This window comes from Podarcis filfolensis (genome assembly GCF_964270895.1).
Source record: "Podarcis filfolensis genome assembly, chromosome: 12".
In the NCBI taxonomy this organism is placed as follows: domain Eukaryota; kingdom Metazoa; phylum Chordata; class Lepidosauria; order Squamata; family Lacertidae; genus Podarcis; species Podarcis filfolensis.
Window position 1 is genome coordinate 58,456,944 of NC_139614.1, and position 138,659 is coordinate 58,595,602.

General features: G+C 50.4%; 6 protein-coding genes across 10 annotated transcripts; 3 read left to right on the forward strand and 3 right to left on the reverse strand.

Moving 5' to 3' along the window:
* The first annotated feature begins 1,944 nt into the window (after window positions 1-1,944).
* Window positions 1,945-41,839, forward strand: NOS3 (nitric oxide synthase 3). 3 transcript variants are annotated; one of them, XM_083579288.1, is made up of 27 exons: window positions 1,945-2,148; window positions 2,799-3,001; window positions 4,868-4,982; window positions 6,183-6,328; window positions 10,878-11,040; window positions 11,376-11,467; window positions 11,612-11,753; window positions 16,082-16,221; window positions 16,448-16,622; window positions 21,270-21,371; window positions 22,141-22,335; window positions 23,423-23,496; window positions 24,371-24,515; window positions 25,885-25,989; window positions 27,403-27,470; window positions 29,261-29,377; window positions 30,556-30,730; window positions 32,305-32,431; window positions 33,410-33,488; window positions 35,642-35,826; window positions 36,876-37,045; window positions 37,963-38,173; window positions 38,383-38,470; window positions 39,253-39,374; window positions 39,461-39,609; window positions 40,755-40,949; window positions 41,231-41,839. In XM_083579288.1, exons 1-27 carry the CDS (start codon window positions 2,071-2,073, stop codon window positions 41,360-41,362), a joined length of 3,693 nt encoding a protein of 1,230 aa, XP_083435414.1. In that variant the 5' UTR covers window positions 1,945-2,070; the 3' UTR covers window positions 41,363-41,839. The 3 variants fall into 3 exon arrangements, with proteins under 3 accessions (XP_083435414.1, XP_083435415.1, XP_083435416.1); XM_083579289.1 differs by lacking the exon at window positions 1,945-2,148 and adding an exon at window positions 2,307-2,336; XM_083579290.1 differs by lacking the exons at window positions 1,945-2,148; window positions 4,868-4,982 and having other exon boundaries at window positions 2,893-3,001.
* A 358-nt stretch (window positions 41,840-42,197) lies between these two features.
* Window positions 42,198-62,876, reverse strand: LOC310745997 (autophagy-related protein 9A-like). 2 transcript variants are annotated; one of them, XM_083579506.1, is made up of 15 exons: window positions 62,644-62,876; window positions 59,439-59,587; window positions 59,313-59,356; window positions 58,930-58,994; window positions 58,156-58,329; window positions 57,310-57,451; window positions 55,421-56,169; window positions 54,431-54,584; window positions 46,410-46,589; window positions 45,181-45,429; window positions 44,874-45,085; window positions 44,357-44,459; window positions 44,091-44,154; window positions 43,361-43,523; window positions 42,198-42,605 (listed from the first exon to the last, which is right to left on the reverse strand). In XM_083579506.1, exons 2-14 carry the CDS (start codon window positions 59,551-59,553, stop codon window positions 43,402-43,404), a joined length of 2,373 nt encoding a protein of 790 aa, XP_083435632.1. In that variant the 5' UTR covers window positions 59,554-59,587; window positions 62,644-62,876; the 3' UTR covers window positions 42,198-42,605; window positions 43,361-43,401. The 2 variants fall into 2 exon arrangements, with proteins under 2 accessions (XP_083435632.1, XP_083435633.1); XM_083579507.1 differs by lacking the exon at window positions 62,644-62,876 and adding an exon at window positions 62,074-62,313.
* A 90-nt stretch (window positions 62,877-62,966) lies between these two features.
* On the forward strand, window positions 62,967-74,141 carry ABCB8 (ATP binding cassette subfamily B member 8). 2 transcript variants are annotated; one of them, XM_083579593.1, is made up of 16 exons: window positions 62,967-63,193; window positions 64,273-64,579; window positions 64,894-65,043; window positions 65,925-66,019; window positions 66,170-66,275; window positions 66,467-66,628; window positions 67,152-67,237; window positions 67,526-67,623; window positions 67,956-68,061; window positions 68,176-68,209; window positions 68,433-68,569; window positions 69,308-69,402; window positions 69,983-70,116; window positions 71,019-71,166; window positions 72,902-73,152; window positions 73,801-74,141. In XM_083579593.1, the coding sequence occupies exons 1-16, from the start codon at window positions 63,057-63,059 to the stop codon at window positions 73,879-73,881; spliced, it is 2,127 nt and encodes a 708-aa protein (XP_083435719.1). In that variant the 5' UTR covers window positions 62,967-63,056; the 3' UTR covers window positions 73,882-74,141. The 2 variants fall into 2 exon arrangements, with proteins under 2 accessions (XP_083435719.1, XP_083435720.1); XM_083579594.1 differs by lacking the exons at window positions 71,019-71,166; window positions 72,902-73,152; window positions 73,801-74,141 and adding an exon at window positions 70,206-70,231 and having other exon boundaries at window positions 69,983-70,162.
* Window positions 74,142-84,220: 10,079 nt separating this feature from the next.
* On the forward strand, window positions 84,221-108,206 carry LOC310746427 (uncharacterized protein; the record flags this gene model as incomplete). Its single annotated transcript, XM_083580142.1, has 10 exons — window positions 84,221-84,586; window positions 92,233-92,379; window positions 97,716-97,923; window positions 99,079-99,227; window positions 100,371-100,491; window positions 101,282-101,398; window positions 102,511-102,609; window positions 104,316-104,748; window positions 105,040-105,908; window positions 106,386-108,206. 10 exons carry the CDS (start codon window positions 84,221-84,223, stop codon window positions 107,591-107,593), a joined length of 3,717 nt encoding a protein of 1,238 aa, XP_083436268.1. The 3' UTR covers window positions 107,594-108,206.
* Window positions 108,207-110,781: 2,575 nt separating this feature from the next.
* MRPS12 (mitochondrial ribosomal protein S12) lies at window positions 110,782-112,361 on the reverse strand. The gene is made up of 2 exons (XM_083580086.1): window positions 112,121-112,361; window positions 110,782-111,498 (listed from the first exon to the last, which is right to left on the reverse strand). The coding sequence occupies exons 1-2, from the start codon at window positions 112,167-112,169 to the stop codon at window positions 111,098-111,100; spliced, it is 450 nt and encodes a 149-aa protein (XP_083436212.1). The 5' UTR covers window positions 112,170-112,361; the 3' UTR covers window positions 110,782-111,097.
* An 8,586-nt stretch (window positions 112,362-120,947) lies between these two features.
* LOC310746243 (lysozyme C, milk isozyme-like) lies at window positions 120,948-126,715 on the reverse strand. The gene is made up of 4 exons (XM_083580099.1): window positions 126,617-126,715; window positions 126,062-126,223; window positions 122,571-122,649; window positions 120,948-121,284 (listed from the first exon to the last, which is right to left on the reverse strand). The coding sequence occupies exons 1-4, from the start codon at window positions 126,627-126,629 to the stop codon at window positions 121,218-121,220; spliced, it is 321 nt and encodes a 106-aa protein (XP_083436225.1). The 5' UTR covers window positions 126,630-126,715; the 3' UTR covers window positions 120,948-121,217.
* Between the last annotated feature and the right edge of the window lie 11,944 nt (window positions 126,716-138,659).

Genomic DNA, 138,659 nt, shown 5'->3' on the forward strand with positions numbered 1-138,659 from the left:
AATAATAAAAAATTTATTATTTATACCTTACCTACCTGTCCTGGTTTCCCCAGCCACTCTGGGCAGCTCCCAACAGAATATTAAAAACACGATAAAACATCAAACATTAAATATCACCTGATACAGGGCTGCCTTCAGGTGTCTTCTAAAAGTCAGATAGTTGCTTCTTTCCTTGACATCTGGTGGGAGGGCCTTCCACAGGGCGGGCGCCACCACCGAGAAGGCCCTCTGCCTGGTTTTTGTTTGGTAAAATGTTATCTATTTTTTGTGTTTTTATTTTGTAAACTACCCTGTGATCCTTGGATGAAGGGCAGTATGGAAATTTAATAAGTAAATAAATATCTAAAATAAATTAGGGACTCCAGTTGGCGTGAAGCTGGTTTGAGAGGCAATGCGCTAGCAGGGCTATTTTGAAAGGTGTGCCTTTTGGATTCAGTCCAGTGGAGACGGACCAGAAACCCGGCCTTGGAAGCCCAGCACGGGGCCTGGGGAGGGGGCTTCCTCTCTGCGCCTTATCTGGGTGCGCTCTGGGCCCAGCGCCAGTCCAAAGATCTGCCTCCATAGACCTGCAGGGTCATTCGATTTGCATCGGGCTGCATGCCAGGCGTGTCGTCAGTCTTTGGTCTCCTTTTGAGGCTGCACCCCTTCACGAAATAGCAACTGGCCACCCTTTCGGAATTGTAGAAATAATGAAGATACGCAGGCAAAAATGGCTGCATGAAATTCACTGAATCCCACTTCAAAATAATTTAAAAATCTGACCCCACCTCTAGATATTGCTTCTGTCTGGTCCAAGGCAGACTCAGGCTGGTGCTCTAGGGAGCCTCCAGGGGGGAGGGGACCCCTAAGCCCAGATTTTTTGGGGGGGCGAGGAGGGCAAAGCAACCAGAAAGTGGGTGTTCTATCTGCCAAGCGGGCTGAGTTGACTCCCATCATTGGCATAAATCCAGCCCCTTGCCAGCCGCAGTTGGTTGGCACAACAGGAAAACAGGCCCTGCTCCCTGTTTTCATTGAGGGGGGTTGAGGAAGCCACAGGCAGGTGGTCCATCAGCCTGGATCTGGGGGGGGGCGGCAAGTTGGGATGTGGGGACTCTTGTAACTGGAGAGATACTAGGCTGCCCAGGGGCAGTGCCAGGGGAGGGGATATGATGGCACCCCCTTGGCACTTCCAAGCAGCTCTGCCTTCCTCATCCAGTAGGCTCCCCCCCCCCAAATTTCAGTGCCTGGGGGGTTCCCCTCCCTCCTTCCTTCCCTGCATGTTGCCTCCAGAGCTCCATATGTGGTTCCTCCCAAGACTGAGGAAGGAAATGGAAGCAGAAAGCAAAGGTGTGGCTTCCTGTCTCCAACACTCTGGGAGAACAACAGGCGGCTTGATGTGGCCAGGCCAAGGGCAGTGGGGCTGGGGAGGGGGCTTCCAAGATGCAGACACCCCCCCCCCCCAGTATCCTGCAAGCCCCACACTCTGGCCCCAAGCTCTGATGGTTTCTTGAGGCAAACACCATCTCCTGCCCATGTCCCACACAGCGGGGGCTTTTTTTGAATCCGAGAACTGTGGAGTTGGAAGGGACCAAGCAGTCATCTAGCCCAACCCCTGCAATGAAGGGATCGCAGCTGGAGAAAACGAAGCAAGTTATCCAAGGGGACATGATGGATGGGCAAAAAATCATGCCTGGCACGGAGAAAGTGGGCAAGGAGAAGATTTTCTCCCATCTCCTGATGGCAGAGATTGTGAACTTGCCATGAAGCTGAAGGTCAGGTGACTCAGGACAGACTCAGCCCATAGTTGGAACTGCGGAACTCCCTCCCGCAGGAAGCAGGGACGGCTCTCTTCCTGGAAGCCCCCTTCCTTCTCAGAGGTGCTGGTCCAGGAATTGGGGTCTGACTCAGAGGCGAGGTGACGGCACCCGGCTGCAGGATGTGCCCTCCCAGCCCTTGGATCACCACAATCTTGATCATTCAAGATTCCCTCTCTCTGAACCTTTTCGGTAAAAATGCAGAGGAAATAAATGGTGGTGAGGCTGCCCTGGATGGAAGAGGAGTGAGTCTCAGGACTTGCAGGGGTTGGACTGGATGGCCCTTGGGGTCCCTTCCAACCCGACAATCCTACGGTTCCTCCTTGTTGAGGTCCAGAGGCCTCCACTGGGCAGGGTCAGTGCATGGACAGAGGCTACCGGATGCCCCCCTGGATGCTTCTTTGGCATGCCAGGATGGGGCTCAGATTTCCCATTGGGAATTGAAAGGCAGGGCCCTGTTCAGAGCCCAGGGGTTCCCTTTGCAGGTCACAACCTACCTTTAATCCTGAACGGCTCTGGGACCTGTGTTCGGATCAGAGAGTTGTAGGTAACCCAGAGGTCATCCAGCCCAACCCCATAGCCCCTCTTCAGGGCAGCCCTACCACAAAGCAGTCACGTTTGGGGGTGATATCCAGAGGAGGCCAGTTGACCTCCCATCTCCATCTGCATTTTTACCAAAAATTGCACCTCCAGAATCCCTGACAGGTGGCCATTCTGAGCTCCAGTTTGGGGTGGGGGGCTGAGAGGGTGAGACCCCCTTTGCTCCCCTTCCCCAGTCTGCCACCTGTTTTCTTCTCTCTCCCTCCAACTGGCCTTGCAGCTTGGCATCCTGGCTCTTTGCTATTTGGGGAGCGGCGGGGGGGGGCTAAATGTGTGTCATTCTCTCCCCACTTTTGGAGGGAGCCCAGCCCCCCAGCTCCTTGTCCTGGCTTCGTCCGTCTGGGCGGATGGGGAAGGCGAGGCCATAATCTCACTCCCCCCCCCCCCCGCTGTTCCCTTTCTCAGCAGGCAGGAAGAAAAGGGAGTTCCTGGCACCAGCGACACATTGCTCCAGAGAGAGCCACTCTCTGCCAGGACTTGGTGTGCAGTGCCATGGGGAACTTGCCGGGGGCCCTTTCCCCCTCCCAGACCCACTTCTGGAGTCTTGACCTCTGCTCCAGGCACCGGGCGTCCATCGCGGAAGAAAGCGTCCCCACCAAGAAGTGCAGGTGATAGCAGAAGGGGCCTCAGCCGAGAGCCCAGAGGGCTGGCGGGCTGGTTGGGGGGGGGGGACTTTGGGAGCCACGTTTGCAGGTGGGAGAGGAGAGGACCTGCAGGGAGTCCAGAAGGACTGTTGGGGGTTGAGGAAGTTGGGGACATCCAGCCTGGACAGGAGAAGGTGGGCGGGTGACTGCAGAGCTGTGTTTAAATATCTGGAAACCAAGCCTTGCAAGGAACGGTTGCGGGAGTTGGGTTTGTTTAGCCGGCAGAAGAGAAGATTGAGGGATGACCTAGAATCATAGGATCATCAGATGGCTGAGTTGGAAGGGAGCCTGAGAGTCATCTCATCCAACCCCCTGAGATGCAGGAATCTCAACAAAAGCCATCAATATCCAGAGCTGTTTGACAGCAGAACAGACTCCCTCCGAAGGCGGTGGGCTCTCCTCCTTCCTTGGAGGTTTTTAAGCAGAGCTTGGCTGGCCATCTGTCCTGGATGCTTGAGCTGAGATTCCTGCATTGCAGGGGGTTGGACTGGATGGCCCCTGGGGTCCCTTCTCTGATTCTATGAACCTCTGCTTAAAAGCCCCACCACCTTCTTACTGTCAGAATGCTCTTCCTGATGTTGAGTCAGAATCTCTTTGCTTGTGACTTGGAGCCATGGGTTTGGGTCCTTCTCTCCAGAAGAGCAGAAGACAAGCTTGCTCCCTCTTCCATGTCAAGGCCCTTGAGAGATCTGAAGACGGCTCTCGTATCTCCTCTCAGTCTTCAGATATGTGAAGGGCTCTCATGCAGAAGATGCAGCAAGCTTTCTTTCTCCTGCTCCAGAAGAGAGGAGCCGAACAGATGGATTGAAGCAGCAAAGAAGGAAAATCTGAGTCAACGTTAGTGTTGCCGGACAATTAGGAAGGGTTTCCTGAGGGTTTGGGTTGTCTGACAGTGACATGGACTCCCTTGAATGATGGTTGGCTCTTCCTCATTGGAGGCTTTTAAAGAGAGGTTGGCTGGGAATCCTGCCTTGCAGGGGGCTGGGTCCCCTTCCAAACACAGATGGGATCCCATGGAGGAAGAGGAGGTGTCCTCAGTTCCTCTGCCGGCATCGGAAGGACTCCCTCGGTGGGCTTTCCTCCCATGCCAGGGGTTCCCAGGGTTGCCTCCTGGCCCTCCGCAGCTTGGCTTCATCACTTGTTCAACTCTGAGACCAGTAGTGTTGGAAGGGACCCCAAGGGTCATCCAGTCTGCCCCTCCTGCAATGCCAAAATTGCAGCTGGGGAATCCCTGGTAGGTGCCCCCAAACCTCTGCTTAAAACCCTCCCCTGGTCCCAGATCCCCTCTTTTTTAAGCACGCTGGCCTTCTCTTTGGGCCTCCCTTTGGATCTGCTCTTCCAGAGAGGACTTGTCCCATCCAATCCTCACCCCGGCCTTGTGGGAATCGGTTGCGCCAAGCGACAGGCCCAGAGCCCCCGTCCCCTTTTCTGCATGGCAGGCGCTGAGCTGCTCTGGGGGCACAAGGTTTCCCTCTGGAAGGGGCCTGGCCTAGGTGTCCTTTGTGATTCCCCCCCACCTCCTTTCCCTGCCATTGCTCTGGGCCCCCAAGTCAGCCATTCTCCCCACCCCCAGATCGGACTGCCTTGCCTTCCCCTGTCCCAGCATTGGGGTCCCTCCCGGACTCTCCCTTTTTTCTGGGGACCTGGGTTTGGGGGCATCATCTCAGGGTTGGGTTGCAGATTGGCGGGGGGGGGGTCATGTCTTCCCCTGCTTTTGAGGTTGACCTGCCTGGAATGCTTTAGTTGGGGTTCCCTCCTTGCAGGGGGTTGGGCTAGATGACCCCTGGGGGTCCCTCCCAGCTCTTCAGTTCTGTGATCCTCTGGTTCCAGCTGCCCAGTTGTCCACCCAGCTGAGCACCCCACCGAACCCCCCAAGTACACCCGGCTGAAGAACTGGCAGACGGGCTCCATCCTGTATGACACTCTCAATGCCCAGACCTTGCAGGTGAGGCCTCTGAGGTGGAGTGGGGGGGCGAGGTGGGGGGGGGCTCCCCTCCCTTGGGTTCCTCAGCCAGCCAGCTGGCAGAAGGCTGCCTTGGGTAGCTGATGCTGCTCACCTCTCTGCCCCTGGGGCAAATCCCCCCCCCCAACCAGAATCCCAAGGAAGTGAGTCAACACGTTGTCACCTTCTGTGTGTTCTCCACCCTCTTCCAAATATACGTAAGAACAGGGCTGCCCCAAGACATCAGCGGGGGGGGGGGGGGAGAGAGAGAGAGAGAGAGAGAGAGAAGAGGAGGAAACCGATCCGGCCTCCTCAGCCACAGTGGGTGATGCAGTCTGTCCAGGCCGGATCAGCTGCCCCCCAGGATCCTGCCCCACACCTTGCGGGTGGGCCAGCCCTGCCTAAGAGCAGGAGGAGAGCCTGCCGGATCAGGCCCAAGGGGGCCCCTCTAGCCCAGCTTCCCTTTCACACAGGTGAACCAGATGCCCAGAGAGAAGCCCACATGGGGGATCCCAGCCCCAGAGCACCTCTCTCCCCTCTGGGGTTTCCAGCACCAGGGATGCAGAAGCATGGCCGCCTCCGGCAGAGCCCACCCTGGGGGCTCCTTGCCATTGGTAGCCCCCCTCCTCCATGCATTTCTCTGATCCTCTTTTAAAGCCCCCCAAGTTGGCGGCCATCCTGGCTCCTGGGGAAGTGAGTTCCATAGTTTAACTTGGCGCTGCCTAAAGAAGGGCTCTCTTGGGTCTCTCCGGACCCTTCCCGCCCTGGGCTTCCTTGCATGTCCACAAGTTCCAGTCTTTTGAGAGAGGAGGAAAGCTCTTTTCGTCCCACTTTCTCTTTGCCAGGCATAATTTTTCAAACTTCTTCCTGGGGGAATCACTCCATCCCCCTGACCATCTGGGCTGCTTTTTTCCACATTGTTTCCAACTCTTCCATGTCCTTCTGATACAGAAGGTGACCAGATGTTCTGGAGCTCCCAGGCCCCATATAATCCCAGACCAACTGGGCTGATGAAAGGCTCCCCCCACATCTGGGGGTCCAGGGGTTCCCCTGGCTGGCTTCAGGGGCCAACCAGTCCTGTGTCAGGGGGAGGGCAGATGCTGGCCAGGAGATGGATGTTGCGGCTGGGAGGGGGAGCATCCCGGTGGGGCTGGGGAGTGAGGAGCCTTTGCCGCTGCAGCCCCTTCCCCTCTTTCTCTGCAGAATGTGCCGTGCAATGAGAGGCGCTGCCTGGGCTCCGTCATGTTCCCCAAGCAGATGTGTGCTGCTTCGGAGGGCCCCCGCCCCACGGAAGAGCTCCTGCCCCTGGCGCGGGACTTCATTAACCTCTACTACCACTCCATGAAACGGTGAGTCTCTGGGAGCCTTGCTCAGCCCCATCTCTGGCGGGTGGGGGCAGTGGGTGCCATGGCGAAGCTGCACCCAGACCAGGCTCTTGAGGCTCCCTTCAGTCAATGTGGGGCCTGGCCCACATCCTAGCCTCCTCTGGGGGGCTCCTGCCTCCCCCGAGCCACCTTGCCGAATGGCAATCTGCTGGCCACTTACACTCCAGACATTGTTCTCCAAGCCTGGCATTTCCGTGTTCTGTTATCCTTTTCCCTACTTCAGACCTGACTTGGGGTGAGTTTTGTATGTTCCTGTGAAATGCAATTGCAGCATTGCCTGGTTTGGAGCTGGCAGGGAGCGGGTAAGGCTTTTCAGGGCTCATGCCCCCTTAGTTAGCAGCTTCCTGTTTTTTCAACCACAAAGGAGCTTTGTTTTTTCAGTTAGTAGATTCCTGTTTGCAGCCTTCATTGCTTCCCGTTTAGCGTGGTAAAAGGGGCAGAACTTGCAAGGTGGAAGCTTTTAACAAATATTGCCAGAGATTTTTGCTGAAAAGAACTTAGTTCTGCATGTAGGAGGGTCTTGGCCGGGGCAGGGTGCCGCTGGATTATATCAAGTGCAATATGGCATCGTGGTTGTGATTCCACTTACGGCCAATTGTGGGGAAGAGTCGTAAACAAAATCTGCCCTTTTTCCCTTATGGGGTATCCAAGAGCCCATATAGAGTCTTTAAGTGGGTTCCCTGTTGGTAGGAGAAAATAACAGAAGCCAGCCAGAGAATATTGAGAAGCAAAGCAGCTAGGAAGCCTGATCTTAATTGAACTGTTGCAACAGGGTGCTCCCCTCACACGCAGGAAAGGAGGAGGAACCCAGAACCAAGGTGTGCCTGCCCTTATATAGACATTTTAAATCCCCTGCCCTGGAGCTCAAGACCACCCCTCCATACATCATACATACATCACAGAAGGGGTGTAACCCAAGACCACTCCCCCCCACAAACATCATACCTACATCACAGAAAAGGTGGTCTACAACAAAAATCTGAGTGACTTGTTTATCTCGTCTGACAGGTTACCTGTTTAATGGTCACTTGATTGGATTGTCTGCTCACTTGATTGGATACCCTGGGGAGCCTGGCCAGTCTTTTGCAATGATAAATACTTAGTTCCTGAGTCAGGTCCCAGGCTCACCCTATTCAATCACAGACATACAATTAAGACAGGATTTGTGAAGGAAAAGACAATGGGGAGGCTTTTCCATTTTCCTTTGACCTTGCAGAGAAAACATTTGCTCAGTTTGGGACAGTTTGGGAATCAAAAATAGTTCCAGGTCGGTCTTCCTGTGCTGATCTATGTACGTGCTTGGTTGGTACACTTATGAACATTTAACATATAACTAAGACCTCAAAATTCCTATCACAGAAGCAATCTAAGGGACGTGATGTGGGAGCAGCCCAGATTCCCTTGCAGAGTCCACTCCTGATGATCCCCCCCAGCCATAAGCCTCCTCTGCCATGGCTTCCCCCAGGTGGTTCAACCCCCCCCCAGCTCTCAAGGCTGATCTATGGGAACACGGAGTTCCCCAATGCCTGCGCCCCCCACGCTTCCCCTCCCACCTGCTTCTAAATGCCACAGTCTCCTCAGCGTCCTAAGATAACAACTGTGCATGACGGCTTATCTATGATGAAAGAGGTGTGAGTCAATAGTCCCTGGGCCTGGACAAAGTGCTGCATCCCAAGGTTGGCACCCCTTGGATTACTTACAGGGCGGGGATCCCTGCGGCTCCTTGCTCACCAGTTGGAATGTGCAGAAGGCAGGGCTCTCTGGCCATCTCCTAAGAAGGCTTCCTCCCCCCAGCAGCTTTCCTCCCCTTACTCCCGAGTAGCCCCCTTTGTGACGCAGGGAGACAAGCCTGGGGGGGGGCACCTCTTCTGGGCCCCAGGGAGCTGCTCTTTGCCTTCACTCCTTTGTTCTCTGCAGGACTCCTGACTTGGGTGGATGTTATCTGAGGGCTTTTCCTCTCTGAGCTCTTTCTTCCTGTCCCCCCCAGAAGCCTCTGATGTCAGGAGCAAACTTTTCTCTAGCCTGCTGCCCCCCCTTGCAAAAACATTCAGATGACTCCTAAAACCTTTATCTTGCCTGCAGAATGGAAAGCTGTGTGCTTGTCTTTTGCAGTAGAGCAAACCCTGTTCCCATTTGTCTGGCAGCAGAATCTGTCCCCCCCCCCCCCCGCTTTGACCTTGTCTGCCTGGTTCGGCTGCTTGGGAATTTCCACCCTTAAAAAGAAATCCAGCTTTTGGAGGGTGGAAGAAAATGAGCGTCAGGAGAGCCTGGTGCCTAATGGGGGGGGCAGCCTGGATTGTGCTTCAACTGGTTCCTGGCCAGATCCCCCCCCCCAGAGGTCAAGAGCACCATATCCCCCTTTGGGTCCCCCAGCAATTTGCCTCTCCAGGTGGGGCTGATCCTGGAGGCCATAAATAGCCCCCCATGGGGAGGGGCTCTGCCCTGCCTCTGGGCTCAGAAACAGGGATGCTTCTGGGTACCAGCTGCTGGAAAATGCAGGAGGGGAAGAAAGTTCTTGTGCTCGGATCCTGGCTGCGAGCTTCCTGGGTGGCGTCTGTGCAAAGAGGATGCTGGACTAGATGGGCTCTGTTAAGGGGCCCCAAGGGTTTCCCAACTTTGTCAGGATCTGGTCCTGCAGGTTCAAATCGGTCCAGTTCAAGCGAGAGACGTCCGCCAAGTTAGCCAAGCCAAACAGCAGTAATTAATCCTGATTGTTTATTGTTGCAACAAGGTTCCAACTCCCAAGCAGGCAAAGAAGAAGAACCCAAAACAAAAGCTTACATCCACTTTCAAAAGTTTCCAGAGTTTCCCATCATACATGTCAAGAAGCCTCATAGAAATGTCAGAGGAGGAGGTTTGGAGACAGGCAGAAATCTGTCTTCCAGCCGTGTCCCCTGTCCCTCAAGGCAGCGATTATAACTCCGTCTTTCACCTTCCAGAGAAAGTGTTTCCGTTCCCTTTGCTCTCTGGATTCAGTTGCCCCATCTATTCCTGCTGCACCTGGTGAACCCCCGCCTGGGATGGAGGTCCCTGCATGTAGTGTGAGGGGGATGGGCTTCTGATATTGCCCAGTCTGCTGGTCAGGAGGGGGTCCTGAGGACGGGCTGTTCCCCAGGTCTTCTTCCCTGTGCAATCTCTTTATCACCTTTGGAACCAAAGAAAGCCATTCGTTTGTCTATTTTGGTGAATTTCTGTTTTTCAGGTAATGGGTTTTGCCATATTTTTCGCCCTATAGGACGCAATTTCCCCCCTCCAAAAATGAAGGGGAAATGTGTGTGCATCCTATGGGGCGAATGCAGGCTTTCGCTGAAGCCTGGAGAGCGAGGGGGGTCGGTGCGCACCGACCCCTCTCGCTCTCCAGGCTTCAGGAAGCTATCTGCTAGCCGTGGGAGACCCAGCTCTCCCAGGGCTAGAGGAGAGCTAGCCTGCACCCAGAAGCTTGGGGCGCGCTGAGCTCAGCACGCCCCAAGCTTCGGAATTAGCGCAGCGCTCCACTAGCCATGGGAGAGCCACGCGAAATCGCTTGGCTCTCCCATGGCTAGCGGAGACCTTGCCAGCACCCAGAAGCTTGGGGCGCGCTGAGCTCAGCAAGCCCCAAGCTTCGGGATTAGCTCAGTGCACATGGGGGGGAAATAATTTTTTCCCCTTTATTTCCCCCCCAAAAAACTAGGTGCGTCCTATGGGCCAGTGCGTCCTATGGGGCGAAAAATAAGGTACTTGCCTTATTCTGGTAAGATGGCTGTAGGCGTTAGTTCCTGGGGGGTTGAATGGGTGCAGTGTGTGTGTGTACGTGTGTGCGCGCGCACACACGCTTTGTTTCAAGTCCCTGTAATGCTTCTGATGTGCTGGTTGGGGACACCCCCTGTGCCCGTAAGAGGCCCCCTTTGGCCTGGATGTTCTCTGGATGTTCTCAGGCTCTAGTGCCATGGCATAGCCCCTGCCCTGCATGCAGAAGGATCTGGGTTCAACCCCTGCTGGCAGAGTCTCCAGGCAGGGCTGTGGGAGACTCCTTGCTTGAAACCCAGGAGAGAACCATTGCACCACCCCCGCCTTCATTTCGGTGGCCCTTTTCTGAACCTTTTCCAACTCTCCAATAACCTTTTTGAGACGAGGTGACCAGAACCGGACCCAGTCCTCCAAGTGGGGTGGCACCATAGATTTGTGCATTGAAGGCGTTGGCCTGATGGAGGGAGTTCCAAAGGGTATTGGCGACGCTGCAATAGAAGATGGTGTTCTTACAGATGCAGAACGGGCATCACGAGTTGCTGGTAGTGGTGCCAGTTCTGCCCCTCGAAGTGGTTGGGGGGTGCATGTGGGGCAGGATGATCTTGAGAGGGTAGAGGGATTCTGAAACGGAGTCTGAGGAAGATGGCTGTCGGTTCTCACCTGAGTTGGGGGGCCTTGGGAAGAGCAGGCTGTGGGGCAGGTGGGGAGGCAGAAGAAGCCCCTGCAGCTGCCCTGCCTGCACCTGCTGCCCCACCTGAGCCCCTCCCCGCCCCCCATTTCTCCGCAGCTCCGAGTCCCAGGCCCACCTGCAGCGCCTCCAGGAGGTGGAGCAGCAGATTGCGGAGACAGGGACCTACCAGCTGCTGCAGGCAGAGCTGATCTTTGGGGCCAAGCACGCCTGGCGCAACGCCTCCCGCTGCCTGGGCCGGATCCAGTGGAATAAGCTGCAGGTGCGTCCGGGGGGGGGGGGGACAGAAGCAGCAGGGAGCCCTGAGCTAGGATGGCCCTTCCGGGGGGGGGCTTCTCTTGCATAGCCTTCACCCTTCTGCCCCCAGCCCTGGCCATTTTGGGTGCTTGGGGAGTCAGGTCCCATCAGCACCTTCTGTGCTCCTGCCCAGGATCCAGATGTGCTGCTCTCTCGGCCCCATGCAGATGTTTGGGCCTTTGGTATCTTGGCAGGCGGAGGCGAGATTGTGACCTTTGCCCGCCCCCCCAGCAGCCGGCCTTTGCTGCCCATCCTCCTTGCACCTGACCCTTTGACCTTCCTTGTTCTCTTCCCCTCCAGGTGTTTGACGCCCGAGATTGTGCCAGCGCCCAGGAGATGTTCACCTCCCTCTGCACCCACATCAACTATGCCACCAACCGCGGAAACCTCCGGTGAGGGACCCCTGTTGCTGCCAGGTGCCCAGGAGACTCAGCCCTTGCTGGGAGAGGCTGCTGCCCTTTCCCCTCCCTGGCAGGGCGGCGGTGGCACGGCTGATGCTGCCAGTTTGAGCTGAGCGCTCTGCTTTTCTCCCACAGCTCAGCCATTACCATCTTCCCTAACCGGATAGCCGGCCGGGGCGACTTCCGCGTCTGGAACCAGCAGCTGATCCGCTATGCAGGCTACGCGCAGCCGGACGGCACCATCCTGGGAGACCCGGCCAACGTGGATTTCACGGAGGTGAGAAGTGGCTCTGGCATCTCCTCTTCCACCCCCAACCAGGACCATTCACGGCTCCTACCATTTGAGCCTCCGTTCACAATATTCATCTGTTTGTTTCATAATAATATATATTGCCTGATCCGGAGGCTGCAGTCAGTGCAGGATGCTGCAGCACGATTGCTGACGGGAGCGAGGCCTCGGTGCCACATCGCCCCTTTGCCGCTCAAAGATGTGCGCCAGTTGCCCCTTTGCAAGCAGGTCGAGTCCAAGGCATTGCTATGCATATATCTAAAGCAGAGCTTTCCAAACTCTGTCATGACACATTCGTGCGCTGGCTGCAGTGTGTAGCTGTGTGGCGCAATATGTATAGTTTAACCTCAGGTTTGCTAGTAAAACTGAATTACTGTGTCGCGAAATGATGCATGTCTTAAAAGTGCGTCACCAACATGAAAAGTTTGAAAAGCTCTGATCTAGAACCTGTAACAACTTGGAACCAGTTTACCTGTGAGATGCCTGAGCCTGTATGTGCCACTTGATTGGCAAAACTGCCACTGTTACCTGTTCTGCAGTTGTCAGAACTCAGTATTTTATTGTGGCAGCAGCAGCACTTTGGAACTCCCTGCCTCTTGATACTAAGCAGACGCCTTCACAGTTCTCTTTTTGGCACCTGCTAAAAACATTTTTGTTTTGACAAGTCTGTGTAGTGGTGCAGCAATAAAATTGCTAGCACATTTTCAAAGCTAATCCAGGTCCGGTCTGGATTCAACTTGCATGGGGGACCACATGCTGAGATTCCTGCCTTGTAGGGGGTGGAGCTAGATGACAAAGTCCAGCAACTGGAGGAACGTGTAGCTACGCTCCAAAGAATTAGAGAGCTGGAGCTCTTCTTGGAAGCAACAGAGAACACCGTCTCCACCAAGGAGGAGACAGGGGACTCCCCTGAGAAGGAGGCTAGTTCACCAACACAGGAGCCAGATATATGGAGAAACGTGACTCAAAGAAGTAGGAGGCCCAGGGTTCGCTCTGATTGTTTAGAAATACACAATCGCTTTGAGGTCCTCTCCCCTAGCATGGAAGACGAAGAGCAGACTCCATTTGAGGATCTCTCCCTCATTACAGTCGATCAGGTATATGAAGACGAGCAGCAAAGTCAGTCCTCAGGGAATGTGCAGGCGACCTTGGAACGGACAGCTCACGGAAGAACCCCGACCAGACCTAAGAGGAGGCGTGTAGTGGTGATAGGGGATTCCCTACTGAGGGGAACAGAAGCAGTGATCTGTGGGCCTGACAAGATGTCTCGGGAAGTGTGCTGTCTCCCCGGGGCTAAGATCCAAGATGTAACTGAACGACTGCAAGGAATCATAAAACCCACTGACAAATACCCCTTCCTCTTGGTTCATGTGGGAACAAATGGCACTGCAAGCAATAGCCTCCAGAAGATCAAAAGAGACTACGAGGCTCTGGGCAGGAAATTGAAGCAATTAAATGCACAAATTGTCATCTCATCTGTCCTCCCAGTTGAACGACGTGGCCCAGGGAGAGAGGGAAAAATAGTGGAAGTGAACAGCTGGCTTCGCAAATGGTGTAAACAGGAACGGTTTGGATTCTTAGATCACGGACTGCAGTTTCTTGAAGATGGACTTCTGGCAAGCGATGGGCTGCACCTCACAATGGTTGGGAGGAATGTTTTTACCAAAAATCTCAGAAACCTCATCAGGAGGGCTTTAAACTGACTAATGTAGGGGAGGGAGACAGTGCTCCCGAAGGCAGGAGTCTATCAATTGATGATCATCCAAATGTCATAGACCAAATGGAGCAAACAGCACGCAGACCTAGTGGTGGGAGGAAAAAATCCTTAAATAAGAGGCACGGGGGAATGATTAATGGACTTCAATGTCTGTACACTAATGCGCAAAGCATGGGGAATAAGCAAGATGAGCTTGAGCTCTTGGTACAGCAAACTAAATATGACATAATAGGCATCACTGAAACCTGGTGGGATAAGTCCCACGATTGGAATGTAATAATGGAGGGATACAATCTATTTCAGAGAAACAGACCAGACAAGAAAGGAGGAGGAGTGGCGTTATATGTCAGGGATGTGTATACCTGTGAAGAGATCCAAGATTTAGAACCTCAAAGCCAAAGTGAGAGCATTTGGGTCAAAATTAAGGGAGAGAAGAATAACAGTGACCTCATTGTGGGAGTTTACTATAAATCCCCAAGCCAAACGGAGGACATAGATGATGCCTTCCTGGAACAGATGGCCAAGCATGCAAAAGGAAGGGAGATAGTAGTAATGGGGGACTTCAATTACCCGGATATTTGTTGGATGTCAAACTCAGCCAAGAGCATAAGGTCAAACAGATTCCTCACTGGCCTTGCAGACAACTTCATTGTCCAGAAAGTGGGAGAAGCAACAAGAGGAACAGCCATTTTAGATCTGGTCCTAACCAATGATGATGACCTGGTTAGTGGGGTAGAAGTGGAAGGATCATTAGGCGTGAGTGATCATGCTCTTCTGAAGTTTACTATACAGCGGAAAGGAGCAGCCAAGCATACTAGGACTCAATTTCTTGACTTTAAGAAAGCCGACTTCATAAAACTTAGGGAAGTGCTGGGTGAGATCCCATGGACAGTAATACTAAAAGGAAAGGGAGTTCATGATGGCTGGGAGTTTGTTAAGAGGGAGATATTAAAAGCACAACTTCAGGCAATACCAGTGAGACGGAAACATGGAAGGTGCCTAAAGAAGCCAGGGTGGCTATCTAAAGAACTTTTAACTGAGTTAAGATTAAAAAAGGATGTGTACAAAAAATGGACTTGGATGATGGACTCAAGGGCATCCTGATCAAATTTGCAGATGACACCGAATTGGGAGGGGTGGCTAACACCCCAGAGGACAGGATCACACTTCAAAACGACCTTGACAGATTAGAGAACTGGGCCAAAACAAACAAGATGAATTTTAACAGGGAGAAATGTAAAGTATTGCACTTGGGCAAAAAAAATGAGAGGCACAAATACAAGATGGGTGACACCTGGCTTGAGAGTAGTACGTGTGAAAAGGATCTAGGAGTCTTGGTTGACCACAAACTTGACATGAGCCAACAGTGTGACACGGCAGCTAAAAAAGCCAATGCAAATCTGGGCTGCATCAATAGGAGTATAGCATCTAGATCAAGGGAAGTAATAGTGCCACTGTATTCTGCTCTGGTCAGACCTCATCTGGAGTACTGTGTCCAGTTCTGGGCACCACAGTTCAAGAAGGACACTGACAAACTGGAACGTGTCCAGAGGAGGGCAACCAAAATGGTCAAAGGCCTGGAAACGATGCCTTATGAGGAACGGCTAAGGGAGCTGGGCATGTTTAGCCTGGAGAAGAGGAGGTTAAGGGGTGATATGATAGCCATGTTCAAAGATATAAAAGGATGTCACATAGAGGAGGGAGAAAGGTTGTTTTCTGCTGCTCCAGAGAAGCGGACACGGAGCAATGGATCCAAACTACAAGAAAGAAGATTCCACCTAAACATTAGGAAGAACTTCCTGACAGTAAGAGCTGTTCGACAGTGGAATTTGCTGCCAAGGAGTGTGGTGGAGTCTCCTTCTTTGGAGGTCTTTAAGCAGAGGCTTGACAACCATATGTCAGGAGTGCTCTGATGGTGTTTCCTGCTTGGCAGGGGGTTGGACTCGATGGCCCTTGTGGTCTCTTCCAACTCTATGATTCTGTGACCCTCAGGGTCCCTTCCAGCTTTATGATTATGTGATTTTAAAAGTTGATGTGAATTTTAATCTGCCTCGTGCGTTTTCTTTTAACTTTTTGGTTGCCTTAAATGATCATTGCTGATTTTTCTTAGTGATAGTTTTATTGTTTTATCTTTTTTTGCAAATCGCTTTGAGGTTTTCTCTTCACAATCCTTACAATCAAACGGTGCATAAATTTTATGCAATAAACCGACAGAATTATTAAACGAAGTAAGTTGCTCATCCGCCCATCTGCACCCCTCCAAAAGCCAATCTGCCCTTCCCTCTGACTCTGAGTGGATGCTGGAGATGGGGAGCAGCCCCCCAAGGGGGCTCTGTGACCCCCAACCTTCAGGAAAAGCAAAAGGGGGTCCTGGAGGTGCCTCTGAGGTTTCCCACAGCCTCTCTCTCCTGCTTCTCCAGCTGCCCTGCGCTTGCCGTGGCCCACTGAGGATCCTGCTACACAAAACCCTTGGTTGGCTTTGCTGCAGCAGTGGCTGAAAGCTGCCCCTCTCCCCTGGGATTTCCTGCCCCCATGGATGGCTCTCTCTGCCGGTGGGCTCAGGGGGTCTCTTGCATACCAGTCTCTTCCCCCCCCCCAGGTCTGCGTTCAGTATGGCTGGCGGCCCCCCGGGGGGCGCTTTGACATCCTCCCCCTGCTGCTTCAGGCGCCCGACGAGGACCCCGAAATCTTTCCCCTGCCAGGGGAGCTGGTCCTGGAGGTCCCCATCTGCCACCCCACGTGAGTGCCAGGAAAGGGGGTGGCACTGGGTGTGGGGAGGGGGACGTGGGGGGGGGAGTGATTGCAGCGCTCTTGCCGTTTGCAACGGTTGTCCCCAAAGGCTGCCAAGGACTTTCATGGAATCGCAGAATTGAAGAGTTGGAAAAGACCCCAGGGGTCATCTAGTCCAACCCCGGCAAGGCAGGAATCGCAGCTCCCCCTTCTGACACCTGCCTTCCTCTTCCAGGCTCAAGTGGTTCAAGGATCTGGGCCTCCGCTGGTACGCCCTCCCTGCGGTGGCAAACATGCTCCTGGAGATCGGGGGCCTGGAGTTCCCGGCGGCCCCCTTCAGCGGCTGGTATGTGGGCTGTGAGATCGGCATGAGGAACTTCTGTGACTCCCAGCGCTACAACCTCCTGCAGGTAGGGGTCCTCCGGGGGAAGCCCCCTGCCCTGGCCCCCTTCCTCCCCTCTGCTCCCCCGACCATGACTGATACAGAACAGAAGAAGAGTCATCTGGCCCATCTGGCCCCCCCCCCATTTTTTAAAATTTATTTTCAAATTTATAAACAAACATAATTCCTAACTATAATTATTCCACTATTATTAACATTGTTAGGTGACTTCCTCGAGTCCCCCTGGCTGAGTTTCAATGTATATCAGTGTAACAGTTTTCCAAAACTAATTTCTCATAAAATTTACTTAGTCAATTAACAACTTTCTTTCTTATCATATTAACTTTAAACGTATTATTCTATAACATCAGATATTTAAATCCTAAGCCAATCTGGTGTTTGCAAGTATTTCTATTTAAGTTATCTTAACATATTTAGCTAAATAGTCTTTGAATTTCATCCATTCCTCCCGGTACTCCTCCTCCTTCTGGCCGCGGACTCTTCCGGTCAGGTCGGCCAGCTCCCAAAAGTCCATCATCTTCATCTGCCATTCCTCCACTGTTGGCACTTCTTGTGTTTTCCAATTTTTGGCTAACAAAATCCTAGCAGCAGTTGTGGCATTCAAAAACAATCTAACGTCTTTCTTGGGCAATTCCAAACCTGTTATTCCAAGAAGAAAGGCTCATAGTGGAGGAATGAATGAAAGTCCCCTCAAAGTATCTGCTTTATATACATTATTTACACAATGGGCTGCACATGATTGGCTAATTCCGGAATTCTACTGTAAGCCAATCAGGTTGTGGATTCACTTCTATCTGGAGCATGATTGGGTGGTTCCTGCCAACCAATCATACTGCTGCATTGTTCTAGGACCAATCAGACTGCTGCTTCTGAATCCTATTGTTCTAGGACCAATCAGACTGCTGCAGTTTGGATCCTATTCAACTCAGTACATAACAGGTTTCTTAATAAATCTATATTTCAACATTTTTTTCAATTCATTTTAAACATTCTCCCAGAAGTCTTTCACCACCACATATGATAAAAGGTACTTTTTCTTTACATTTCCAACAGAGATTATCACTCTTGTGATAAATCTTTGCTAATTTTACAGGAGTTAAGTACCATCTATACATCATTTTCACAATATTTTCCTTTAACACCGTACATCTGGCCCAGCATGCTGTTCTCACAGGGGCCAAAGACCCATAGGAACCTAGGAGCCTAGATAGACTGCCCCTGGTGCTGGAGGTTTCACTCATAACAAGATACCTGGCTGGTGCAGGCCGATGGCTCATCTGGTGCAGCATCCTGTTCTCACAGTAGCCAACCTGATGCCTCAGCGGGAAACGCGCAGGCCGGATCTGAGCCCAGTTCTCCTCCCCTGCAGTTCCAGAAGCATTGCTGTCTCCGAGTGTGGAGGGCAGGGCAGGCCCCCCATTGCCAGGAGCCCCTGGTATTTGAGCAAGCTGGCAGGTTTTATTAGGCAGGTGAGGGAATATGCTGACTGTATTTTATCCCTCTGGAGACCCACAGGTGTGGGTTGAGACAAGGAGACAACGTGGCTGCAAATACAGAGCTTTTGGAGACTCTCCAATGAGAGAAAGGCCTCTCAGCAGAGTTTAAATCCCATCTTAAGCACAGGAAATAGGCGTTAGGCTGATCTCCCCCTTTAGTTTCCCCGTTTATCAAAGAAACAGGCTACAGACTGAGAAATAATTTTTTATTTTTTAAAAAATATTTATTGAGATTTTACAAAAAACAAAAATTTACAGAATAAAAAGAAAGCATATAAAAAGAAAGAAATAAAAACCATACAAAGATACATAAAATAGAAAAAAGAAAACAAAAGAATAGAAATAAAAAATGCAGCAAAAAAACCACACGAATAAATAAGAAAAAATTAAAAACAAATCCATTTTTTTAAATCTTTAAACTCATTAGCTTGTTTCCTTGACCTCCTCACACCTCCCCTTTTTGTATTCCCATTTACATAATTAAATCAACAAATCCTTACCCTCTTTCATTTATCTTAACTCTATATCTTAACATATTATAACTCTATATTTTCATCCATTATCAATCCATTTTTGCATATTCTTATTAACTTTGTTGCTAATGCCGCTTATTTTCAAACCAACATCATTTTAACATTCATTAATTTTACAGTGTTTCTGCAAATAGTCTTTAAATTTCTTCCAATCTTCTTCCACCAACTCTTCTCCCAGGTCTCGGATTCTGCCAGTCATTTCCGCCAATTCCATATAGTCCATCACCTTCATCTGCCACTCTTCCAGGGTGGGTAAATCTTGTGTCTTCCAATACTTTGCAATAAGTATTCTTGCTGCTGTTGTTGCATACATGAAAAAAGTTCTATCCTCCTTTTTTTTTTTATAAGATTTTTATTAAGATTTTTACATTACAAAAAATAAAAACAAACAGAAAAAGAAAAAAAAAAATCTTTCCATCACATTATTTTTCATTTACTTGTTTCTTGGACCTCCTCATACCTCTCTTTTTTGTATTCCAATTCAATTTATTAGCTCAGCAATTTGTTTCCCTCTTTATTCTACCCAAATCTTTATTCTTAAATTGTTGTGATCTTGAAATTTTACTTTTATAAACCCATTTTTTTCATATTCTTTTAACCCATTACAGCTAGAAACCTCTTAATTTTAATCCAACATTATTCTAAAATTCATTAATTTTACAATATCTCTGTAAATAATCTTTAAATTTCTTCCAATCTTCTTCCACTGACTCTTCCCTCTGGTCTCGGATCCTGCCGGTCATTTCCGCCAATTCCATATAGTCCATCACCTTCATCTGCCATTCTTCCAAAGTGGGTAGATCTTGTGTCTTCCAATATTTTGCAATAAGTATTCTTGCTGCTGTTGTGGCATACATAAAGAAAGTTCTATCCTTCTTTAACACCGATTGGTCAACTATGCCCAGAAGAAAGGCCTCTGGTTTCTTCAAGAAGGTATATTTAAATACCTTTTTCAGTTCATTATATATCGTCTCCCAGAAAGCCTTAATCCTTGGGCACGTCCACCAAAGGTGAAAGAATGTGCCTTCATTTTCTTTACATTTCCAACATTTATTATCAGGCAAATGATAAATTTTCGCAAGCTTGACCGGGGTCATGTACCACCTATAAATCATTTTCATAATATTCTCTCTTAAGGCATTACATGCCGTGAATTTCATACCTGTGGTCCACAACTGTTCCCAGTCAGCAAACATAATGTTATGTCCAACATCTTGTGCCCATTTAATCATTGCAGATTTAACCGTTTCATCCTGCGTATTCCATTTTAACAGCAAGTTATACATTCTTGAAAGTATCTTAGTTTTGGGATCTAACAGTTCTGTTTCCAATTTTGACTTTTCCACCTGGAAGCCAATTTTTTTGTCCATATTATAGGCCTCTCTTATTTGATAATAATGAAGCCAGTCTCGCACTTTATCTTTTAATTTCTCAAAACTCTGCAATTTCAATTTATCTCCTTCTTGTTCCAATATTTCCCAATACTTCGGCCATTTGGCCTCCATACTGAGCTTTTTCTGAGCCTTTGCTTCCATTGGTGACAACCACCTTGGGGTTTTAATTTCAAGTAAGTCTTTATATCTTATCCAGACATTAAACAATGCTTTCCTGACAATATGGTTTTTAAATGCTTTATGTGCTTTAACCTTGTCGTACCACAAATATGCATGCCACCCAAAAACATTATTAAAACCTTCTAAATCCAAAATGTCTGTGTTCTCAAGAAGCAGCCAATCTTTCAACCAGCAGAATGCTGCTGATTCGTAGTAAAGCTTAAGGTCTGGCAGGGCAAATCCGCCTCTTTCCTTTGCATCAGTTAATATTTTAAATTTTATTCTGGGGTTCTTGCCCTGCCAGGCAAATCTAGAAATATCTCTCTGCCACTTCTTGAAACAGTCCATCTTGTCCAAAATTTGCAATGATTGGAACAAAAATAACATTTTTGGCAATACATTCATCTTTATAGCTGCAATTCGACCCAACAGGGAAAGCTTCAGATTTGACCATATTTCTAAGTCTTTTTTCACTTCTGTCCAACATTTCTCATAGTTATCTTTAAATAAGTTTAAGTTCTTAGCAGTCATATTAACCCCCAGATATTTTACTTTCTTAACTAATGTTAAACCTGTCTCCTTCTGAAACCTCTCTTTCTCAATCGGTGTTAAGTTTTTCTCAAGAACTTTAGTTTTTGACTTGTTCAGCTTAAATCCTGCTGAGAAATAAATTTAAAACATATAGTTTAATCTAGCATTTGTGCAGCAACAGCGGTAAAAAGTAATGCAGGTAGAATACGACTTTGCAGCAAAAACAGCTTCAGGCATGTGGCTGAGGCGGGAGAAAGCAGAGAGACATCAGCTCCCTTGGATGGTTGAGAAGAAGAAGAGAGAGAAAGAACAGGAACAACTTCTTCCCTCCCAAGAGAGGAGGGGAAGTGACATCACACAGAGCCTTCTCTACCGATTATGTTTCCATGGTCTGAGCCAGCCTATCAGCAATGCAGCTCTATGGTCTTAACCCCTTCAGCTGCTAACTAGGAAGAATATGCTTTGTGAGATTGGATGGTGCGTCTTCCATGCAGGCAGCATAAAGGTCCTGCCCCCCCCCACCCGAAATGTGTCTTTGCAGGAGGTGGCTGAGCAGATGGGGCTGGACACCCAGACAACCTCCTCCCTCTGGAAGGACAAGGCGGCCGTGGAGATGAATGTGGCCATTTTGCACAGTTTCCAGGTGATGGATGGGGGGGGGGACAAGGGAGTGAGGTGCAGGTGGGGAGGGGAGGAGGAGGAAGAGAGCTTGCTGGGAATTCACCCCCCGCCAGCCCCCCTTCCTGGGTAAGAGCATAAGACTAGATGACTCTTGGGGTCTCTTGCAGCTCTATAAATTCTGTGATTTTATGATTCTGCATTCAGCTTCCTGGGATCCCCGCAAGTTCTGGTGCCGGGGGAGAAAACCTTTCCTCTCTCCACTTTTTTCATGACTGGCATCCTTTTACAAGCATCTACTTTGTCGCATATTTCTTCCTTTTTCTCTATACGAAAATATTCCAAACGCTGCCCCCTTAGAGGATTTTCTCCTGAGATGGAGGATTCCCTGGGCTTTGGGCCTTTTTGGAGGGGGGGCGGACCTTTCTGAGAGCAGTGGCTGCCTCTTGAGCTCAGCGTGGATTGAGCTCCCCCCGTGGGGGGTCCCCAGGTCCACACAGCCAGGAGGTGGAGAAACCCGGAGGGAGGAAGCCGCCTTCAGCTACTCTTCCCTCCAGGGCGCCAGGCAGTGGGGGTGCAGAATGGGAGAGTTGGAAGGGGACCCCCAAGGGCCATCTAGTCCAACCCCTGCAATGCAGGAATCGCACCCCCCCCCCCCCGCAGCCCTACCAGGAGATGCTGGTGCTGCCCCCACCAGGGATTGGACCAGGGACCCTTTCTCATAAGGCTTCTGGGTGAAAGGGGGCTGGGGTACGGCTTCCCCACCTGGCCCTGACCTGGCCTCTTGCCTGCAGCTGGCCAAGGTGACCATCGTGGACCACCACGCCATCGCCGACTCCTTCATGAAGCACCTGGAGAACGAGCAGCGCCTGCGCGGGGGCTGCCCCTCCGACTGGGTCTGGCTGGTGCCCCCCATCTCCGGCAGCCTCTCCCCCGTCTTCCACCAGGAGCTGGTCAACTACCAGCTCTCTCCTCTCTTCCGGTACCAGGTGAGACCCCCTCTCACCCCCCCAAGGGGCTCCAGAAGAGGCTGGCAATGGGGAGGTGCTGCCTGCCCTCTGGGTGGCAAAGGGGTGCAGAGAGGAGGTGTTTGTGCCCAGGAGTGCCTCCTAGAGGCATCTCCATGATGTCATGGGCACAGAAATGCCAGCTCACATCTCTCCCCCCCCCCATTTAACCAGGATCCTTGCCCTTTTTAGGGGGGAGATCTGTTGTTGGTAACCATTAATGTCTAACTGAACCATCCGTTTTGCAATATATACATTTTTGCATAAAGTTCTTTAGCATTTAATTTAGTTTTTATGTAAAATAGAGAGAATATTTATAACAACAGTTAGAAATTGAAAGATGGAAAACAAAATGATAAAGGAGAATAGCAAGGTCCGAGTAAAGGATGTCCGCGTGATCCAAATATCGAGTTGAGTTCCAGATTCGCCAGGCTGGCGACGAGGTTGCCTTTATATGCCCTAAAAGGAATGCCAAATCCTATAAAATCAAGAAAAAAAATCACAGTAGATGCTAGGAGAGGATATATTTATTAGATATATCCTTCCATCCCCACATTTGAGTTCAGCAAAGTGCATCCCTTTGCAACTTAAAAGGAAGGTTATTGTGGGTTTTCTGTACAGAGACACAAATAGATATAGATGCGCTAAGCCCACAACTCATGCACATTTTACTTGTTCACATTCAACTTTATGCACGTGGCAAAATAAAACAAAACGGGGGCCAGGCATCCAGGAGAAAATACTTTGGCAATTCTGCCTGCCATTGCACCCGATGCGTTTTCACCAAATGCAATTTTGGCTTTAGACACAATCCCCAGAACAGAACCTGCGTAAGTTGCGAGCATACTGTACATATAGGAAGGCATTATATATACAAAGAATGCAAGGCTGCTGTCACCCTGCAGTTTGCTTGGCTGCCACTGGGGGCGCTGCTAGCTGCAGTGTTACAATGGACTCCTGAGAGCTGCTTTGCGAAATAACCTTTTTTTCTGGGGTGGGGGGGAGGCGTTTCAAGGCTTGTGACCCCCGTCCCCTGTCCTGCTTCCTCATTCCCATGCTGTTCCCACAGAGCGACCCCTGGAAAACCTACATCCCGAAAGGAACCACTGTCACCCGAAAGAAGACCTTCAAGGAGATTGCCAAGTAGGTCCTTGTGGGGGGAGGAATTGGGTCGCATCTTGGAGAGGGGGAGTACAGGGAGTGGGTCATTCCATCAGCACAAAGGGCTCTCAGCCGTGCCAAGGAATAAGAATTGTAGAGTGGCAAGGGAGCCCCAAGGGTCATCTAGCCCAACCCCCTGCAATGTGGGAAGCACTGTTTCTTGAGAGCTCTGAGGCAGGACTAGGGTGGGGGTGGGTGGCAGCTTGGGGGGGCACACAATTCCAAGCCCTCTTCTGAAGAAACAGGGGCAGGAACTTGCTTCTAGCACCTCCTCAGAAATCTTCCTGGATGCTTTGAATGCTCAGAGCATGAGCAGAGTGCAGCATGGCTCCGGAAGAGGCCATCCCTGGCCCAGATGCCTTTGCACATGCTCAGGGGCAAGATACCTCTCAGCAGCAGCACAGGGAGCTTTTGCGACTGGGCCCTCAGACGAATAGTGCCAATAAGTACAAGCCAGGAGGGCGATGAGCCACTGAGGGCTGTGGCTCAGGGGCAGGACATCTGCTTGGCATGGAGAAGGTCCCAGGTTCGATCCCTGCTGGCATCTCCAGGTCACTGGGAGAGGCTGACTCCCCTGCTCAGATCCTGGAGAGCCTCTGCTGTCAGTCACTGCAGGCAGCCTGGTCTTGTATTTTCATACCGTGAACCCCCTGAGACCTGTGGATGAAGCGTGGGACACAAATTTAATAGAATAATCCAATCAATTAATAGTGTGTTCTGCTTGGCTCTGCATCCCCAGCGGCCTGTCCAGGCCTGGGCAGGGTTGGCCCTGGGGAAGGTGCCCCCTTCCTTCCGCACGCCGTCCTGCCTGGGCTGGGCTGAGTTCTCCTGTCCTGCTCTCTCCCCCCTCCTGCAGAGCGGTCAAGATCTCAGCCAAGTTGATGGGCCACGTGATGGCCAAGCGGGTCAAGGCCACGATCCTGTACGCCTCCGAGACGGGGAAGTCGCAGGCCTACGCCCTGAAGCTGAAGCAGCTCTTCAAGGGCTCCTTTGCCCCCCAGGTGGGCCCAGCGCACAGCGGGGGGTGGGGGTCAGCAGCTGGGGTGGGTGCTCACTGCCCCTTTCCCTCCTGATGCCCACAGAGCACATGAAGCGAGGCGACGCTCCCCCCCCAAGGTGGCAAGGAGTTCCCCAGGCGAAGTGTGCCAGCAGTGGCACGTTTCTTGCCCCATGATTGGCAAGGCTCATGGTGGAACTGGAGGGTGTGTCTTGTGTTTGTGTGGTGTGACGCACTTCCGGCTCTCTGCTCTTTCCATTGAAGGCAATAATTCACTTTGGGTGGGGGGTCAAGGTCAACCTTAAGAACCTAAGAAGAGTCTTGCTGGATCAGGCAGTGGCCCCCCTGGTCCAGCCTCCTGGTCTCAGTGGCCAAATACCCCGAGAACCTAGGAATCGAGACAGACTGCCTCTGGTGCTGGAGGTTTCACCCTGGAGGGTCCAGAAGAAGAGAAGAGCCCGGCCAAAGGGTCCCCACCTGGTGCAGCATCCTGTTCTCCCAGGGGCCCCAAAGTGAAACCCCCAAGCAGGATCAAGCCCTGGAGCAGGACTTTGGGAATATGACTCAACATTTGCTGCCCCCAGCTTAAGATTTCTTATTTCCGCAGTAATTCCTCCTGGTACAGTTTCTTTTTATGGAACTTCTCAGTGGGTGCCTGTACAAATATAGATTGATTTATGTTATGTACTAAAGTTCTCACCCTGGGCCAGCAGGGGGATACTGTAGATAGTTATGCAAATGAAGGATCAAAAGTGACGCTCAGTGATTCAGCTCAGTGATTCAGCTCTGCTCAGAGGGTGGCCGCATCTGGCTGTGCTCTGATGTCCATCCATCCCACCTTCATCGCCAGTGTTAAGTTGTGGGTGAACATATCAGACGACACAGCGATTCTTCAAACAGCTCTTGTTTATTCAGAGGCCAGAATAGAACTGAACTGAAGAGCTCAGTCAGCCTGCTTATATAGAGCTCCAGAACAACGTAACTGTAGCAACTTTCTAAAACTATCCAATCACTGAGCGTCACTTTCGATCCTTCATTTGCAACCAGCTAAAGATTTCTTATTTCCACAGTAATTCCTCCTGGTACAGTTTCTTTTTGTGGAACTTCCCAGTGGGTACCTGTACAAATATAGATTGATTTCTTATTTATTCTTATTATTTTATGCCCCTCTGCTCAGTGCCCTGTGTGCAGGAGCCCCCCGCCCCAATCTGGCCCTGTTCCCAGCAATTGGCTCCAGATGCAGCAGGCAGAGCAGAGCCCTCCTGGCTCCAGGTCTCCAGTGAGCTCACAAGCTGCCCCTTGGGGGGCAACAGAGGGTGGAAGCATTTGAGGGCCCCCCTCACCCTCCTGACCCCCCTGGCGCTTCCCGGCAGGTGGTCTGCATGGACGAATACGACGTCGTTTCCCTGGAGCACGAGACCCTTGTCCTGGTGGTGACCAGCACCTTTGGCAACGGAGACCCCCCCGAGAATGGCGAGGTGATGCTGGCTTCTCCCCCTTTTCCCCGAGACTCCCAAGTGGGGCTGAGAGTCCAAAGCTCTGCCCGTGGGGCTCCTCCCTCAACCTGGCACCCTTGGCATGTACTGGAACCCAAATCCAGATCCGTTGGGTGGTGGGTTGGGCTGTCACCTATCAGGGATTCTCTCACTGCAATTCCTGCATGGGGGGGGGGGCGCTGGAAGTGTAAACGATCATCAGACTTCGAAAAGCTGGTGTCTCCGGATAAAGCGCCTTTGTTCTGTTGAATAAATAAAACTAAGTGGTTTTAATTGGATTTTGAATAGATGTGCAATTAATTGTGCCTCTTCTGAATTTTATCATGCTGTTCTGCAAACCGCCGTTCTGATTAAGTCTTTTTTGTAGGGCGGGGGGGGGGGCACTGGGGATGAGCTGAGGACCTGGGAGAGCTCCATCTGTAGAGCAGCAGACTCTTCATCTCAGGGTCACGAGTTTGAGTCCCCCATTAAGGCAAAAGACTCCTGCATTGCAGGGGGTTGGACTGGATGACCCCCGGGGTCCCTTCCAACTCTAGGGGTGGGTGGTGGCTCCCAAAAATCGGGGTCCCACTCAGTGCTGGGCTGACTTAGGTCTGGTCTGCTCCCCCTGAAGTGATTTGACATTAAAGGCATGTATACAAAAGCAATTTCAAATGCAGAACATCCAGGCTGAGATAAAAATCTCCATTTGGAATCATAGAGTTGGCCGGGATCCCCAAAGGTCCTCTAGTCCAACCCCCTGTGATGCAGGAAGCAGAGCTTGAAGAATCCCTGACCGATGGGCGCCCAGCCTCTGCTTAAAAATCCTCCTTGATGTTTCGAAAAGGCAGTGGAAATGGAGCCTGGCTGATCTGCGTAGGGACAGGGAGCTCCGAAAGGTTAGCGTGGCCGCAGGAAAGGCCTGATCCTGGCTGCCTGCAGAAGAGACTCCCGAGGAGCCAGGGGAGATGGCGCCTTCATGGCCCACTTCAGGCCTGGGGCTGATGGACGCCCTTTTCAGTGGGTTGTGGGAGGGGGGAATTGGGTTTGTGGTTGTTTTTACTACGTAGCTTGTGGTCATTTATGGTGTGAACTGCCCTGGGAGCTACACAAGTGTAGTAGTAACAACGACGACAATAATAGATGAGCTGCTCCTTCTCAGGTTGGCTCTCTCATGAGCAGAGCCTGGAATTTGTGGCACAATTATTGTACTTCTGAACATCTGCTCAACTGTCCTCCTTCTCACCACCATCACACCTCCCCTGTCTGAGTAGAATTGAGCCCTGGCCCCTCTTTCTGAACTGCCTTGAGACCTTCGGGTTCAGGGCGGTATATAAATTCAACCACTGATAAAGACCGTCTGCTTGGATTGGGTCCTCACTTGGCTGCCTCCCTGCCGTTCTCTCTCCCCTGCAGAGATTTGCCCGCGCCCTGATGGAGATGTCCTGCCCTTACCTTGCAGACTCTGAGCCTGAACTGCAAAAGTAAGTCCTTTGCAGAGGAAGCTCCACTTTCCTCCTTCGCCTCTTCCTCTCCTGCGGATCCAGACCCTCCTCCCCACAATCTCGCTCTGCCTTTTGCCTCTTGCGGTTTATTTAGAGGAAGCAACTGGGAGGCGGTTGTGACTTTGCAGGCGCACTCCGAGTCTCGCAGGTTACAGTGGCAGGTTGGCAAAGGGTGTCTTGTGGATCTGCCAGGATTTGGCTGCCCTCTCCGCCCAGCAAGAGAGTCGAAGGGTCTTCCAGACCTTCAGGCTTTGCTCCCGGCCCCTGGATGTCTCTTTTCTTTAAGCTGAAAGCTGCCTCTTTGACCTCCCTCCTCCCCACCCACGACCTCGACTTGGTGTCTTTCTGCCTAGAGGAAAGGGCACCCCTTCCTTTGATGCCTGCCCTCATTAGTGTCATAATCTACAGAGCTAATTAACTTTGCTGCCCACGGGGGAAGCAGCTCTGATTGGCGCCTGGACCCGGGTACGGGATGAGGCCGGTGCATCAAGCTACCAGGGAACATCACAGATGAAAGGCACTTTGGCCTCACCCTGCCTCTCTCCGCTGTACATCCTCTGTGCAGCTGGTCCCAGGTCCTGACTTGCCACCAGCTGAAAGCGCCTCTTGGCCCCAAGGAAGGGTTGGGGGGCCCTGAAGCCAGAGTGATCTCTGTCCCTGGATGCATGTGGCTTGGAAAGCCTGCAGGATCAGGCCAGAGGAGGCCCATCTAGTCCAGCATCCTCTTCTCCCGGTGATGAGGAGGCAAGAATGGCACCTCTCAGCTTTGACGCCTCCCTGGAAAGAAAAGGAGAGCAGTGCTTAGGGGGCCCACTGTCGTGCCCAATGCAAGGTGGTTCTTTTAAAATTAGATTCAGAAGCAGTACAAACACAAGTGAGAAGATTAAAGTTTTTATTCTAAACAGCAAGCATTATATACATTACCAAGCAGCACTTTGATCTGCCACTGGGAAGCCCTCAAGAAGTGGCAAAGTGACCTCCAGACAGTCTCCAGTTTTTTGCATGACCCTCCGGTCATGAGTTCATGCCCAAGCTTCTCAAACTATGCCCCCAAACCATCTGATTTATAGATAGCTAACTTGTTAGCCTCCGTGCCTTGCCCGACTAGCTGGTGCAGATTATTAATTAGCTGTCCCCCTCTTCCAACACCACACATTCCTCCAAACAGTGTCTAACACTCTGCATCATCCCTTCCTTCCAGCAAATTAAAGACTGTTCTCAGGCATCAAAGAGCAGAACAAGAGAGAGGGAGGGGAAGGAAACAGAAGCAGGAAGAGAGGACCATGCTAGATCACTATTTCCTCAAAGTACAGAGGACCCTCTGGATACGGATTTAATTTGTTCTGGGGGTCCGTGTGCACCCCCAAAAAACCGTAACCAGAGGCGCCACTTCTGTGCACGTGAGCTGCGCGCAGAGTGCTTTGCGCATCTACAAGCAGCGAAACCCAGAAAAATACTTCTGGGTTTGCTGCTTTCACAGCTCAAAAATTATGTATCCAGAGAGATACGTAAGCTGAGGGTCCACTGTACAAATATCTTCTGGAAAAGATTGCCCATACACCCATCTAGTCAGAGAATCATCGGATGGTCCACTCGATGCCCCCAAGGGAAACCTGCGAGCAGGACCCGAGTGCGAGAGCAGCCCTCTCCTCCCAGGGTTTCCAGCAACTGGGCTTCAGAATCGTCTGCAGAGGCAGACCAGGTGGGGGCTGGTGGGGGGGGCAGCTGGTGGGGGGGCTTGCTGCCCCTTCTCCTCTCTCTCCCTGCAGGAGCTACAAGATGCGCTTCAACAGCATCTCTCAATCTGACGCGTCAGTAGCTGCGTGGAAGACCAAGAGGAGGGCGTCCAGCAACACGGACAGCGCAGGCGCCCTGGGGACCCTCCGGTAAGGCACCCAGGAAGGAGGGAGGGTCGGATCCTGCTTTCTCAAAGAGCAGAGCCCTGCAGGCAGGGATCCTGCTTCTGGGGCAGGACGCACAGAGGAAGGCCCTTCGGGTGCAGCAGCCATGCCTTGCCCAGGCCTCCACCGGCCATCTCCCTGCACCTTCATCAGGGCAGCAACCCCGCAATGGCACAAATGCCCAGCTGGGCAGCAGAACCTCCTTGTTGGCGGGAGCCATTGCAAAGGCCAGGATCTTGCTTGGCAAAACCTGCATTTTCCTCCTCCTCCTTGGCAGAAGCCAAGCCATCATCTCCCCCCCCGCCCCGCCCACCTTGTCCCTCCCCAGCCCTTGAGATGCAAATGCACCAAATGCCTCTGACCCTCTAGCCAGGCTGGCCAGAAGCCCCCTCCTCCCCTTGCCCTCTGAGCTGAAGCCCAGCCCCACTTCTCAGGGCAGCGCCTGGGCGTCCGTCTCCTTGGGTGACATTTTGCACTGAAATGCCAGGAAGCCAAGCGACAAAAGGACTTCACTGCCGCAGGAGGGCTGGTGCTGAGCTGAGCACAGGGAAATCGATATTGTCGTGACCGGCTTTTAATGGGCCGAGTTCAGGAGGTCCAGACCAAACTTTAATTCAATACAGGCCATATTAAAATTTAACTGTTGTTTTGTTTTATTGGACCATTCTTTCCCCTAAGCTCTTGGGACAGAGCAAGTTTACTGGCCGTTTATTAGTGGGAGGAGGAGCCAAATTAATGAAAATTGGAAAGAAAAAGGCCGTGTGGGTTTTGTAACTGAGCGAGATTGGGCCAAAAGGCTGCCAGGGGAGCTCAGCCCATTCGGAAGAACTTTCTTGCAGTAAAAGCTGCTGGGTGGTGGGATGGGCTCCCCTGGAAGACGGAGGGCTGTCCTTCACTGGAGATTCTTAAGCAGAGGTTGATCTTGAACTGTGGTTCCTCATTGCAGGGGCTGGACTAGATGAGCCTCGGGGGTCCCTTCCAACTCTACCTTCTAGGATTCTGGGACTTGCTTAGCAGAGTCCTTCTGAGCTGCAGACTCCTTCTGGCTGGCCTTGGAGGTGCCCAGCTGGCAAAGGGCCTCTTGACTCCTGAGGGAGGGGGCAGAGCATGGCCCCCCACCCCGCCCCCCCTCACCCTGCCTGTCTCCTCCTCCTCCTTTCCAGGTTTGCCGTCTTTGGGCTGGGCTCCCGGGCCTACCTGCACTTCTGTGCCTTTGCCCACGCCGTGGACACGCGCCTGGAGGAGCTGGGGGGCGAGCGGATCCTGCCCATGGGCGAGGGGGACGAGCTCTGCGGCCAGGAGGAGTCCTTCCGCACCTGGGCCATGGACGTCTTCAAGGTGGCCGCCCTGCAAGGGGGGCGTTGTGTGTAGTGGGGGGAGCGCTTTGGGAGTCAAGAGCAACAATTGATCTGCAAGGTAGGGGGAGGGGGAGAGAGAGAGAGAGCTTGACATATGAAATAGGAGGTTCCCAAGTAAGGCAGGAAGCAGATTTTCCTACTCTGGAGTAAGCTGCTTGAGGCTCCAAAGGAGTCATTTATTTATTTATTTATTTATCATGAAATGTATATGCCTCTTAAATTCTTAAAAAAAACAAAAATGAAAACCTCAGATAAAACCACAATATTGTTTTTATATCCCGCCCATCTGGCTAGACTTCCCCAGCCACTCTGGGTGGCTTCCAACAAAATATTAAAAGCACACTAAAACATCAAACATTAAAGACTTCCCTAAGCAGGGCTGCCTTCAGATGTCTTCTAAAAGTCAGATAGTTGTTTATTCCCTTAACATCTGGAGGGAGGGCGTTCCATAGGCAGGGAGCTGCTACCGAGAAGGCCCTCTGCCTGGTTCCCTGTAACCTCACTTCTCACACTAAAATATAAAGCACTAAAAGAGATTAAAATTAGCATCTGGAAAGGTTTGTCTAAACAAGACCATATTTAAATAACTTCCTTGGATGGTCTGTGCAGCCAGAGAGTAGCACGATTGTCGTGATCATTTAACAGGCCAGCTTTATTCTCTGTGGAAATGCTGATTGGGTCTCTGGGTCCCCAGCCGGCTGCCCTTCCACGTTGCCCCACAGACAAATCCGGGAGGCGGGGGCTCCGGGGGCTCCTCTCTTTTTTTTTTTTTTTTGAATAATATTTATTAAAGTTTCAAAGAAATTACAAAGCCAAGATGGCTGAGCTCTGCCTCTCCAGTCGGAGGCAGAAGGGCTTCTGAAGGGCAGTTGCTGGAAAGCGCAGGAAGGGAGAGTTGCTCTTGGGTTCGAATCCTGCTTGCAGGTTTCCCACCTGGTTGCACCTGGTTGGCCACTGAGGGAAGAGGAGGCTGGACCAGGTGGGCTGTGGGCCTGATCCAGCCCCCCCAGGGATCTTCTCATGTCCTGTGCCACAATCCCTTTTTCCTGTGGGTGTGGATGGACGGGGAGGGAGGAGGGTGCCTCTTTGGGGACTGCTGGAAAGCACTGACCTTTTGGATATATTGAATTGCTAGAGATGCCCCCTCCCCTTTTGCAAGCCCCTCCCCTCTCAGATCCTCCTTGGAGGGGCTGTTGCAGGTTGAATGGATGCTGAGCTTTGCTGGCCTGGAGTGTGGGGTGCTGGTGCCACCTGGTGGTCAGCTGGGGAATGGCACTGCCTGCTTGCTTGCTTGCTCAGGGGTCTCACTTGGCTGGGGTGGAAGCCCCTTTCCCCCCCACTACTTTGTCCCTCCATGTTGAGCAGAGGGAGAAGGTGCCCCATCCCTGCCAGCCCCACAGCAATGTTCCTCTTCCCCACCTTCCCTGGTCTCACCCAAGTGGGCAGCTGTGTCCTGCATCCCTTGGGGTCCCTCCCAGCCCCACCATCCTGCGCCCTCCCCAGAGTCCCCAGAGAGCAAGTCCTCCCTCCCTCCTGACCCCCGTCTCCCCACAGGCCGCCTGCGACACTTTCTGCGTGGACTCCCAGGTGGTCGGCACAGAGGTCTTCAACAGCCCCTGTCACTGGAAGCGCAGTCGCTTCCGCCTGGTGGTTCACCCGGCGGCCCTGGACCTCCTGCCAGGTACGTGTCGTACGGTGGATCATGGCCTTCTGCTGCGCCCAGCGGATGCCCTCCTGCTGGTGCTCTGCCCAGGGACCAGCCCTGCCCTCGCTTACCCCAAAGATTGTGCATCTTCTCCTCTGCTGACCCTTGTGGAAGCAGAATGCCGGGTCTGGGGTCTGCGCCTGAGACATACCTGCACTTCGTAGGTCACACATTAGTGTAAAAAAAAGGGGGCACGAGTGTGGCATGTTTTCCCAGCAAAGCTAATTTTGGGGGGCATCTTACTAACCAGAGTGTGATGACTTGCACATCCCCATCAAAGCTGTGAAGCCTTGTATGCAAGCAGAACGCCCTGACGGAGGGCATCAGAAGAGCATAGCTGGGGAGGGGGTTCTTCTCCACCGCAATTGCCTTGAAGCTAAGGCCTGGCTTTACTTCCACACCCCAGAGAAGCCCCCTTACTTTGGGCTCTGCCCCCCTCCCCCCATGCTGGGGGGGACATTGATAATATGGAAGCCTAAGTGAGGATAAAACTTGGCGCCACTTGCGAAATGTTTCTTATTTTCACAAGAATTGCTTCTGGTACAGCAGCTTTCTTATGGATCTTCTCACTGGGTACCCATATAAATTAAGGTGGTGGTTGTTGCTGTTACTATTATTTTGCACTTCCTTGGCTCAGCACCCTGTGGCACTGCCTGTGCCCCCACCCCAAGGGTCCTGAGGGGTCCTCCAGTCAGTGCTTAATGCCTCCAAGGAGAGGTGGGGGGCTGACAGGAGCCACAAGCCCAGAAACCCCGTGAGGAGGTTCCATCACGTGGGGCAGGGAGGCACATCTTCAGAAGCCCCACTTTCGGGTTTCTTTGCATGGGCTCCCACATTTTGCTTCCTTGTCCCCCACGGAGACCTTTCTTCCCGCTCCACTGCCAAATTTGAAAAAGCCAAGCTTGAAACATCTCCCTCGCACTACCTTGACCCTTTGGGTTTCTCCCCCTTCAGGCCTGACCCTCGTCCACAAGCGCAATGTCGTTCCGTCCCACATCCTCTCCGTCAAGAACCTGCAGAGCCCAGAATCCAGGTGAGAGTCAAACCAGGACGGCTGCCGCTCATCCCAGTTCGGCGGGCACTTCTCCCTCTTGCAGCCCCCAACCAAGGGGGCCTGATTTCCGCCAGCATTTGGGGTTGGGGGTTCCTGGCTGCCTTGTGCACAGGCCACTGCCTTCCTGCCGCACTCTGCCCCCCCCCCAGGGCTGACCGCTCTTCTCCTTTCCCCCATTGCTTTTTTTTATAAAATATTTATTAGAGTTTTACGAAAAGCAGGAATTTACAAAGTAAAAAGAAAACAAGAGAAAAAAAGAAAGAAGAAGAAAAATACAAAAAATACAAAAGTGCATAGAAAAAAAGAAAATACAAAATACAAAAACAAGAGAAAAAATTAAGTAAAAGAAAGTTAAAAACAAATCCTTTTTTCCCCATATCTTTAAGCTCATTTGCTTGTTTCCATGACCTCCTCATACCTCCCTTTTTTGTATTCCCGTTCACATAGTCAGTTCAGCAAATCCTTACCCTCTTTCATTTATCTTAACTCTATATCTTAACATATTATAACTATATATTTTCATCCATTATCAATCCATTTTTACATATTCTTATTAGCCTTTTTGCTAATGCCACTTAATTTCAATCCAACATCATTTTAACATTTATTAATTGTACAATATTTCTGCAAATAGTCTTTAAATTTCTTCCAATGTTCTTCCACCAACTCTTCTCCCTGGTCTCGGATTCTGCCAGTCATTTCCGCCAGTTCCATATAGTCCATCACCTTCATCTGCCACTCTTCCAGGGTGGGTAAATCTTGTGTCTTCCAATACTTTGCAATGAGTATTCTTGCTGCTGTTGTAGCATACATAAAGAAAGTTCTATCCTTCTTTGGCACCAATTGGCCGACTATGCCCAGGAGAAAGGCCTCTGGTTTCTTCAGGAAGGTATATTTAAATACCTTTTTCATTTCATTATAGATCATCTCCCAGAAAGCCTTAATCTTTGGGCACGTCCACCAAAGGTGAAAGAATGTACCTTCAGTTTCTTTACATTTCCAACATTTATTATCGGGCAAATGATAGATTTTTGCTAGCTTGACTGGTGTCATGTACCACCTGTATATCATTTTCATAATATTCTCTCTTAAGGCATTACATGCCGTGAATTTCATACCTGTGGTCCACAACTGTTCCCAGTCAGCAAACATAATGTTATGTCCAACATCTTGTGCCCATTTAATCATAGCAGATTTAACCGTTTCATCCTGCGTATTCCATTTCAACAGCAAGTTATACATTCTTGAAAGTATCTTAGTTTTGGGATCTAACAGTTCTGTTTCCAATTTTGACTTTTCCACCTGGAAGCCAATTTTTTTGTCCAAATTATAAGCCTCCCTTATTTGATAATAATGAAGCCAGTCTCGCACTTTGTCTTTTAATTTCTCAAAACTCTGCAATTTCAATTTGTCTCCTTCTTGCTCCAAAATTTCCCAATATTTCGGCCATTTGGCCTCCATACTGAGCTTTTTCTGAGCCTTTGCTTCCATCAGTGACAACCACCTTGGGGTTTTATTTTCAAGTAAGTCTTTATATCTTATCCAGACATTAAACAATGCTTTCCTGACAATATGGTTTTTAAATGCTTTATGTGCTTTAACCTTGTCGTACCACAAATATGCATGCCACCCAAAAACGTTATTAAAACCTTCTAAATCCAAAATGTCTGTGTTCTCAAGAAGCAGCCATTCTTTCAACCAGCAGAATGCTGCTGATTCATAATAAAGTTTAAGGTCTGGCAGGGCAAATCCACCTCTTTCCTTTGCATCAGTTAGTATTTTAAATTTTATTCTGGGCTTCTTGGCCTGCCAGACAAATCTAGAAATGTCTCTCTGCCACTTCTTGAAACAGTCCATTTTGTCCAAAATTTGCATTGATTGAAACAGAAATAACATTCTTGGCAATACATTCATCTTTATAACAGCAATTCGACCCAACAAGGAAAGCTTCAAATTTGACCATATTTCTAAGTCCTTTTTCACTTCTGACCAACATTTCTCATAGTTGTCTTTAAATAAGTTTAAGTTCTTAGCCATCATATTAACCCCCAGGTATTTTACTTTCTTGACCAATGTTAAGCCTGTCTCCTTCTGAAACCTCTCTTTCTCAATCTCCTTTCCCCCCATTGCAGCCGCTCCACCATCCTGGTGCAGCTGCAGACGGGGGACCAGCCAGAGCTGGCCTACCAGCCTGGGGACCACGTGGGCATCTTCCCCGCCAACAACGCGGAGCTGGTGGATGCCATCCTGCAGCGAGTGGAGGACTCGCCCCCTGCCAACGAGGCCGTCACCGTGGAAACCTTGGAGGCGGGAGAGAGTGAGTGGCCACCTGTGCCAAGATGGGCCTGGCCGATGCCGAATGGGGAAGCCCTCCAGTCCAGGCCCAGCCATGGGGTGGGCGTTGTGGGGCCAAGAAGGGTGCCCTCTCCTAGTGCCCAGACCAGGGTGCTGCCTTTCCAGTCCTGTAACTTTTTATACTGCAGTTGCTCTGCTTTATTTCTGACTATGTTTTCACTGAGTTTACACACACACACAAACAGAAGAAAGATTGAGAATTAAATCTGTCAGTTAAGATTTAAACCTCCTGTTCCACATGTGTGGGAGAAATACGAGAGTAAACAGGCTGTGAAGCCCTTTTAGCAGAGTAAAACCACATAGGCGCTTTGCAGCTTACTGGAAGCTAGGAATTAGTCAAATACACCTGTTTGTCCCTGTTTATTTGTGGTCTGCTGACCTTTCCCCTCTTTGTCCCCATTGGTAAAAGCGAAGCACACATTTTTGTAAGATAAATGAAAAGGTTTACTTACATTTCAACGCAGGCAGCAAGTACATCCCACTCCTGCCCACCTTCCAGCTTGTCAGTACCCTTCTTAAACTGTGGCACCCAGAGCTGGACACGGGACCCCAGGCTGGCCACTGTGGACTAGTCAGGCCCTTGGCCTGATCCTGCAGGCTCTCCTTATGGTTTTTAGAAGTGTCTAGATGAGCCAGTATGGGCTCACCAGTAAGGACTGATACTTTGTCAATGCTGCAGCTCCTCTTTGCAGACAAATGCTGGGGTGGCTGCAGTGAGCAAACTGGATTGATCTCCCTGAGATGGGAGGGGGAGGGGCCCTGCGGGAGGATGCTGGTCCCTCCCCCTCCCCCTCCCGACACACACCTTTCTCCGCTGTTGGATGCCCACCTGTCCTGGATGTTTTCTCTGTGATGCCTGCCTTGCAGGGGGTTGGCCTAGATGACCTTTGGGGGTCCCTTCCAACTCTACCATTTGGTGGTGGTGGAGCCTGCCTAAAAGCCTTTTGAGCTGCTTGGCAGCTGGAAATTCCTGCAGCCGCTGAGTCTCCTCCTCCTGCTTCTCCTCCTCAGGCCCAAAGCGCTTGTGGGTCCCCAGCCCCCGCCTGCCCCCCTGCACGCTGCGCCAGGCGCTCACCTTCTTCCTGGACATCACGACGCCCCCCAGCGCCCAACTGCTCCAGATCCTGTCCACGCTGGCAGAAGACCCGGCCGAGAGGGAGAAGCTGCAGCGGCTGGGAGAGGTAGGGGCTGGGGAAGAGGGGTGGGAATAGGTATTCACAGGGTCTTGAAGGTGGGGGGGGTGCATTATGGACCCCTTTATCTCTAACACACACACAGAGCCTCCTGTGTCTCAGATGCACCAGCCTGCGGAACTCCCTCCCACCTTAGATTAGACACCCTCCCCATGACTAAGGCACATGACTAAGACTTTCTTGTTCCTGTGGGTGTCTTAATCTACCGTATTTTTTGCTCTATAAGACTCACCAGACCATAAGACGCACCTAGTTTTTGAAGGAGGAAAACAAGAAAAAAAATATCCTGCATCCCAGAAGCCAGAACAGCAAGAGGGACCTGGCTTCTGCGATAGCCTCTTGCTGTCTTGGGTTCTGGCTTAGCAGCGCGAAGCCTCTCCTGGGCAGCGGGAGTAAAGCTCCCCCAAGAGCTGCGCTCCCTTTAAAGAGCACGTGGAGCGTGTGTGCTGCTCTTTGGGGCTCCCCCCCCCGAGAAGAAAAGCCCCCAAGAGCCGCACACACGCTCCACGCGGCTCTTTAAAGGGAGTGCGGAGCAGAGCCTCCCGCCTGCATTCGCTCCATAAGATGCAAAAAGTTTCCCCTTACTTTTTAGGAGGGGAAAAGTGCGTCTTATAGAGTGAAAAATACAGTATTTCATTTCCACCCCACCTATTCTTCCAAGGAGCTCAAGGGGGCAGACGGGGCTGTTCTCTCCATCCTCACTTCATCCCCACCGCAACCCTGAGAGGGAGGCAGAGACTGGCCTAAGGTCACCCAGGGAGCTTCACGGCTGAGTGGGGGGTGGGATTTGAACCTGGTCTCTCACAGGCCTGACACTCTAACCGCTAAGCCCCACTGCCTCTCCCTGCCCTCCTTGGGCTTGGGGTGGAGCTGCTCCTTTTCCACCTGTTCTCTTGCCCCCACAGGACTCCCTCCTGTATGAGGAGTGGAAGTGGTTCCGCTGCCCCACCCTGGAGGAGGTGCTGGAGGAGTTCCCCTCGGTGCCGCTGCCGCCCTCGCTGCTCCTCACCCAGCTGCCCCTGCTCAAGCCACGCTACTACTCCCTCAGCTCAGCGCCCAGCGCCCACCCGGGGGAGATGCACCTCACCGTGGCCGTGCTCAACTACCACAGCCAGAGTGAGTTTTTTTGGGGGGTTGGGCTAGATGGCCCTTGGGGTCCCTTCCAACCCTGCAATCTTGTGATTCTAAGGGGACAGTCCATCGCAGGGGTGACCTTGGCCACCTGGGGAGGGGGAAGGCTGTCTCATTTGGGGGTGGGGTGGGGAGGAGAACCTCCCAGGCCGCCTCTCATTTTGCTCCCCGCTCTCCCCCGCTTTGCTCCACAGACGGCAAGGGGCCCCTTCACTTTGGCGTCTGTTCCACGTGGCTGTCAAAGCTGGCGCCTGGCGAGATGGTGCCGGTTTTCGTCCGAGGGTAAGGGGTCTTGGGAGGTTGGGCTTGGACCTTGAAGGTGCATGCTCTGGTTATCTCCCTCTTGGACTACTGCAATGCGCTCTATGTGGGGCTCCCTTTGAAGGTGACCCAGAAACTACAACTAATCCAGAATGAGGCAGCTAGATTGGTGACTGGGAGCGGCTGCCGAGACCACATAACACTGGTCCTGAAAGTACATTTCCGAGCACAATTCAAAGTGTTGGTGCTGACCTTGAAAGCCCTAAACGGCCTCGGACCAGTAGACCTGAAGGAGCGTCTCCATCCCCGTCATTCTGCCTGGACACTGAGGTCCAGCGCTGAGGGCCTTCTGGCGGTTCCCTCACTGCGAGAAGCCAAGTTACCGGGAACCAGGCAGAGGGCCTTCTCGGTAGTGGCGCCCGCCCTGTGGAACGCCCTTCCAGCAGATGTCAAAGAGAAAAATAATCACCAAACTTTTAGGAAACATCTGAAAGCAGCCCTGTTTAGGGAAGCTTTTAATGTTCAATAGGTTATTGAATTTTAGTGTTTTGTTGGAAGCCACCCAGAGTGGCTGGGGAAACCCAGCCAGATGGGCGGGGTATAAATAAAAACATTAATAATATTATTATTAAAGCCACCCAGGTTGGTGGTCGTTGCTGCCCCCTGTGGCAGGGAGTTCCGCAGTCTGTGTTGCATGAAAAAGCCCTTCCTTTTTGCCTGGGCTGAATCTTCCAGTGTTCAGCTTCTGGGCTCCCCTCCTGTCACCCGCCAGGCAAGTGACTCTTGGTGTCTCTGCCCCACAGAGCCCCCAACTTCCAGCTGCCCCAGGACCCCGCAGCCCCCTGCATCCTGGTGGGGCCTGGCACCGGCATCGCCCCCTTCCGGAGCTTCTGGCAGCAGCGGCTGCACGGCCTGGAGGCCAAAGGTGGGTCAGGCGGGCCGGGGAGGCTTTGGGCTGGGGGCGGGCGGCCTCTGCCGCTCCCAGCCCTGACCCCCTCCTGCCCCACACAGGGCTCCCCCCAGGCGAGATGACGCTGGTCTTTGGCTGCCGCAGCTCCCGCTATGACCACATCTACAAGGAGGAGGTGCAGGAGGCGCAGCAGAAAGGGGTCCTCAGCCGCGTCCTCACCTGCTTCTCCCGCGACCCAGATTACCCCAAGGTAATAATATGGGAATGGGGGGGGAGGAGCCCCCTGTCTCCAGCCGGGCCCATCTGGTCCAGCAGCCTCTTCTCACACTGCAAGAGCAGCCCTGTCCCTCCTCAACCTCGGCCCTCCAGATGTTTCTGGCCTACAACTCCCATGATCCCTAGCTGGCAGGACCAGCGGTCAGGGATGATGGGAACTGTAGTCTCAGAACATCTGTCCTGGGGCTTCCAGCAACCGGCATTCAGAAACATGGCTGCCTCTCCCCTTTCAGAGGCATCCAGGTTGGTGGCCGTCCCTGTGTCCTGCAGGAGGGAAGGACGACTTCCTTTTACCTGCCCTGAATCTTCCAACCTGCAGCTTCACTGGAAGTCTACTAGTTATAGCGTTGTAAGAGATGGAGAAAAAATCCCCTTTCTGCTTTCTCCAGGCACTGCCTAATTTTATAACTTCTCTCCTGTGGGAGGGAGTTCCACAGTTTAACTCCTCCTCCGCCCTCCAGTCTGTTCTGGGCCAGGAGGGCCAAGGCAGCCTCCACAAAACAAGGCTGGGGGCCAACAGGGACTCTTTCTGATCTGCTTGAAGGGCAAGAAAGGAGATTCCTTTGAAACACGAGGAAGACCTTTCTGGCAGGCAGAGCTGTTTGACAGAGGAACGGTTTCCCTCAGGAGATGGGGGCCTCTCCTTCCTTGGAGGTTTTTAAGCAGAGGTTGGAGGGCCACCTGTTGGGGATTCTTGAGCTGTGATCCCTGCCTTGCAGGGGGTGGGACCACTAGATGATCCCTTGGGATCCCTCCAACTCTACAGTTCTATCATTCTCAGGCTGTTCTGTGTCAGGAAGGCGAAGGGCAGCCTCTGTAAAACCAGGCTGGCCAAGGAGGCCAGTGCAGTTCCAGCACCGCCCCCCCCCCCCGTGAGCAGTGGAAATAATAAAACGGGGGGCTCTGGGGGGGCAGATGGCAGCCACCCCCACCCAGCCTTTCCAGGCAGACTTGGGGGGGTTGGGAGGACAGAAGGCGATTCATGCCTGTGCTTTGGCAGCCGATCCCAATCCCCAAGGAGCAGCCGCAATCCCTCAGCAAAGAGGAAGTGGCGCTCTGCTTATGCTCAGGGGAGCACTGCACTACGATGGACGGGCCTGGTTGTCCCTCTTTCCGCAGACATACGTTCAGGACCTGCTGCGCCTGGAGCTGCCCAGCTACGTCCACGAGGTCCTTTGCCAGAGGGGGGGCCACATGTACGTCTGCGGAGACGTCACCATGGCAACAGGGGTCCTGCAGACCGTCCAACAGATCCTGGCCAAGGAGGGCGGCATGACGCTGGCGGAGGCCGGGGACAAGATCAGCGAACTCCAGGTGAGGGAGGAAGGGAAGCAGCCCCCCAGTCCGACCCCAGCGCTGGAGGCAGAGCGCAGGCAGGCAGCCCTCAGCTGCCCAGGGCAGGGTCTTACGGGGGGGTGGCCCCCTTGGGTCACAGCAAATGCATCAGCACCACCAAATTGCGGGGCACCTTGAAACAGTCGGCAGCTGCCCTCCTTCCCTGCAGCGCTGGGGGCTGGACCAATGACCATTGGGGGTCCCTTCCAATGAAGTGCGTCTGCGTGGGTAGGGTCTGACGCTGCCTCTTTCTCTCCCAGGACCAGAACCGCTACCACGAGGACATCTTTGGCCTGACCTTCCGCACGCAAGAGGTGGCCTCGCTCATCCGCAGCCAGTCCATCTCCCAGCAGAAGCGCCAGTCCTTGCTCAGTCTCACCCCGTCCCTCTGAGACCCTCGCAGCTCCGGATCTTGCCATTAAAAGCCTTTCCCGCCTGCCCTGCTCTGGCGTCCGCACACTCCTTTCTCCAAAGAGGGGAGGGTCTTAGAAGAACAGCTCTCCCCTCTGACGGGGGATGCAGAGCCCAGCCAGCCTGGCCAGGAGCCCCCCAACAGCCTCTCCTCCTCCTCCTCCTCCTCCAGGAATTGGTCCTTTTCTAAGGGCATCCCTGCCTCCAGGGAGTTCCGTCATTTTCACACTGCGCTGCATGAACAAGTCCTTCCATTTATCGCTCCTCAATCTTCTGTCTTCTGGCCACTTTTTAAAACAGAGCGCCAAGAGCATTTTTTGAACTGCGAGGGATGTATGATGGCGGAAGCAGACAAGGTATCCAAACTCCTGTGCCCAGGACAGCCTGAAAGCCAGGCTCTTTCTTCCTAAAATAATTGTACCCAACTGTGGAAAATAAAGGCACCATCTGGCAGCATCCGCAGGTTGTAAGAATAGAGAAGCTTCTTAGCAAGAGAAGCCTTAGGCCAGGAGGGAAAGGGCATCGCAGGGTTGGACTAGATGACACTTAGGGGTCCCTTTCAACTCAACAGTTCTGTGAAAAGGGACTTAGCCCTTATTTCCCTTGCCCTATAAGCCAGGAACATGCCCTGACATCACAGCTTGACACAGCCAATCGGAACCAGCTACCTGCCGCCTTCCCTGAAGAGCCGCTTGGAGCGTTCAAGGGGGAGGGAGCAGCCCCCCAATCCCACGGCCCCTCCTTCAAACCCCCCCATTGCCCCAGAGGAGGAGAAAGGATTCTGTTGTCTATAGGAAGTGAATCTCTCTCGTTAGCCACATCTGTAAACATTTATTTGTCCCCAAAGGGTCCTGAGCTGGAGCCCCCTGCCCCCATGGGCCGCTTTGCAAGGGTAGGGGGCACAGCACAGGTCATATAGCAGCAGAGAAAGGTGGGGGGGGGCATTTGGCTCCAGCCATCCTCTCAGCGACCTCAGGAACCCTATAGCTCTATGAGTAGCACCGGGCAGGGCCTGATCCGGCCCACAGCTTATTCACCCCCGCAGAGGGCACACACCCAAAGCCAGGAAGGGGGGGGGGTCCCCTTCTCCCGTCAGAGTCCACGGCCAGCCAAGGGCGGGCATTAGGCGCATTCCCACTCCTGCGCTGCTCCTCTTCTGGCTGGCCACGCTCCGGGAGTTGGGGGGGGGGGGGAGTCCAGCGAGTCACCACCGGCAGCCATCACCTGGAGGGGCAAAACAGGCAGGGTTAGGCTGGGGGGCGGTTGGGGGGGCTGGACCCCAGGTACCAAACCCTCATGCAAGGCACGTAGGATGGGGTCAGGCCCATCTCGTCCAGGCTCCTGCAGCCACAGGTGTCAGCCAGAGCCCCCCTGGCCTCCTCCTCTCCTCAGCTGAGAGAGCTCCACTGGCCGAGCACGAAAGAGACTCTGAACCTCAGGGTCACGGGCAAAAGAGTCCTGGCCCTGCAGGGGGTTGGGCTAGATGACCCTCGTGGCCCCTTCCAACTCTGCCATTCTAGGATGCTATGCTGACTCCTCCAGGATTTATCTGATTCCCCTTTAACGCCACCCAAGTCAGTGGCCATGACTCCCCAGGGGAAAGGTGTCTGAACAAAGCCAGCTGCCCAGAGCTGCTGACCCTCTCGGCAGACGCACAGAAAAAATGAAAAAAAAGCAAGGCGACTCTCCCCCACCATTTACTGCCCCCACCCCAGGCCTTCGCATCTCTAGCCCCATCTCTCCATCCAAAATTGCTCAGAGCAGGATCCCTGGAAGGAAGCAGCCTTGATCCCAGGAATCCTTGCCCTGGTGCTGCCGCCCTCCCCTAACCCTGACCCCCAGGGAATGGGGGGGGGAGTGCAGGGACAGGCAAGGAGGCTTTGGAGCGTGGGGCTGGGCTCTGCAGTCCCCCCTGAGCTCAGGTGAAGCCCCACGGAGGGAGGCTGTGGGTCAGAGAGCAGGAGGGTAAGGAGACTCACGTCAAGAGGAGGCTGGGCGATGGGAAGGGCGATGGCGGCTGCTAGCTCTTCTCCCTCTGCTGCTGCTGTGCCTGAGACGACTCTTCCTCCTCCTCCTCTTCCTCTTTCCAGCCCCCAAGGATTAGATCCTGGCTGCGCACATGCGAAGAGGGCCTGGGGGAAGCTGCAGGGCAGAGAAGGAAGTGAGCGGGGGACCCACATGAGATTTGTATTAAATCTGTATCCCGCCCTATCTCAGGGCGGTTCAAAACATAAGACTACAATATAGGAAAAGCAACGTCTTTCTGCCTCTTCCTCGCTCCCCCCCCCGGGGGGGGGGCAGGTGAATATTACACTCCAGGAGCCCCAGAGACAATTCTGCACCTTAGCCACGCAGGGAGGGCCACTGGCAGGCAAGCAACCCCCTAACCCCCGCCTGGGGCAGGGAAAGGCCAGACGGCCCTTCAGGTGGGGCGGGCGATTGGGACCCAGCCCCCAGACCTGCTTCAGCCGACTCTCAACTCGGCCAGGGCTGCTTTGACAAGGAAACGGCTCTCGCCCTGGAGCAGACCAAGCCTCCTCCACGCTGGGCAACATGTCCTTTCCAGCCCCCGCTAAGGGCCCCCCCAGAGGCATTGCCTGGCTCTCCAGCCAGGAGCATCGGAGGGAGGAATCTTGGGGGAAGCGCCCCCAGGGAAGACACCCCCGGAAGGGAAGGAAGCCCCGGCAGTGCCCCAGAGGGGAGGCTCACCTGCTTGCGCCAAGGGCTGCGAGGGCGAGTGTGGCGACGTCTGGTGCTGCTGCTGCTGGTGAAGCTGGAGGAGAGAGGGAAGTCAGGAGGGCGCCACAGCCTGAGAGGGTGGGCATACTGGATCCCTGGGGGATCTCACCCAGGACCCCTCCGCCAGGGATCCCACCCAGGAGACAGAGGAAGCACAGAGCTGGAAGGGATCTCCAGGGGCCATCTAGTCCAACCCCTGCCGTGTAGGAAGACAATGCTGCTCCCCCCCCACTCACCTCATGCATGTAAATGGCGTGCAGACTCATCTCGGCCGAGGCAAACTCTGAGAGCAGCACTGAGCGGCTGAGGGGCCCTGGGCGTGTCTCAGGTGGGGCAACACTGGTGGGCACAGAAAGGCAGGGAGCCGTTGGCACACTGGCTGAAAGAAGCAGGGCAGGGGGCAGCCCCCCCTCCACCAGCCCCTCTGCAGCCCAGGCCACAAGACCCTCCCCACCAAGACCAGGCGGCTCCTTTGCTGACGGCAGAAGGAACCACTCGGGAGAGAAAGCAGAAAAGAGGGGGGAGAAAAGGAAAAGAGAAATGGGAAACGCAGTGGGCCGCCCAAGGATGAAATCAAGAGGCAGGGGGACAGAGAATGGGGTGGGGAACGGCAGGGTCTCTTTCCAGCCCCCCACGGCTCCCTCCTTCCCTATCTGGGAGTCAGAGCACCGGGGCCAAGCAGTCCTGGGCCTGACCCAGCGCCGCCATCCTTGCGCCCGGTCCCCAGACCAGCCAGCTCTCCCCTCTGCCTACCTGTCTCCGGGGAGGGTGCTGTCGCTCTGGTAGACGGCGTTCTCGCCCCGCCGGGGCAGCTGCGAGCAGGAGAGGGAGGCCAGGATGCTGGCGGCTGCACCGGCTGCGCTGCCCGGCTGCCCAAAGCGCCGCCTCTCTGCCTGGGACGCCAGACCCCCACTTCCCGCTGCCAGGACAGGGTGCGCCAGGACACTGGCCAGGAGGGCCTCCGGCTGCCGGGAGGGAGAGGTGGTTAGAGGGAGCGCCCGGAGGGGAAAGGGGGCTCAGGACCCCCGAGATGGCTCCCTCCCCCGTCCACAGGACTCACCACGGTGCAGGGTCCCTCGTCCGACAGGAAGGAGGCGCCCAGGGGGGCCTCGGCCAGGAGGCGCTGGGCAGGGGGCGCGTGGGCCGCATCCTGCTGCACCTTCTCCTTGAGGTGCCCGATGAAGAGGGAGCTCTCGGGGGGAGGCTGCCAGCGCGGGTTGGTGATGGCGAAGTGGACCAGGGAGAGCTCCGTCTTGCCGTTCTCTGCCTGCTGGTAGACGGAGGCCTCTGTCCGGCCCTGGGACAGCCACTGGGGGGGGGGAGAAAGCAAGTCAGGGAGGCCGTGGGCACAGGGAAGACTCGGGGGGGGGGACACGCAGGGAAGGGGGCGGCTGGGGATTCAGGTCAAGAAAAGGAAGGACTTTCTCCCGCAGGAGGCAGGGGGCCACCAACCTGTGTGGACCAAAGGCTCCCAGCCACTTTGGCCAGGCTCTGCCCTCCACGGCTGGAGGCAGCAAATATTTCTGGATCCCAGTTGCTGGAAACGGCAGGATGGGAGGGGGCTTGTGGGCCTCTAGCTCAGTATGGTCTGACTGACTGGCAGCAGGTTGAGTGTGCCCCAGGGGAGGGGACATCTGCTCTAACCACTGAGCCATGTAACCCCATGTCAGCTCACATAAATTTGTAAGGAGAAGAAGAATGGGCCCAAGAGGGGAATGGAAGTCCAGCAGAACTGGGGGCTTGGCTGCAGGAGAGAGAGTCCTCGGCTTGGCCCTGGGCATGTCACACTCCCAGTCTCGGTCTCCCTACCTGTAAAATGGGGCTGCTGTGTGAGACGAGGATTGCCAATGGGTATCGTGTTATTTATTGCATTTACCTCCCCCCTTTTTCTCCAAGGAGCGCAAGGGGGCACACATGCCCCCCCCCCGCTTAAACAACCCTGCGAAGGTGAGGCCGAGAGGCAGGGACTGGCCCAAGGTCACCCAGTGAGCTCCATGGCCAAGTGGCGATTGCAACCCTGGGCTCTCTCAGGTGCTAGCCTGGTGCTCTAACCACTATGCCACACTGCCTCTCATTGTGGGGGGGGGCCCTCCATCCAACCCCCTACAGCACTTCAGATTAATTCCACCCAGAAACAACGAACTGAAATGCCTGTCCCCCAATTGGCCACACTGACTGGATGCAGGGAAGGCACAGGGTCACACGGCTGCTGGCAAACAGGCCTTAGCACTTGAAATCTCTCCCCCCCCCCCCCGTGAAGATTGCCACCTCCAGCTCCCCCCCCCATACCTGTGGGTTGCCATGGTTGCGGATGTCCAGCTGGGCGAAGGAGCAGATGTCCCCGACCCCCACCACCTCCACCGAGAAGTTGCGGAAGAAGTCGATGATGTCCAGGGCTTTGGCACGAAGGGCAAAGATGAGCAGGAAGGGGGTCACAATGGGGCTCAGCAGCTCCTCCAGGATGAAGACCTGGGGGCACAGGGGGGTTGTGTCAGCGCCAGAGGTCTCCCCTCCCCAAAACCCACCCTGGCATGCGGGATGAGAGGGAGCAGAGGGGCTGGGCTAGGGGGCTCCACCCCAGGAGAGCTGCCAGGTCCTGCCCTGTCCTCCTTCCTAATTGTGCAATGCCTTCTTCCCACTGTAAGCCTGTGGGCAGCACTGCCTCCCGCTCTTGCTGGGCACCCAGAGGGGCTCCCAGGCAACTCTGGAACTCCCCGCCTGGGGATGCCAGACAGGCTCCCTCCTCGCTGGCCGTCCTCCGACAGCCGAGAGATCCTGGGTCCAACGGGACTTTGGGAAAGGACTGGCGCTGGCATGTCTCTATTGCAGAGGCCTGCGCTCTTAGCAGACCTTTTAAATCTTAGTTTTAATTATATTAACGATCACCGTATTTTTCCAGGTGGAAAAATCAAAATTAGAAACAGAGCTGTTAGATCCCAAAACTAAGATTTTGTCAAGGATGTATAACTTGCTGTTGAAATGGAACACTCAGGATGAAACGGTGAAATCTGCTATGATTAAATGGGCACAAGATGTTGGACATAACATTATGTTTGCGGACTGGGAACGGTTGTGGACCACCGGTATGAAATTTACGGCATGTAATGCCTTAAGAGAGAATATTATGAAAATGATATACAGGTGGTACATGACCCCAGTCAAGCTTGCAAAAATATATCACCTGCCCGATAATAAATGTTGGAAATGTAAAGAAACTGAAGGTACATTCTTTCACCTTTGGTGGACGTGCCCAAGGATTAAGGCTTTCTGGGAAATGATTTATAATGAAATGAAAAAGGTATTTAAATATACCTTCCTGAAGAAACCAGAGGCCTTTCTTCTGGGCATTGTCAGCCAATTGGTGTCAAAGAAGGACAGAACTTTTTTTATGTACGCTACAACAGCAGCAAGAATACTTATTGCAAAGTATTGGAAGACACAAGATTTACCCACTTTGGAAGAATGGCAGATGAAGATGATGGACTATATGGGACTGGCAGAAATGACTGGCAGAATCCAGGACCAGGGAGAAGAGGCGGTGGAAGAAGATTGGAAGAAATTTAAAGACTATTTACAGAAATATTGCAAAATTAATGAATGTTAGAATGATGTTGAATAGAAATTAAGTGGTTTCCAGCCGTAATGCTTTAAGAATATGGAAGAAGGGTATAATTAGGTAAAAAAACATAACTAAAATGGTGTTGGATTGGAAATAAGTGGTATTGGCAACCAAGTTAATAAGAATATGCAAAAATGAATTGATAATGTATGAAAATACTGAGGTATAAAATGTTAAGTTATAGAGATAAGTTAAATGAAAGAGGGTAAGGATTTGCTGATTTGATTATTTAAGTGGGAATACAAGAAGGGGAGGTGTGAGGAAGTCAAAGAAACAAGCAAACGAGTTTTATGTTATGAAAAATAATTGTTTTTAATTTTTCTTGTTGCTTCTGTATGTTTTATTTATCTTTTTATTTTTTATTATGATGTGTTTTTGTATATTTGTCTTTGTAAAATCTTAATAAATATTTCTTATTTTTCGCTCTATAAGACGCACCAGACCACAAGACGCACCTAGTTTTTGGAGGAGGAAAACAAGAAAAAAAATACTCTGAATCTCAGAAGCCAGAACAGCAAGAGGGATCGCTGTGCAGTGAAAGCAGCAATCCCTCTTGCTGTTCTGGCTTCTGTGATGGCTGCGCAGCCTGCATTCACTCCATAAGACGCACAAACATTTCCCCTTACTTTTTAGGAAGGAAAAAGTGAGTCTCATAGAGCAAAAAATACGGTAATTACATTTTAATAATTGCCTTTAGCTTTATGCTTCTCGCCAACGTTTTTGCCTTTAGCTAATGTCTTTCGCTTTCGCTATCTGTGTATGTCGCCTTGAGTCCCAAACTATGAAAAAGACACGATAGGAAGAAATATTAAGAGCAGCTACTGATTGACTGCATGTCAGCTGCTCTGAGCGCCTTTCTGGGTGAGCAGCAGGCTACAAATACTCTAAAGACCTCCTCCTCCCCCCCCCCCGCCCACTCACCGCCTTGTACTGGAAGAGCTGGGCCAGCTCCTCCCACGTCTCCGCCTTGTGGGCATTGCCCTGCCAGTGGTCAGGCATGTAGTGAATGTGCGCCAGGACGCACTGCAGCAGCTGCTCTGGGCACCACACCAGGTATATAACAGAGATATTTGGTTATTTGATTTATTTGACCATTTGATTCTATACAGTGGGTACAGTGGGTTATCCAAGGTTGTCAATCAGTGGAAAGTGTTATAATTCAATATCGAGGTCACGAGATTAGAAGGATTTAAAGTGTCCAATTAATGGTATTTTATTTTTATTTTTTTCTCTCCTCTTTTTCTCTACTCTCTCCCTCTCACGTGTATATATGTAGAGTAATTAAATTAAGTTGGGAGGTAATATTGAATATACAACAAATATTGATACAGTGGAAGAATTTTGGGCCCCGCCTCTGGTTTTTTCTAAGGGTGTTGGGAACTGGACCCAATAAGCTGTGTAAAAGGAACTTCCTGAAGCTTACAAAAGAGGTTTGGTTCTTTGTTTCTGGAGATTCTAGGAAAAACAAAACAAAACAAAAAGACTGTGAGCCCTTTAAGGGAGAGATTTGCCTGAGTATGTCGGGGAGAGATGGGAAAAAGGGGGGAGGGACTCCAGGGGAAAGGAAGTCATCACGTCAAGAAGAAATTAAAGAAATTAAAGACCTAGACATTCTATGGTTAAAAATAAAAGAAGAATTTAAACAAAACGAATTACACATGGAAAACAAATTAGGAGAAATGCAAGAGATGATTGATAAAAAGATAGAGGGGGCAGTTGGAGAACTCTCAATTAAGATCCAAGAGCTGTCAGCTAAATCTAAAATAATTGAAGAATCTAATAAAAAAATGCAGAAAGAGATGAGAGAACAGAAAAAAGAGACAGAAAAAATAAAGGAAGAAATGAGAGAAGTAAACAAAATACAAGAAAGGATTTGGGATAATCTAGCTATGACAGAAATGCGTCAGAAACAGCTTCATTTAAAATTTAGGGGAGTAGGTGAGGAGATGAATGAAGATATAAAAGAAAAAATGACTAAAGAATTATCTAAGTGGCTGGGAATAAAAGAAGAAGATGTGGCCTTCTCTATAGAGAATGCATTTAGAATAAAGGTGAAACCGCAACAAATCAAGTCAAGGAAACTCCTTGGAGATTGTTTAGTGATCTTTAATTCAATTGAGATGAAAAATTTAATTCTGAAAACGAGCTACCAAAAAAAACTTATAATTGAAGGTAGACCTATTATTATTTACAAAGAAATACCAGTTAGGTTGTTACGTAAAAGAGAAGGGTACAGACAAGTGGTAGGTGTCCTAAAAAGAAATGACATACAATATAGATGGGAGTTCCCTGAAGGGGTCACCTTCTTCTATAAAGATAAAAAATTTAAGTTGACGGACACTCAAGAGGTGGAGAAATTTCTAAGAAGGTATGAGAAGGAGCTTGGCAAGGCCGAAATCAGGTTAGGAGACAGGGGGGAAAGTAAAGATGAGAGAAGAAAAAAGAAGGAGAGGGGAAGTGAGAAAGATGAGAAAGAAGAGGAAGAAGAAGTTGATGAGGAAGAAGCCGCGGTGGGAAAAGATGCGGCAGAAGAGGAGGAACTCTTAGGGAACAGGGGTTCCAGACTATAAGATTGGTAACCCGGTTAGAGTAAATAAAAGTTAAACATAACAGCATCGCTGAAATTTCTGTCCTGGAATGTGAATGGGCTAAATGAAAAACTTAAAAGGAATAAAATTGAGAAGGCTTTGAAAAACAAGAACTATGATGTGATCTGTTTTCAAGAGACACATGTAGCCAAAAAACATAAACATATTTTGATAAATAAAAGGTTGGGGGTGGAATTTATTAACTCAGACGTAAATAAAAAAAGAGGAGTAGTTGTTTACGTTAAGGAAAAATGGGACCCCGTATTAACTTGTAAAGACAATGAGGGAAGAATACTGGGAATACAACTTAATCATCAAGGGGAAAAAATCAATGTGGTGACAGTTTATGCCCCAAATACAAACAAAGCAGAGTTTTTTGAAAAATTGGAACAAATATTACTAGATTTGGAAAATTACAAATTAATTCTACTTGGAGACATGAACGGTGTACCAATACCAGAACTTGACAGAAGTGGAAAAAAGGGGAAATCGAATCAAGGGAAGCTCCCAAGATCATTTAGTAATCTTGAGGAAAATTTAGATTTAATAGATATATGGAGGCATAAAAACCCAATAACGAAGCAGTTCACACATTTTTCAGAACCCCACCAGAGTTGGGGTAGAATTGATCAGATTTGGGTGTCATGTGCATTATCGACAAGAATAACAAAATGTGAGATCCAGCCTAGAACCCTTTCTGATCATTGTCCAATAGTCTTGGAAATAAAACGTGAAATATCGGGAGTCTACAGGTGGAGAATGAATGAATATCTATTCGAAATTGACGAGGTGAACGAAAAGGCTAAAAGTACTCTGAAAAATTATTTTGACTTAAATCTGAATAAAGAAACCCCAATTAATATAGTTTGGGATGCGAGTAAGGCAGTGTTAAGGGGTTTTTTAATACAACAAAACAATTACAGAAGGAAACTTAGAGAACAAAAGAAAGAAGAAATTATTACCCAACTGAGAGACTGTGAGAAAAAATTAACAATAAACTCGGGAGATGAAAGGACTAAACAAAAGTGCTACAATCACAATATTCAGCATTACTAAACCAAGAAGTAGAATGGAGAATTAAATCCATGAAGCAAAAATATTTTGAATCAGCAAATAAAACGGGGAGATTACTGGCGTGGCAATTAAGAAAAAGGAAAAAGCAAAATGTGATTAATAGAATAAAATCGGGAGATATGATAATAGAAGATCCAGATGAAATAAAAAAAAAGTTTCTCCAATTCTATGAAAAGTTGTATGAAAAAGGAGAGGAAGATAATGTAGAAATAGGAAAATACTTGGAAGAGTATAGAGGGGAATATTTAACTGATGAAGAAAGAGCTCAATTAAACAAGAAGATTACAATGGAAGAGATTAACGAGGCTATTAAGAAGATGAAACCCGGAAAAGCACCCGGACCGGATGGACTGTCAGCAAAGTATTATAAGGTTTTAAGGGAATATCTTGCTCCGGTGCTTAGTGAAGTGATTAATGATGTTCTACAAGGAGGGAAGATTCCAGATTCATGGAGGGAGGCACACATCACATTAATACCAAAAGCGGATGCTGAAAAGATGGACGTAAGTAACTACAGGCCGATATCGTTACTTAACTGCGATTACAAAATCTTCGCAGATATTTTGGCGAACAGACTCAGGAAATACTTAACAAAATCTATTCATAAAGATCAAGCGGGATTCCTCTCTAACAGGCAATTAAAAGATAATGTTCGGCATATACTGGACATTATTGAGTATTTGGATCTTAGGACCGACATTCCTGCGGCGATGATTTTTATCGATGCCGAAAAGGCTTTCGATAATGTTTCTTGGAGGTTTTTAATACAATGTATGAAAACAGTAGGAATAGAAGGACCTTTTTTGGAAGGTATTAAAGCAATATACTCAAGCCAAAGGGCCAAACTGATAATTAACAATAATCTCACTAATTCTTTTACAATTGCAAAGGGCACGAGACAGGGGTGCCCGTTGTCTCCCCTTCTATTTATTATGGTTTTGGAAATAATCGCAAATAAAATAAGGAAAACACCAAAAATAAGAGGTATAAGAATTGGAGAAAAAGAATATAAATTAAAGGCTTACGCCGATGATTTGGTATTGTCTTTAGAGGACCCAATAGAAAGTGCCAGTAATGCCCTGGAGTTATTAGAGGAATTCGGTAAATTGTCTGGGTTTAAGTTAAATAAAATAAAAACTAAGATCTTAACAAAAAATTTGGCCGAAGATGTAAAAAACCAGCTAGAACTAAAAACAGGTATTAAAGTGGTGAAAAAGGTAAAATACCTGGGAATATGGATCTCCCCGAAAAATATAAATTTAGTGGAGGATAACTACACTAAGGTCTGGAGAGAAATTAAGAAAGACTTAGATACTTGGAATAGGTTAAAATTGTCCTGGACAGGAAGGATGGCCGCGATTAAGATGAGCATTCTTCCGAGACTACTGTTTTTATTCCAGAATATCCCGGTAATTAGAGGTACGGCATGTTTTAAGAATTGGCAAAGAACTTTAGCTAAATTTATATGGCAAGGGAAAAGGGCAAGAATTAAATTCAAACTCCTCACGGATCTAAGAGAAAGAGGGGGTTTTGCAGTTCCGAACTTAAAACTTTATTATGAGGCCGCGTGTCTTTGTTGGATAAAAGAATGGGCCATTTTAAAAAACACAGATTTGTTGGATCTAGAGGGATTTGACATTAGATTCGGCTGGCATGCTTATTTGTGGCATGATAAAGGAAAGATCCATAGAGGCTTCTCTAATCATATCATTAGAGGCTCGTTATTAGAAGTTTGGAACAGGAACAAAAAGCTGATTGAAAGAGACACCCCTTGGTGGCTTTCACCAATTGATATCTTAACAATAAAAAAGTTAAATCTGGAATGTGAAAGATGGACATACGAAGATCTCCTAGTTAAATCAGAAAGAGGGTGGAAAATTAGACCGTACGAAGAGCTAAAGGATAAATTAACTGGATGGATACAATTTCACCAAATTAATGCGTTATGGTACGATCATAAAAAAATAGGAATGAGTGAAAAAAAGTCCAGGTACCAGGTGGAAATCTTAGAAAGTAATACTAAACTTTTATCCAAAATGTATAGCCAACTGTTAGACTGGGATACTAAAGATGAAGAGGTGAAAGGAGTCATGGTCAAATGGGCCAGAGACCTTGGATATAATCTGGAGTTTGACAGATGGGTAAAACTTTGGAAGAAAGGTATGAAGTTCACAGCATGTGCTGCTCTCCGAGAAAACATGGAGAAAATGATGTATCGTTGGTACATCACCCCGGCAAAACTGGGGAAGATGTATAAGACCGGAGACAGCACATGCTGGAAATGTAAAACTAAAGAGGGTAATTTCTTTCACATGTGGTGGACCTGTGACGAAGTGAAAAGATTTTGGGGACAAATTTACGATGAATTAAAAAGAATACTGAAATACACCTTCCCCAAAAAACCTGAAGCGTTCCTTTTAGGTATGATCGGAGAGGAGATCAAAAATGAAGATCAAACATTCTTTCAATATGCAATGGTGGCCGCCAGGATTTTGTTAGCGCAAAACTGGAAAACTTCCAATATCCCCACCATTAGAGAATGGCAAATGAAATTATATGAGTATATAGAATTAGCTAGAATGTCACAAAAAATTAGGCATCAAAAAATCGTTAAGTTTACGAACGACTGGAATAAATTTCTAAGTTACATTGAAATCAATCTAGGTATTACCAAAATCACAGTGGGCGGAATCTAAAACCTGCGATGTAAAGAGCTGATATAATACAATCTGCAGATAAGCGATGAGTTTATTTTGCCTAAACCGAGATGGAAGGAAGTCAATTGAGTGATGTTATGTTGGTTTGTCTGTTTTATGTTTATAGGCGTTGTTTGTTGTTGTTGTTTGTTTGTTTGTTTGCTTTTTTTTCTTTTCAGTCTTTTTTCTTTTTTGTATTGTTTGATGTCGTTTCCAAAATATCAATAAAAAGATTAGTATGACTGCATGTCAGCTGCTCTGAGCGCCTTTCTGGGTGAGCAGCAGGCTACAAATACTCTAAAGACCTCCTCCTCCCCCCCCCCGCCCACTCACCGCCTTGTACTGGAAGAGCTGGGCCAGCTCCTCCCGCGTCTCCGCCTTGTGGGCATTGCCCTGCCAGTGGTCAGGCATGTAGTGAATGTGCGCCAGGACGCACTGCAGCAGCTGCTCTGGGCACCACACCAGGTGCTCGTCCGGGATGAAGGACCTGCGGGAGGGGGAGGAGGGGTCTCGTCAGCACCCAGGAAGACCGGCCCCAAAACCCTCCCCCATGAACTGGGGACATCAAGTGGGGGGGGTGCCCCACAGGGGAGGGTGTCCAGCACCTGGCGAAAGAAGCCTCCCTGCACCCCTCCATGACTTCATCCAGCGCTTCGCCATCAGGATTTGCTCTCTGGGTGGATGTGTGGCGGAAGGTGGAGGTTTGAAGGCAATCTGCCAGGAGGTTGAGCCGGATGACCCTTAGGGGTCCCTTCTGACTCAACCATTCCACAAAATTCTGTTACCCACTGAAAATATGGGGTTGCGCTCACCTAAACAGACCCACTGAAATGATCAGATGTGACTGTGGTCCATCCATTTCAATGAGTCTATTCTGAATAAAACTTAGCCAAGTACAACCCCTGAAATACCACCCATGTGCTCAATGTGAGAAGAACCTGGGATCTGGCGAGGGATCAGTGCCAGGTGCCCCCATTCGGCAGGGCAGAGGAGGCCAAACCGGAGAGAGGCCTGTCTGCTGGAGACCTCCAGCCCAGCAATTGCACGCTGGAGATCCTCCCGGCCCAGGGGCAGCAGGCCTATTATGGGGCTGGGTTTTAATCTGAGGGCAGAAATCACAGCTGAAGACTCGCTGGGGTTTCCCTTTGAAGCCCAGCCCACGCCTGAGACCTCGAGGGGCTAAAACTGCCAGCCTGGCCAAAGGCCACAGGGACCAGGGGAACGGGAGATGGGCTTCAGCAGCAGGAGGTGGAGGGCCGCATCAGGTGGGTCTTCTGGCCCTGGCTCTCCGGAGGGCCACATGCGCCCGCCCTCCTGACCCACCTGGCGACGGTGACGATGACCCCCAGGAGGGTGATGGCGGTGAGGATGTGCTGCACGGTGAGGACGTCCTCGTCGTAGACGGTGAGGGCGATGAGGACGGCCAGGAGGGAGCCGGCGAAGAAGCAGACGTTCCTGGCCAGCAGGGCCAGCAGGGGGCTGGCAAAGGAGTTCATGTACTTGGAGGCGGGCTTGTAGCCGCGGCTGAGGCGCGCCTGCAGCTCGTGGTCCAGCTCGTTGAAGTGGCGCAGGTAGAGGCGGCCAAAGAGGGACCAGCGGCGGGCGCCCAGGCTGCCCGGCTCCCTCTTGAGCACCTCCGTGTAGCTGAAGAAGGCGTACAGCACCTGCCACACCAGGATGAAGGGGCAGAGCAGCAGGTTGGCCAGGCCCAGCAGCACCATGCCTCGCCCCAGGCGCCGCGCCAGCTCCAGCCGGGCCCCCGCCCGCTTGTACTGGGGCTGCAGGCTCCACTTGCCCTGGAAGAGGGAGCCCGGCCCCCAGAAAAAGAGCAGCTCCAGGTTGTACTTGAGGCCCTGTGTCAGGAAGACGGCCTCGCCCAGCAGGGGCAGGCGGAAGCGCACGGGCAGCAGCGCCTTGTTCACCATGGCCACCAGGTAGTTCTTGAAGCGCAGGACGCGGTGGTGGATGTCCAGCTCGCTCAGCTCCCGCTTGTGGACGCACATCGGCTGCTCCCGCTGCAGAGAGATCAGCCGCGCCTGCACCTCCTGCCAGCTGCAGTTGCACAGCTCGTCCTGCGGGGAGCGCAAGAGAGGGGGTCAGGGACACGCTTTGGTGGGGGGGGGGGAGGAAGAGGACCCCCAGCCCCTCTGTCCCTGGAGACTCAGCAGCCTCCTTCTGGGCCCACTTTTAAACACCTGCCAGGCCTGGGCAGGCAATTAAGAACACACACCCCCCCGGATGGTTCTGGGTTTTTATCGCTGTAAACTGCTTTCAGATATTCTTTTCAGGACCCAGCAGGACACAAATATTTTTATAAACAGACATGAATGGATGGATGAATAGACCTCCCTACAGGCACTCCGGCTTGCTAAAGTGGGGCTTAGGAAGTCATCGCTCCTGCTCAGCTCAGAATTAAACAGGCAGCCGCTGCAGGATCAGGCCCCCCGCTTCACATCTGATTCACAAAGGATCTCTGCTTAAGGCCACTGAGGCCACTTAGTCCCGCCTCCTTCCCTCAGGGAAGAGCCAAAAATGACATCCCCCCCGCCCCCCCCGAAGATCAGCCTACAGAGTGAAATCCAGAAAATGGGAGCCAAAGTTTTGCCAAGGAGGCAGCTCCTGAGGACCTTCCCCAAAGTCAGGCTGCTGTCCCTGGGGGAGGCAAACCCCAACCTGCTCACTGGGTCTCTGACCATCAGGATCTCCCAAAGGGGGAGAGAGGGGGAAACGCTCCCTCACCCCTCAAGTCCTGCCTCCGACAACATTGCCCCCACGGCAGCAAGGAAACACACACAGATGCTCAAGCGCAGGAACGGCCCTGTTCAGTCAGGCAGGAGGGCAGACCTTAAGGATTCGGCTGTTATTTGGAAGAGACTGTCCCCTTTTCCTATTGGCAGAAACGCAAGTGTCCCTTGTTGCAGTGAAATTCTACTTAAGCCGTGGGGCCCAGACATGCAGGAGCAATCTGGGGGGTGGGATGTCAGCAGCCTCTGGGAGCAGCCAAAGGAGGCATCAGAGGGGAGGTAATGGGGGGATGAAGGAGAGGGAGACTCAGCAGACCCACCGGCTGCCTCCCGAGGAGCAAGGGGGGTCCTTGCTGCACCCATCGCCCCCTCTGTGCTGGGAGGTATTTAATGTTAGAGGCTGCTTGTTGGCTGAGGGTGGCCTATAAATAATAAAGTTCTTATTTTTCTTCTTGCTCACTCACTCACCGAGGGGATCTTGAGGGCCTTGGTGTAGAAGGTGCGGATCTCCCAGTAGCCCAAGAGGCTGCAGAGGACTTTCACCAGGCGGTAGACCCAGAAGGTGGCAGCCATCACCAGCAGGAAGATGATCCAGCCGCTGGAACGGATCCTGAGGGAGGGGAGGGGGGACACCAGGGCCCAATCAGGCTGGCCAGGGGAGGGTCAGCCGAGGACAACGGGAGGGAGACCCCAAGCAGGACCCGGGTGCGGGACCAACGCTCTCCCCTGCAGGCACGGGCAGCAGCACCCTCTGAGGTCCAGGCTGGGGAAAGGCTTAAGGCTGTTGGGGAGGAACTCCTCCCCTCCGAGGGACCTAGGCTGGGTTGCACTAGGTCGCTCCAGATTCATCAACCTGGATTAACTCCGACCCTTCGCTAAGGGTTGTGTGTGTGTACGTGTGCATACGTACATGCAGGTGAACAGAACCATAAAGTTGGAAGGTACCCCCAAGGGCCATCTAGTCCAACCCCCTACAATGCAGGGGCAGCTGTGTATCTAGCTACATATCATAAAAACAAAAACAAAAAACCCTCAAAGCAGTTCACAAAAAGATAAAATAATAAAACCCAGAAAAGCACACAACATACAAGAGTTAAATCATTAAAACTCACACCACCTTGTCTAAACAGGAACGTTTCCAGCAGGTGCCAAAAGGAACACTGCGAAGGCGTTTGCCTGGAGTCAAGAGGCAGGGAGTTCCATAGCATCTATGTAACTGGACCTCTCCCCCCCCCAGCTGCGAAGGAGGTTTGGGGCTCCCGAGGGCCGACCCCTTCCCCACAGGAGGGCCTCTTCTCCCCCCCCCCCACTCACCTCTGGGCGCACTGGGGCGTGGGCAGGATGGCATCAGGCAGCGTCACCTTGTTCCTCTCGGGGAGGGCGCCCCCTCCAGGATGAGTGTGATTGACAGGCCGGTTGGCAAAGAGCACGTCGTACTCCACGCAGCAGAAGAGGAAGGTGGTGAAGGTGACCACAAACAGGAACTGCCTGGGGAGAGAGGAGCCAAGTGGGGTCAGGAGAGCCCCCTCTGCCCAGGCCCACCCTCAGCCTGCAGGACTCTCAGGGCGCATCTGGCCCAACCTGGTTCCCTGGTGGGACCCTTTGCAGCTGCCGTGGGGGCTCCCTCTCACCCCCTGCCCTGCCCAACAGGGAAGGAAGATCCGGAGGGGACCCCTGGGCCCCCCCACTGCGGACGGAGAAAGGCACTTTCCAGCTCCTCCACGCAGCCTGGAGACGAGAAGACTGAGAGGGAATATGGGGGCTCCCTCCAAATAGCTGAAGGCTGCTGTGTGGAAGATGATCAGGCTTCTGTCCTGGTGGGCTCTCCTTCCCGGGAGGTTTTTTAAGCAGAGCTTGGATCATCTTAAGCCACAAGTCCTGCATTGCAGGGGCTGGACCAGATGACCCCGGGGGACCCCTCCCAACTCTATGAAGACAGCTCCCAGAGCGAAGAGAGTAGGGTGGGCAGGTGCTCCCCTCTCAGGAGCAGCCCTGCCCCAAATGCCCACCAGCTCCCTCCTCCTCCTCCTCCCCCCAGGGCCCAGCAATGAAGGGGGTCAGAAGGAGGGGGGAGTTTTGGGTACTCACACCAGCTCAAAGATGTCCGAGAGCATCATGCAGGCAAAGCCGTTCTTTTGGTGGAAATGGTAGATGTGCAGGATCTGTTAAGGAAAACCACTCTGCTACGCCTTGCCTTTAAGACCCCCCCCTGCAGCCACCTGGAAAAGAGGGGGGGCCCAGCACATAGCACCCCCTTCCCCCTTCCTCTGGGATTCCAGATGCCTTCTGCGGCCGCTGAGCCCCACATGCTTCTCCAGCCCCACACGGGGAGGGAAATGCGCTTTGCTCATGCTCAGAGGTGCTCCCTAGCTGCTGGGAAGTCCTTGTAGCATATTCATGCCAGCTCTGGCCCAGCGGCTCTGCAGAGCGGCCTTCCTGAGCAAAAGATGCCCAAGAAGCAGGAAGGATATTTTGGTGAAGAAGTTGTCCAAGTTCTTGATGTGATGCCAGGAATCTGCAAAGGAGGAAAGAGTGAGAAGGGGGGCTTGGCTGAGAGGAACCCCCCCAGCTGCCCTCCCAGGCCTGGGGAGACGTACCTTTCAGGCCCTCGGTGACGTGCACCAGCAGCTCCTTCTCATCCTCGGGGGGAGAGTCTTCTTCGTAGTCGGGGAGGCGATGATAGTCGCCATAGTGGCTCCCACTGACCTCCATGGGATTCGCTGAGCTGCCCGGCTCCCGTCAGACCCTGATTGGGACACAGGGAGAAGGGGGCAGATTATCACCACTGTTGCATTTCTATCCCACTTTGCCCCCCCAGGAGCTCCAGGTCACGTGCAGAGTTCTCTGCCTCCCCATTTCATCCAGTAGGTTAGGCTGAGAGGCAGCGACCGGCCTCCTGAGTCACAAGCGCAGGCTCTCTGATACAAGGCCATCTCCAGGACACTTGGGGAGGGGCAGCCCCCCATTCCAGCTGGGGGTGGCCAGGGACCACTCCCCACTTGCCAGCATTGGGGCTGTGGTCAGGGAGAGTGGGGAGACTTGGCTGAAGGGCGCAGGGGTTCCCAGGAGGGGAAACTGGGTGCTGACCAGTTGGTTGATTTTGGGAAGAGGAACAAGGAAGTTTTTAGGTAACCATCAGTAGAAGGCAGGTGGGAGACTTTGGGGCCGTTTCTCCTCCTCTCCCTCATTTTGTTTGTATGCCACTTTTCCATAGTTAAAGCAACATGCCAAGATTTACATAATCACAAATATTACAAAAGTTATAAATGAGTAAAACACACCAAAAAGTACACAATCAAATTGAAATAATTTGCACATAAATCAAAATGCAGATCCAAAAATGCAGATACAAAAATTCAAAGAATCATAGAGCAGTAGAGGTGGAAGGGACCCTAGTTGGACTAGGGTCATCTAGTCCAACCCCCTACAATGCAGGAATCTCCACCAAAGCAGCCATGCCAAGAGGCCACCCAAGGAAGGAGAATGCTCCACTTTCCTCTGCCTAACAGCTCCTACTGTGGATCTGGATGATAAGGAAAAGGGGGGAACCTGAGAACCGGGGGGGTGAAACAGATAAGAGGGAGAAAGGAGCAGATCCAGCGGTAACAAGAGAGCAGGTCTCCCCAAGAAAGAGGCACCCGGCTGGCCTGGGCTCCAGAAGCAAGAGTCCAGGGGAAGGAGGGTTTTGCCAGCTGACAGGCTGGCCAGGAAAGAGAGAGGCGGCTTTATTTACTTCCCATCCTTCAGCCCAAGGTCCCAGGGTTGCAACGTTAAAAAACAATACTGAAAACAGTTAAACAACTTGCCATCAGATACGGTGGGTCCTAAATCTATACACCTCAAGTGTCAAAGGTCAGGGTGAAAGAGGTGCGTCTCAGCATCCCCCAGAAGCTGTAGAGTGGGGAGGAGTCCTGCAGCTTAGGGGCTGCCACAGAGAAGACCCTTTCCTGGGGCACCTGCTACCCCAAGCCTCTGAGGGCGGAGGAACAACCAACCAGGCCCCCTCTGCTGATCTCAAGGCCCAAGAGGGAAGGAGGCGGGTTGGGGCCTGGGCTGTGTGAATCACTGTCCTTGTTCGGCCAGGCTTGGTGTTTGGCAAGGGACAGGGAGAAAAGGGATGAGAAAGCCGGGCGGAGAGGCGGTCGAGAGGTGGTCTCTTGGGCAGCCTGCTAAGGTGAGAAGCATCTCTCCTATTCTCACGCCGGGCTTGAACATTAACAAAGAAAACAAGGGCACTAAACCACGTCTGCTGAGGGTTTGAGAAACAGGTTCTGACTTTTCAGGTGAGATGGGGTGGGCGTTGGGAGAGTAACTTGATCTCTTGGGCTCCGCTGGCATTCCCTTGTTTACTTTTTGCAAATGACAGGAGAAAGGAGGCAAGGAACTTCCCTGGGTCTGCCTGAGTGCTGTGATGGGACTCCTTCACAACTCCAGGCCAATATCTAGCTTCCCTTCTCATGCAGAGGCTTGCCTGGGCAAAACCTGGCTCTCTCCTTTTAAGGCACTTCCAAAGAAGCACTGCTGAGTGTGCTCCGCTTGCCAGGGCCTGGATCCAGCCCTCCATGAGGAAGACCCATTCCCTCTCACACGCTACACACCCGGTCACCTGCAAAGGCCAGGAATGCCCTGGATCCTGTCCATCTGCCTTGCTCCATTTCCTGCCACTCGCTGAGTCACTTCCCAGCCATCCCAAGGCCACCCTCCGACAACCTGGCGCCTTCCAGCTGCTTTGCGCTACAACTCCCACCAGCCCCAGCCGGCACACCTGGGCTGCTCCAGGCGAAGCTCCAGGAGGGCGGCTGCCCCCCCCCCCCGCCACTGGAGAAAGGAGGGAGAAAAGGACAGAGCAAGAAGCTCAAGCAGAGATAAACACAAGTGTGTGTGTCCCACGCAACACCCCCCCCCGAGACTCTGCTTGCCCCCTCCCACTCCTCAGGAAGCTCCCCTGGACCAGGACAGACTCTTGGGCCCCAGGCCCAGCCCTGCCTGCTCCAGGCTGCCACAGACCTGGCGCCGTGCGGCCACAGGATTGCAGCGGCTGGGTCAGAGCTGCCACCCAACGCATCTCGGGGGCACCAGGTTGAAGAATGCTGAGTTCCGGCTCCTGTCCCCCCTCTGCCCCCCCCCAGCCAAGAGAGCTCCACCTCACCCGCACCCCCAGTTCCTGGCAAGAAAGGGGCAGCCGCCCCACCCTCTCCGGGCTCCCTGCCTCCCCCCACACCCTGCCTTTACCGCTGCCCCAGAGAGATCTGCTCGGGGATCCGCCAGTGTTGATGTCCGGCAGGAAACCAGCCCTTTCCTGCTCGCCTTGTAGAGCCCTGAGTCACCCAGGAGAGGCTCAGAACCAGGGAGGAGAAGCAGGCGGGACCCGGATTCAGCCCCCCGCCGGCCCAAAGGGGGCAGAGAGGGCGGCGGGCTCTCCTCCGCACTGGGGACGGGCTTCTCCCCAACCCACCATATGGGGCAGGGCGGGGGGGGGGGGAGTCACCAGGCGAGCTAAAAATACCCAGGGCAGCAAATTCATAAACAACCCCGGAGCGGGTCAACATGCTGCGCGGCTGGCAGGAGGCCACGGGGGGGGGGGGAGTCACTGGCAGGCCTCACGAGAGAGAGAGAGAGGGGCTCCTCCATGGCAAGGCGCCCTCTTGGGGAAGGCAGGCCTCCCCTGGCACAGGAGCCCCCCCGGCCACGCTCCGCTCCCAGACCCCCCCCCCCAAGCCCGGGAGGCCCCGGCCGGCCTGCTGGCCTCCCCTCCGGGCTCTCGGGCTGGATCTCCCAGACGGGCTTGGCGAGGGGCCTGACCTGGCTTCCTCCGGCCTCCTCCGCCCTAGGGCTCCTCCCGGGCCGGGCTCCGCTGCTGCTGCTGGCGCGGCCATCCCTGCGTGCGGCCCAGGAGGCTCTTCCGCCTGCCAGGGGCTCAGCGGGAGGGGAGCGGGGGGCGCGGCCCGGCAAGGGCGGCGGCGGCGGCGGCCTCGGGGCCGGGGCTCCTGCCGGGCGGGCCGGGGCGGGGGGCGGGCATGGCTCTCTCTCCCCGCTTCTCGGGGCGGGAGGCGGGGACGCGCGGCTCCCGTGGCTCCGCCCCCCCGGCGCCAGCCCCGCCCACGCCCTCGATCTGGCGCGGGGCGTCGTGGGCGGCGGCTCCAAGATGGCGGCGGCGCTGGGGCGCCTGTGAGGAGAGGGCGGACGGGGACGCGGCGGCGGCGGCGGCGGCGGGGATGTTGGCGCGGCTGCTGCTGCAGCTCCCGCGGGCGGGGCGGCTCTCCGGGGGCCGCGGCGGCGCGCCCTACTGCTGCTGGCGGGCCCCGGGGCGGGCGGCCCAGAGAGGGCCCTGCCGGGCCTTGCTCGTTGCCAGGTAACCGTCGCCCGCGCGGGGCAGGCCGGGAGCGCCTCGCCGGAGCCGCCTGGGGGGGCCGGCTGCCTTCCTCCGGCGCCGGCGAGGGAAGTCCGCTGCCTGCCCGGGAGCCCGGCTGCCCCCCCCGGGACCGAGGGCGTCCGGCCCGGGGGGGGGGCAGATTCCCAAAGGGGGCGGGGAGACAGCAAGCCCCGCAGTCCCAGCAAAGCGCCTTGGCCGAGCCCTCCGCCTTCCCCACCGGCTCCTCCCAGAGGCCCTTGGCAGGTGCAAGAGCTATTCACGGTGTCAGACGTGTAAAAACATTGAAAAGAGCATTGCAATGAACACGAAGCTCAAGAAATCAAAGCACATCAACCCTCCCCCTTCTTCCAGATAGGCTTCCTGAAAAAGCCTGGCGGAATAGAAAGATACTTGTCCCCTGGTTGAATATTTAGCCTTTGCTTCCACCTAAGATCTCGGGGTGGCAAATGGAGGAGAGCTTCCCATCTGGCGTCTTCCTGGCTAGGGGCCGCCTAGGCCTAAGGAAGCCCTCCTGGTCCAGTTGCAGGCTCCCAGAGCAGAGAAAAGGCCATGCCACAGAGAGGCTTCTGCAGAGAAACTTGTTTCCTGAGCAAAGACAATCTGGTTCAGCAGGAGGCTTTTTCTGTGAGATCGGCTTCCTGCTGAACGGACCTGCAGCTGCTGTCACTTCCAGTTAACAAATGAGAGGCAGAAAGAAGCTTCGCTGAGGCTGAATAAGGGGCTTGCATCCGGGGTTCCTACATCCAGCCCAAAGGCCTTTGTGAACCAGTCTGGCTTTCCCTGCCCTTGTAGTCCCCGGTTTGGTGGACTCAGCTAGGCCCCTAAGTGAGGGATTCCCTAAGTGTCTTGGGGTGAGTTGTGCCAATGACCCCTCAGCTTCATTTTCTCACCTGGGAATAACAAGAACTTGTGGAGTGATTAGGATTACATTTTTCTGAGCCCTATGGCATTCAGGGGATCTTACGGTCTTGTCAGTCAAAAGCCCTACCTAGCAGTGTCTTCTTCAGCCATTGACCTGAATTGAGATGATTGGCTTTCTTTTCCTCCTCTCCTCGCAGGTACTCGGGCAGCCATGCCAGGTTCTCATGCTTCCTGCGGGCTCCCAACCGCTTGGCCAAGCCATTCCCAGCCATGCTGCTGCTCTTGCCCCGCAGCCTCCTCCCACTGGGCCGGGTGGCTGCCTTCTTGGCAGGGCCAGCCTTGTTGGGACTGGGGGCGGGCTTCAGGCGGGCCTTCTGCCAGGAGGTCCAAAGGATTGAGGTGGTGTGTGTCCCCCCACCTGTGGAGAAGGAGCCAGACTTTAACTGGGCCATATTCTGGAAGTTCCTGCGCCCACAGCTGCTGGCACTGATCGCAGCAGTCTTGGTGAGAGCCCCTTCCTCTTCTCCCATTGATGGGGGAGGGGGGTGGCCAGTTGTGTCCTGTGCAAATGATGGGGAAGGGTGTGGTCAAATTTTTGAGGGTGTGCACACCTGCCCAGACCAACAAGCACACCTGTGCAAAGGCTGACAAAGTCAGAAGGAAACGAAGCCCAAAGAAAGGTGTGTAATGTCGGAAGGAGCAGAAAACCCCAGCCTGACAGTTTGGACTAGAGGGTGAAATAACTACAGGCACAAATTGTGTAGTGTGACATTTCTGAGTCCAGCTGACTTTCCTCACCTTGCTTTCCCTGCCTTTAGTTTGCCTTGGGAGCCGCAATGCTCAACATCCAGATCCCACTGCTGTTGGGCAAGATGGTGAATGTGGTAGCACAGCACATGCGTGTGGCCGATTATCTCCGTGTGGCGCGTCGACCTGCCCTGCGCCTGTTGAGCGTCTATGGCCTCCAGGTGGGTACTAGAGAGGATCTTTCTGGGAAGCGGCTGTTTGGCCCCAAGCTCAAGTGTATTTGGGGTCCTCAGGGTGGATTTGTGTGGGGAGGAGATGAGGGGACTGATGTGCATATAAACAACCAGGAGTCTTGTGGCACCTTAGAGACTAGCACATTGTGCATAGGTTTTCATGGACTCAAGCCCTCTTCACATGCAAGAAGCGAAATCCTAGCAGGTATTTAAGGTAAGGGATAAATTAAAAGGTAAGAGCTGAGTGACAGTGAGATGCAAAAGGTGCAGGTAGTGATAATTAGAACTTAGATGTATGTTAATTTTGACTTGGCATTGCCAAGTCAAAGGGCAGAGAACCATTCACAAGAAACCCCCATAGACACAACACAGATAATCTGGGACCGGTCAAGCTGTTTAATTTCATTTATTCATTCTCTCACCCTTCACCCTAATGTCCCAGGGCAGGTTGTAACATAAAACACATTAAAACAGTTTAAAACATTTTACAATCACCAAAGGAGGTGGGTTCTAAGAATATTCACCTCAAGTGTCAAAATCCAGGGCAAAGAGGTGTGTCTTCAGCATTTGCCGGAAGCTGCATGATAAAGGTACCAGACACACCTCTGTGGGAACGTAGTTTCACAGTTTAGGGGCTGTCACAAAGAAGGCATTCTCCCCCTTGCCAGCCCCCTCTGAGGGTGGGGGATCCCTCTCTGGATCTCTGCACCCAGAAGGGTCAGTAGGGAAGTCGGCTGTCTTTCAGATAATTGGGGCCTGAGTCGTTTAGCTCTTTAAACACTAACAGCTAATTAACAGCTATAGTGTGTTAAAGTCATTTGTCTTGGTTTTGCACTCAAGCGATGTTGTGCATCTCTACAATTTTTCAGGGGTTGATGACCTTTGGGTATATCCTGCTTCTCTCCTGGATTGGGGAGAAGGTGGCCAATAGGATGCGCAAGCAGCTTTTTTCTTCCTTCCTCAGGTAACTGGCCTGGGGGTGGGGGAAGGGTTGCTGTGGGGTGCAGGGTAGGGTGGGTGGGTGAAAGAGAGAGAGAAGGGTGGAACTTGAGATGCATCCAGGGGCTTGTGCTCTTCAAAATAAGAGAAGTGACTTGCAGCCCTCTTCCCTAAGGCAGGAGGTGGCCTTCTTTGATGCCAACCAGACGGGGCAGCTGGTGAATCGCCTGACCACGGACATCCAGGAGTTCAAGTCCTCCTTCAAGCTTGTCATCTCTCAGGTGTGGGGACTGGGCTGGTTCAAAGCTGGGCTTGGATTTCCCAGGACAGGGTTTGGGGGGGGGACTGGGACTTGAAGAGTGCATGAGATGTTTTCCGTGGGGAGGTGAGTCTGGTGTGGGGCCAATGGCTCTTTCCTTACTGGCATGTTTCTCTCTTCTTCTCCCTCCGCCCCCCCCCCCCCGCTCCTTAGGGCTTGCGCAGCCTCACCCAGACTGTGGGCTGCTTTGTGACTCTCTACTTGATCTCACCCAAGCTGACGGGAATGCTGGTGGTGGTGATGCCCATTTTGGTGGGGGCCGGGGCCTACATTGGTGGCTCTCTGCGCAGGCTTTCACGCAAAGCCCAAGAACAGGTAAGAGAGGCTCTGCCAGTGTGCAATGTGGGTACTGAAGCCCCACCCTGGCCATTGAAAACCCCCGCAAGTCCCCCCCCCAATACTTTCTGGTCTGTGACTGAGCTCCTTTATTCTCCATCACGACTTTCTAGAATTCTATGTCGTTGCTTCTTTTTTGCTGGATTCAGCCAATTATTCTAGGTGAATGAGCTGCTTTTGTGTGCTGTCCGCCCCCACCCCCTCTACCAACCTCAGAGTGGCAGACTGGAGCTATGGTGGTTATTTTCGAACGAGAGAGTTCTGATCTCCCCATGTCAGCAAATCACCCTGCCTGCCCCACATTGTCATGGCTTCTTTTCTGGAGTAGCTCCTGCCTTTCCCTCCCTCCCATTTTTAAAATACATTCCTTTGTAAAGTGTCTTTTCCTTACAGTGCATCTGACTGGAACTGATTCCCAGAGTTAGCCAAGCCAGGAGCCTCCAGGTTTGCTCCTGGAACTTGCTGAGCCCCACAGTAACTTCTGCTTCTTTCTTGACTGCAGGTGGCCAAGGCCACAGCAGTGGCCAATGAGGCTTTGGGCAACGTCCGGACGGTGCGGGCCTTCGCCATGGAACCCAAAGAGCTCCAGTGAGTCCCTCCTTTCCTGGACTGGAAGTGGCCGGCTTCAAGATCACCACTCCCTCAAAATCCCTGAGGGGAACCCAATATGTTGGTAGTCCTCCCACCCCAAGGTGGGGAATGCAGATCAGCTAGTTGCTCCCTTTCCTTCTGTGTGAGAGCCCTGAGTGGGGCATATAGCCATCCCATAACTTGGAGGTCCTCTCCCCGCTTCGGTCCTCTTCTGCTGGCACTATGCAGGTCTTCCGGTCTTCTCCCGAAACTGCTGGCCTGAGCTGCTTTCTCTGTCCCTTGCAGGCAGTATGGAGCAGAGGTGGATCAAGCTAGTCACCTCAACATGAAGCTGGGGCTGGGCATTGCCTTCTTCCAGGGGCTCTCCAACGTGGCCCTGAACTGTGAGTGGTGCTTGGGGGGGCCACTGATGAATCTTTGGGCTGTGACTTCATTGTGACACTGCGGTTCTCTCCGTTGCTCTGCCCTTTCTGGGACAGCATGGTGGTTGCTGGAGCAAATGCACTTTAAACCTCATATGTTCTGAGCAGTTGCCCACTCGATAAAAATGCACTCTCTCCCCCCCTTTTTATAAGTTTCCCTAACACAGCTTTTGCTAACCTGGCTGGGTCTGATGGGATTTGTACTTCAAAATATCTGGAGAGCACCAAGTGGGCAAAGGCTGCCTGAACCGTCCCACCAGCTCCCCCTGCTGCCATCTTGTTTTCTCCCCCAGGTATTGTGCTAGGTACCATCTTTGTAGGCGGCACCCTCCTGGCTGGGGAAGAGATGACACCGGGCGACCTCATGTCCTTCTTGGTGTCCTCGCAGACTGTGCAACGGTAATGCCCTAGCAGGCCTCCCATGTGCCCCAATGGCTGATCAGAGACTCCCCATCCCCCCTGCCATGTGTTCCGTCCTTTGCCCTGACAAACTCCCTGCTTGTGTTCCTCTAGGTCCCTGGCCAGCATGTCCATCCTGTTTGGGCAGGTACGTGGGGAGAGGCTGCAGGGTGTGGAGGGCATACGGGGGCCTCCTCCTTCCCCACAATAACTGGACACAAGCTAAAATGCACCCAAGCTTTGTGAAAGGTGGTGGAGTAGTTCATGTGGATGTGGCCAAAGCCGCCCTGCTCCTGGCAGCTGAGCATGGAGGGGACTGGGTTCCCCAAGAAACCTTCTCCTCACAACCTGTGGCTGTTGTTCTCCTCCAGGTGGTGCGGGGGATGAGCGCTGGGGCCCGCGTGTTTGAATACATGACTTTTCCACCAGAGTCCGCGGTCTGTGAGAAAGAGCAGCTTGCCTGCAGCATGCTGAGCGGGCGCATTGAGTTCCATGATGTCTCCTTCAGGTGAGACCCGGCTGTAGGAGGTGGGTCAGCAGACCTCTCAGCAGCGGATGTGCTCTTGTGCACAGGGCTGGAAAAAGACAGCACCAAATCTATAGTATACAGACCGACTTGTTTTTCACTTGTCATTCCAGGCATTTTGTTTATTTTGAAAAAGCTCAATGGTTGGAGGCAGGGTACTTCTGAATCCCAGGTGCTGGAAGCTACAGGAGGGGAGAGGTCCTGCTTGAGTGTTCCTCACACGCCTCTGGTTGGCCACTGAGAGAACAGCATGCTGGAATAGATGGGCCCCCTTTGGCCTGATTCCTCAGACTCCTCCCAGTCACTCAAAAAATCCCTTCTGAAGCTTACCAGGCATTGTTCAGATGTTATAAGGCTTATCTCTGCAGCCACACAAGCAAGCAACTTGCTAATATTTTTCATTGAGCAAAAGATTCTCAGGGAGCAAACTCCTTTGCCAGATATGAGGCACTGCAGTGGTGAGATGTGATCATCTGCTCCTGCAATATGCTCAGCCCTTCCTGTGCACAGCCCCCCCTCCTGCTCTCCTTTCTCCCTGCTCCACCACCTCAAGGGTCCCGCTCGGTTGCCCTGGTGAAGCCTCCCTCCTCTGGGATTGGCTCCTGCGCCAACCCTTCCCTCATCTCTTTGTGTCCTTGAATGCCAGTGGGATCAGCCAGTCTCTGGGCTAACCATAGGGTTGATCCACCTCAAGGCCTGATCTTTTTCTTCTGTTCCTAGCTATCCCACCCGGCTAGGCGCCAAGGTCCTGCAAAACTTTTCCCTCACCATCCCTGCTAACAAGACAGTGGCTATTGTGGGGCCGTCTGGAGGAGGTAAGAGTCTCTCTCTTTTCCCTCAGCAGGGCCAGGTCAGCAAAGGCTTGAGCACATTTTGACTTCCCCGCCTGCTGGAGTGGTAGAGTGTGTCTGTGTCTCTTGGTCTTCTCCCGAGATCTTGATCACTGAGCTCTTAATTTCGCCTAAGATGGAACTAGCCATTTGGTCACAGCATCATCACGCCTCCTTTCCGTAGTGCCTCTAAGGCTCCTTTCCAGTTGTAAATCTTCTTGTGAGATGCTTCCTCCTCACACATTGCCCACCTTTGATTTGTTCATTGGATTGCTCCTTTGCTAAACTCCACACTTGGTTGAATTTCACATTCCCAGATGGGTCCATCTGTGCCCTGTGTTTCATGAAAACTTGACAGCTCGTTCACCATGTGCTGTTTCAGTTGAGTAATGGCCAAACACCTTGCTAACCTCTTCTGCTGATCCTGACTGAATAGTGCCAGATCCTGGTCTCATGGCAGCCTTCCTCTTCCTGCCCTCAAGTGCCAGCAGAGCTGGGGGGGGGGGCGCACGCTCTGCATGGCCTGGGGAAGGAGCATTTGGTGACTTCTCTCTCTTCTGCCCAGGGAAGTCTACTGTGGCAGCCCTTTTGGAGCGGTTCTATGAGCCCACGGGGGGCGCAATCTTTCTGGATGGCCGTGATATCTGCACTCTTGATCCCACCTGGCTCCGTGGGGAAATCATTGGCTTCATTAACCAGGTGAGAAATGTGGGTGGAGTGGAGGTGCTGGTGGGGAAGCAGTGGAGTGGAGTAGGGAAGTCGCCTGCAGAAGACTGAAAGCAGTGGAGTGTTTTTCTAAGATGAAAAAAGAGGGCAAACAGAAGGGGATGCTGCATGCCGTCACAGATCACGGGGAGAGAGGAAGTAGCTTTGTTTTTCCCAAACCACTAGAACAGTGAACCTGATTAGCAGAGAACCCTAAGAAAGAGATTCTTTCTTTAAGTGGCATGGAATTAACTTATGGAATTGAGTGTCACTAGCTGGTGTGATGGCCACCAACCTAGATCTTTTTTTTAAAGGGTTGGTTTCTTTTTCATAGGACAGGTTTTTCTTTGACTGCTGATTGTGATAGCTGAAGATTTATTTATTCGTTGCATTTCAGAATTTATAGACATACCAGAGTGAAATTGTGCATTCAGAGAATACCAGGATGCAGAAACGGAATATAAAACATAGTATGGATAATAAAACAGTATTAAAACAACAACAAGAAGTATTGAAAGCTGTGGGGCTGCTGTGGGAATGGGACCTCCCTGCTCAGCAGCAGCCACCAGCATGTGGTGGGGATGGGCTGCCTCTGCTCTGCAGTCTGCTTAGGGGCTCTCTGGACCAACTGGTGGTCATGGGAGACATGGGAGTAGCTGGCCACATCCACCACCAGCCCCCTGCAGCAAGGCAGTACTGGTGGTCTTAAAGAAGGTGTCTTGGGCTGGAGTAAGAACATGAATGATCTCACTGGAAGAACTTCTAGGGGGAGGTAGGAGCTGCCAGTGTTTTTGCTGAGGCGACAACAGCAGCAGTTGTGGGAGATGTTTTCCTTGGGCTCAAGCTTCTCCCTGCGTCTTGAGGCCTCACTCCTCCTTCTCCTCCTGCTGCCCCAGGAGCCTGTGCTGTTCAGCACAAGCATAATGGAGAACATCCGCTTCGGCAAGCCTTGCGCATCGGATGCCGAGATCTACGCCGCTGCTCGCCTCGCCAATGCGGATGAATTCATCCGCAGCTTCCCAGATGGCTACAACACTGTTGTGGGTGAGTCAGAGCAAGGGGTGGGGTGGGTGGCAGGCTGGGTAACGTGACTGCGACTAGAGGTGTGTCGTTAGACAAATCTCTCCCTGCCTTCCCACAGCAGAGGTGTTAAGCTAACGGTTTTGCCAGGCCTGGTCGTTGTCCTCTTCAGATCACCGCACAAACACTTCTTGTTCTTTTATAACTTTTTATTTCATATTAACAAAACAATCTTATAAACGGATGTTAAATATTATTCCTCAGCGTCACTTCTTTCAGATACCTTCTGAGCTCTGCTTCTCCGTGACCAGCCACCCTCAAAATGGCGAAGGCGCCCTTCCCTTCGCTTTCCTGCTCTTTTTCCTACCCTCCTGGCTAGAGCTGGCTTGTATCTCCCCTCCTCCCAATCTGAGCTAGAACCGAACACTTGCCTTTCCTGGGAACAGCCAGTCCCTCCCTGTTGTTCCTCTTGCTCTCTTCTATTAGATTCACTGCTCTCCTTCCCCCCTTGGGGAATGCTTTCTTCCTCTGAGAAACTGGAACCTTCTAACTCTTCCCTGACAGGTTTGTGGTAGGAACTTACTATAATTAGGAAAAGGGGAGTCTGTGACCACTTAATCCTCACTCAAAGGAGCTAAGTAAGGATTAGACACTCTCAGAACAAAACTAGAACTTTTATTGGTTTACACTCAGTAAGGTTCCAGCTTTGTGGTTACTTTTCTGAAAGGCACAACACTTTGCTTCAAACAAACACTCTTTACAAATATATTTAAGATCTTCCATAATTTCATGCTGCAAATCTGTCACTGGACAGTTTAATTATTGGTAGGACAGCCGTTGTCTTACATTACCTGGAAAAGACTCCTTGCCCCTTCTGGAATCCTAACCTTCCCCTTGGTAGACAGAACCTTCTCTGCCCACAGACAATCCCTGTCTGTATCTGAGAGCCCATTCACTCTGACAGACTGACCTTTCTGAGTCTATTCAAATAGCCAGAGACACCTTTCCACCCACCCAGACAGAAAGTCCCTCTCTCTAATCCCAGGTCCCTGTCTAACCCACAGGCAGTTCCTGTCTGGCTATTAAACTGATGGCATTTTAAAAAAATTCTACTCTCCCTGATTGACGGATCTACTTGCCAGCTTCCGCCATAGGGTGGGCATCAAGGTTTTGAGAAAATGTTTGTGGAGTGGGGCAAGAGTCCTGATTTGGATCCTCTTAAGCCTGGCAACCTCTCCTGGTTGTTCCACAGACTCCTCCTCCTCTTCCTTCTTGCATCTTTTTTTCTGAATTCAGGCTGCAGTTCCCCTCCAGCCTCGGCACAAGGCAGATTTTTGTGTCCTTTATTCCTTTTTTTAAAAAAAGTTCAGCTAAATGACTGGTTCCTGCTCTAACTGGGTTCACAAACACCTCCAGAAGATGAGGTAGAGGTATTGGAAGTGGCATCCTCCGGGCAACACATTCTGGGGCTATTTTGGGGCAATCATTTTCATCTCCGTAGACTTCTGGCTGCCAGATTTGCTGTCACTTGGTGCCAGATTCAGGCCTTGGCCACGAGGTTTTCCCATGATGCTGCAACCTCCTGTGGGATGGAAAGGGGCACCTCTGCACGCCCCCCTCCCTGTCCTGTGCCGTGCCAACTCCAGGGGAGTGGGCTGTGGAGTGGGAAACGGGGGCCACGTCAAGAGGACACGCTTGGTTGTACTGGCTGTCTGCTTCCCCTTCATCTCTCCCCTCTGCATTCTCTCTCCCTTCCCAGGTGAGCGTGGGGTGACCTTGTCTGGCGGACAGAAGCAGCGAGTGGCCATTGCCCGGGCCCTCATCAAGAACCCCAAAGTGCTGATCTTGGATGAGGCCACGAGCGCCCTGGATGCGGAGTCGGAGCACGTGGTGCAAGAAGCCCTGGACCGGGCAGTGGCTGGCCGCACCGTGCTGGTCATTGCCCATCGTCTCAGCACGGTGAAGGATGCAGACCTCATTGTGGTGCTGTCAAAGGGTCACGTGGCTGAGGTGAGGCGGCAGGGGAGGAAGGCGGCAGGCGGCCTTGGCTTGGGGCCTCTCCCAGCTTGGGAAAGAACAAAGGGACAAAGCAGGCAGGCTGCTAATGAGAACTGGATTTGAGGGCACTTTGTGGATTTCAGCATCCTTGGGCCCCAGACCAATGCAGCTGGGCATTCCTAAACCCAGACCTGCAGATCTTTCTCAAGTTTGCTGTACCAAAGCAGCACCTATTGGGAGTGGAAACTGATTGAGCCCTAAAGAAATAGAATAAAATTTGCTAATAAATTATAAAACAGCAATTTCATGCTGTTCATCCCGGTTCATTTATAGAAACATTTATAGACCACTTTTCTGCCTGAAGGCATTTTACAGCAATTTAAATATTACTACAATTAAATAGGTGAGGATTAAAACAAGTCATAATGAAACAGAGGCAGAACGGGCAAGATTAAAATGCACTAAATGCTTGGTGTAACAAAAATTTCTTGACTTCCATGCTAGAGGACACGATAGAAGGGGCCAATCTAAGCTCCTCTTATTCTTTGTAGGAGAATGGTGCTTGTGTCGGATCTATGCAGCTCTTGGCACTTCTGTTGCCTTTGGGGGACTGGAAAGTGCTGCTCTTGTTTCCTGATCTCCCTGTTTCTCTCCTTCCAGTCCGGGACACACACGGATCTACTACGGAAGGGTGGCATCTATGCAGAGTTGATCCGACGCCAAACCAAAGATGGAGTTTGAAGCGGGAAAGTTTGTTTTGTTGCCCTCGAGGAAGTATTACTGCCTGATCTGCCCCCATTTCACTCAGGAGCTTATTTGGATTCTGATGCAGTCCCAGAATTGGTTTGCAGGGGTGCAGAGGGCCAAGTCAGGAGCCTGTTGCCCTGGAATCTGCCTAGTGTTCTAAAATACCCTCCCCTAACTCTGCCTGAATTCCAGCACTGAACAGAGCTTTATGTAATTTAAACTTGTTTTTCAAATACAGTATTTTTGCATTTGGATGGTGTGTGTGAAGTGTTTTTAGCTGCCTCGAAACTTTGGCTTTATGAGGCCTCGTCCAGCCTCCAAGCACTGATTCAGGATGAGGAGGCATCCAGGCCCCTGGTCAGCCTCTCCTCATGCTTTCCTGCAGCTGCTGGGTTGCAGCATTTGGGACTTTTTAGTTTAGAGAACAAGCGAGTGAGAAGAGACGTGGTAGAAGTTGATAAAATTTTGCACGGCATGGAGAATGGATCAATGTTCCCCCTTCTCTCATTGCACTAGAACCTGTGGGCATGCAGTGGAGCTGAATTTTGGGAAATTCAGGAAATAGAAGAATGTCCTTCTTCACACAGCACATACTTAAACTATGGAACTCGTTCCTCCAGGAGGCAGTGGTGGCCACCAACTTGGGTGGCTTTGGGCAAGTCTATGTCCATTTGAAGGCTCCTGGCCAGGATGGCTCTGCTCTGCCTCCACAGTCAGGCAGCTATGCTTTGCATCCCAGTTGGTGGAAACCCCAGGAGGGGAGAGGGTCTGGGGCTCCTGTTCAGCTCGCTGGTTTCCCACAGGCACCCAGTTGGCCACTGGGAGAAGAGGCTATTGGACAAGAGGGGCCATTGGCCTGATCTGGCAGGCTATTCTCCCGTTCTTGTGTCAATGAGCACACGAGATCACAAGAGAAGGATGGCAGCTGTGGGAAGACCCCCATTCCTAGTGCGGGTTGAAGAAACTCCTAACAATGGCTCCTCTTGGTGGTGTCCATCCAGGAAGGCGGCAAGCGCTTGGGGGGCAGATGTCCTGCTCTGGAGGGAGTCTTTCCCTGAGACCGGCTCGGAAGCCTTTCTGGCCTCTGTCTTCTTGCGGGAAGGGGCTCCAGAGGCCTCCGTGTCCAGCCGGGCCGGGCGGTGTTGTAAACAAAAATTGCCCTTTTCTCTTATGGGGTATCCAAGAGCCCATATAGAGTCCTTACATTAGGTTCCCTATCGGTAGGAGAAAATAACAGGCCAAGCAGAGAATATTGAGAAGCAAAGCAGCTAGTAAGCCTGATCTTTATTAAAGCTGTTGCAACAGGGGGCTCCTCTCACACGCAGGAAAGGAGGAGGAACCCAGAACAATGGTGCGCAAGGCCTTATATGGACTTTTGAAATTGCCACCCTGTAGATCAAGACCACCCCCAGAAGCATCATACATACATCACAGAAAAGGCGGGCCTAAAACAGAAATTTGAATGTTTTTCTTCTGTCATTGTTTATCTCCTGTCTGGCAGGTTACTTGGTTGGATTGCCTGGGAAGCCTGGCCAGTCTTTTGTAATGATAAATACCGTATTTTTCGCTCTATAACACGAACAGACCATAACACGCCAGTAGTTTTTAGAGGAGGAAAACAAGAAAAAAATTATTCTAAACGAAATAGTGGATATATGATTTTTGTGGTTCATGCTGTGGCCACAGACATGTGATCTGACAGTGAGTTTGGAGTAGCCCAATGCAAAAATCCTGAGGATCCATGTGGATCCATGCTTTGTAACCACGGAGGAGGGAAGGAAGAGGAACCATGGATCCTCTCTGCTCACGACTGCAGCAGATCCCCCCCGCCACCCGCAGGCATTCGCTCCGTAACACGCACAGACATTTCCCCTTTCTAGGAGGAAAAAAGTGAGTGTTATGGTGCAAAAAATACGGTACTTAGTTTCTGGGCCAGGTCACAGGCTCACACCCTATTCGTATCTTAAATGTGCTCTTAAGACAGGATTTGTGAGGAAAGAGACAATGGGGAGGTTTCCCACTTTGACCTTGCAGGGAAAACATTTGCTCAGCTTGGGAATCAAAATGGTTCCAGGTTGGTCTTTCTGTGCTAATCTATGTACGTGCTTGGTTGGTACACTTATGAACATTATTGTTGTTGTTGTTTAGTCGTGTCCGCCTCTTCGTGACCCCCTGGACCAGAGTACGCCAGGCACTCCTGTCTTCCACTGCCTCCTGCAGTTTGGTCAGACTCATGCTGGTAGCTTCGAGAACACTGCCCAACCATCTCATCCTCTGTCGTCCCCTTCTTCTTGTGCCCTCAATCTTTCCCAACATCAGGGTCTTTTCTAGGGACCCTTCTCTTCTCACAAGGTGGCCAAAGTATTGGAGCCTCAGCTTCAGGATCTGTCCTTCCAGTGAGCACTCAGGGCTGATTTCCTTCAGAATGGAGAGGTTTGATCTTCTTGCAGTCCATGGGACTCTCAAGAGTCTCCTCCAGCACCAGAATTCAAAAGCATCCATTCTTCGGCGATCAGCCTTCTTTATGGTCCAGCTCTCACTTCCATACATCACTACTGGGAAAACCAGAGCTTTAACTGTACGGACCTTTGTTGGCAAGGTGATGTCTCTGCTTTTTAAGATGCTGTCTAAGTTTGTCATTGCTTTTCTCCCAAGAAGCAGGCGTCTTTTAATTTCATGACTGCTGTCACCATCTGCAGTGATCATGGAGCCCAAGAAAGTAAAATCTCTCACTGCCTTCATTTATTCCCCTTCTATTTGCCAGGAGGTGATGGGACCAGTGGCCATGATCTTCGTTTTTTTGATGTTGAGCTTCAGACCATATTTTGCGCTCTCCTCTTTCACCCTCAATAAAAGGTTCTTTAATTCCTCCTCACTTTCTGCCATCAAGGTTGTGTCATCTGCATATCTGAGGTTGTTGATATTCCTTCCAGCGATCTTAATTCCGGCTTGGGATTCATCCAGCCCAGCCTTTCGCATGATGAATTCTGCATATAAGTTAAATAAGCCGGGAGACAATATACAGCCTTGTCGTACTCCTTTCCCAGTTTTGAACCAATCAGTTGTTCCATATCCAGTTCTAACTGTAGCTTCTTGTCCCACATAGAGATTTCTCAGGAGACAGATGAGGTGATCAGGCACTCCCATTTCTTTAAGAACTTGCCATAGTTTGCTGTGGTTGACAACAGTCAAAGGCTTTTGCATAGTCAATGAAGCAGAAGTAGGTGTCTTTCTGGAACTCTCTAGCTTTCTCCATAATCCAGCGCATGTTTGCAATTTGGTCTCTGGTTCCTCTGCCTCTGCTAAATCCAGCTTGCACTTCTGGGAGTTCTCGGTCCACATACTGCTCAAGCCTTCCTTGTAGAATTTTAAGCATAACCTTGCTAGCATGTGAAATGAGTGCAATTGTGCGGTAGTTGGAGCATACTTTGGCACTGCCCTTCTTTGGGATTGGGATGTAGACTGATCTTCTCCAAAAAAGGCGCAGAGTGTTTCATTTATTGAATAAAGAGCAATTGGACTTGATCTGCCTACAAGAAACACATGTGACAAGGTTACATAGGAAGTTATTGGGCAATAAAAAATTAGGCCAAGAATTTATATCATCAGACAAAGTAAAAAAAAGAGGTGTGGTCATTTACGCAAAGGAGAGCCTTTCACCTAAATTTATTCTTAAAGATGAACAAGGAAGATTTTTAGCAATTGAAATTCAAACACAAGGAGAAAAACTTTTGATAATAGGCATTTATGCACCTAATGAAGGGAAATCGGAATTTTTCAAAAAGTTACATGAAATCTTGATGGACTATGTGGACTACAATATGATTTTGATGGGAGATATGAATGGCGTAGTATCCACAAATATGGACAAGGCGCAAAGACAAATAATTACTAAGGATGGAAGACTACCAAAAACTTTCTTTGATATGACTGAAAACATGGACTTAATTGACATCTGGAGAGTGAAGAATCCTCTGGGAAGAGAGGGAACTTTCTTCTCTGAGGCCAAAATGACATGGACAAGAATTGATCAAATTTGGGTAACCAGAGGTCTGGCTCCAAAGATTAGCAAAGTTGAAATCTGTCCCAAGACCTGCTCTGATCACAATGCAGTGAAGATGGAAATGAAATTGATGCCAACTGGTTCCTTTAGATGGAGGATGAATGACTCTTTGTTTAGGAATGATGAATTTACTAAAAAGGCCCAGAAAACTTTGAAAGACTATTTTGAGATAAATATGAATACTACTGTGGAAAAAAGAGTAATCTGGGATGCAAGTAAAGCCGTTATGAGAGGATTTTTGATACAGCAGAATGCAATTAAGAAGAGAATGCAAAATGAGAAAAAAGAATTTTTTTTGGAAAAAATAAAGGAAGGAGAGAAGAAATTGAGGGCGAAACCAAAGTCTCAGGAGATTTTGAAAGAAATAAAGCTATATCAAGTACAATATATGAAAATGATGAACCAGGAAATAGAATGGAAGATTAAACAGATGAGACAAAAGACATTTGAATCGGCAAATAAGTGTGGGAAATTGTTGGCTTGGCAGTTGAAAAAAAGACAAAAACTAAATACTATTACAAATCTGGAAGTGGAAGGAAAGAATGTACAGAATCCAGTGGAAATCAGAAAGTGCTTTCAGAGGTATTTTAAACAACTATATACACAAGAAAAGCAGAATGAAATGGATATTGATAAATTCCTGAAAACAAATGGACTGCAAAAAATTTCCCAAGAAAATAAATTAATGCTGGACTATAAAATAACGGACCAGGAAGTAGAAGGGGCCATTCAGAATACGCAATTGGGCAAATCTCCAGGGCCGGATGGACTGACTTCAAGATATTACAGATCTTTGAAAGAATGGTTAATACAACCTCTAAAGGAAGTCTGCAATGAAATACTAGAAGGGAAAAGGGCACCGGAGTCGTGGAAGGAAGCTTATACCGAAAACAGAGACTGGAAAGACACAGCTTAAGAACTACCGCCCCATATCACTGCTTAATGTGGATTACAAAATTTTTGCAGACATTTTGGCCAAAAGATTAAAAAAGGTGTTAGCAGAAGAAATTCATAAAGACCAAGCGGGCTTTCTCCTGGGCAGACACTTGTCTGACAACACGAGAAATATAATTAATATTTTAGAAAAGTTACAAGTGAAGATTAATACTAAAGCTGTTCTGATCTTTGTGGACGCGGAGAAAGCCTTTGATAATATTTCTTGGAGGTTTATGAAAAAGAATTTACTGGGGATGGGGGTTGGTCAAAGTTTCGGAAACGGTATAGGTGCAATTTACTCAGAACAAAAGGCTAAATTAATCGTGAACAATGTTGTGACGGAAGAATTTAAGATTGAGAAAGGAACACGACAAGGTTGCCCAATTTCTCCATTGCTTCTTATATCGGTCCTGGAGGTTTTGCTAAATATGATTAGAAGGGACCAATTGGTAAAAGGTATCCAAGTGGGAGCCAAACAGTACAAGTTAAAAGCATTTGCTGACGATTTGGTATTGACTTTACAGGAGCCAGAATCAAGCACTAAAAGAGTATTAGAACTGATCCAAGAATTTGGTCATGTAGCAGCTTTCAAGTTGAACAAAATGAAAACTAAAGTTTTAGAGAAAAACCTAAATGAGATTGAGAGAGAGAGGTTTCAGAAGGAGACAGGTTTAACATTGGTTAAAAAAGTGAAATATCTGGGGGTTAATATGACAGCTAAGAATGTGAAGATAAATTTAAAGATAACTATGAAAAATGCTGGACGGAAGTGAAAAAGGACTTAGAAATATGGTCAAATTTGAAGTTATCGTTGCTAGGTCGAATTGCTGTGATTAAAATGAATGTATTGCCAAGAATATTATTTTTGTTTCAAACATTGCAAATTTTGGATAAAATGGACTGTTTCAAGAAGTGGCAGAGAGATATCTCTAGATTTGTCTGGCAGGGCAAGAAACCTCGTATAAAATTTAAAATATTAACAGATGCTAAAGAAAGAGGTGGATTTGCCCTGCCAGACCTTAAACTCTATTATGAATCAGCCGCATTTTGTTGGCTGAGAGAATGGATGCTTCTTTATAATATTTATAATATTTATAAAGTTTTGAAGGAAGGACTGATACAACCTTTGAAGGAAGTCTGTAATGAGATTATGGAGGGGAGAAGGGCACCTGATACGTGGAGTGAGGCCTATATCACACTTATACCAAAGACAGAGACTGAAAAGACTCAACTTAAAAACTACCGACCCATCTCGTTATTGAATGTGGATTATAAAATCTTTGCTGATATTTTAGCAAAGAGACTGAAAAGAGTTTTGATGGAGGAGATTCATGGGGACCAAGCGGGCTTTCTCCCGAAAAGGCATTTGTCAGACAATGTAAGGAATATAATTGACATTTTGGAAAAGTTGGAAGTGAATATAAACACTAAGGCGGTTTTGATTTTTGTGGACGCCGAGAAAGCCTTTGATAACATTTCTTGGAGTTTTATGTTGAAGAACCTCCGGGGGATGGGGGTAGGCCAAGGGTTTGAGAATGGTATAGGTGCAATATACTCTGAACAGAAAGCAAAATTAATTGTAAATAATGTGGTTACAGAAGAGTTCAAGATTGAAAAAGGGACACGTCAGGGGTGCCCTATCTCCCCACTACTTTTTATATCGGTCCTGGAGGTTTTGCTTAATATGATTAGGAGGGACCAGTTGGTTAAAGGGATTCAGGTCGGAGCTAAACAATATAAATTGAGAGCATTTGCAGATGATTTAGTACTTACATTGCAAGAGCCAGAAGCTAGCACGAAAAGAGTTTTGGAAATAATTCAAGAGTTTGGTCAAATGGCAGGATTTAAATTGAATAAGTCAAAGACAAAGGTTTTGGAGAAAAACTTGACACAGGTAGAAAAAGAAAGGTTTCAGAACGAGACAGGGTTGACTGTGGTTAAAAAAGTGAAATATTTGGGTATAAATATGACAGCTAAAAATGGGAATCTGTTTAAAGATAATTATGAAAAAACTTGGAGAGAAGTGAAAAAAGATTTGGAGATTTGGTCCAATTTAAAGCTTTCCTTGTTAGGCCGAATTGCAGTTATAAAAATGAATGTATTGCCAAGAATGTTGTTTTTGTTCCAAGCATTGCAAATAATGGATAAAATGGATTGTTTCAAGAAGTGGCAAAAAGACATATCTAAATTTGTCTGGCAGGGCAAAAAGCCCAGAATTAAATTTAAGATATTAACGGATTCAAAGGAAAGAGGGGGGTTTGCCCTGCCAGACTTTAAATTGTACTATGAAGCGGCAGCTTTCTGCTGGCTGAAAGAATGGCTGCTTCTTGAAAACACAGACATTTTGGATTTGGAAGGTTTTAACAATATTTTTGGGTGGCATGCATATTTGTGGTATGACAAGGTTAAAGCACACAAAAGTTTTAAAAATCATATTGTCAGAAAAGCACTATTAAATGTCTGGGTTAGATATAAAGACTTGCTGGAAAATAAAACTCCAAGGTGGCTGTCGCCAATGGAAGCTAAGGCAGTTAAAAAGCTAAATATGGAGTCCAAGTGGCCAAGATACTGGGAAATTTTGGAAAAGGAAGGGGACAAACTGAGATTGCAGAGCTTTGAGAAATTAAAAGGGAAGGTGAGAGATTGGTTGCACTATCATCAAATAAATGAAGCGTTTAAACTGGACAGTAAAATTGGCTTCCAGGTGGAAAAATCAAAATTGGAGACAGAACTGTTAGAACCCAGTACTAAGAACTTGTCAAAAATGTACAATTTGCTGCTGAAATGGAATACACAAGATGAAACGGTTAAATCAGCCATGATTAAATGGGCTCAGGACATTGGTCATAATATTTTGTTTGCTGATTGGGAAAAGTTGTGGACCACCGGGATGAAATTTACGGCATGTAATGCCTTAAGAGAAAATATTATGAAAATGATATATAGGTGGTACATAACCCCAGTCAAGCTTGCAAAGATTTACCATTTGCCTGACAATAAATGTTGGAAATGTAAAGAAACTGAAGGTACATTTTTTCATCTTTGGTGGACTTGCCCGAAGATTAAGGCATTCTGGGAAATGATCTATAATGAACTTAAAAAGGTATTTAAATATACTTTTTCCAAGAAACCAGAGGCCTTTCTCTTGGGTATTGTCGGCCAAGGGGTGTTAAAGACGGATATAACTTTCTTTATGTATGCCACAACAGCAGCTAGAATACTCATTGCGAAGTACTGGAAGACGCAAGAGCTACCCACACTGGAAGAATGGCAGATGAAGGTGATAAGACTACATGGGCTTGGCAGAAATGACGAGCAGAATCCGAAACCAGGGAAGAGAAGCAGCGCAAGAAGAATGGAAAAAATTTAAGGACTATTTAAAGAAATATTACAAAGTTAATGAAAGTTAGAATGATGTTGGACTGGAAAGTAAATGGTTACTATTAGCAATGGTTAAGACAAGGAGAATAAGGAAGATTAGTTTAAATCTAAATTAAAATAAGGGAAGATTTGCTGAGTAATCGATAAGAATTTGGAATACAGAAAAGGGAGGCATGAGGAAGTCGGGGAAGAAAGGTACCAGAAATTAGGATATGAAATGGTACATGTTTTTTGTTTTGTTTTTGTCTTTGTATGTTTATGCATGTTATGTTTATATGGAAAAAATTCTCGAATAAAAATATTTAAAAAAAATAAAAGAGAATGGATGCTTCTTGAAAATACGGACGTGTTGGATTTGGAAGGTTTTAACAATGTGTTTGGTTGGCATGCATATTTGTGGTATGACAAGGTTAAAGCACATAAAGCGTTTAAAAACCATATTGTTAGGAAAGCATTGTTTAATGTTTGGGTAAGATATAAGGATTTGCTAGAAAGTAAAACCCCAAGATGGTTGTCACCAATGGAAGCAAAGGCTCAGAAAAAACTCAATATGGAGGCCAAATGGCCGAAGTATTGTGAAATTCTGGAACAAGAAGGTGACAGGTTAAAATTGCAGAGTTTTGAAAAACTAAAGAATAAAGTGCGAGACTGGCTCCATTATTATCAAATAATGGAGGTGTATAATGTGGATAAAAAAATAGGCTTTCAAGTGGAAAAATCAAAATTGGAAACAGAACTGTTAGACTCTAAAGTTAAGAATTTGTCAAGAATGTATAACTTGCTGTTGAAATGGAATACTCAGGATGAAATGGTGAAATCTGCCCTGATTAAATGGGCACAAGATGTTGGACATAACATTATGTTTGCTGACTGGGAACAGTTGTGGACCACAGGTATGAAGTTCACGGCATGTAATGCCTTAAGAGAGAATATTATGAAAATGATATACAGGTGGTACATAACACCAGTCAAGCTTGCAAAAATTTACCATTTGCCCGATAATAAATGTTGGAAATGTAAGGAGACTGAAGGTACATTCTTTCACCTTTGGTGGACTTGCCCAAGGATTAAGAACTTCTGGGAGATGATCTATAATGAAATGAAAAAGATATTTAAATATACCTTTCTGAAGAAACCAGAGGCCTTTCTCCTGGGCATGGTCGGCCAACTGGTGCCAAAGAAGGATAGAACTTTTTTCATGTATGCTACGACAGCAGCAAGAATACTTATTGCAAAGCACTGGAAGACACAAGATCTACCCACTTTGGAAGAATGGCAGATGAAGGTGATGGACTACATGGAGTTGGCGGAAATGACCGGCAGAATTTGAGACCAGGGAGAAGAGTTGGTGGAAGAAGACTGGAAAAAATTTAAAGTATATCTATAGAAATATTGCAAAATTAATGAGTGTTAGAAGGTCGTTGGAAAGAAGCTATTGGCTTTAGCAGAAACGTTATTAAGAATTAAGTAAGAATAGATTGATTATGGATAAAGGTGTAAAATTTAAGGCGAAACTGTGTTAAGATAAATTATGGAACTAAATTTGAGAAAGAGGGAAAGGACTTGCTGAAACAACTAATTGAACTAGAATACAAAAAGGGAGGGGTGAGGAAGTCAAGGAAATAAGTAAATGAAAGATAAGGTTATGAAAATAGGGTTTTCTTTTTTCTTTTTTTCTGAAATGTTTCTGTTTTTAAAATGTTTTTTTCTTTTTCTTTTCCCTTTTTATTGTATTTTTCTTTTTTACTTTATTGCTTGTTTTTCTTTTTTCTGTACTTGTTAAACCTTAATAAATATTTTATAATAAAAAAAATAGACTGATCTTCTCCAATCCTCTGGCCACTGCTGAGTTTTCCAAACTTGCTGGCATATGGAGTGTTGCACCTTAACAGCATCATCTTTTAAAAATTTAAGTAGTTCTGCTGGAATCCCATCACTTCCCCTGGCCTTGTGATGTGCAGGGCTTTCCGAGGCCCCTTTGACTTCGCTCTCCGGGATGTCTGGCTCACCTCCCGGGGCACCAGCCAGCCAGGCCACGCAGCGACAGCAAAGACCTCCAGGCCTCCAAAGTCCTCTCCCCGCGGAGGATCCCGGCTCCCGGGCCGGCCTTGGCCTCTGCGGGCCGGACTCCTCCTGGCGCCGCGCTCCCTCCGGCCTCCGGGTCTCCCGGGCAGGACTCCAAGTCCCGTCGTGCAGCGCGGCGGGGGCGGGGCCTGCGCGGCCAAGGAGCGTGACGGCGACCTCCCCGGGAAGCCGAGACGGGAGACGCCGCCGCCGCCGCCGCCGGGCCAGGGAGGGGGCTGGCCGATCCCTCCCCAGGTGGGTCCCCTCCGCCCTCCGCCCCGGCAGCAGCCCCTCCGCCCCCCCCCCGGGATGGCGCAAGGGGCGCCCCCTCCCCGCCCACCCCGGGGGGGGCTGACCCCCCTGCCCCCCCCCGCCACGACCCCTCCCCTCCCTCCCCCCGGGGTGTCGCGGGCGGGGGCGGCCTCGGAACAAAGGCGGCCCCGATCCCGGCAGGAGGAGGGCGGCAGCCCCCCACGCCCCCCCACCCCGAGGGCGCCGGGCGCAGCCAGCCTGTGACAGCCACCGCCGGCGGGGGGAGGGGCGGGGTCCGCGATGGCCGGGCGACCCCCCCCCCCTCACCCTCCGGGGCGCTGGGCACCTGCCTGCTGCTGCTGCTGCTGCTGCTGCATCCCGGGCTGAGGAAGCGGAGCTCATCTCTTGCCCAGCCTCCTCAGAGTGCGGGGGGGGGGTGGAGATGTGGCCGAGCTCCCCCCTCCCCAGATCTGGCCGGGCTTCTCTTCCTGCCCTGCAGACACTTCCAAATCTATCTCAGGCCAGTCACGGATCTCAGCCTGCCAGTGGATTTGGACATTCTTCCAGGCAGGCGGGTCAAGGGCACCAGGGGCGGGCAGAGTTCGCACCCAGGTCCCGAGCAATCCCTTGCATGTGCGTGGAGAGCGCGGCCAGGAGATGGGGGGCAGGACTTAATTGATTTGGAATAAAAAGGGGTGTGTGAGAGGCCTTTGCGTGGCAAGCGGGTCCGTTTTGCCCACGTGAAGATAATAAATCTCTCTCCTGACCCAGGCGCCCCTCGGCCTGCCTGCAGGGCCACATTTGACCCATTACATGGGACAAATCTGAGTTTGCAACTGGAAGATGCCTTCAGTCGGGATGCTTGCATTTTCAGGTTCACACCAAAGACTTCAGTTTGCAAAGAGCCCCTTAAAAGTAGAGGAGAGGGTTGTGACCTGGGGGTGTCCCCCCCCCCCCGTGTCAGAGGCCCTTTTGCTGGCCCAGCCACCCCTTGCAAGTCAGCCCCCCCCCCCGGCCTTTGCCAGCAGTGGTGACCTTGAAAGATGCGAGTTCAAGTGCCATTTTGGGGGCACCCCCGAGATCATGTCTCCTGGGAGCTGGATTGTTTGTGCCTGTTCAATCTGTATTGTTGCATTTATAAGAAGAGGTTGTTGGCTATTTTGAAATCAATCTGGAATAGAAGGGCAGGCTTTTGGTGTGCATTTTCCCTTTGTCTCCTATCAGGTTGCTGCTTGACCTTTTGGAGCAGGAGTAAGTTGGGAGAGGAAGAAAGCGTTGGGGGAGAGGATAAACCTCACATGGAGGAGTGGGTGCCTTAGGGCGGCCGCTGCTCAGTTTCTTTATTCGTTTTATTTATTTCATAAAATTTATACAGCGCTTCATTGTTAAAAGGGGAAAAAACCCTTTCAAAGTGTTTTACGAAAAGATAAAGCAAAATTATCCATAAGGAAAAATAACAACAACAATGGAAAACTTTCAAAAAGTTAAAATGGCAATAATTGGAAACAGATTCAAGCTCGCATCACCTTCCTAAGCATCTAGGTAGGCTTGTCTAAACAATGATGTTTTAAGCAGGCACCTGCCTGGCGTCAAGAGGCAGGGAGTTCCACAGTGTGGGTGCTGCCACACTACAAGATTGAATTCTTACAAATGCAGAGCAGGGATTATGTGGCCCCAGTAACCATTCCAGTTCAGTTGATTAGAGCAGGATGTCTTTTGCAGCCCAGTTACAAATGTGGGGTGCTGATCGCTGTGCCTGCTTGAGGTTCCTGCCTCGTAGGGGGTTGGACTGGATGACCCTGGGACCCCGCCAACTCTGCAATTCTGTGATTCTATCTTGCAGGTGCCTCAAGAACACTCAGACCTGTTTTCCCGCGGGAGGTGCAAAAGGATGGCAGAAGGGGTCCAAATGCAGAGGGAGGTGATGCTGGAAAATCGCAAGCCAGTGGCCCCACTGGGTGAGGACAACCCCCTCTTTTCTCTCTTTATCAAAGATAGCTTTTTGTGGGGGGGAGAGAGCTGGGGGTGTCTGCTGCGTGAAGAGCTCAGGGTCCGAGGCCCCCGATCTGCACAGACACACAGACTAGCAAAGTGTCAGTAAAGGGATCAGAAAGGGAGGATAAATTGGATGCCCATTTGAATAAATCTCTCCTTAGTGGGGAAGTTAAGGTGTGGCGGTTGCAGGGCGGGGGGGACATGAATGGGAAGGAGGAGGAATGGCCTCTTTGACAGTCCCTCTTTATCCAACTCTAAGATTGCCACACACATCCCAACCCCCACACTATATTTAAAATCAAACGAATATTGTATTTAATTTATAGTGAAATGGGGGGGGGCGTTATGTGTGACTGTAACCAAAAAAGGAGGAACCAAATAAGCCACCTGTGACTTGTTTTCACAGACCCATCCTGGCTCTTCTGATATACACTTCCCTTAGTTTTAAGGGGGATTTTACTATTTCTACAGATTTCCTTTTTTTAAAAAAAATGATATTTATTCATATTTAACAAATATAGGAAAAAGAAGTACAAACAATAAAAAGATTACAATACATAAGAAAAAATAAAAAAGAAAAACATTTTACAGGGGAAAAAAGAACATTTAAAAAGAAAAAGAAGGAAACCCTGTTTTCATATCCTTATCTTTCATTTGCTTATTTCCTTGACTTCCTCACACCTCCCTTTTTGTGTTCTAGTTCAATTAGTTGTTTCAGCAAGTCCTTTCCCTCTTTCTCAAGCTTAATTCCATAATTCATCTTAACGCAGTTTAACTTTACATTTTACTCCTTTACCTATAGTCAATCTATTCTTGCTCAGTTCTTAATAACATTTCAGCTGAAACCAATTCAATCCAATCCAACATCATTCTAACATTCATTAACTTTACAATATTTCTGTAAATAGTCTTTGAATTTCTTCCAATCTTCTTCCGCCGACTCTTCTCCCTGGTCTCGGATTCTGCCAGTTATTTCCGCCAACTCCATATAGTCCATCACCTTCATCTGCCATTCTTTCAAGGTGGGTAGGTCGTGTGTCTTCCAATACTTTGCAATAAGTATTCTCGCTGCTGTTGTAGCATACGTAAAGAAAGTTCTGTCCTTCTTTGACACCAATTGGCCGACAATGCCCAGAAGAAAGGCCTCTGGTTCCTTCAGAAAGGTATATTTAAATACCTTTTTCATTTCATTATATATCATCTCCCAGAAAGCCTTAATCCTTGGGCACGTCCACCAAAGGTGAAAGAATGTACCTTCAGTTTCTTTACATTTCCAACACTTATTATCGGGCAGATGATAGATTTTTGCTAGCTTGACTGGTGTCATGTACCACCTGTATATCATTTTCATAATATTCTCTCTTAAGGCATTACATGCCGTAAACTTCATACCTGTGGTCCATAACTTTTCCCAGTCAGCAAACATAATGTTATGTCCAACATCTTGTGCCCATTTAATCATAGCAGATTTCACCATTTCATCCTGAGTATTCCATTCCAACAGCAAGTTATACATTCTTGACAAGTTCTTAGTATTGGGATCTAACAGTTCTGTTTCCAATTTTGATTTTTCCACCTGGAAGCCAATTTTTTTATCCACATTAAATGCCTCCCTTATTTGATAATAATGAAGCCAATCTCGCACTTTATTTTTTAATTTTTCAAAACTCTGCAATTTCAATCTATCTCCCTCTTGTTCCAAAATTTCCCAATATTTCGGCCATTTGGCCCTATTTCTACAGATTTCCAAGGGTGGGGAGTTGCAGTGTCATCCCCCCCCCCTTCTTGAGTTGGACAAAGTCCTTCAATGTGGGCGATTTATTTATAAAATTTATAAAATAAATACACTGCTTGATTGTTAAAAAAATAAAACAAATTCAAAGCAGTTTACAAGAAAGAGGAAAAAAAATTAAAATTATCAGTAGGAAAAAATAACAATAATTGAAGACGTTCTAAAAGCTGGATGGTGGGGTTTGAACTTGGGCTTAGTGCAGACCAGGGTTGGCTACCATTTGGGGCCCATCACCCCCTCCACAAAATGCTCAACCCGAGTTTAGTGGCTCCCTTCACACACACACGGTGTGTCAGGGTGTCCACCTTGTTGGCCTGAGTTTGGGTGAAGGTGTGCAGGAGGCACAAGCCCCCCCCCCTTCACCTTACACAAAGGTACGCTTGCAATGTGCTTCTTTTGTACTCTTGGGTCGTCTTTATGAGGCACAGGGCCTGTCTCTCGTTGGCGGGGGGCGACCAGTTGCTGACATGTGTCACTCAGTACTTAGATTTGTGGGTTTCTTTATTTGGTGGCTTTTGTGCGCCCCTTTATTTGAGTGCTGACTGACCGAGCCTTCCAGCTCTGCTACTTAGCTTTTAAATTCTGACTGTCTTTAGGTTTGAAACGTGAGCCGTTTTGTGCAGTCCAGGTGTCTTAGGATACCTCGGTGGGAAAATCTGCATTCGGAGTCACAAGGGAGCAGCTGCCTTGGAGACACTTTTGGTGCTCTGGAGGTGGAGCAAGAAAGGAGGGTTCCCCTTCTCCCCTTCTCCCCTTCTTCCTCCCTCTGTCCTGCCTTGGAGGGTCGTCGTCGTCTTCTTTTAGCCCCTCTAAACCCGGTTGCTAAAGAGAAATGAAAGACCTTGGCCTCTCCTTTTGGCACTCCCTTTGGGCCTGGAAGGAGTCAAATCCATGTTTTGGTTCCGCAGGGTGAATGTGGATTGAATCTGCTTTGCGGACGTGCCTCAGATCTTCCGCCAGGTGCCCAAGGGAGGCCGGACTCTGCACGGATTTGGCTTCCAGGCCTGGGTTCCCTCCATGGTCCAGGCCAGGACCCAGGCCGGTTGCCATGGAGACGGCCTTCTCTTCCTTGCGGAGGGAATGGAGGGGGCCTGGCTTCCTCCCTTGCAGGAACTGCCCTCACCCTGGAAGGCAGGGGGTTCTTTGCCCCCTCCTGGCTGCCCAGAGCCAGCTAGGCAGGAGCTTGGCCTGACTGCTCATTCGTGGCCCCTTGGGAGACACCATGGCCCAGAGCAAGGGAGTCTCAAGGAGCAGGAGGCCCGGCTGCGCTCCTGCTTCCACATGGAAGGAGCCCGGGGCAGCTCGGGGCTTTTGCGTCCTGTTTTGAGGCCAGGAGGCTGGGCTTGAATGTCTGCTGAGGACAGCCTGGCCTCCGCGGGCGTCTTAAGGACAGAGGAAAGCATCACACGCCATGTCAGGTGTTTCGTCCACCTTCCCTACGAAGGAAGGTCGCAGCATTTGGGACTTTTCAGTTTAGAGAATAGGAAACAGAGAGGCAACATGATAGCGGTTTATAAAATGATGTGTGGCCTGGGGAAAGTGGAGAGAGGAAAGTTTTTCTGTCTCTCGTCACATAAGTAATCGTGGACATCCAAGTGGAACATTGGGAGATCCAGGACAGATGAAGAAAGTCCTTTACGCTGTCCAGTGAATCAGTGGAACCCTCCGCCTCAGGAGGCAGGGATGGCCACCAACCTGGATGGCTTTAAAAGAGCACTGGACCAATCCACAGAGGACAGGGCTCTCAATGGCCACTAGCCATGATGGCTCTTCTTTGCCTGCATGGTCAGGCACATTTGAAAACCCGCAAATAAACGGATTGGCACTTTGGGGACATTTGCCTGGCATGGCTGGAGGCAGAGATTTCTGGTGACTCACTGCCTGGTGACTGATGCTGGCAGGTTCACACATCCTGGTGGTTGCTCAAGGATGTGGGGTGAATAAGGGCAGGTGTGACCTTGCTCCCCAGGTGGGAAAGCTATAAGGGAGAGGAAGAGGCAGGCAGACAGGCAGATGGAAGCAGAGCTCTGAAGGCTGCTAGGGGTGGAAGGGGCAACTAGCCCCTCAGAAAGGAAAGGGGTGAGTGGGTCGGCTGGCGGGGGGTGGGCACGGTGGATGGTGAAGGGAGAGGGGAGGTGCGTGGGAAAGAAGGTGGGAAGGGAAGGGGCTGGGGTGGGGCTTCACCTGCCCTGGACATCTCTGTACAGCCCCCGTCCCGTCCAGTGGGATGCAGAATCCTTGTGTGGCCCCAAAGCCAAAGTCTGGTATTTCCCTTTGTGGAGTGCTTCTTTGTCAGCCGGTCAGAGCTGTTTGGCACTGGGACGGACTCCCTCCTTCCTCGGAGGTTCCCCCAACAGGTTGGGTCGCCGTCCGTGAGGGATTCTTGAGCTGAGATTCCTGCATCGCAGGGGGTTGGACTAGATGACCCTCAGGGTACCTTCCAACTCTACAGTTCTATGAAAAAGCAGCCCAGGGCCCCATGCAAGAGGAGCAGAGCAGAAGAACTGGCAGAAGCAGTTGCCACACACCCCAAACACAGCCTCTTCCGCCCGCAGCAGGAGCAGCCTCTCCCAAGCTGAGCTCTGCAAGGGGAACCAAAGGGAATCCCCAAACACCCCCCCCCCCCGAGCGATGGCTTCTCCTTGCTCTTTGGGACCCAGGCAGCCCCCCTTCATCCTTGGAGGAAAGGCCTGTCTGTCAAGAACAAACGGGGGCAGGTTGGTTTCCACCTTTGGGGCGCTTCCTCCAGGCAGTCTCTTTCTGTGCTGCAGCTGAGCTTTGTGACACTACACGTCCAGCATGGAAGTCATCCTGGGGACTTTGCAGGCTGGGGAAGAGGCCCTTCCCTGCTTCAGGCTGATGCGCGGCCCTCGCTGTGTGTGCATGAACATGCTCATCAGGCACCTGGGCATGCACGCAAAGTGATGCATCCCATCAGGATTTGGAAGTGCTGTGGAAACCCTCCCCACCCCCCACCCCCACTTTCTAGAGCTTTCTTCCAGATGCCGTGGAATCCCTTGCAGGAGGAGGACTGAAAACACCCCATGACTTTCTTGCAGGATTTACCTGCATTGAGAAATGCCTTGTGGTGGGTTGCATAAAGAGAGAGGTGCAGAAGCTGCACCCCGAGAAAGAGGGCCGACTGCGGGTGTGTTCACACCTTCTGAGTGGCTTCCGCTGGCGCTGCCAAAGGAGTGCGTGAGTCACTGGGCACGGAGCCTCTGAGCCCCTCCTCGCTTGAGGCACTTGCCTGAAGGCGCCCGGGTGACTCCTCCAGAGGCTTCCCGTGTCCCAGGGAAGGAGTGCCGCTGCTTTGACTCCAGAAGGAGCTTTACCTTCAGCCAAAGCAGAGAAAAGTGCGCAGCCCACAAGGGATTCCTGCACTGCAAGGGGTTGGGCTAGATGGCCCTTGGGGTCCCTTCCAAGTCTACGATTCTGCGAAGCCCAAAAGGTATGGAAGGTGCCGGCGCAGCAAAGGCCTGGCCTGCAGCAGCAACATTTGCCCCATGTACAGTCAGCCTCTGGAGTGGAGTCCCTAAGACAGTTGGATGGCGCCTTCATGCCTCCTTCCAGCAACTCCTGCAGCCCAGCTGGTGCCCCACATCTTGCTCTGCTTTCTTTGGACAGCCAGGCCGACTCGGGGGTTTGGGCAGCCCAGGACTTCCATGCACAGTGCCCCAGGGAGGTCACTTCAGTGCTGCTTGCTTGACTTCTTGGAGCACTCCATTCTGTCTCGAGACAGACAGATGCCCACAGCAACACATTATCATTCATATTTACTAAATTTATATGCTACGCTTCCCCTTAAGATTGCAGGGCAGTTCACAGCGTAAGTTAAATGTCCAGCCTCCCCTTCTCACAGGTGCCAGTCACATGTCTCAGTGGGAAGAAGCCCACAGAAGGGCAGGAAGGTCACAGCAGCAGCAGCAGCAGCCGTGTGAGGTCCCTACAGACTGGAGGCAGGAAAATGTTGTCCCCATCTTCAAAAACGGGGGAAAGGAAGACCCAGGTAACTCCCGACCGGTGAGCTTGACATCAGTACCAGGGAAGGTCCTAGAATAGATAATTCAACATTTGGCCTGTGAGCATTTAGAAAAGGATGCTGTGATTACTAAGAGTCAGCATCGGTTTCTCAGAAATAAGTCATGCCAGACCAATCTGATTTCTTTTTTTCTTTTGATGAAATTACAAACTTGGTGGATCAGGGGAATGCTGTGGATAGAGTGTATCTTGATTTCAGTGAGGCTTTGGACAAAGTCCCCCATGATATTCTCATGAGGGAACTGGTAAAATGTGGGTTGAATGAGGTAACTGTGAGGTGGATTTGTAGCAGGTTGACTGATTGAACCCAAAGAGGACTCATTAACGGTTCTTCGTCATCTTGGAAAAAAGTGACAAGTGGGGAGCCACAGGGCTCTGTCCTGGGCCCGTGGTTGCTTAACGTTTTTATAAACGACTTGGATGAAGGAATTGAGGGGATGCTCAACAAATTTGCAGATGACTCTAATCTGGGAGGGGTAGCTAATGCCGCAAAAGACAGAATCAGAATTCAAAATGACCTTAACAGATTGGAGAAATGAATTTCAATAGGGACAAATGCAAGGTTCTGCACTTAGGCATGAAGAACCAGATGCACAAATATAGGATGGGGGACACCTGGCTTACTAGCAGTACATGTGAAAAGGATCTAGGGGTCTTGGTGGACCACAAGCTTCACAGGAGTCCACGGTGTGATGCAGCAGCAAAAAAGGCGAATGCTATTCTAGGCTGCCTCAACAGAAGTCTAGTCTCCAGAGCAAGGGAAGTCATAGTCCAGCTCTCTTCTCCCTTGGTCAGACAAACACCTGGAGTCCCGTGTCCAGTTCTGGGCGCCACAGTTTAAGAAGGATGTTGACCAGCTGGAATGTGGGCAGAGGAGGGTGACGGAGATGGTCAAGGGTCTGGAAACTAAGCCTTATGAGGAACAGTTGAAGGAGTTGGGTATGTTAAGCCTGGAAAAGAGGAGACTGAGAGGAGATATGAGAGCCATCTTCAAATATCTTAAGGGCAAAGAGGGAGCCTGCTTCTTTTCTCCTGCTCTGGAGGGCAGGACTCAAACCATTGGCTTCAAGTTGCAAGAAAGGAGATTCCAACTAAACCTTCAGAAAAATTTTCTGCCAGTAAGAGCTGTTTGGCAGTGGTGGTGGTGGACTCTTCTTCCTTGAGGTGTTTCAGCAGAGGTTGGCTGGCCATCTTCCCTGGATGCTCTAGCTGAGATTCCTGCATTGCAGGGGGTTGGACTACATGACCCTTGGGTCCCTTCCTAGTCTAAGATTCAGTGATTCTTCCCCCTGTCCAACTCCCAATGATTCTCCCCAACCGGCCTTTGTGGCATCCTGCTGCCTCTGACCTCATGCCTAGCCTTGTCGCCATGAATTTGTCCAGTCCTCTTTCAATCCTGTCTAGTTTGGTAGCCATCAGTACTTCATGTGGCAGCGAGTTCCACAGTTTATCTGTGTGCTGTGTGAAGAATTGCCCTCTTTGATCTGTCCTGAATCTTCAGTGTTCAGTTTTGCTGGAAGGCCCCATCGGGCTCTAGGATTTTAAGAGTGGGGCGAGAGAGACTTCTGCCTGCCTTCTGTAATCTTTCACCCTCCCCTGCAGCATAAATCTGCCTCCCTTTTGCTTCCCGTTGGCCGGCTATTCTTGATCAGGGGCCAGCGTGGCCTAGTGATTAGAATGCCAGGCCAGGATCTGGGAGAGACCAGGGTTCGAATCCCCACTTGGCCGTGAAGCTCCGTGGGGGTTCCTTTAGAAGCCAGTCATTGCCTCTCAGCCCAGCCTACCTTGCATGCAGGGTTGCTGTGGGGATCTAGTGGGAGGAAGGAGAACTCTGCACATGGCCTTGAGCTCCTTGGAGACACAGGTAGGATATAAGTGCAATGAATCAATGGGGACAGCTGCTCCCGGCCTTCTCTTTCGGAAAGGGAATGCAAGCACCGCCAACGTGGGACCCGCCTGGATGTGAGTCAGGTTCCAGAGGCCAAGGAACACCTTTGGGAGCCAAGTCGGAAGGGGTTTTACCTGCTGCACCCTGGCACCGGGCTTCCTCCAGGCGCGTTTGAGGAGCAGAGCTTGCCAGGCCAGACACCCTTGGGATAAAGCAGCCCAGAACAAGCGGATGTTTCCTTCTGGGGCATCACAGGTGGGGGGGCTGCCTCCTCCTCCCCCTCCTCCTCCTCACGGGGGCTTTTGCTGCCCGGGTGAGAGCTGCTGAAGTCGGCACTTAGGGGACAGATGTGCTGGGACAGTCTGTGGGTCTGGATAGTGGTTGTGGGGGAGGCAGAGGGCCAAGTCCAAGCCCTGGCACTGCCAGGAGCCAGGCAGAGCTGCCTCCTGCTGCGCAAGGGGTTCAGCTGGGCTCCTGCCCAGCAGTCGCTTATCCACCCCGTTTTTACGCAGCAGCTGCACACTCCTCCTTGGCATGGCGTGCAGCTAAACTGTGGAACTCCCTCCTGCAGGACCCTGTGAGGACCACTGACCTCGGTGGCTTAAAAGCGGGTGAAGCAAATCGCTGGAGGAGAAGAGGGCTCTGGGCGACGCCTCCCCAGCCAGGGGCAGCAATGGCTTCTGAATCCCAGGAGGGGAGAGTGGGTCTTGTCCTGCTCAGGTCCTTCTTGTGGGTTTCCCATCTGGTTGGCCCCGGAGGGAAGAGGAGGCTGGACCAGACGGGCCCTGGCCTCATCCAGCAGGCTTCCCTTACGTTCTCATGGAACTCCAGGGCCAGAGGCAGGGAGGGAGATTTGGCCGCTCAACTTGATGGTCCCCCTTTGGGGGCTCTTTGGGGGTTCTTAGGCTCCCCCCCCCTCTGCCTCATGAGGATGACTTTGCAGGACGTGCGGGAAGGAGCTGAGCCTCTCCTAATCTCTGGAGGCATCAGCGGAGGAGGAGTCACACCTCGGGTTCAAACTCAGGCTGCGGAGCAGAGAGGGGAATGAGACTCAGCCCTGAGTCAGGAGTGAGTCAGGAGAGCCCGAAACCCCAGTAGGACAGAAGACACACCCCCCCCCCCTTGCAGCAGTGCGCTTACTGCAGCCCTCGAAGGGGAGGCTGCTGGCTTCCTTGCGGTGCAATCTGGTGACAGTCACATGGCTTTTATAACGAAGCACGGGGGGGGGGGGTTTGCAGGCGGCTCAGATGCCCCTTTGTCCATCTTTGGCATCAGGACAAACGCTCTGGGCCTGGGCTGTCAGTCTGGGAGAGCTGTGAGGGGTGGGGGTGCTCTTTGAGGGGCACCTGGGCATCTCTGGTTGCCCTGCTTGGACCGCTTGGGGGGGGCTCTTGGGTGCCAGTGTCAGCTGCAGGCGCTCATTTCCTCAGGGGCCCAGAGTCATAGGCTTGTAGAGCTGCAAGGGACCCTGAGGGTCATCCAGTCCAGCCCCCTGCAGTGCAGCACCTGTGGCCCCAGTGCTTCCCGGAGTGCCGTGCCAACACTTGTGCTCCCTTCTCCAGACTCCGCTGGCCTTTCCAGATTTGCAGCACCACAGAGACCTTCCTGTGCAGAGACAGAGGTGACAGCGGCAGAATAATGGCCTCTGCTCTGGGTCCCAGAAGGATGGCTGCTGTTTGTGCAGGGCCAGGCTGGTGTCTTAGGATAAACCCCTGTGGAGTCGGCCTGCGCACACCCAGGACTGCCGCAATAGCAAGTGTTGAGTTGAGTCCTTGCGCCCCAAAGGGGGACTAGGGAGCGGCTAGGGATGTCAGCTTCAAAATGCCGTCATTCTCCATGGGAAGAACCTCTTGGGGGCAGGTTGTGCTGTGCAAAGTGCCCCGGTTGGGGGGCAGGCAGGAACCTCCCTTCTCTGCAGAGTAACTGGGAGGAGTCCCCCCCTCCACTACATGGGACCTCTCATTTATTTTCTTTCTTTTTTTGTATAAATCATTTCTTAATAAACCGAAGACAAAGAGCACAAAGAGATGCGGTCACAGCAGATGGCAAGCCACCTTAGGTTGGACGTGATCCTTGAGCTTGTTTTCCCAAACTGTTCCTCCCCCCATACCCATTCCACCCCCCCTTGAACCTGTTAGGCTGGTTTGCACACTTTCTTTTGTAATAAGCTAGCTAAATCATAATTACTCAGGACCTAGTTTTCTCAACGCATTTGGATATAGCAGGAGATGTGCTCCACAACCTGAATATATAGCTGTTGTAATCTTTGCAGCAGTTAGAAGGTTGGATGGATCATTTTCTGGAATCACATCTTTTGGATGTTATATTTTAGAAGCCCCAAGGCTTCTAAGACAAGGCAAGGGGGGGGGGCTTGCAGATAAGCTTGTGCCCCAGCACCTCTCTCTTTGGAAACATACTACTGATTGGAGCCGCCATTTGTTTGGTGGTTTATTCCATTTGCCCCCCACTCTTCCTCAGGGAGCTCAAGGTGGTGTATAGAGGTCTCCTCCCCATTGTCTCCTCACAATGACCCTGCGAGGGGGGTTGGCTGAGAGGCAGGGACTGGACTCAAGGTCACCCCCAGCCAGGCCAAGGGGGAATTTGAACCCTGGTCTCTCCCAGCCTGGCCTGCTAACCACTGTGCCTCACTGCTTAAGAGAAGTGTCGCCTGGCGGATCTCTCAGCTGCCACACCTGCAGGAAAAGGAGACGCTATGTGGTGGAGGGAGAGCCAGGATCCGGATCGAGTGGGTGGGTGGGGTTGCAGAGACCCAGAAGGCTGCTAGCTGGCCACTATTTGGTTCCGGCCGCAGACCTTGACCCCCAGGGTTCGGAACTCAGATATGGAAGCTAATCGCCAAATGGTACCTTAAACCTCAGTTGTGGGGACCACAATGGAATGTCTAGGAATAATTTTTTCATCTGTGAATCCCTCCAATTTCTATAGCATTTTATATTTTAAAGAAAAAATCTCAAAGTGCTTTACAACACACTGAAACATCAAATAAAACCATCCAGAACAAAATAAAACCAAAAACTCAAGCTTCAAGGAGAATATTTCAGATCCTTCTCTAAGTGACATTTTGCTTTCCCCATATTTATTTCGCGACTTCATTTATAGAGCTGCCTCGCGGCAGGAGGACTCCAGGAAGGCAGTGTGGGGCAGTGGTGAGAGTGTTGGGTGAGGACCTGGGAGATCAGGTTCAAATCCCCACTCGGTCCTGAAGCTCACTGGGTGACCTTAGAGCCAGTCGCAACCTCTTAGCCTACCTCACAGGATTGTTGCAGGGGTTAACTCAGGAGGGGCATGAACCATGTGCTCCTTGGGAGATAAACGCAGTAAAGAAGCTCTTCTGCTCCCCTGGAGGTGGCTGGGGAATTTTGAGCACGGCTGACCCGGCTTCTTCCTCCTGGCAGACTCTGCATCCACCAAAGATGCAGGCCGCCTGTGACCTTGAGGAGGAGGACGAGCAGGAACAAGGGGGGGCCCACTGGGCGATGGAGGAAGACATGTACGTCGGGGAGCCCCCTGGCGAGAGAGAGGCAGCCGTCGCTGACCCCCCGGCGCAGGACAAACCGGGCAAAGGAGCCGCCTCCTCCTCCGCCAGCAGCAGCAGCAGCCCAGGTACCACTTGGGGGTCTCCTTGGAGCCTGGGCTGCATGAAAGGGGCAAAAGGGCAAAGCCATCCCTCAGATCAGAGCCGCCCACACGGTTTCTATATATCTGTGAGCCACCTTGAGTCCCTCTCAGGGGGGAATTATATTTATATATAATAAATATAAAACAACAAAGTCGTACTTTGGAAATCAAATGGAATCCATTCCTGAAGTCCGTTCAACTTCCAGAACGTTCGGAAACCAAAGCGCGGCTTCTAATCGGAAGCTGCAGAAGCCCCGTCGGATGTCCAGCTTCCAAAAACAGTTCCCAAACCGGAACAGACACTTCCAGGTTTGCGGCGCTCGGGAGCCAAAACGTTCAAGAACTAAGCTGTTAGAAAACCAAGGTACGGCTGTATAAGCACTTTTTATGTGTTACAAAAAACCTTCAAAACGGCTTGCAACCTACATTAAAATGTTCCGAAATAAAACATCAAATATAAAATATACATTCTGAGAGTTTGGGTTTTTTTTACAATAAAGCGTTATATAATTTTTATGAAATAAATAAATGAATGAAATGGAAGTGTCTTGGAGCAATGCTGGACCCAAGTGCACGCCTGCTTCCCTGCCTGAGCCCCCTCCCTGGGCAGCACTGGCTCCACTGCAGTGGGAGCCGTTGTCAGAACTCGATCTTGTACACTTTGGAACTCCTTGCCTGTTGACTTCCAGCAAGCGCTTTCGCTGCACTCCTTTCGGCGCCTGCTAAAAAGCACCCCTGTTTTAGATAAGCCTGCCCAGATGTTCAGGAAGCCAATGGGAATTTTAATCTGCTTTGTGTCTGTTGTTTTAGCTTTTCCAGTGTCTCTGATGGTTGTTATGAGTTCCTTTTACTGGTAAGGTATTGTTTTATCTCTTTTTTTGGTCAAACACTTTGAGCTTCTTCCTTTCTAACTGTGAAAATCTTATGGAAGAAATGACTCATCAGAGCGGTCCTCTCTCTCCACTTCGGGTTGCTATACATCCGGAATTTCCTGGACAAACCCAGAATACTGCAGTCGCAAGCTGGGTCTGGGCAAAAATCAGTGAAATGTCTGGGAAAATCCAATGTTGGCAGTGTTGGTTTTGCACACAAAAAGCTCAACAGCTGTTTTGCTCAACCCTATCTCTGCTTGCTCTCTAGGCTGCAAAGGCCCCCCCTGGATGTCCCCCCGCCCTCCAGAGCCGCCTGGCGCCTGGCAGGGCCTCTGCACCTGGGAGTGCTGGCATCAACGAGTCCTGGAGCTCCTGGAGCAGGAGCAGGTGGCCCAGAGCCCCCCGCGGGCCGCTCAGGTGAGCAGAGGGAGTGGGCAGTGGGGTCCTAGGCAGGAGGGAGGGGGAATAAGCCAGAGATACCCCTTGCCAAGAGATGTCCCTTGTATGGAAGGGAGAGCTGGACCATCAAGAAGGCTGATCGCCGAAGAATGGATGCTTTTGAATTCTGGTGCTGAAGGAGACTCTGGAGAGTCCCATGGAATGCAAGAAGATCCAACCTCTCCATTCCTAAGGAAATCAGCCCTGAGTGCTCACTGGAAGGACAGATCCTGAAGCTGAGGCTCCAATACTTTGGCCACCTCGTGAGAAGAGAAGGGTCCCTGGAAAAGACCCTGATGTTGGGAAAGATGGAGGGCGCAAGGAGAAGGGGACGACAGAGGACAAGATGGCTGGGTAGTGTTCTTGAAGCTACCAGCATGAGGGAGGCAGTGGAAGACAGGAGGGCCTGGCGTGCTCTGGTCATGAAGAGTTGGACACAACTGAAGGATAAACAACAACAACAGTCCCTTGCCAGTTGCTGGAAGCCACTGGAGGGGAGAAGGAGGCTCTTGTGGGTTTCCCGTAATGGGCCCTGGTCGGCCCCTGTGAGAACAGGATGCTGAACTAGACCTACTGCTGGCCTGACTCAGCAGGGCTCTTCCTCTCTTCTTAGGGAGCCTCCAGGTCCAGAGGCAGTCTATCTGGACTCCTAGGTTCTTTGGGGAGTTTTTCCTGCTGAGAACAGGAAGCTGGCTAGAGGGGCTCCCTTTGGCCTGATCCTGCAGCCCCGTCTCTTGCTCTTACGTCCAGGCAGGGCAGAGTGGGAGGCACTGCTGGGGACGCAGGGAGCAGGATTGGGGCTGCTGGCCTCTCCCACGGCCGGCACCTGGGGGGTGGGACTTCTCTGTGCCTTTCTCTTTTTGTGCACGGCGCCCTCCCCTGTTGGCGTGGGGTCTTTGCAGGAGAGCTGCCTTGGCTGTCCTGCTGCTGCGCTTCCTCCCCTGGGGGGGGGACCCCTCTCTCAGTGTGTTCTGCCTCGCTCTGGATGTTTGGGGACGCTCAGCCCAAGCTCTGAGCTGCCACGTTCTCCCCCCTCCTCTGGAAGAGGCTGGTTTTCAGGGGGTGGGCAAAGGGTGCTGGCTTCCTCGGCACAGAGCAGGATGCGGCCTGCTTTCCTTCCAGGTGACGTTTGAGGACGTGGCTGTCTACTTCTTGCCTGAAGAGTGGGCCCAGCTGACGGCCTGGCAGAAGGCCCTCTACTGGGACGTGATGAAGGAGAACCACGACCTGGTGGCCTCGCTGGGTGAGGGTCCCCCTCATACAGCCCCCTGGGGAGGGGGGGAGGGTCGCAGCCGCTGGCCCCAGGACACCCCGGAAGGTGGGGTGGGGGTGATGGCGGACCCTTCAAGTCAAATCAGACAAGTTTCACCGGTGATCCGCTGGATCCCTCGAAGTTCTGGCTTTGCCCCACCATCACCAGCTGAAGGCTCTGTGTCCTCCCTTCCTCTTCCAGCTCCCCTGAGGCCTCTCCTAGCTAAGCCTGGCCTGACTTGGGCAGCGTCTCTGAGGGCTGCTACGTGACGTGGCGGCGTCAAAGGGGGATGAGCCACATGGCCTCCCAAGCCGTGACCGTTAGGTGGAGCCTCCATGTCCTACGGCAGTCTTCCTGGGAGTGCCAGGTGCTGGGAGATGCGAGGAGGGCTGTTGCCTTCACGCTTTGCTGGCTGGGCCCTGGATGGGGGCTGGGCTGGATGGGGCCCTGCTCTGATCCAGCCACCAGGCTCCTCTTCCTCCTCTTTGGCAAGAGTCCCCTCTCAGGGTGGCGGCCGACCTCCATTGCGGGGGGCTGGACTAGATGTCCCTTGGCGATCCCTTCCGACTCTGCTTCTATGTCCAAACTCTTTCTCCGTGGCCAGGAAGGCCTGAGGCAGATCTCCTCTGACCACTGCCATGGGGAGACCCCTGCTTTCTTGCTCCTCCAGACATGCCACATCCGCCCCCCATCTGCCCCCTTCAGGCCCTTGGCTCCCCCTTGTGGCGCCCAAGTCTTTCCCGCAGGTGGTGACTTTTCCACTTTCTCTCCTCGCATGCAGCTCCTGCCCGTGACCCCGAGCCAGAGGTCTTGGGCCGAATGGAGCGAGGGGAGGCCCCTCCTTCTGAGGCCCCCATGGAGGAAAAGCTGGAAGAGGCTCCCCGAGTGCCCAGCCCAGGTGAGTGAGGCCCCTCGAGGGGTGAAGGTCCTGACTGAGGCCTGCCTTTAAGGGGGTTGGGCTGGATGACCCTTGGGGGTCCCTTCAAACTCTGCAACTTTGTGAGCAGCAAATGTGGCCACTGCTGAACCCGATGCTTCTCGGTTGGCGACCTCAAGGGGACAGATCCTGGTGCGCATGTGGGTTGGGCTGCTCTGGGCTGGCTATGGAGAGCAGCGAGTGCGAATCCTTTTCTGGAGCTCCTCTCTGCTTTGTGCATCCGCAGGAGAAGCCCACTGACAGGCAGGCAAGTCGGGGGGTGCATGGAGTCTGGGGGGGGTCTTACCCCCAGGGCTACTCCACCCCTGAGGCGTGGCTTCTTATCCAGGACCAGCAGGGAGCAGAGAAAGCTGCTTTACGTTGGCCTGTGGAGCTCAGGATTGCCTACACTGGCTGGCAGCAATCCCTGGCTGTGTTTTGCTGTCATGCCCATCCTGCTGTGACCATCAGTGACGTCCTGGACTTGTGACGTCCAGCCCCCTGCAGTGGCAAAGGCAGTCCCTCCCCTCGGAGACCTTGGGGTTCACTCCTCCAGCATTCAATTTAGACACAGCTTGATTGTAAGCAAGCAAGCAAGCAAACTTCAAAGCAGTTTACAAAAAATTAACAATAATTTAAGACATTTGAAAAGGGAACATAACACTAGACTAAAAGCAGAATTAAAACTCACGTCAGCATTCTAAGCACCTGGTTGGCTTGTCTAAACAGGAATGTTTTTAGCAGGTTCTGAAAGGGGAAAAGGCAAGTACCTGCCTAGTGTCAATTGGCAGGGAGTTCCAAAGGGCAGCTGCTGCCGCACTAAACAATCAAGTTCTGACAGAGGTGGAACGGGTCTTCGGTGGCACCTGGAACTGTGCCAGTTCCTCTGATCAAAGCGGTCAAGTGGCACCTGTGGGGTCAGACGATCTCCTAGGGAGACAGGTCCGAAGCTGTTAAGGGACACTAATAGTAGCTCTAGGAATCCTCTTTCCATCCCTAGTCCTTAAAAACAGGCAGGTGCAATTTGACTCTACCTTCTAAGGTTGAGCTCCTGACGTTCTCCTTCGCTCTCCCACTCTCTCCTCTGGGTGCAGCTTCTGGGGCTAAGCGGCAGCTGGAGGTCAGGAGAGGACCAGGTGTGGAGCATCCCTGCAGCAAGACTCAGCCCAAAAAAGCCAAGACGGGCGCTCTGGGTGAGTGGCGCCAGAAGGCTTAGAATCATAGAATCATAGAGTTGGAAGAGACCACAAGGGCCATCAAGTCCAACCCCCTGCCAAGCAGGAAACACCATCAGAGCACTCCTGACATATGGTTGTCAAGCCTCTGCTTAAAGACCTCCAAAGAAGGAGACTCCACCACACTCCTTGGCAGCAAATTCCACTGTCAAACAGCTCTTACTGTCAGGAAGTTCTTCCGAATGTTTAGGTGGAATCTTCTTTCTTGTAGTTTGGATCCATTGCTCCGTGTCCGCTTCTCTGGAGCAGCAGAAAACAACCTTTCTCCCTCCTCTATGTGACATCCTTTTATATATTTGAACATGGCTATCATATCACCCCTTAACCTCCTCTTCTCCAGGCTAAACATGCCCAGCTCCCTTAGCCGTTCCTCATAAGGCATCGTTTCCAGGCCTTTGACCATTTTGGTTGCCCTCCTCTGGACACGTTCCAGTTTGTCAGTGTCCTTCTTGAACTGTGGTGCCCAGAACTGGACACAGGACTCCAGGTGAGGTCTGACCAGAGCAGAATACAGTGGCACTATTACTTCCCTTGATCTAGATGCTATACTCCTATTGATGCAGCCCAGAATTGCATTGGCTTTTTTAGCTGCCGCGTCACACTGTTGGCTCACGTCAAGTTTGTGGTCAACCAAGACTCCTAGATCCTTTTCACGTGTACTGCTCTCAAGCCAGGTGTCACCCATCTTGTATTTGTGCCTCTCATTTTTTTTGCCCAAGTGCAATACTTTACATTTCTCCCTGTTAAAGTTCATCTTGTTTGTTTTGGCCCAGTTCTCTAATCTGTCCAGGTCGTTTTGAAGTGTGATCCTTCCAAGGCAGCATGCAATGGTGGTGCCAGGAGGCCTGTTGCAGCTCTGGGGCCCCACTGGGACTGTGCTGGGACTTGGTGGCCCCCGTGGGAAAGCTTAGTGGCAGAGGCCCTGCCTTGCAGGAAGAAGGTCCCGGGTTCAAGTCCCGCTGGCATCTCCAGGAAGGGCTGAGAGAGAGGCCCTGCTGAAGCCCTGGAGAGCCTTTGCTGCCGGTCAGTGCAGGCCATCCTGACTCGGTACAAGGCATGCTGCTGGATAGTATGGGGTGTGTGCCCCCTCTCCACCCAAGCAGGGGGGGCTGCTTGGGTTGCAGATGAGTTTCTCCAGGGACACAGAGGGCCTCTGCCTCCCTCCAGAGCAAGGCTGCTTGCGCCCCTTTGTGACTTGAAATGGGGTGGTCCGAAATGGGCAGAGTAGATTTTCACAGAGGTTGCGTCACTGTGCGACCTGCAAAAAGCCATCACTTATAGAGGAAGGTTGCCTTGGGGACCTTTTATTTCTTCCCCCAGCCCCCCCCCCCCGCACCTGTCTGTTTTTTTTGCTGGGGAACCTTGAGCTTCCCAGCTTGGGGTCCACCCTCTTTCCTAGCCCTGGCATATAGACGTTGTGCCATGTCACTATTCATTTGTTGGCCTAAAACGACACCCTGGGGCAAAGCAGACAATGCAAACACAACTACAAACATACTGATGCAAACACAACATCTTGTTTCAAAAGTATCAAGATACATCTGTTTTCCTTCTCCAAAGGCCACAGATCATTCAGCTCCTGGGCAGGTGGGGGCAAGGCGGGGGCATGGCTGGCACTCCTGTCTCTCACCTGTCTTGACATGCCCTTTCTCCTCCTTCCTCAGCTGACGCCAAGCCCCACATCAAGCCTGAGGAGCAGCGGGGGGAACCCCAGGGGCCGGCCACCCACCACTGCAAGGACTGCGGCCGCACTTTCCCCCAGCGGGACGCCCTGATTTCCCACGTCCTGCGCACCCACTTTGGCGAGCGAGCGCTGCCCTGCCCGCAGTGCGGAAAGTTCTTTGGCAGCGACAGCAGCCTGGCCGCCCACCAGAGCACCCACTGCCTGGAGCGGGTCTTCACCTGCATCGACTGCAAGAGCAACTTTGTCTATGAGGAGCAGGAGGCGGCCCGGATCCAGGCCCAGCTGGCCCTGGGGAAGCTTTTCAAGTGCTTTGGCTGCAGCTGCAAGATCGCCGCCCTCCTGGCCAGAGACCAGAAGCCCGACGTGCAGGAGGGCTGCCCCCCCTTCGGGCAGCTGGATGCCACCTTCTACAGGTGAGGAGTCTGGGACTGGCGGGAAGGGATTCTCCATAGTCACGGAGTCAGGGATCACCTCCGGGTGTCTCTGGCCTGAAAAATTCATCTTTTGGGTTTTTAAAAGGGTCTCCCTTATGAGATGGTGGCCTCTCCTTCCTTGGAGGTCTTTCAACAGAGGTTGGCTGGCCATCTCTCAGGGATGCTTGAGCTGAGATTCCTGCATTGCCAGGGGTTGGCCTGGATGACCCTGGGGGTCCCTTCCAGCCCCTTCATTCTGCCTCACTGCCCCCTCTCCTTTTCATCCCTCAGCCGCCAGCGCGCGATGGAGCAGGTCCGCCAGCGGGCCGCCCACTGGACCACCTCGGAGACCAAGGCCTTTGTGGAGCTGTGGGGGGACGACCGCGTCCAGACGGCGCTCTTTGACAACTATCGCAACGAGGTGCAGTACAAGCGGCTGTCGGACAAGATGCGGAAGATGGGCTTCCACCGCAACCTGGAGCAGTGCCGCCAGCGGGCCAAGGACCTGCGCAGGGGGTTCAAGGAGATCCAGGACGGGAACCTGCACTCCAACCGGGCGCGCCAGACCATGCCCTTCTTTGCCCTCCTGGACCGCTTCCTGCTGATGAGCCGGGGGCTGGTGGTGCCCAAGGTGTGCGTCAACAGGACCAAGCAGAGGGGGCGCAAGGGCAGGGGGCGCAGGGAGGAGCCCCAGGGAGAAGCCCCCTTCCTGCTTGCCCTGCCCGCCCAGCACCCCAACTTGCGGGATCTGACGCTGCAGGAGCAGGATCCGTACCTCCACGCCCTGGCGCACCCCGACTTCCACCTGCAGAGCCGCTTCACAAGCCAGTATCGCCAGGGGGCCGGCCTCCCTGGCTACCAGTTGCCGACCCCCGACCAGGACCCCCCGGCCAACGCGGTGGGGCTGCCCGGCTGCCCGCTGGAGGGGCAAGACGAGGACTCGCCCACCCTGCGGTTGGCGGACTTCTCCCTGCGGCCGCAGGACCCAGACGCCTCCCTCGCTGTGGAGTCCTGCCGGGCAGCCGCTCGCAGCCAGAGCCAGGACCGTGTGCTGAGCCCCATCAATGGGCTTTCAGCCACCAGCAGCCTCTGGTCAGAGATCGCCAGCATGACTACTAGGGAGAACCCCGCTGGCGTGGCAGCCCCAGGAAGCGCCCAGCGTGAGTATTTGCTTATTGGTTTATTTATTTCTTCACAGTATTTACAGCTTGCCCTTCATTGAGCGTTTTCCATCCCAGAGCAAAGTAGTAAAACTAAACACAGAAGCACAATATACAAAAACTGCAAAATCATATAAACAAGACCAGTAAACAACTGGAAAACCTCTATCATACGCTAAACCAACAAAATTAGAGTAGAGGGAAAAATCATTATATTAAGATCCACAATTGGGGGGGGGAGTCAAAGGGGATTATATGTTTATGTTTTTATTTTACTTCTTAACCTGAAGACCACTTTAGCTAATGGGGCCTCCCGCCGCTGCACGATTTCTGTTCTCATCCTGAAGCAAAGTTCTTAACCCAAGGTACTGTTTCTGGGTTAGCGGAGTCTGTAACCTGAAGCGTCTGTAACCCGAGGTACCACTGTATTTAGAAAGCAACTCATGCCTCTCTTTTTCTTCCTTCCACCCCCGTCAGCCTGGCACCCTGGGAAGGCCCCCAGCTCCTCTGCCAAGCGGATGCGTGACCTCCGCTTGCGCCGCAGGAGGCAGCGGGCCGCCATGGCACGGGTGCTGCTGGGGGCCAGCTACCGCCCCAACGACCGGACGGTGTGGAGCAAGACGCAGAAGACGGACTGGTGGGACAACCTGGTGGCCGGGCCGGCCGATGACGGCGAGTGGGTGCGCTACTTCCGCATGTCGCGGGAGGCGGTGCTGGAGCTGGTGGAGAGGCTGCGGCCGGTGCTGCAGCGCGAGGACACCAACATGCGGGCCGCCATCCCTGTTGACAAGCGCGTGGCCCTCACGCTCTGGAAGCTGGCCACCTCGGACAGCTACCGCTCGGTGGCCAACCAGTTTGGCGTGGGCGTGTCGACCGCCTCGGTCATCGTCATGGAGGTGTGCGAGGCCATCCACGACGTCCTGCTGCAGCACGTGGTCCACCTGGGGGACCCCCAGGCCGTCATGGAGGGCTTTGAGCAGCTGGGCTTCCCCAACTGCATTGGCGCCGTGGACGAGACCCACATCCCCATCCTGTGCTCGCCCCACGGCGCCTCGGCCTACATCAACGGCAAGGGGCTGGTCTCCATGGTGCTGCAGGCCCTGGTCGACAGCGCAGGGCGCTTCATGGATGTCTACGCCGGCTGGTCGGGCGGCCTGCAGGACTCGGGCCTGCCGTGGGGCTCCCCGCTCTTTGAGCGCATGGAGAAGGGCACCTTTGGCCCCCAGACCACCACGGAGATTGAGGGGGTGGCCGTGGGCCCCGTCCTGCTGGGGGGTCCTGCCTGCCCCCTGCGGCCGTGGCTGATGAAGCCCTACACAGAGGCCCTGGAGGGCCCCCGCCAGCGCTTCAACCTGCTGCTGGGCAAGTGCCGCATGGCCGTCACCTACGCCTTTGAGCGGCTCAAGGGCCGCTGGCGCTGCCTCCTCAAGCGCCTGGACGTGGCCGAGAAGAACGTCCCGCTGGTCATCGTCGCCTGCTGCATCCTGCACAACATCTGCGAGAGCCGCAACGAGGCCATGCAGGAAGGTTGGGAGGAAGGCATGGACTACGCCGACCTGCCCTCGGCTGAGGGTCACGCAGACGCCTTCTCGGACGCGGAAGAAGGGGCCGGGGAGGCGCACGGCGTCCGCGAGGCCTACTGCGCATTCTTCGAGAAGAGGCGGCAGGCGGAGGAGGAGCTCTGAGGGGCGCTGTGCGTTGTGTGTGTTGTGCGAGGACACCCCCTTCCCCACCCCACCCTGTGGGTGCTGCCAAGAAGGGGGGACAGGAACTCAGGCTAACTCAGGTTGCAATTCTCTTCCGTGACTTCCCAGGGGGACAGCGTCCAGGGGTCCCCCTCGGTGAAGTCCCCCTGCTTACCGGTTGCACTGTTTTGACCTTTTATAAACCTTTTATAAAAATTGGCTTAGTAGGAAGTTTTCACCCTGGACCTCAATAAATCCTTGTTCTTCTTGAAAGAACTTTGGTGGGTGTGTCTTAAATGTGAAATTTCTCAGGTTTCCCCAGTCATGAATGAGGCTAGCAGGATCGGGGGGGCAGGGGGCCCCCAGTTCCCTTTGCAAAACAGAGCTTGGTGCAGGATGTGAATGAGCACAAGAAACACAAGGGCTGGGGCGGGGCGCAATGAAGGGACAAGTACAGTAGGGTGTGCTGATTTTTACAACAAAGTTGTAATGACTTGGGAATTCAAAAGATTTCTTGGTTAAATTAATATAACTTAGTTTTGCTTGGTAAGTAAACTATGTGTAAGATGGCATGGACATCATTAAAAATGACTGCAGTTATATTTTATATTAATATTTTTACTTTTATTTATTAATACTATTCATTTTTAGCATTACCTGACACTTTCAAAAGGTAAAATTAAAATTATTTGATTTTCGGAAAGCAGTTGATGTGCTTTTTCATCAAATGTAGATTTGCCAAGCTAAACGTTATCTAGTCACAAACTTAAGAAATTTGAATTCTTCACGCCCAGAAACATATTCTTAAGACCGCTCCCTGAAGAAATGTGCAAAAATTAAGTCCCGCCCCATAAAACGACTCGCCCTCCTAGCTCAGGCTGGGAACTCTTGCCCGACTGCTATATGTCTTCTTCTGCCCCTGGCAAGCTCCTGAGCCCTGTGGGGAGCCCCTCTCCACCCAGGAAGACCCTTGTTGCCCCCTCCTCCCCAAAGCCCAGGCCTGCGGTTGTCCTCAGCGACGAGGGGTTCTGCTGCTTCAGTTCCATGGTGCACCCATGCCAGTTTGCCAAGCTCTCTTGCCCAGAGGTCTGCCCCCAAAGCCCACTGCACATTTTCTAGAGCAGGGGTGGAGAACCAGTGGATCGCCAGACAACAGACTACAATTCCCATCCTCCTTGACCATCAGCCACAGTGTTTGAACTGAGGAGAGCCACTGGTTAGGCACCTTGATTCTCACATTTGAGGGAAACCGGGGACACCATAGTTAGGAGGGTTCCTCTCCCTGTTGCCCATCAGTGCAGCCAACTTGTCCTCCTGTTAATTTCTGTGATTTCTGCCCATTCTTTATACTCGAGTGCCTCTGAGCATGTGAGGGGTGTCTTCCCCTCAGCAATTACAATTATTCCTTACACCCCTGGAGTGTTTTTCAACCTGTCTCGGAGAAGTCCTGCTATGGGGCACTGGAGGAGGCGCATGCTGCAGCGGCAGCAACAGATGCTCCAGGAAGGGAGAGTTGCAAGTCAGGTAGAAGAGACCAGTTTCTGCCTCCTCAGCCGGACTTGGGGAAAAGAGACCTTGCTCTATCATTCTGGCTTTGGCCAAACAAGTGACTGGTCTTTGGGTCTGGTTGGGCAGAGAGCAACTGGGTAATGATCCAACGCTCGTCCAACCAGCAAAGAGGATACAGGCACATCCTGTTGCATCAGTGAGCATCCCCACTCTGCGTGCATCTTGCCCCTGAATGGTCCTTGAAGGCACTGTGGCAAGACCTTTGTTGCAGCAAGAAAATCTCTCACTGGTGTACCGTTAACGTTCAAGGGATGCTGCGCTTGGGTAGCTATAACCATTGAGGTGGGTGCAATTTCTCTGCAGCTGAACATTGAGGCAAAACACCTTCTCAGCATCTAAGCACAGAGGATCTTGCATCCATGCTGCCATTAACTTTCCACAACCAGTGCTTTGAACTCTCCCTAGTAGAATGCCACCGTAACAGCAGTTGCCAGCCCTCTAGGCACACACAGTGAGGCAAAATCATAGCTAGCCAGGTCAAGGTTTTGAGGGGAATTACAGTATCTAGGTATAAAATCTAATAAATAAAGGAGAGAACAAGCAAGCAGATATTTTGAGATCAGTATTACCGGGCTGCTTCAAGAAGGGCAAGAGTCACTGCTGTATCTGTGGCCATTCTGTCCAAGGAGACTTGCCTTGCCCTAAGGCAAGCTGTGGGTACATAGCTGTCAACTTTTCCCTTTTCTTGCAAGGAATCCTATTCGGAATAAGGGAATTTATTTCCCTTTAAAAAAGGGAAATGTTGACAGCTATGTGTGGGTATAGTGAAAGGGCCACCGCAGACTCTGCAGGGACATCTAGCAACACCTTTCTGTGAATGATGGATACCTAAGACTAAAGCAAAACTGGCTGGGATTCTGCCACAGAATTTTTGCCTCCTGTTTCTGAAGATGGTGCACAATCCTTAAACCTGACAAAGGGTGATCTCTAAGCATCAGAAACAGCTTCTCTTATGAGCACCCATATCAAATGATAAGTATGGACAGTCTGGAATCCAGCAAGACTAATGTTAAGAGAATAAAGGATTTTACTAACATTGTCCAGTTTTCAATCCCTATTCTGTGTTTTTCTCATAATTGTATGTTGTTGACAGCAAAGAAGGGAGAAAGGAAAGGAAATGAAGGAAGAGACTAATGGTTTGGTGTGTTTTCCCTTATTGACACACACGGTCACAGAATATGAAGGCAGCTGGCATCTGCTGTGGTGGTGGAGAGAGACATGTAGCTGTGACCTGCTTCTAAAAGAAAGGAAACCAAGGTAGACTTCACGCCACCTCAGGAAGCCTCTGGCCTTGCCCAGAGTTGCCACTGCAAAGGAGCGAAAGATCAACGGGAAGCTATGCTGAACCGTGCTGATCTAGTTTCCTTCTGGTTATCCCCAAAAATAATTCCAACCAAATTAAGATATCTGGGAATGTCCCCGACAGTCATAAGATCAAAGAATATTTGGGGAAACTACAGGAGAGACTGAGTATGAAACAGGCCAGGGCAAGTGTGAGTGTAGAATTGCAGAGTTGGAAGGAACCCAAGGCAGCATCTAGTCCAACCCCCTGCAATGTAGCACTCTAAGAGGAGCACGCGGCTTTGAATCCATCTCTCCAAAAGACTGAGGCAGGGAAGTTATCATGGCACTCTTTATTTAGGAACACAAAACCTTCCCTCTCCCCCACACCATGCCTTGGAGTTCTCCTCATTCTCTTGGCATGCTGCATCTGCCATCTATACATATAAGAAGGAGGCAGCCAATTGCCTTGAAAAATTCCAGCTGGAAGAGTTCCAGGCACCCTCCAAGCCAAGTCTCCAGGAATGGAAGTTTTCTCCCAGAGAGAGGTCCTTTGCTCTGCCTCCTTCACTGCAATCCACAGCCCTAGAGGCTTCTGGAAGCTGCGTGTGAAAGCGCAGGCCCAGTTGGCTCCATGCCTGGCCCAGTCTGGGCTCACTTCTTCTTCTGTACATGGGCACAGTCATACTTTCCCCGCACGACCTTGAGCTTGACCCCTGGCAGGTCCTGCGTCCTCCCGCCCTCCACCAGGACGATGCTGTGCTCCTGCAGGTTGTGCCCTTCGCCCGGGATGAAGCAGATGGCCTCCTTGCCGTTGCTGAGCCGCACACGGGCACACTTGCGGTTGGCCGAGTTGGGCTTCTTGGGCTTTCGGATCATGGTCTTCAGCACCACCCCTTTGAGCTGGGGGCAGCCGCTGGTGGGGCCGGGCTTTGGCGGAGGCAGCTTGGGGCGGCCTTTGTGGTGCATCTGGTTGAGGGTGGCCATAGGGCAGCTCGGGGGTGGCAGCGCCGGCCAGGGTGGTGGAATGAAGCTGCGAGGGAGGGCAGCAGCTCCTGGCAAAAGAGAAATGCAAGGGTTAGGAAAGGGCCACCCAAATGATCAAGGGGATGGAGAAACCCTCCTAGGAAGAAAGATTGTGGCAACTGGGGCCTCTTGGCTTAGGGGAGTAAGAGGCAACATGGTAGAAGCTGATAAAGTTACGTCTGGCATGGAGAGAGTGGGTGGAGAAAAGCGTCTCTCTTTCTCCTTAGGAACTCATGGAACATGCAATGAAGCTAAATATTAGAAGATTCAGGACAGATAAAAGGGAGACTTTTTTGACGCAGGGCAGTTAAACTGTGGAACTTGCTCCTCCAGGAAGCAGTGATGGCCACCAGCTTAAGACAAATTTACAGGGGAGAAGAGGAGGGCTCTTGATGATGGCTGCGCTCTGCCTCCGTGGTCAGAAGCAGCCATGCTTCCGAATACCCGTTTCTGGGAACCCCGGGCGGAAGCAGCGTTGCCCTTGTGCTCCGATCCTGCACCCTGGTTTTGCATGATGGGCCCCTGTTGGTGACCGTGGGGCCAGGATGCTTTGTCCCTTAGGGAGCCCGCGGCTCTGCCCCCCTTCCCAGCCCCTCCCAGAGGCCGCCAGGCGCACGGAGCAGCGCAGGAGGCTCTCCCGCCGCCACCTACCCCAGCGCAGAGGAGCCGCCAGCGCCCGCAGCAGCCCCGCCGGAGCCATCCTGCGCCGAGGCAGCCGGAAGGAAGACCCAACTCTATGATCCCGGGTCACGTGGCACTGGTGGGCGGGCAGCCAGCTCGGGCTTCCGGGGGCGCGGCCTGGCGGCAGCCCTGAGGCCTTTCGAGGGCCGCCTTCGTGTCTCCCCCTGAGCGGGGAGAGGAGGCGGCCTCCGAGGGAGGGGAAGGAAGCGCACGGGCCTCTCTCCTCATTGGGCGACGGAGGCGGCGCCCTCCCGGTGACGCCCCGGGGAGGAGTCGAGCTGCTCTCGATTGTCGCCCAATGAGATGGAGAAGATGGCCGGAGGGAGAACGAGAGAGGCCCCGCCCCCCCATTGCGCGGACTGGGACGCCTCTCTGGGCGGATGTGCAGTGCCGGAAGTGACCCTAGAGTCCAAGGCGGGATCTTCCTGCGCTGTAGAGCGGTTCCCTCATAGAGCTTGCCTAGCCTTGGGCGCATGCGCAGGGCTCTCTCCAGCTGAGAATTGGCGCTCATTTTGCTGACATCACGGGTGGCGCTGTGCTCTAAACCAGAGAGCCCAGGGCTTGCCCATCAGAAGGTCATAGAATCACAGAATCATAGAGTTGGAAGAGACCACAAGGGCCATCGAGTCCAACCCCCTGCCAAGCAGGAAACACCATCAGAGCACTCCTGACATATGGTTGTCAAGCCTCTGCTTAAAGACCTCCAAAGAAGGAGACTCCACCACACTCCTTGGCAGCAAATTCCACTGTCGAACAGCTCTTACTGTCAGGAAGTTCTTCCTAATGTTTAGGTGGAATCTTCTTTCTGGTAGTTTGGATCCATTGCTCCGTGTCCGCTTCTCTGGAGCAGCAGAAAACAACCTTTCTCCCTCCTCTATGTGACATCCTTTTATATCTTTGAACATGGCTATCATATCACCCCTTAACCTCCTCTTCTCCAGGCTAAACATGCCCAGCTCCCTTAGCCGTTCCTCATAAGGCATCGTTTCCAGGCCTTTGACCATTTTGGTTGCCCTCCTCTGGACACGTTCCAGTTTGTCAGTGTCCTTCTTGAACTGTGGTGCCCAGAACTGGACACAGGACTCCAGGTGAGGTCTGACCAGAGCAGAATACAGTGGCACTATTACTTCCCTTGATCTAGATGCTATACTCCTATTGATGCAGCCCAGAATTGCATTGGCTTTTTTAGCTGCCGTGTCACACTGTTGGCTCATGTCAAGTTTGTGGTCAACCAAGACTCCTAGATCCTTTTCACATGTACTACTCTCAAGCCAGGTGTCACCCATCTTGTATTTGTGCCTCTCATTTTTTTTGCCCAAGTGCAATACTTTACATTTCTCCCTGTTAAAATTCATCTTGTTTGTTTTGGCCCAGTTCTCTAATCTGTCAAGGTCGTTTTGAAGTGTGATCCTGTCCTCTGGGGTGTTAGCCACCCCTCCCAGTTTGGTGTCATCTGCAAATTTGATCAGGAAGCCCTTGAGTCCATCATCCAAGTCCTTGATAAAGATGTTGAATAAGACCGGGCCCAAGACAGAACCCTGTGGCACCCCACTAGTCACTCTTCTCCAGGATGAAGAGGAACCCTTTGGGTTCGGTCAGTCAGCCAGTTACAAATCCACTGAGTGGTAGCATAGTCAAGACTGCATTTTACCAGCTTCTTTACAAGAATATCATGGGGCACCTTGTCAAATGCCTTGCTGAAATCAAGGTAGGCTACATCCACTGTGTTCCCTTCATCTACCAGGCTTGTAATTCTGTCAAAAAACAAGATCAGGTTAGTCTGACATGACTTATTTTTCAGAAATCCATGCTGACTATTGGTGATCACAGCATTCCTTTCTAGGTGCTCACAGACTGTTTGCTTAATGATCTGCTCCAGAATCTTCCCTGGTATTGATGTCAGACTGACTGGGCGGTAATTATTTGGGTCCTCTCTTTCCCCCTTTTTGAAAATAGGGACAACATTTGCCCTCCTCCAGTCTGCCGGGACTTCGCCTGTTCTCCAGGAATTCTCAAAGATGACTGCCAGTGGTTCTGAAATCACATCTGCCAGTTCTTTTAATACTCTTGGATGCAGTTCATCTGGCCCTGGAGACTTGAATACATCTAAACTAGCCAAGTATTCTTGTACTATCTCCTTAGTTATTCTGGGCTGTGTTTCCTCTGCTGAATCATTTGCTCCACATTCTTCAGGTCGGGCATTGTTTTCTTTATCGGAGAAGACTGAGGCAAAGAAGGCATTGAGGAGTTCAGCCCTTTCTGTGTCCCCTGTTTACATTTCACCATCTTCTCCTCTGAGTGACCCCACTGTTTCCTTGTTCTTCCTTTTGCTATGAACATACCCATAAAAGCCTTTTTTGTTGCTTTTAACCTCTCTAGCAAGCCTGAGTTCATTCTGTGCTTTAGCTTTTCTGACTTTGTGTCTACATGTGCTGGCTATTTGTTTGAATTCCTCTTTGGTGGTTTCCCCCCTTTTCCATTTTTTGTACACATCCTTTTTTAATCTTAACTCAGTTAAAAGTTCTTTAGATAGCCACCCTGGCTTCTTTAGGCACCTTCCATGTTTCCGTCTCATTGGTATTGCCTGAAGTTGTGCTTTTACTATCTCCCTCTTAACAAACTCCCAGCCATCATGAACTCCCTTTCCTTTTAGTATTACTGTCCATGGGATCTCACCCAGCACTTCCCTAAGTTTTATGAAGTCGGCTTTCTTAAAGTCAAGAAATTGAGTCCTAGTATGCTTGGCTGCTCCTTTCCGCTGTATAGTAAACTTCAGAAGAGCATGATCACTCACGCCTAATGATCCTTCCACTTCTAGCCCACTAACCAGGTCATCAACATTGGTTAGGACCAGATCTAAAATGGCTGTTCCTCTTGTTGCTTCTCCCACTTTCTGGACAATGAAGTTGTCTGCAAGGCCAGTAAGGAATCTGTTTGACCTTATGCTCTTGGCTGAGTTTGACATCCAACAAATATCCGGGTAATTGAAGTCCCCCATTACTACTATCTCCCTTCCTTTTGCATGCTTGGCCATCTGTTCCAGGAAGGCATCATCTATGTCCTCCGTTTGGCTTGGGGATCTATAGTAAACTCCCACAATGAGGTCTCTGTTATTCTTCTCTCCCTTAATTTTGACCCACTTAATTCGTTCCGGAGGTCCATTCTTAACCTGAAGCACCACTTTAGCTAATGGGGCCTCTTGCTGCTGCTGTGCTGCTGTTGCACAATTTCTGTTCTCATCCTGAAGCAAAGTACTTAATCCGAGGTAATATTTCTGGGTTAGCAGAGTCTGTAACCTGAAGCGTATGTAACCTGAGGTACCACTGTACATAAATACTTTTACAAACAAATAAATTTTTCAGAACTACTTTAGACAACTCTACACACAAGGGCCGCAGAAAGAAATGGACATACAACAGTTCCTCGAGGAAAATGGGCTGAAAAAAGTTTCGCAAGAAAGTAAGACAATATTGAATCAGGAGATATCAGCACAAGAAATTGAAGATGCCATTCAAGGCATGACGCTAGGCAAATCCCCCGGACCGGATGGACTGACTTCCAAATACTACAAAGTTTTGAAGGAAGGGTTGATACAACCTCTGAAGGAAGTCTGCAATGAGATTATGGAAGGGAAAAGGGCACCCGATACGTGGAGAGAGGCCTACATTACACTTATACCAAAGACAGAGACTGAAAAGACCCAACTTAAAAACTACCGACCCATCTCGTTATTGAATGTGGATTACAAAATCTTTGCTAATATTTTAGCAAAGAGACTGAAAAGAGTTTTGATGGAGGAGATTCACGGGGACCAAGCGGGCTTTCTCCCAAAAAGGCATTTGTCGAACAATGTAAGGAATATAATTGACATTTTGGAAAAGCTGGAAGTGAACATAAACACTAAAGCTGTTTTGATATTTGTGGATGCCGAGAAAGCCTTTGACAACATTTCTTGGAGTTTTATGTTGAAGAACCTCCGGGGGATGGGGGTAGGCCAAGGGTTTGAGAATGGTATAGGTGCAATATACTCTGAACAGAAAGCTAAACTAATTGTAAATAATGTGGTTACAGAAGAGTTCAAGATTGAAAAAGGGACACGTCAGGGGTGCCCTATCTCCCCATTACTTTTTATATCGGTCCTGGAGGTTTTGCTTAATATGATTAGGAGGGACCAGCTGGTTAAAGGGATTCAGGTCGGAGCTAAACAATATAAATTGAGAGCATTTGCAGATGACTTAGTACTTACATTACAAGAGCCAGAAGCTAGCACGAAAAGAGTTTTGGAAATAATTCAAGAGTTTGGTCAAATAGCAGGATTTAAATTGAATAAGTCTAAGACAAAGGTTTTGGAGAAAAATTTGACACAGATAGAAAAGGAAAGGTTTCAGAATGAGACAGGGTTAACTGTGGTTAAAAAAGTGAAATATTTGGGTATAAATATGACAGCTAAAAATGTGAATTTGTTTAAAGATAATTATGAAAAAACTTGGAGAGAAGTGAAAAAAGATTTGGAGATTTGGTCCAACTTAAAGCTTTCCTTGTTAGGCCGTATTGCAGCTATAAAGATGAATGTATTGCCAAGAATGTTGTTTTTGTTCCAAGCATTGCAAATAATTGATAAAATGGATTGTTTCAAGAGGTGGCAAAAAGACATATCTAAATTTGTCTGGCAGGGCAAAAAGCCCAGAATTAAATTTAAGATATTAACGGACTCAAAGGAAAGAGGAGGGTTTGCCCTGCCAGACTTTAAACTTTACTATGAAGCGGCAGCTTTCTGCTGGCTGAAAGAATGGCTACTTCTTGAAAATACAGACATTTTGGATTTGGAAGGTTTTAATAACATTTTTGGGTGGCATGCATATTTGTGGTATGACAAGGTCAAAGCACATAAAAGCTTCAAAAATCATATTGTCAGAAAAGCACTATTAAATGTCTGGGTCAGATATAAAGTCTTGCTGGAAAATAAAACTCCAAGGTGGCTGTCGCCAATGGAAGCTAAGGCAGTTAAAAAGTTAAATATGGAGTCCAAGTGGCCAAGATACTGGGAAATTTTGGAAAAGGAAGGGGACAAATTGAGATTGCAGAGTTTTGAGAAATTAAAAGGGAAGGTGAGAGATTGGTTCCACTACCATCAAATAAATGAAGCGTTTAAACTGGACAGTAAAATTGGCTTCCAGGTGGAAAAATCAAAATTGGAGATAGAACTGTTAGAACCCAGTACTAAGAATTTGTCCAAAATGTACAATTTGCTGTTGAAATGGAATACACAAGATGAAACGGTTAAATCGGTCATGATTAAATGGGCTCAGGACATTGGTCATAATATTTTGTTTGCTGATTGGGAAAAGTTGTGGACCACCGGGATAAAATTTACGGCATGTAATGCCTTAAGAGAAAACATTATGAAAATGATATACAGGTGGTACATAACCCCAGTCAAGCTTGCAAAGATTTACCATGTGCCTGACAACAAATGTTGGAAATGTAAAGAAACTGAAGGTACTTTTTTTCATCTTTGGTGGACTTGCCCGAAGATTAAGGCATTCTGGGAAATGATCTATAATGAACTTAAAAAGGTATTTAAATATACTTTCCCCAAGAAACCAGAGGCCTTTCTCTTGGGTATTGTCGGCCAAGGGGTGTTAAAGACGGATATAACTTTCTTTATGTATGCTACAACAGCAGCTAGAATACTCATTGCGAAGTACTGGAAGACGCAAGAACTACCCACACTGGAAGAATGGCAGATGAAGGTGATTGACTACATGGGCTTAGCAGAAATGACGAGCAGAATCCGAAACCAGGGAAGAGAAGCAGCGTAAGAAGAATGGAAAAAATTTAAGGACTATTTAAAGAAATATTACAAAGTTAATGAAAGTTAGAATGATGTTGGACTGGAAAGTAAATGGTTGCTATTAGCAATGGTTAAGACAAGGAGAATAAGGAAGTATAGTCTAAATTTAAATTAAAATAAGGGAAGATTTGCTGAACAATCGATAAGAATTTGGAATACAGAAAGGGGAGGCATGAGGAAGTCGGGGAAGATAGGATATGAAATTAGGATATGAAATGATACATGTTTTTTGTTCTGTTTTTGTCTTTGTTTGTTTGTGGTGTTGTGTTTATATGGAAAAAATAAAAATATTATAAAAAAAAAAAATACAAACAAATAAATAAAACAAGTGAAGCTGAGGGTGGCCCACCATGGAGCACAGGGGGCTACTCTGCCCTTCTATATTTATTCCTAAAGAATTTTATTGATTTGTTAACACACAAGCAAAAGTGCAAAGGTAACAAAAAGAAGGAAAGTGAAGAATCAAAGATTTATACCACAAAGCACCACAGACTGGAAGGACAGAGTAAAAAGATACAGTGCAGCTCCAAAGGGATAAAAAAGTGTTAACTTTATTAAATCTTCCCTGTGGCAGCTGTTCAGATATTTCACAGAATCATCAAATTGTAGAGCTGAAAGAGTTGGATGATGCAACCTTGATAGCGCACTCTGAGAAAGCCCCACAGAGACTCACTCACTGTTTTGCTCAAATCTGCAGAGAATTTGGCCTCACCACCAGAGCAGTGAAGGCCATCATTCTGGGTCAGGATATGTCCACCACTCAATGCATCACTCCTGCATCACTGCGGGTTGGACTAGGTGACCCTAGGAATGCCTTCCAACACAACAGTTCTATGCATGAGGTGGAAGACGATGTTGTCTACCTGGGCTCCACCATTAGAAGCAACCACTCCATTGACGCTGAGCCAAACAAGTGTATTGGCAAGGCAGCTACGGCAATGGCTCATCTCTCCAGTGTCAAATACTTGGTCCTGTTACGGGAAAATCTAGGTGTGAGGCTGCTCAGTCACCCAGCTGGTCGGGCAGAGCCCACGGGTCCCTGCAGAATGAAGGAAAGAGTCCAGCCACCAACCAGAGCAAATAGCTGTAGACCGTCCTGTATTATGGTCGTTCTGTATCAAACCATCCCCCTTTGAGAGTCCTTCCTTCATGGAGCAAAATAAATGTGGACTGGTGTAAATCCAATGTACGGTTGATTTACTATGAATTTATAACAGAAACGTCGCGTATGTCGTGTGTGAGTGTGTGTACAAACTGAATGATGGGGGGGTGTTCCTGCAACAGTTTCCCCCTTTGGAGATAAGATTGCAAAGGTGGCTACTGGATACAGGATGGTCATAATCCCTTAAGCGTACCAACACGTACTCAGGAGCCCTACCCAGTTGGGATGACAACCTTGATGGTCCCAGACAGAAGACCATCAAAGTCACAAAGGACTTGCATATGGGAGTGGATTCAACATGGACTGGAACAAAGGACAATAATCAGATCTTCCCTCTGGGGGCAGGAAACTGCCAACTCCCCTTTGTCCTCTGGAAATGACTCAGTGGGGGGGGGGGAGGAACCAGCCAGGGGACAAGATACTCAGATACAAGATACTTACCACCACAACTCCTCCCTCAACCCCTCCTTTTTGTGATGTGTCAATGATGTAATCATGATGTAGTTGTGATGTAGTTCTAGGGGTGTAGCTTGGGGGATTAGTAACTAATAAAAGTTGGGGTCTTCTTTTGTTCTGGGCTTCCATTTCGTTTCACCTGGTGGCAGGTGGGAGTCCTGTCACGACAGTCTTCAATAAAGACCAAGCCTACTGGCTGCTGTTTTGCTCTGGTATTCCTGGCTGGTGTCCTTGTTTTTTTGTCCAAGGGAGCCCTCGGATTTCTCCATTAGCAAAACAAAGAGATGTGCACCACCCCAACGGAATAAATCCAAAGCATCAGAACAAGGTTCAATTCAGTTGAGCAGTTGGGGAAATAAGGAATGTTTCCAAAAAACGTTTGCAAAGCTGGAACTTCTCCATTTTTAAAGCTCAAGCACAAAGACATGGGGTCAGAAGGGCCCTGGGCTCCTACTTATATTCTGTTTTAGGTTTCACGTCTGATGTGTCATTCTCTGTCCAAGCACAGCAATTCTGTTCGTAGCCAGACTACTATTTTGCTGCAGTACGTGGGCAGACATTTATGACTGCAGTGGGAAATTTATGGCCTCATCCATCATGCCCCTGATCCCCATTGACCAACCCTGCTTAAACCCAGCAGTTCCCCTGCACTTAAGAGGAGAGACGTGTGTTGGTTGATATAGCTATCTTGTGGTGCCACACCTGACGTTTGAGTTTCCCCCTCAGCTGACATCTTCAGGAAGGCAGTTGCACCTGGTGTGGGGAGAAAGGGTTAGGCACAGCCTCTTCCTCAGCACTGCAGACCCAGTCCAAATCAAGGCAGGCCTGGTCATTTGAAGGGATAATAGAATGCCTGGAAAACTTCATAATAGGATGTACCAGAAGTAATAAGCAGGAGAAAGTCAGTCAGGAAATAATGGGAATATTATAGGATGTGTTCCAATTTTAAACTGACTGCAAACTTGAGGCCCATTTTCCAATCCATCTGACATTTGTAAGTCACCCCAGAAATCTGTCACTAGTTATCTGTATAAGGTCATGAGTTTAGACAGAGCTGGGAGCTGAGTGGTGGGAGAGATGGCAAGGAAGCATGAAGGTAGACTGCGGGAGATTACGATGTGTATGTGTGTGGCAGTGCGTTGCTGCTGTCGCAGCAAGATCACATGTGCAAGAAGTGATTTTTCTGGTGTGTGTGTGCCCATACAGCTCCTTGCCGGGGTGCAAGGGACCTAGATACGCCTCTGCACCTCCCTGCAAATTATGATGAGATGATGATGCTTAACCTAATTCTGTTATTTCTATTTACCAATCAAGCAAGAAAAGAGTTTTGTTTATGTTCAGTTTATTGAAGATTTTCAAGCAGAGAAGCTCTCAATCCAGAGCAAGGTGACTGACCACCCCAGACACACTTAAAAATAATAATCACTTTCCCTCATATAGAAAGAGGGCCATTTCCCTCCACCATGGGGTGGGGCACAACATGCAAATGCTAGCCCAGAAAGAAGCAGCTGGATCTTGATTATATGGCAGTAGGTAGATGTTTCATCAAAGGGGATCTCAAGAGAAATGCTGGAATTCATTCAGGACCATGGAACTCAGAGATTGCAATCTTTTGTCCACCCTGAGAGATCTTTTCCTTTGCAATGTTCCCTCCAAGCAACCCTAAAAGTTAGAATAAGAGCAAAAAATGAGGCAAGGGAATCCACATGACTGTTGCTTGGATAACTAACTACAAGTGAGGTGGATCTTCTTTAAAAGCTCCACAACATTTCCAAGTGAGGCATTTGTGTCAGCTGCAGGGTCATTCTCTGCTGATGATCAGTTTTGGTGGTCAACGGGAAGTCTACCTACTAACAGCCCATGATGCCCTTCTAGCAAAATTTTGCTTCCCATCCCATCCCATGGAACTTTACTGCTCAGTCATGGATACAGCTGTTGAGCTGCTCAACTGCCTCATTCCTTGAGTCTGAGCAACTGAATCTGTATCCACCTCCCATGTGCCGGTTCATGACTAGGGGCTTCCAGATTTCACGGTCCTGCCACTGAGGACTTCTTGGATCATTCTTTGTCTAGCTCCTCCCCTTTGACCCTACCGCCTTGGGGGACCCTGCTGGGAGTACAGACTCCCGATTGCCTCGCTCCCAAGGGTCATAGGAACGTGCAAGCCCACACACCACGACAAGGTCATGATCCAGTGAGTGAGAAGCACATTCAGAGGCACATTGTGTCTAACAAAGGAGGTGGAACAGAGTCATTGTGGCTGCTAAGCATTGATAGCCTTCTGTGAAAGACCTCCAAGCAAACTTGGGAAGTGAACCACCTGCCCCAGGACTTGGCTCCAGCCCATGACAGAACTCAGACTGTCTCCTCCTTTCCTGCATTCCAATTTATTTATTACTACATTTATACCCACCTTTTCTCCAAGGAGCTCAAGGTGGCATACATGGTTCTTCCCCTTAGAAAAACACTGGTGTAGGCTGGGTTGTGAGACTGACTGACTCAATGTCAACCTGTGAACTTCCTGGCTGAGTCAGGATTTGATCTCTGGGCTCCCAGGTCCTCTCTTACCACTACTCCACATTGGCTCAGTTGCCAAATCATGTCCTTAAATCCCCACCAAGACAGCTACCAAGTGTTTGCTGCACACAGTGGTGGCTGGCTTTGTGATGCGGGTGGGGCTGCGGTCTTTTCCTGGCTTCCCAGCACCGTGTGATACTGCCAGTTACTCAGAGGAAGTGGAGAAGGGCAGCAGGGTCCCAGAGCACTAAGGGCACTACTGGCTGTACATTTAAGGAAGCATCTTTAGCCCTTGTCAGTGCCTATTGGGGAAGGATCTTTAGCTGCCAGCTGTACAACAGTCAAGTGAAACCATGTTCCTCTACACAGTTATGTGAACTGAAAACTTGGCAGGTATTGAATGTTCCAAGCACTGAGATATTAGAACTTACCAGGCACCCATCCCGTGGGGGTCAAGGACAATCCTCTTGGCACATTTGATATCATCTGTGATGTCATCATTTAAGAATGCTGGCAAAGATTTTTCAGAAAGCAAAGGAGGTTACTGGGGATTCCTAAAATGCAAACCCCATAATACAAACACCCCCAAGGTTGCAGAGGCTGCCTCTGAACTGTGGAATGCCTTTTCTTAGAGGTCCACCCAACTCCAAGCCTGAATTAGAGGGTTAGAGGTCAAATGTCAGAGGTCAAGGACACAGCAGTTCCATTTTTTGGACGTTATTGGTCAGTTAGTTCAGTCTTTCTTTCTGCCTCCCTGCCCCCCATGGCTATGCCCATGGCTGCCTCCTCTTCTGCCCTGCATCAACACCCTCCTTGTCCCTCGAACCCTGGGTAAGGAGCTGTATTGCCCAGTGGTCTGGGGAACACGCAGATGGCCTGGTGGGATGCGAGCCACTCTGAACCAGAGTGGAGAGGCACAATTTTGCACCCCACCCCCAGACCTGCATCCTTGGAGGGGGCAGACCTGACCAATATTATATGGTTTACTTACACATATCTACAACCTGGGCCTGCCATGAAGGGGTTCACAGCGTCAACACCCCAAAGGGGGTCTGCCTTCTCCCAGAGCCATAGCCTTAGATTCAAGCAGACATCAAACATCAAGGTCATGGCCTAGGGCCATGTTTCCCAGCCTGTGGGTCCCGACCTGCAAGTGGGCAGCCAAACCAGCTGTGGGTCGAGTTCTTCAGTGCTCCCCCCCCCCCACCGGTTGGAATACTTTGGTAAGGAGTGCTAGGACCTTTCTTCGCACAGCTGCCTGCCTCCAGATTACTTGAAATAAAATGAAAGGAAGGAAGGCGATGGAGGGTGATCCCTGCATGCTCCGGCTGCTGCTGCTGCCTGCCAGCAAGCAGTGAGTGCCTTGTTTGTCCCATGATCAGTAAGGCTAAATGGAAGGGGTGGGATGGGGAGGAGCAGCAGGGCTGCCCCGGCACATTCAGGATTCTGCTCTCCATCATCCACAAGCAGGTGCCTCCTTTGCCTTGTGCTGGGATGTTTTGTGTTAAAAGGGTTGGAGAAGTGAAGGAGAGGCAGAAGAAGAGGTCTCCTCGGATGGTAAGGGGTCTTGCTGCCCACTAGGTGGCGCTGCTGGCAAATGGTTCTTTAGCCCTATGAAGATGCTTTTTAGAATTGGGATATTAGCGCTCAAGTAATGTGTGTGTGTGTGTGTGTGTGATGGAAGAAGGGAGGGACAGATTTACACGTTGTTTTGTGCAAGTGAGAAAAAGGGGTTACATGTATGTGTGGTCAGAAGGGAAGAGGGCAGTGTTTGAGAGGGGCTGAGGTGTAGCGTGGAGGAGCCAGAGGGGTCATCGCCCCAGCACACATTTTTGAGGGTGTGCAATCAGGTATCCCCACGACAGGCACTGAGACCTGGGAGCTGAGGCACAGCGGGAGGCAACAATCGGGAAACACTGGCCTGTGAGCACTGCAGCTGGAGACCAGCCTTGACCAAAGGTGTCCTGGGCTTTGAAGACACTCGGACTCAGGACACAAGGGAGAAACGTGCTAAGAGGAAGACACGCTTGGCAAATCCACACCGTGATCAACTCCTGCCCAGAAACCAATGTCCCCCCTGTGGAAGGACGTGTGGATCCAGAATTGGCCTCTACTATTCACTGTTAAAACCATGGTAGACAATCTTACTCGGCTAGGAGTGATTGCCACAGAAGAAGAAGAAGCGAAAGAAGAAGAAGAAGAAAAAGAAGATCCCCATGACAGGCACCGAGCCCTGGCAGTCGAGGCACAGCGGCAGGCAGGTGGATGGAGGCAGCAGTCAAAGAGCCTGCTGGGGGCGGGCTCCGTCCACCCTCTGGGGGCTCTGCGTGCCACCCCCTGGCCCCCGCCCCAACCAGGGAGGGGGCGGCAACCCACACTACGCTGCTGGTGAGGGCAGAGGGATGCACGCTTGCACGTGTGGTGCACGAGAGAGAGGAAGAGAAGCGCCTGAGCAGAGAGAGAGAGGCATATCTGAGTGATTGCATATCTGTGCAGTACAAGGTGGAGCAAGAGACACAAAACTTGCCTGTATGTCTGTGGTCTGTATGTGTCAGTACGTTTCCAAGCACAATTCAAAGTGTTGGTGCTGACCTTGAAAGCCCTAAACGGCCTCAGTCCAGTAGACCTGAAGGAGCGTCTCCACCCCCATTGTTCTGCCCGGACACTGAGGTCCAGCTCTGAGGGCCTTCTGGTGGTTCCCTCACTGTGAGAAGCCAAGTTACAGGGAACCAGGCAGAGGGCCTTCTCGGTAGTGGCGCCCTCCCTGTGGAACACCCTCCCACCAGATGCCAAAAAGAATAACAACTACCAGACTTTTAGAAGACATCTGAAGGCAGCCCTGTTTAGGGAAGCTTTTAATGTTTTAATGTATTTTAACTCTTTTGTTGGAAGCTGCCCAGAGTGGCTGAGGAAACCCAGCCAGATGGGCTGGGTATAAATAAATGATGATGATGATGATGATGATGATGATGATGATGATTAGGTGTGTGCTCTGTGTGTATGCAATAGTATTGTCTAGCTACCTTGTATAGATTTTCCTGGTACTAGGAGTACTCCCTGGTGTTATTCAACAACAGCAGTACCAGTGTGTATGTTTGCATGTAAAAACAATATTTAGTGGCACAGTCAGGACAAACAGGGCACAGCTGGCTTACCATGGTAAACATGAAGTGGGGGGGGGGGGAGGAAAGCAGCAATGACTGTACTCTCTACAATTTTTCCTGTGCTCACTCCAATGGCTTTAACTCAAACGAATAAATGGAACCTATACTATGTGAAACATTTTGAATTTCATTATGTAGTTTTAATTTTTATTATTAACTCTGTCATTAAAAGTTCATCACAAATTCAACAAAGATGGGGGCACAGGAAGAGAGAAGTGTGGGAGACACATTTTAAAATTTATTAAGATAATGGTACCAGCATTTATGGAAGTCCTAAGGTCCAAAATTCATTTGACAATAAATCTGTAGTCACCATGTCTTGCAAATTTGGCTTTGTGGGTCACCATACCAAAAACATTGGGGACCACTGACTAAGGACAGTCCTGACAGCTGGACAGAGACACCTGGGGGTGGAGGCAGGGAGGTTGGGGTTTTCTTTCTTTAAAAAGTCTTCATGTAAATTCAGCAGTTTTTTAGTGTGAAATTCTCCTGAATGACAGCTTTGTATGCAATTTTTTTGTAATCTAATGTACTTTTGTATGTAACTTTTGCAAATATATCTATTTGTAGGCATACTGTGCCCAATGCAGTTGGCTTGAGAAGTGCACTGCAAGATTAGAAGTGTGAGTTTTGAAGAATGTGCAGTGTGTTTGTCCGTGTATTATTTCAGAAAGTGCAAATTAGGTAGATTCACCTTCAAATGTGAACTGAATTAAAGAAGAGGGAGCTAGCAATCCCTGCAGTATCAAGTTGCTTACCATTGCAGGAGGTTTTACACATGTTGGCTGTTGGGCGATGTCCACTGTCGCACCACCAGCGGCTGCTTATCTGAAAGATTCCATAGTCACGGCTGCCATCGGAGTCTGGTGGCCCAACGGCACTGGTGTCAAATCTGCTTTCATAAAAAGCAGTACAGACCCCTGGAACAAAGTGGACAAGAAAAAGGCTACAATTTGGGTATACGCTCGGGGTGCACTTTTTTTTGGTCAAATTTGCAGCATTTTGAAACAGAATAATTCAAAAACTTTCTTTCAATGTTCACTACGGAAGCTGCCTGTAACGTTTACCCCCCCCCCGGCCTTAAATAGAAATTTGCACAAACAACAAATGAAAGTTGGGAGATTTTGATGGGCAGCAGGGTGTGTGAACCTTTTCCCGAAAAGAAGTCCCCATTTCAGCTTTGCCCTTAAAACACCAGAAGTTGCAAAGTTGAAGCGAAAGGAAGAGCAAACTCACAGTCAGCCAGGCTGGTGCCATGATAGCCATCCAACCCCTCCTGTTTCATACGCTTAGCCAGTTCACATTTATCAAACCTTTTGGCTTCATTCTCTGCAAGGAGGAGGCAGAAGAGGGTGAGGACCAGAATCTTCATCTCTGCGATTCCCTGGAGAGTGATGCTTTGATTCTCTGGGATCCTCAGTGGCTTTTGTAGACCAACATTTTGGGCGGAGTCCAGATGGAAAAGAGAACTCCCATCCTTTGCGAAGATGCAATTAGTGCTGGTGCCTTCCGACAAGAGTTTGGGTGTAATCTTCGATGTCTCCCTGTCTGTGTAGGTGCAGGTTACAACTATAATAATAATAATAATTTATTATTTTTACCCCACCCATCTGGCTGGGTTTCCCCAGCCACTCTGGGCGGCTTCCAGCTGAATATTAAAAACAATACAGCATCAGACATTAAAAACTTCCCTAAACAGGGCCACCTTCAGTTGTCTTTTAAAAGTAAAATAGTTGTTTATTGCCTTGACATCTGCTGGGAGGGCGTTCCACAGGGCAGGCGCTACTACTGAGAAGGCCCTCTGCCTGGTTCCCTGGAACCTCACTTCTCGCAGGCCAGATCTCAGTGTCTGGATCTCAGTGTCTGGGCAGAATGATGGGGGAGGAGACGCTCCTTCAGGTATACTGGACTGAGGCCGTTTAGGGCTTTAAAGGTCAGCACCAACACTTTGAATTGTGCTCAGAAACGTACTGGGAGCCAATGAAGATCTTTCAGGACCGGTGTTATATGGTCTCGGCGGCCACTCCCAGTCACCAGCCTAGCCGCCGTAATATGGATTACCGTATTTTTCACTCTATAAGATGCATCAGACCACAAGACGCACCTAGTTTTTGGAGGAGGAAAACAAGAAAAAAAAATCTGAATCTCAGAAGCCAGAACAGCAAGAGGGATCGCTGCGCAGTGAAAGCAGCAATCCCTCTTGCTGTTCTGGCTTCTGGGATAGCTGCGCAGCCTGCATTCACTCCATAAGATGCACACACATTTCCCCTTACTTTTTAGGAGGGAAAAAGTGAGTCTTATAGAGCAGAAAATACGGTGATTGCAATTTCTGAGCCACCTTCAAAGGTAGCCCCACGTAGAGTGCATTGCAGTAGTCCAAATGGGAGATAACCAGAGCATGCACCACTCTGGCGAGGCAGTCTGCAGGCAGGTAGGATCTCAGCCTGCATACCAGATGGAGCTGGTATAACAGTGCCCCCAGCTCCCAGCTCCTCAAGATGGTCCAGAAGGATGCTATGGTCAATGGTATCAAACGCCGCTGAGAGATCCAGCAGAACTAGGAAACAGCTCTCACCTTTGTCCCTAGCCCACCGGAGATCATCAACCAGTGCGACCAAGGCAGTTTCAGTCCCGTGGTGAGGCCTGAATCCCAACTGGAAGGGATCCAAATGGTCCGCATCCTCCAGGCGTGCTTGGAGTTGTTCAGCAACCACCTGCTCAGTCACCTTGCCCAAGAATGGAAGATTTGAGACTGGGTGATAGTTGGCCATATTAGCCAGGTCTAAAGATTTTTTTTTTAAAAAGTGGTTTAATGACCGCCTCTTTCAGTGGGCCTGGGAAGGCTCCCTCACAGAGAGAAGCATTCACCACCCCACAGAGCCCATCGCCCAGCCCTTCCCGGCTTGCTTTTATTAGCCAGGATGGACAAGGATCAAGAAGACAACAAAGGTGGCATTTTTTCATTTCCGCCAAACTAAGCAGTTGGTCCCTTACGTCTCTTGCCCCGACCTCGCCACTGTGATCCAAGCGACGGTCACCTCCAGACTGGATTATTGTAACTCATTCTACGTGGGGCTGTCCTTGAGACTGACCCAGAAACTCCAGCGGGTGCAGAATGTCACAGTGAGACTCCTTACGGGGTCCTCGCTGCGAGATCACATTCACCCAGTGCTATACCAGTTGCACTGGCTCCTGGTGGAGTCCAGGATCAGGTTTAAGGTGCTGGTTTTAATTAAAGCCCTTCACGGCCTAGGACCCTCGTACCTACAAGACTGCCTCTCCTGTTCTGCCCCATGGAGGACCTTAAGGTCTGCAGATAATAACACCCTGAAGATTCTGGGCCCCAGGGAGATCAGACTGGCCTCGACCAGAGCCAGGGCCTTTTTGGTGGAACGCTCTTCCCCAAGAGACCAGGGCCCTGCGAGATTTGACATCTTTCCGCAAGGCCTGCAAGACACAGTTGTTCCGCCAGGCCTTTGGTCAGGGTTCAGTCTGACTCATTTTCTCTTTGTATAAGAACAAGCGCGAAGGAGGTTCCCAGCCCACTCATAGGTCCTTATAATATCAGTGGAAACAGTTGGTCTTGGCAAATATTAGCCGCTTCCAATTTTAACCTGAAGATTGCCACTTGTCCAGTTTTAGTTTTAGTTTTAATTGTTTGAATTAATTGTGGGATGTATCTTAATTTTGACTGATTAATTGTATTATGCATATGGTCTTATTTATATGATGTTAGCAGCTCTGAGCTCGGCTTTGGCTGGGGAGGGTGGGATACAAATAAAATTTATTATTATAACGCTAGGGGAGGGGAATAAGTATTGACAGGAACGCCACCCCCTGCAAAAAAACAGACACATGGTGCAATTTTGGTTTGATATATGATAACAGTGTGCAACTTAGGAAATATCTCAACATTCACTTATCATTTTCAATTGAAGAGATCAAAACAGGCCGCACCTCTTGGCATGCCTTGCATGTTCGTACCCATTGTTCTATGTTCTGGTCCATTCCAGGCCACCACACATAACATCGGGCTAGCGACTTCATCCTGACCATTCCCGGGTGTCCCATGTGAAGCGTCTCAAGAACCCTGTTTCTCAGTGGTGCTGGGATGATCACCCTATCTCCCCACAGGAGACAACCCTTATGCATGGACAACTCGTGCTGCCTTGTCGCATAAGGCCTGAATTTGTCTTCATGCGGACCACCTGGCCACCCCCTCCCCACCCAAGTGAGCACACGGGAGAGAACAGCATCTTTCCTCGTTTTCTCAGCTATATCAGTAGCCGTTACAGGAGCCCCCGGAAGTGTTTTCAGCATCATTATGTGCTCCGCTGGAGCAGGATCCTCATTGCTCCCGCCAGGAAGAGGCAATCGACTCAGCGCATCAGCGTGGCACAACTGTTTCCCCGGCACATGGGTCAAGGTCTGGAACCCGTTCAGGAATATAGACCAACGCAACATTCTGGGGGAGAGAATTTGTGGCGTTTGTTTGTTCGGGTTGAACAACCCTAACAGTGGTTTGTGGTCCGTTTCAATGGAGAAATGGTGACCATACACATAATCATGGAACTTTTTGATTCCTGCCACAATTGCAAGCGCCTCTTTGTCAATTCGAGCATAGTTGCGCTCCGTGGGCGACAACGTACGGGAATAGAAAGAGATGGGCTTTTCCGACCCATCCGGTTCCCTATGACTCAGCACCGCCCCCAGGCCGTATTGAGAGGCATCACATGCCAGGACCAGCGGCTTCGACTCATCATAATGAGCAAGGACGCTCCTGCTACTCAGCATTCCTCGCAAGGAGTCAAAAGCCTTCTGCTGCCCCTGCCCCCATCGCCACACATTCTTTTTCTGCAACAGTCTATGTAATGGTTCAGCTACCGAAGCTTTCTGGGGTAAGAACGAATGATAAAAGTTAATAAGTCCCAGGAATGACTGCAACTCCGTCTTGTTCTGTGGTCGTGGTGCCTCGATGATGGCCTTAATCTTAGCATCTGTGGGGTGGATGCCTGATGCATCAATTTTAAACCCCAAGAAATCCACAGTTGGCACCCCAAAACTGCATTTTTCCTTTTTCAGTTGCAACTCCACCTCTTTGAACTTGAGCAACACTGCACGGACACGCGCACCCAGTTCCTGTGGGTCTTTTCCAGCAATCAAAACGTCATCAAAAAATGGCAAGACCCCTGGCAGACCTCTTAACAGGCGTTCCATGAGCCCTTGAAAAATCCCTGGGGCCACACAAACTCCAAATTGTAATCTGTTAACTCTGAACACCCCTTTATGTGTGACAATAGTCTGTGCTTCCGCTGATTGTGGGGTTACTGGCAGCTGTTGGTAAGCTTGTGCCAGGTCAATTTTGGCGAACACCTTGCCCCCAGCCAGTTTAGCCAACAGATGTGATACGACTGGAATGGGGTATGAGTTTCCCCTGAGTGCCTTATTGATAGTACATTTGTAATCTGCACAGATCCTGACTTCCCCATTTGCTTTAAGGGGTGTGACGATTGGAGTCTCCCACTTAGCAGAGTCCACGGGTGAAAGAACTCCCTGCTTGACCAATCTATCCAGCTCTGCTTCGATCTTGGGTTGCAGTGCAAATGGCACTCGCCTTGGTTTGAGTCGGATTGGGGCCACCCCAGGGTCCAATTCGAAGTCAACTGGGGGCCCTTTATAACAACCCAGTTTTCCATTAAAGAGACCAGCAAATTCTTTGCATAATGCCTCGCTCATCTCAGGGCAGGTTTGGATTGAATTAAGCCCTGATATACTCAGTCCCAGGGCGGGGAACCAGTCAGTGCCCAGGAGACTGGGGCGACTGCCCTTCGCAATCACCAGTTTGAGTACCGCCTGTTTGTCCCGGAACTGTACTCTCACGGCACACATTCCCATGACATGGATGCGGCCCGCTGAGTATGACTGCAAAGTTGCCGGGAAGGGCTCCAGAGGGGGCAACTTACCCCTGGGGAAGAATGTCCTCGCGGTCTGGTCCGACACGATAGTGAATCCAGATCCGGAGTCCACCTCCATGTCGCACAGCTGACCCTCAATCTTCACCTTGACGTGTGCCTTGCCTTGCGCTGGAAACTGCACGACCCTCCCGTTGATCTCCGTTACATAGTGGCAGTCCTTTAGAACATGGTTTGCCGTGGACGGTCTGCGATGCTCCAGTCTAGTTGCTCCTGTCGCTCCCAACGCCGCCGATCTACAAACCCTGGCGATGTGACCTGTCTTCCCGCACGTCCGGCACATAGCATCCCGGAAACGACAACTCTTCCGCTCATGGTTTCCGCCACAACCAGGGCACCTGCCTCGGTGATCTTTGTGCACTGTGCAGGCCTGACGCACTGACTCGACCCCACGGACTGGGCTTTGCCTCGGAGTAGCCTCTAGCTCGTCCATGGCACGCGCAACTTCTATCTGTGGCTTAGGGGCCTTGCGACTGGCATCAAGCTCCTCTCTTTCATAATTCTCCGTGGCGGTGGCCTCCTTCAAGGCTGAAGCAAGGGTAACCTCTTCTTTAGCCACGATGCGTCTTCTGGCTTTCTTGCTGCTCAGACCACCGATAAACCGATCCAGGAGAGTCTCTTCCAGATCTTGGAAGTCGCAGTGCTGAGCGAGCTTCCGCAGTTCAGCTAGGAATGCAGATACAGACTCCCCAGCACGCTGCTGCCTCTTATGAAACTCCAACCGCGGGCCATCTTGGTCTCAGTAGGCGCCAAATGGCTTGTCAGGCAGGCAAGAATATCTTTGAGAGGTGTCTCACCTAGCTTCGCTGGAGCAAGCAATGCCTTGGCCAGCTTGAAGATCTCAGGCCCACAGTAGCTCAGGAATGTGGCCCTTCTTTTGCTGGCATCAGTGATCCCTTGAGCCACTGCGAAGAACTCAAAGCGTTCGACGTAGTCTTCCCACGTGTGGGGCTCTGATGGCTGGAAGGGCTCCAATACCCTTGGACTCTCCATTGTCCTGTGGGCAGGGTCGTCTTCTCAGCCGGCCAGTGAGTCTTGTTCTTAGCTACAATCTGGACTCTGAGGCAGGGCTGCGTTTAACCACTCTTCAGCATTCCGGATCCCACCTTCGTCGCCAGTTGTTGTGACGTGGGGTTTGTGATTTCAGCTCTCTTGACATAATATGCTGGAGACAGTTCTGTAGTAACACTTCTTTATTAAAGCAAACAAGACTGAGAACTGAGGAGGGGAGAGCTACATTTATAGGGACAGGGAGCTAGCTAGAAATGATACATTTTGGAGGGAACAATATCAGGCAATCACAGTCCTGCCTTTTGGAGGAAACCAATAAGACAGAGGATCCAAATACAGCAGCTTAAATGAACCAATAGTAGCTGTACCCTCTGGAACCAAAAGGCAGTTACTTTACCCTAATGCAAATACAGACAATAATAATACAGATATAAAATCCTTTGACTCAATACACAACACAAGACACCCTAAATTCTGGATCCAGCTAGTGTTAGAATTTAATTAAGGCTTGTGTTTTAAAACTGAATGCTAGACCCATGTGTGAATTTGAGCTGTGTACTAGATGCTTCTAACCCACTGGAATCAACATGTGTCAAAAGCTAATTAAGCCCAGCTGGTGCTTCCTGTGATGTGTCAAAAGCTAATTAAGCCTGGGGGTAATGGGGGATTATTCAGAAGGGTGGTGGAAATGGGTGAACCCTCCCCACCCTCTCCCTACATATAAGGGTCTGGTGACTTCTGTTTCAGTGTATCTGAAGAAGTGTGCATGCACACAAAAGCTCATACCAAGAACAAACTTAGTTGGTTTCTAAGGTGCTACTGGAAGGAATGTTTTATTATGTTTTTCTATATTTTGGAAGCTGCCCAAAGTGGCAATCCAGTCAGTTGGGAGCGGTATAAATAGTAAACTTCTTCTTCTTGAATAGGACATCCCTATTGTCATCAGAGAAATTCTGAAGGGTGTGTAACATTTCCGCGAAGAAAGCTGAAGGCATTTCCAAAGAGAAACCATTCCTTGTAATATGCAAAATCCCCGCCCACATCCAGTTTCATCCGCTTGTGCAGTCTCTTTTGCATTGTTTCAAAACCTGCAAAACTTGAATGAAGAGTCTATTTCCCGTTCGTATTTATATTGCATGTGTTCGTTCCTAAGTCCTTTCTGCCCTGTTGCCTCATTTGACTTAAAAAAATCCCCCAAGTATTCATATTTAAATATATTTCTGAACACTTTTTTAAATAAAATTTTATTAGGAATTGCAACATGACATTTTATCAATAAAACATATCAACCTTAATTCCCCCCCTTATTTTCCCCCTCCCCCCTCTCCAGAGAAGAACCCATCCTCCCTGCCCCCCCCCCCAGACTTCCCTCAGCTCCTCTCTCTGGTTTTTCCATACTTAGAATTCTCTGCATATTGTAAAATTGTAAAGATTTCAGCCGCCTTCCTGCCATGATGGCTTGGCCTCCGCAGGGCAGCCTCTCTCCTCGCCATGTTGGCCCCGCGGAGGAGGCCTCTCCATTGGGAGAGGCCAGGCATGCGGCCTCAGAAGAGGAAGCCCTTGCAGAGAAGAACCAGACGTGGCTGTTCTCTGCTGAGGGTCTCCTGCCTTTCTTCCAAGGCTTCCTGGGGGCTGCAATGGCCAGAGGAAGAGACAGCCCCCCCCCCAGCCTGAATCCCCTGCAGGGCCCTGGGCAGCAACCAGAGCCTGCCTTGGAGGAGCCTTGGGGTGCAGAAGGGGGAACCCCAAACGGAGCTTAGGCTCCTGGCAAGTGGGGAAAGGAACATTATAAGGCACTTTCCAGACGAGTCTAGGAATCGCTCCCCAGGGACCGACCCGCCCTGGCTTCCTCCTCGGAGGTCCCTTCAGGAGAAGGGGTCCCAGGTCTCCATGGGGGATTGATAAGGATCCTTTGAAAAAGATGGGCTCTGCTTTGGAATACACCCCCCAACCATCTGTAAACTGAACTTCATGGTAAGAAAAAAAAACCTGTTTTTAAATGTATTGCAGATTCATTTTTTGAATGTTTTAAAGAGTTGTTTCTACCAGTAATTTTAAATCACTTTCAGATTTATTTATTTTTAAACCCAGTCATGTATATGTAGGAAAAATTCAAAAAAAGGTTGCTAGCCTGGAGGTTACCCACAAGGAAACCCAAAAGAAAAGGAGGAAGTCTCCAAGTGGAAAGATAGGCTTTTATTGAAATGCAAAGGTCACGCTGAGGTAGAAAGATAAATCTGAGAGCTCAGTGGGATGGTTTCTCTTTCTTTCACGTCTGCTAAGTTTCCTGAAGTTTTTTTCAGTAACAAAGCTGAAAAACCTTTAGTCGAAAGTTCTTCTTTTACCAATTAACTTTGCCTCTGTGTGATTTATTGGGAACCAGATGCATCTACTCCAAAGAATCTTCTGCAGCTCTGCTCTCCATCCAGACATGGAGCGCCTTCACACTGAAGACCCAGAAAGAGAGACGGAGGGGAATGTGTGGGTCATAAGCCGGGAGTCGTTGGAAAGGAGTCGCTGGGAAAGGCAGAAGGTTGTGTTGAGCAGCCGAGGGAAGAACAGGAGGAGAAAGAAAGAGCTCCATGGAAGATGAGGTTGGGATGAGCTGGTGCGGGAATGAGCGGCAGAGAAAAATGGACAGCCAGCAAAAAAGGATGTAATGCAGCTCCTGAAACTGTTAACACAAGTTATGATCTCGTTTGATGAAAGGGAAACTGGACCTAGAAGCTGGAGAAATACTAATTTGGATTATGAGACTATCATTATAAGAGTCATATTGCACTTTCTGTGTTGTTAAGATTTGAAGGTTTGGCTAGGGAGGGAAATGTAGGAAAAGGGTTATCTTGCTGAAGGGGAGGGGAAAGGCAGGATACCAAGTACAGCTGGGTTTATTCTGGAGTGCATATTCTGAATAATTGTTGCAACAGATGATTTTCAGACAGGGAGATGGGAGTTTCCTTTTCATATTCTTTTGTAATTTTTATATTAAGATTCTTTTATTTTGAATTAAGGACACACATAGGAAGAGGAGAGTTGGCGGTGAGAGGGACCTACAAGGAACACAGGGAAGGAAGGATCTCTCAGGATGGGAGATGGGGAGAAGAGGGGGACCCCCAGGGGAGAGCTGGGGAGCCTGCCTTGCTATGTGATGATGAATCATAGGATACAAATATGATAAAGGGTTGTAATCCGTCAGTGGGCGTTTCTTTCTTTTTTTTATAAGATATTTATTGAAGTTTCCAAAAAAATTATATAAAAGAAAAAATAATACAAACAAAACACAAACAACAAGTATAATTTCAAACCCTTATTTTCTTGTAACTTACTTCCCTGACCTCCTCATACCTCCCCTTGCTGTATTCCAATTTCTAATTATTTAGTTCAGCAAATCCCTCCCATAATTTCTATTTGAATCTTTAACCTTTCTTTTCTTATTTACTTAATCATTACAGCTAGGAACCGCTTAATTTCTAAACCAACATCGTTCTAACATTCGTTAATTTTACAATGTTTCCTAAGATAGTCCTTAAATTTCTTCCATTCTTCTTCCGCCGTCTCTCTTCCCTGGTCTCGGATTCTGCCGGTCATTTCCGCCAGTCCCATATAGTCTATCACTTTCATCTGCCATTCTTCCACGGTGGGTAGATCTTGTGTCTTCCAATACTTTGCAATGAGTATTCTTGCTGCTGTTGTAGCGTACATAAAAAAAGTTCTGTCCTTCTTTGACACCAATTGGCAGACCATACCCAAGAGAAAGGCCTCTGGTTTCTTCAAAAAGGTATATTTTAGTATCTTTTTCATTTCATTCTATATCATTTCCCAGAAAGCCTTAATCCTCGGGCACGTCCACCAAAGGTGAAAGAATGTACCTTCAGTCTCTTTACATTTCCAGCATTTATTATCAGACAAGTGGTAAATTTTTGCAAGCTTGACTGGGGTCATGTACCACCTATAAATCATTTTCATAATATTTTCTTTTAAGGCATTACATGCCGTAAATTTCATACCGGTGGTCCACAACCGTTCCCAGTCAGCAAACATAATGTTATGACCAATATCTTGTGCCCACTTGATCATGGCAGATTTAACCGTTTCATCCTGCGTATTCCATTTCAACAGCAAGTTATACATTTTTGACAAATTCTTAGTTTTGGATTCTAACAATTCTGTCTCCAATTTTGATTTTTCCACCTGGAAGCCAATTTTCCTGTCCAACTTATAAGTCTCCATTATTTGATAATAATGAAGCCAGTCTCGTACTTTATCTTTTAATTTCTCAAAACTCTGCAATTTCAGTTTATCCCCTTCTTGTTCCAGGATTTCCCAATATTTCGGCCATTTGGACTCCATATTGAGTTTTTTCACAGCCTTTGCCTCCATTGGCGACAACCACCTTGGAGTTTTATTTTCCAACAATTCCTTATATTTAATCCAGACATTATACAATGCTTTCCTGACAATATGATTTTTAAAAGCTTTATGAGCTTTAACCTTGTACCACAAAGTATTGTTAAAACCTTCCAAATCCAAAATGTCTGTATTTTCCAGAAGCAGCCAGTCTTTCAACCAGCAAAAAGCTGCTGATTCATAATATAGTTTAAGGTCTGGCAGGGCAAATCCACCCCTTTCCTTTGCATCAGTTAATATCTTAAATTTTATTCTGGGTTTTTTGCCCTGCCAGACAAATTTAGAAATATCCTTCTGCCACTTCTTGAAACGGTCCATCTTGTCCACAACTTGCAGTGTTTGAAACAAAAATAGCATTCTAGGCAATACATTCATCTTTATAGCTGCGATTCGACCCAACAAGGAAAGCTTCAAATTTGACCAAATTTCTAAATCTTTTTTCACTTCTGTCCAGCATTTCTCATAGTTATCTTTAAACAAATTCACATTTTTAGCTGTCATGTTAATCCCCAAATATTTCACTTTCTTAACCACAGTTAAACCTGTCTCATTCTGAAACCTCTCCCTTTCAATAGGTGTTAAATTTTTCTCTAATACCTTGGTTTTTAATTTGTTCAATTTGAATCCTGCTACTTGACCAAACTCTTGTATGAGTTCTAAAACCCTTTTAGTACTAGATTCTGGCTCTTGTAAAGTAAGTACCAGATCGTCTGCAAATGTTCTCAATTTGTACTGTTTGGCTCCTACCTGTACCCCTTTAACCAGCCGGTCCCTTCTAATCCTGTTCAGCAAAACCTCCAGGACTGATATAAAAAGTAATGGGGAAATTGGGCACCCCTGACGTGTCCCTTTTTCTATCTTAAATTCTTCCGTAACCACATTATTTACAATTAGCTTTGCTTTTTGCTCTGAATATATTGCACCTATACCGTTTTCAAATCGCTGACCTACCCCCATCCCCTGGAGATTCTTCTTCATAAAGCTCCAAGAAATATTGTCAAAGGCTTTCTCCGCATCCACAAATATCAAAACTGCTTTAGTGTTTATATTCACTTCTAACTTTTCCAGAATGTCAATTATATTCCTTACATTATCTGATAAATGTCTTCTCGGGAGAAAGCCCGCTTGGTCTCTATGGATCTCCTCCATCAAAACTTTTTTCAATCTCTTAGCCAAAATGTCAGCAAAAATTTTGTAATCCACATTTAGTAACGAAATAGGGCGGTAGTTCTTAAGTTGAGTCTTTTCAGCCTCTGTCTTCGGTATAAGTGTAATGTACACCTCTTTCCACGATTCTGGTGCCCTTTTCCTCTCCAAAATTTCATTGCAGACTTCCTTCAGAGGTTGTAATAGCCACTCCTTCAGCATTTTGTAATATCTGGAAGTGAGCCCATCCGGTCCTGGGGACTTGCCCAATTGCATATTTTGAATGGCACCTTCTATTTCCAGCTCAGTTATTTTCTGATTCAACACTGTTTTACTTTCATTAGGAATTTTTTGTAATCCATGTGTCTTAAGAAATTGGTCTATGTCCATTTCTTTCTGCGGCCCTTGTGAATATAATTGTTTGAAATATCTCTGGAAGCAATTCCTAATTTCATTTGGATTATAAATGTTCTTTCCTTCCACTTCTAGATTTGTAACCGTATTTAGTTTTTGTCTTTTCCTCATTTGCCAAGCCAATAGTTTACCACATTTGTCTGCTGATTCAAATGTCTTTTGTCTCATTTGTTTAATTTTACATTCTATTTCTTGATTCATCAGTTCCATATATTGTGTTTGGTATAATTTAATTTCTCTCAAAATCTCTTGGGACTTTGGTTTTGATCTTAGTTTCCTTTCCCCTTCTTTTATGTTCTCCAAGATCTTATCTTTTTTCTCATTTTGGCTTCTCTTTTTTATTGCATTTTGTTGTATCAGAAATCCTCGCATAACGGCTTTACTTGCGTCCCAGATTACTCTTTTT

Bases quoted from the DNA above. Each gene is read 5' to 3' on its own strand.
- NOS3 (XM_083579288.1), top strand. From the start codon at position 2,071: ATGGCCCTTGGGGTCCCTTCCAACCCGACAATCCTACGGTTCCTCCTT. The intron at 11,754-16,081 runs GTGAGAAGTGGC...CCCCCCCCCCAG, and splicing joins CCAACGTGGATTTCACGGAG to GTCTGCGTTCAGTATGGCTG. The intron at 37,046-37,962 runs GTAGGGGCTGGG...TTGCCCCCACAG, and splicing joins AGCTGCAGCGGCTGGGAGAG to GACTCCCTCCTGTATGAGGA.
- LOC310745997 (XM_083579506.1), bottom strand. From the start codon at position 59,553: ATGGAGGTCAGTGGGAGCCACTATGGCGACTATCATCGCCTCCCCGAC. The intron at 46,590-54,430 runs GTGAGTGGGCGG...CTGTGCCCCCAG, and splicing joins AGCTCTTCCAGTACAAGGCG to GTCTTCATCCTGGAGGAGCT. The intron at 44,460-44,873 runs GTAGGCAGAGGG...TGTGCCCACCAG, and splicing joins AGCACCCTCCCCGGAGACAG to TGTTGCCCCACCTGAGACAC.
- ABCB8 (XM_083579593.1), top strand. From the start codon at position 63,057: ATGTTGGCGCGGCTGCTGCTGCAGCTCCCGCGGGCGGGGCGGCTCTCC. The intron at 68,062-68,175 runs GTAATGCCCTAG...GTGTTCCTCTAG, and splicing joins TCCTCGCAGACTGTGCAACG to GTCCCTGGCCAGCATGTCCA. The intron at 68,570-69,307 runs GTGAGACCCGGC...TTCTGTTCCTAG, and splicing joins TTCCATGATGTCTCCTTCAG to CTATCCCACCCGGCTAGGCG.
- MRPS12 (XM_083580086.1), bottom strand. From the start codon at position 112,169: ATGGCTCCGGCGGGGCTGCTGCGGGCGCTGGCGGCTCCTCTGCGCTGG. The intron at 111,499-112,120 runs GTAGGTGGCGGC...CTCTTTTGCCAG, and splicing joins GGCGGCTCCTCTGCGCTGGG to GAGCTGCTGCCCTCCCTCGC.
- LOC310746243 (XM_083580099.1), bottom strand. The intron at 122,650-126,061 runs GTAAGCAACTTG...AATCTTTGCCAG, and splicing joins GTGTAAAACCTCCTGCAATG to CATTCTTAAATGATGACATC. The intron at 121,285-122,570 runs GTAAGTTCTAAT...TCTAACTTTTAG, and splicing joins CCCCACGGGATGGGTGCCTG to GGTTGCTTGGAGGGAACATT.